The sequence below is a fragment of the Anolis sagrei genome, chromosome 1, assembly GCF_037176765.1.
Source record: "Anolis sagrei isolate rAnoSag1 chromosome 1, rAnoSag1.mat, whole genome shotgun sequence".
In the NCBI taxonomy this organism is placed as follows: Eukaryota; Metazoa; Chordata; class Lepidosauria; order Squamata; family Dactyloidae; genus Anolis; species Anolis sagrei.
In genome coordinates, this window is record NC_090021.1 from 283,530,779 (window position 1) to 283,674,957 (window position 144,179).

The 144,179-nt window shown below is 40.2% G+C and overlaps 2 protein-coding genes across 7 annotated transcripts; both read left to right on the top strand.

Moving 5' to 3' along the window:
* The first annotated feature begins 10,462 nt into the window (after positions 1-10,462).
* Positions 10,463-90,410, top strand: SUSD6 (sushi domain containing 6). 4 transcript variants are annotated; one of them, XM_060761942.2, is made up of 6 exons: positions 10,463-11,274; positions 55,073-55,269; positions 74,591-74,791; positions 76,174-76,312; positions 80,373-80,800; positions 84,369-90,410. In XM_060761942.2, exons 2-6 carry the CDS (start codon positions 55,149-55,151, stop codon positions 84,392-84,394), a joined length of 915 nt encoding a protein of 304 aa, XP_060617925.2. In that variant the 5' UTR covers positions 10,463-11,274; positions 55,073-55,148; the 3' UTR covers positions 84,395-90,410. The 4 variants fall into 4 exon arrangements, with proteins under 4 accessions (XP_060617925.2, XP_060617968.2, XP_060617933.2 ...); XM_060761985.2 differs by having other exon boundaries at positions 74,594-74,791; XM_060761950.2 differs by having other exon boundaries at positions 55,077-55,269.
* A 27,925-nt stretch (positions 90,411-118,335) lies between these two features.
* On the top strand, positions 118,336-123,905 carry SRSF5 (serine and arginine rich splicing factor 5). Of its 3 annotated transcripts, none has more exons than XM_060761914.2 (8): positions 118,336-118,484; positions 119,012-119,162; positions 120,917-120,987; positions 121,365-121,466; positions 121,560-121,629; positions 122,764-122,837; positions 122,973-123,083; positions 123,185-123,905. In XM_060761914.2, the coding sequence occupies exons 2-8, from the start codon at positions 119,037-119,039 to the stop codon at positions 123,432-123,434; spliced, it is 804 nt and encodes a 267-aa protein (XP_060617897.1). In that variant the 5' UTR covers positions 118,336-118,484; positions 119,012-119,036; the 3' UTR covers positions 123,435-123,905. The 3 variants fall into 3 exon arrangements, with proteins under 3 accessions (XP_060617897.1, XP_060617913.1, XP_060617904.1); XM_060761921.2 differs by having other exon boundaries at positions 118,342-118,484; positions 118,957-119,162; XM_060761930.2 differs by lacking the exons at positions 122,973-123,083; positions 123,185-123,905 and having other exon boundaries at positions 121,870-122,831.
* The last annotated feature ends 20,274 nt before the right edge of the window (positions 123,906-144,179 follow it).

Below are 144,179 nucleotides of genomic sequence, written 5' to 3' on the forward strand. Positions count from 1 at the left end.
GCCACTGTACCTCATTCCTTTTCTCTGTGAGGAAACTTTAAGGGCTGAAATAGAGCTCTTCCTTTTAGATATCCAACTGGGAAAAGGCCATGTTGGCTGGGACAAGAAGGAAATTGCAGTTGGAGGCATCTGGGGAGCACTGGATTGGGCAAGGTATTACTTTGCCGATACTTATATGAGACTCCCTCTTCCAAGATAAAAATAGATGGTATATTGACAAAGTGGGAGTGCTCGAGCTGAGCATGCCTCTTGCACAGTGAGTGTGCAAAAATTGCTTACCGGACCAGTCTTAGCTGCTTCAGAAGAAACATCCCTTATATTTTAACTCAGTTTTAATGTGAAACATTGACTTGATTTCATGTAGTAAAGCTTCTAGTCCGTTTTTCACCTTTGATCTGTATTTATCTGATAGTATGTGCAAACTATTCAAACTATAGTATGAATATAAGATTGCTCTTTAATAAACCTCTTCCTAGACTTGTGGGAAATTTGTAAGAAACGTTTCACAAGTGTGTAGCAGAAAACTCATCCAGGAAGGAAGAAAACATTGTCTTCGATGCAATGTTTTCAAGGTGCAGGGGTGGGGTGGTCAACAATAGGAAGTTGTCTACTTGGCAAGTACTTGCAGGAGGAAGACAAAATATTTTCCTAATACACTTATCATCCAAATATTCTTAAATTTTAGAAGCACAAAGTATGCATAGAAATCTTGCCATATGTACAGTGTGGTTCACTCCCAAGTAAATGTATAAAGGAGACTTATTCCTAGGAGGTTTCAATTGCTGTTGAAACCTCCTAGGAATAATAACACTATTTCTAATTATTTCTAAAAGTTTGATAATTTAGTAAACTTCTGATTGATAATACAACCCAACAATTTTTGTTGTATTGGTTTTTAGGTTTGTTCTTGGGTTTATTGATTGGGTTCTTGGGTTCTTGATTAGAAGGCTTCTTTCGCCTTCTAATCAAGGCGAAAGAAGAAAGCGCAAAAGCCGGGTTGCAGCTAAACGTCAAAAAAACCAAGATTATGGCAACAAGAATGATTGACAACTGGAAAATAGAGGGAGAAACCGTGGAGGCCGTGACAGACTTTGTATTTCTAGGTGCAAAGATTACTGCAGATGCAGACTGTAGCCAGGAAATCAGAAGACGCTTACTTCTTGGGAGGAGAGCAATGTCCAATCTCGATAAAATAGTAAAGAGTAGAGACATCAGACTGGCAACAAAGATCCGCCTAGTCAAAGCCATGGTATTCCCTGTAGTAACCTACGGATGTGAGAGCTGGACCTTAGGGAAGGCTGAGCGAAGGAAGATCGATGCTTTTGAGCTGTGGTGTTGGAGGAAAGTTCTGAGAGTGCCTTGGATTGCGAGAAGATCCAACAAGTCCATCCTCCAGGAAATAAAGCCCGACTGCTCATTGGAGGGAAAGATACTAGAGACAAAGTTGAAGTACTTTGGCCACATCATGAGGAGACAGGAAAGCCTAGAGAAGACAATTATGCTGGGGAAAGTGGAAGGCAAAAGGAAGAGGGGCCGACCAAGGGCAAGATGGATGGATGGCATCCTTGAAGTGACTGGACTGACCTTGAGGGAGCTGGGGGTGGTAACGGCCGACAGGGAGCTCTGGCGTGGGCTGGTCCATGAGGTCACGAAGAGTCGGAGACGACTGAACGAATGAACAACAACAACAATGAACAACAACTTGGGTTTATTTGGGGTTCTGGTTCAGAAAATTGCATTGGATAGACCACATCAGCTCTAGTTTCTTAGGGCCCTTCCAGACTTTTACCTGAGGCATCCAAACGATGCTTCTGGTAAATGAGGAATAATTTGTGACAAAGCAGGGAAACACTGAATGATTTAGATATCCCATTAGACCTGGGCCTTCCTGAATGGGATATGAGCCCTGTGGAGTCAGACTTCTGGGACTGCTTCCACAATCTCAGGAGTCTGTCCCCCCAGCCCAATTCGCTCCTTCAGGCTTGATGAAGCTGAAGAAGCGAAGAGGGCAGCCACTCCTCCCCAAATCCTTGATATCCCCCCCCCCCCACACAACCTGCTTCTGAGCTGGTTTCTTTAACCCGCTTCTGATTGGGTTTAAGTGTAGTCTGGAAGCGCCCTAAGATATGGTTATCATGCTTTTCTGTGGGTAAGCAGATAGCAACTGGAAAATGCTATATGTTCTGTATTCTGAAAACTAGAGCTGATAGGGGGAACTGGTGCCATTTTTGAAATCAGCAGGTCAAATATACCCAGAAATAGAAGCTAACATTTGAGGTACTGAAATGTGTGTTGGCCAGTGTTGAGAAAGCTCAGCTACAAATGAGTTCAATTCTGTCAGATCTTTTAGGAAAGTGGCTCACATAAACCCTTTGCCTAGTGATGTTGATACTAGGCAGGGCTTGGAAAAGCTACTTTTGCATGTTACAATTGGCCAGTAATCATGCTGGCTAGATATGTTGAGAGTTTTGTCCCCAAAAAGCAATTTTTCCTATCTGCCATTTCCCACAATTTTGCATATACTCTTATTTATCTAATCCTGATGTTACTAACTAATTGTACTGGTAATAGTGGTATTTTATATGAAAGCATTTTAAATAAATTTTAAAATAATATTGCTCTAAAACTAGCTTGGGTTATCTTGTGTGGCTTTCACAGTATTCAGTTCTACCTTCCTGTCCTGGAACACATTGTCTCTAGAATGATAATACAGCTGTTTCCTGTTCACTGTTTACATGGCAAAATTTTGGATCGGTAACATTTTTTCATAGACTGAAGTTATGTGCTTGGATGAAATGTATGCATGCTATCTCTGTATGTTCTAGTGCAAGGGTCCTCAAACTTTTTAAACAGAGGGCCAGGTCACAGTCCCTCAAACTGTTGGAGGGCCGAATTACAATTTGAAAAAAACATAAATGAATTCCTATGCATGCACATATCTTATTTGTAGTGCAAAAAAACCCCCCAAAACTTAAAACAATACAGTAATTAAAATGAAGAACAATTTTAACAAATATAAACATTAGTATTTCAATGGAAAGTGTGGACCTGCTTTTGGCTGATGAGATAGGGTTGTTGTTGTGTGCTTTCAGATCATTAGGTTGACTCTGAGCAAGGGCCGGGTAAATGACCTTGGAGGGCCGTATCCGGCCCCCGGGCCTTAGTTTGAGGACCCCTGTTCTAGTATCTTGCTTACCATGTCTTCATAGTTTCTAATGCAGTCAAATAAATACAAGAAAAAGGTTTTGTGTTTGTTTGTCTACAAGTCTATATGGAATTCTTCCAGATAGGAAAGGCACAGTTATTTCCTTGATAAAGGCTCCATGTCAGAAGATGCACTTTAACAGAAAGGCAGCAATTTTATACCATTACAGACAATGAAGACAAGGTAAGCAAGACAATACTTGCAGTTGTCAGGAGAATATTATATTTTCATTTCCTATATCCATTTGTAAAATAGATAAAACTGTCAGTTTATAAATGTCATTTGAATTGCATATGACATATAAATTATTATAACCAGGCATTTAGAATAATACCATGCCAAAGGATAACAAGCTGAGATAACAGTCATGCATTTTGATGGTTTTTATCAGCCAGTCATCCACTATGTGTGTACCTCCTGTTGTGTATATTTGGCCAAACTGACTGACTAGGGATGATGGGAGTGGTAGTTCAAACATACGTAGAACATCTGGTTGCTAATAATAATAATGATAATAATGATAATAAACAACTTTATTTATATTCTGCTCTATCTCTCCAAAGGGACTCAGGGCAGATTCCAAACATAAAAGGCAAACATTCAATGCCCAAATACAACAGTGATACATCCATATTAACAAAATTTAACAACCCAACATCTAAACACAAATTATGACTTAACTATTTTTTTTTAAAAAAACACTATCTGTTATAACAGACATAATACAAAACATTGAACAGAAGCAACAATTTCCTAGTTCCTTGGGGCAAATAGATTGATTGTCAACAATATGAAGCTAGATGATGGTCCACTTGTTTAACTTGGTATTTGTCTAATGCACAAAACATGGAAATTAACAAGATCAAGCTGGAACTCTTGACAGAGCAAAGCAAGTATGATAGAATAGGCATCACTGAAGCTTAATCATATGACTCTTGTGAGTGGAATATAGTAATAAAGGGGTATAACATATTTCAGAGAAATAGATCAAATATGAAAAGAGGAAGAGTAGCATTACATTGATCCTTAGGTGGAAGTAACCATGTTCTCTGTTGTTTGTTACACAGTGGAAAGGGAAAGCAAAGCATAATTGGATACACAATCCAGACTTTTAAAAAGATGATTTTAGCAAACTTAGGGGAACAGTGGGTGTGATCTGTGGTGTGAAATATTAAAATGGGATGAAGTTCAGGATAGACGGGAGTTTCTGAAAAGTGAGATATTGAAGGCACAATAGCATGACTGCATGGAGCACTGTTACTTTCCAGCTGGAGAGGTACCTATTGATCTACTCACATTTGCATGTTTTTGAACTGCTAGGTTGGTAGAAGCTGGGGCTAACAGCCGGAGCTCACCCCACCTCGCGGATTCAAACCTGTGACCTTTTGGTTAGTAAGTTCAGCAGCTCAGCGATTTAACCCACTGCACCACCGGGGGCATGATAGTCATGTTTAAATATTCGAAAGGGTAGAGCAGGCTTGCTTTCTGCTGCTCTAGACAATAGGACATGGAGTAATGGATTGAAATTACAGTAAATAGATTTCACCTAAACAGTATGAAGAACTTGATGGTAAGAGGTGCTCAAAATAGAAATATGCTGCCTCAGAAACTGGGCAGTGTCCTCATTTCTTAAGGTATTTAGCAGAGGCTGGGTGGCCATTTGTCATTAGTGATTTGAGTGTGTATTCCTGCAATGACCACTGTGGACTCTTCTAACTTTATGATTTTAAAGAAGTTTCAGATAATTGTACGGTTTACCAGAAATTAAGAGAACTGGCTGACTTTTTAGGATATATTTAGCAAGTGATGTCATATGGCTCCTTTGTACTGTCTAAGATTTGTTTTTCCATACTATAATTTTCCATTTCCTCATGTTTTGTGCTGGGCTTTTGGCTCATACAGACTATGTTTCAGGAAAGAGAGGGGGGAAATCAAGGTCAGGCTGCTTTTTACCAAAAACTATGTAGACAAAGAGAACTGAAGCAGTGTTATAATCATATATGGCTTTCCTAATGAGATCTTATTCTCTCTGCGTGGCTTGTCCATGAGCGCAATGGCATTCAAGTGAAAACAGAGATAGTATCATAAACAAGTCTGCGTAGGTAGCACATACTTGGGTGTTGTCGGTGTCAAGTCTGTTAAAAAATAGACTTGTTTGGTTGCTGTGGTTGGAGAAAGAAGCTGATTACTGCCTGATTATAACCTTCAGACTGCAAGGTCTTCATGAGGCATGTTAACCAGTATTTTTATTCTAAGACATTAACTTAGAGTCATGGTTAGTTTTTTTCCAAAGTGGTTAGTAATGATCAGGTTTTTTTTAATTGCCAAGAGCTTACAAAAAATACCGAGTGGAAACCTGGGAAACTAGGTTAGTTTCCCACATGCTGTCCTTATTGGGAAATAAAAATCTTTCTAGGTTGCTATGAGTTTTCTGGGCTGTATGGCCATGTTCCAGAAGCATTCTCTCCTGATGTTTTGCCCACATCTATGGCAGGCATCCTCCGAGGTTGTGAGGTCTATTGGAAACTAGGCAAGCAACGTTTATATACTTGTGGAGTGTCCAGGGTGGGAGAAAGAACTTTTGCCTGCTTGAGGCAAGTGTGAATGTTGCAATTGGCCACCTTGATTAGCATTTAATGGCTTTGCAGCTTCAAAGCTTTGCTGGTTGCTGCCTGGGGGAATCCTTTTTTGGGATGTGTTAGCTGGCCATGATGGTTTGTCTTCTGGAATTCCCCTGCTTTTTGAGTGTTGCTCTTTATTTACTGTCCTGATTTTAGAGTTTTTAAATACTGGTAGCCAGTTTTTGTTGATTTTCATGGTTTCTTCCTCTCTGTTGAAATTGTCCACATGCTTTACATTCCAACAGGCTTTTAGGAAGAGACTTCAAATGCTATTAACATTGTGCTGTTTTTTTGACTTAATTAATTTGTCTTTTCAATGGACATTTAAATCTACATTTTAACAATGTTTTACTTTGTGTGTATTTTTAAAATCTTTTTGTTGTAAACTATCATTAATTCCAATTTTAGGGGGAAAGTAGGATAGGAATAATAGAATCATAGATTCATATCAATGCAACATTTGCAGCAGGTAGATGTCCAGCTCCTGCTTGAAAACAACCAGAGCAGAGCCCATACCTCTTTGGGCAATTGGTTCCACTGCTGAATCGTTGTTCTTGTCAAGAGGTTCCTTCAAAACGTTCAATCAAAATCTACTTAAAGCTATTAGTCCTCATCCTATCCTCTGGGGCAGTAGAGAACAAGCATCTCCCTGACAGCCCCCAAGGCATCTAAAGAGTACAATCGTGTCACTCCTGAGTCTTTTCTTCAGCAAACTGAATACATTCAGCTACTTCAACCTGCTTTGTTCACCATACCTCGAATCATCCTTGCTGCCCTTCTCTGAACCCGCTTCAACTTGTCTGTATGAATAGATGAAAACAAATAGGGGAAAAGGAAAGGGAGGCTGTACCTACTGTCTGCCTGGTATTTATCGATAGTGACAGAGCTATCTCCATACCTGAAGCAGAAAAGCAAGCAGAATAGCATGAAAGTAGGCTGAACCACTGCAAGAGATGGTTCTTCAGTGTGGTTAGGTGTTGAATGATAAGAGGCTGTACCAGTGTCATTGTAAAGGAGAAGAAGGACAAAACAGAAGGAGGAAAGAGTTAGCCACATCTAGTGTTTGTTTTGGCTTCCCTTCCATTGGCCACCCTGGCCCACTTCTCCTCATGGGGACAAGTCCCTCATCTTCTCTGAACTATCTTACAATGGTATTGCCCCCTTCCACACAGGAGTAAGGAGCAGCAATCCCTTCACCACTACCTCCCACACTCATCCCTACAAGCTTTCTGTTGACAAGGCTCTGCACCTTGGAACATGTCATATCATCCCAGGTGACTCCAACGATCCCTAAATTCTTGCATGGACCAAAACTCCAGTTGGTAACACCTGGTAGATTGTGAAGTCAATTGTGATAATGTTTTCAAAACATAAATAGTGGATGAGCAGAAAGAGAAAACAAACCTGCCCTGCTGTCCCAATTGTTGTCATTTATATTTGTGTTTTACCCTATATATCAGGGATGGACAAACATCGGCCCTCCAAATGTTTTGGACTTCAACTCCTAGAAATCCCAGCCAGCTTACCGGCTGCTAGGAATTGTGGAAGATGAAGTCCAAAATTCCTGGAGGGCCGAAATTTGCCCATTATTTATCGTGTCAGAAGCAAATTGAGAATACACTTTTAATGTATAAAAAAGCCACAAACAAAGTTAAAAAGTTGGCATTATACTAAAATTTCCTTTGATCAGAAGCTGGCCACTTCAGTTTGCTCTTCTCCACATTTGCATGTTGTGGACTCCACTTTGTAGACCCATTCCTTAAAGTTGGTTCTGCATCCCGTGGTGTCAGAGCTGTCTGTTTAGTGCCATCCTGTCACCCAGTCTTCTGTGTGCCCAGGAGGGAGTTTCTCATTCAGTATCAGCCACTGATTGAGGTTCGGGGTTTTTAACTGCCACTTTTGGACTCTCCCTTACCAAAGTGTTTCTACAAGTGTCTCTATGAATCTTAGGAAGCTGTTTCTTGATTTAAGGCATTGGCATCCTCCGAACAGAGGATGGGCCAGAGATGTTAGTGCCTTGATCCTTTCATTGCTGGCTGCTTCTTTCCGGCAGATATCAGATGGTTCAATACCAGCTAAACAGTATAATTTCTCCAGCAGTGTTGGGCGTAGGCGTCCTGTGATTATGCGTCATGTCTCATTAAGAGCCACATCCACTGTTTTAACTTAATGAGATGTATTCCATACTCAGGAGCAGAGTAGCAAAGCAAAAGGGCAGATGTCGTCACTGTGTCTGGTTGTGATCCCCAGGGTGTGCCAGTCAGCTTTCATACAGTATTATTTCTAGCACCCACTTTTTGCTTAATATTTAAACAGTGCTTCTTGTAAGTCAGAGCGTGGTCCAGTGTGACTCCCAGGTATCTTGGTGAGTTGCAACACTCCAGTAACAAGCATTATCTCCTTAAGTTTTGCCCACATCTGTGGTAGGCATCCTTGGAGGTTGTCAGGTCTGTTGGAAACTAGGCAAGTGGGGTTTCTATATCTGTGGAATATCCACAGTGGGAGAAAGAACTCTTGTCTGTTTGAGGCAAGTGTGAATGTTGCTATTGGCCACCTTGATTAGCATTGAATTGCCTTGCAGCTTCAAAGCCTGGCTGCTTCCTATCTGGGGGAATCCTTTTAGTTATTTATTTATATTTATATTCTGCCTTTCTCATGCCGAAGAGGACTGGCTTACAAGTTATATGTACATACAATATATACTATTAGAATAGCATATTAGTATATTACTATAACACTATGCTGCAATATTATTATGAATATTACATGTAAAATATAATATACAGTTATTATATAGTACTATTATTATTAGTATTATCCTTTGTTGGGAGGTATTAGCTGGCCCTGATTGTTTTCTGTCTAGAATTCTGGTTTTCTTTATCTAATGTCCTGATTTTAGAGATTTTTAAAAATACTGGTAGCCAGATTTTGTTCATTTTCATGGTTTCCTCCTTATGATTCTATGTATATAAAGTGTGTTACCAACATATGTGGTAATTGTATTGATTTTTTTTAAAAAAATTATTATTACTAGCTCTACTTGCCATACATTGCTGTGGCCAACCTTCCCTCCCTCTTTCTCTTCTTTCTTTGTCTCCTTCCTTCCCTTTTTCTTTCTTTCCTTCCTTCTCTTTTTCTTCCCTTCCTCCCCCCCAAACTTTTCATTCCCTTCTTCTTTCTCCCCTTTCTTCCTTCTCTACCTATTCTTGGACTTCAATTTCCAGCAGTCCTCCTGATCTATCTACCATAGACCTACCAGCTACCTATCTCTATCTAATCTATCTATCTATCTGGAGGATTGCTGGGATTTGCAGTCCAGGAATAGAAAATGGGAGATATGCAAGGATTGGGGTGCTCTCAAAGAAATCCAAGGAGAAGAAAGCTTGCAGCTTAGAAGCAGTGCATTTGTATCATCCTCGTCTCCCTAAAGCAGTGGTTCTCAACTTGTGGGTCCCCAGGTGTTTTGGCTTACAACTCCCAGAAATCCCAACCAGTTTACCAGCTGTTAGGATTTCTGGGAGTTGAAGGCCAAAACATCTGGGGACCCACAGATTGAGAACCACTGCCCTAAAGGGTCTGATCTAGGAGTTGCTGGGAACTTTAGTCCAGAAGAGAGTGTGGATATCACTACCTCTGAGGATGCTTGCCATAGATGCAGGCGAAAGTCAGGGGAAATGCCTCTAGAACATGGCCCTATAGCCCAAAAAAACCCCACAAGAACCTAGTGATTCCATCCATGAAAGCCTTCGACAGTACAGAGTGTGGATATGCTATTGTGTTTTGTTTGCCAGGAGTCGTTTTTGCACACGAGCTGTAGCACCTTTTTGCTTTTTGGGGGGCTTTTTAAGTCCCTTCCGCTGTGTTTTTCAGTGTTTTTGTGAGTGATGGTCACTTGCTGGTGTGATAGGTGTATCATGTCCAAATTTGGTGTCAATTCGTCTAGTGGTTTTTGAGTTATGTTAATCCCACATTACATTTTTATTTATATAGATTATTATTAAACTTTATTTATACCCCGCGGCTAACATGAGGCCAAGCCCAACGAATAGAGTAAACAAATAAGATACATACAGCAAATAATAATTAAAATTAGAATCACAATAAAAATTGAACTAACGTACTGCAATAAAACAATAACATACAAACAATAAAAGGAAATTAACATAAGGCAAGGAAACATAAGGAAATTAACACAAGGGATAGGCAAGATCTCCCTGCCATTTGTTGCAGGCCATACTTTTGTGCTGTTGGTTGCACCTTGTTGTGGTATGCATGGATGTGTTTGGGAGTGGCCTACTCCCAAACAAGTCCATGCACACAAACATCAAAGCCCTCCATCCCTGAGAATCTAGCCATAATCCTGAACCCAGTTCCAACTTCTCCCCGCCCCCACCGAGCAAAAGGGGATGCCCAACTGGGCAGGGCGTGATCCGGAGCTGAAAGCCGACCCACGCCTCATCCGGTGCGTTTCCTACTCCTCAGGCCCCGCCCATCGAGGGGAGGAGGGAGGGAGGGGAGGGAGGGAGTGGGCGTGGCGGTCCACGTGCGCTCTGCCCCGGGAGCCGCGCGGATTGGCTAGCTGTCCAGCGAGGCCCCGCCCCTCCTGACTGGTGTTTTCCCCTTTCCTGCTCCCCTCCTCCCTTCATTCCCCTCTCGACTCCAGCCTTCGCTTTCCCTTTAAACCCGGGCAGGAGGACCGCCTCTTTCCTTCCTTCCTCCTCCTCTTCCTCCTCCTCGCCAGGCCCGGCGCGTGAGACCAGCTCGCGCTAGAGCCAGAGCAGGCGGGGCCATCTCTCTCTCTCTCTAAGGAGAGTGGAAGGCAGGCAGGAAGAAAGAAAGGCGAGAAGGAAGCAAAGGATAGTAGGAGCAAGGAGAAGGAGGAAGGAAGGGAAGGGGACCCACCTCTCTCTCTCCAAAGAGAGTTGAAGGAAGGCAGGAAGGAAGGGAAGACGAGCCACCTCTCTCTCTGGAAGGAAGGGAAGAGGAAAGCCAGCCAGAGAGAGACGAGCTTCGACGAGCCACCTCTTTTGCCTCAAAGAAAAGGAAGAACCAGAGACAGAGAGGAGCTCCGACGAGCCACCTCTCTTCTCTCTGAAAGGAAGAGCCAGCCACAGAGAGAGGAGCTTCGACGAGCCACCTCTCTTCTCTCTCAAAAGAAGAGCCATAGACAGAGAAGAGCTCCGACGAAGCACCTCGCTTTCAAAGGAAGGAAGGGGAGAGCCAGCCACAGAGAGAGGCACTTCCCACCGGTGGGGCCCACGCAGGACTTTGTTTCTGTCTCCCTCCTCCTTCCCTCCCGCGTCGCATGTCGTTGCCTTGGCCGAGCTGTGCTGCAGCGCCGAGGAGCCAGGCAGCAGCAGGCAAGGGAAGGCGGGCCTTGCAGGAGCAGCAGCGGCAGCAACAACAACAGGGGAAAAGCCGGGTCGGGGAGCCCTTGGCAGCTTCTGGGTGAGTCGGAGGAGGAGAGGAGTGGTTGGGGAAGGCGGCCCAGGTTTGGCCTCTTTGTTTGCCTAGTTGGGAAGGAGGAGGAGGGGGGAAACGCCGGGGGCTTTTGGGGCGCATCTGTGGTGGGGTTCAAGGCGCACACCTGTTCAGAAGGGAAGGCCTGCATCTACACCAGGCCTGAGCCAAGTTGGGCCCTTCAGGTGTTTTGGACTCCAACTCCCACCAATCATCACAGCCTCAGACCTCTTCCTTTCCCCACTTAGCCGCTTTAGAATGTTGAGGCTGGCCAATCAGAAACCATATGCAAATTAGTAGGTCGAGATAGCTCATGCATGGGCCAAGTTGGGCCCTCCGGGTGTTTTGGACTCCAACTCCCACCATTTCTAACAGCCTCGGGCCCCTTCCTTAAGCGGCTGAGGGGGAAAAGGAAAGGGCCCGAGGCTGTTAGAAATGGTGGGAGTTGGAGTCCAAAACACCTGGAGGGCCCAACTTGGCCCAAGCCTGGTTTAGTCTGTAGTGGTGTGTCTACAGTTCCTTTGTGTCTACGCCTTCAGCTTACTTGACATTTGAGGAATGCTGGGCTTCCTGAGAAAAGTTAAGGCTGTAACCAACCAATCAAGAGGCATTTATCAGATCAGGAGAGAGTGAAGGTTACTTCCTGAGGAGGGAAAAAAGTTTATGTAAGGAAAGCCAATCTAGTCGTATACACTCCTGTCTTCATCTTATGTGAACCTCATGTCAGTCTGCCTCTTAAGTTGCTTTTTCTAATCAACTTAATTTATGACTGCAGAGAATGAATCCACTTTAAATCCAGTTTCTGCCTCTTGCAGAATTCTGGGGTTTGTAGTTTATTTATTTACTATATTTGTATACTGCTTTTCTCAGCCCTCGGGTGACTCAAAGCGGTTAACAGTAGCAAAATTTAATGCTCAGAACAACATAAAACAATTAAAAACAATTAAAACAGTAGCATATTAAAGGCTCCTACCTAAACTACAAACCCCAGAGTTCTGCAGGAGGCAGAAACCAGATTTAAACTGAATTCATTATCTAGTGGGATGAGGTATCTATAGAGGCAGCAATCACATTCTTGCTTACCTGAAAGCCATGCGATTTCCTTCTACTAGAACCTCATCATGTCATTTTGATTTGAGTCCATGTGTATCCGGTATGTATGTTTACATGGCATCAAATCATTGCCTATATTCATAAGCCACCTTGAGTCCCCTACAGAGTTGAGAAAGGTGAGGTATAAATATGGTAAATAAATAAAGTGAAGTTATGTGTTCAAAATGCTGCAATTTTGAGCGATTCAGTGATTAATTGCAATCGTTTTGTTCTAAATATCAGGATTTCCTAATTATTACACTTCTGTGGTTATTTGTCAAAAAAACCAAGATTATGGCAACAAGAATGATTGACAACTGGAAAATAGAGGGAGAAACCGTGGAGGCCGTGACAGACTTTGTATTTCTAGGTGCAAAGATTAGTGCAGATGCAGACTGTGGCCAGGAAATCAGAAGACGCTTACTTCTTGGGAGGAGAGCAATGTCCAGTCTTGATAAAATAGTGAAGAGTAGAGACATCAGACTGGCAACAAAGATCCGCATAGTCAAAGCCATGGTATTCCCTGTAGTAACCTACGGATGTGAGAGCTGGACCTTAGGGAAGGCTGAGCGAAGGAAGATCGATGCTTTTGAGCTGTGGTGTTGGAGGAAAGTTCTGAGAGTGCCTTGGACTGCGAGAAGATCCAACCAGTCCATCCTCCAGGAAATAAAGCCCGACTGCTCACTGGAGGGAAAGATACTAGAAACAAAGTTGAAGTACTTTGGCCACATCATGAGGAGACAGGAAAGCCTAGAGAAGACAATTATGCTGGGGAAAGTGGAAGGCAAAAGGAAGAGGGGCCGACCAAGGGCAAGATGGATGGATGGCATCCTTGAAGTGACTGGACTGACCTTGAGGGAGCTGGGGGTGGTAACGGCCGACAGGGAGCTCTGGCGTGGGCTGGTCCATGAGGTCACGAAGAGTCGGAGGCGACTGAACGAATGAACAACAACAAGGACTGTTTTTTTATGATTCTAGATTTGTTTGATGTAATATCTCAAGATGTAGTGAATGTAGGTACTTACATTACTATTTGAGGACTAAATTTCAGTGTCCTTCCCACCCTGCCCTGTATTGTTGTTACACAGTGATGATTTCCTTCACAAAGTTTACACTCTTACCTCTTTGGTAACATGCATATTTCACCATGGTTTATTTGTGTTTCTCACCGCTTGTGTGGTATGTTTCAAAACCTCTTACTAAAGAGTTGAATCAGTTCATTCCCCATACATAGCTCTTTGTTTATTAAATAAAACTTCGATGTCAACTATTTTAAAATAGCTGCTATTTTATTGCTTATTAGGTCTTTTATTATTTTAGTATTCTTAATTGATAGGGTTTTATTGTTTTATGTATAAATGGGGTTGATATTATTGTTACTAATTTAACCTTTTATATTTTGTTGTATGTGTATTGTGTGGCACTATTGAGTGAATCCTGTGAGCTACCCCAAGTCCCTCCAGAAAGATGGTAGCAGGATACAAATAAATATTATTATTATTATTATTATTATTATTATTATTATTATATTGGTGGGTTGCTGTGAGTGTTCCAGGCTGTATGGCCATGTTTCAGAAGCATTATCTCCTGATGTTTTACCCACATCTATAGCAGGCATCCTCAGAGGTTGTGAAGTTTGTTGGAAACTAGGCAAGTGAGGTTTATATCTGTGCAATGTCCAGGGTGGGAGAAAGTACTCTTGTCTGCTTGAGGCCAGTGTGAATGTTACAGCTGGCCACATTGATTAGCATTTAATGGCCTTGCAGCTTCAAAGCCTGGCTGATTGCTGCCTGGGGAATCCTTTGTTAGAAGGTGTTAGCTGGCCCGATTGTTTCTTTTCTGGAATTTGAGTGTTGCTTTTTATTTGCTGTCTAGCGTTTAGAGTTTTTTGAAAAATACTGGTGGCCAGATTTTGTTCATTTTCATGCTTCCCTCCTTTCTGTTGAAATTGTCCACATGGTTGTGAATTTCAATGGCTTCTTTAGGTAGTCTGACATGGTGGTTGTTAGAGTGGTCCAGCATTTCTGTGTTCTCAAATAATATGCTGTGTCCAGGTTGGTTCATCAGGTGCCCTGCTATGGCTGACTTCTGTGGTTGAATTAGTCTGCAGTGCCTTTCATGTTCCTTAATATCTCTGCAGACCTCTTTAAAAATATGTATCAGTGTTGTAGTGGTCTATTTGACTGACAGGCCTATAAGCAAGAGTCGAATTGTGTTCTTCCCATTCCATCAAAATAAATCTTCAGGAGAGTGATGGTGGGGGGCAGACACTAAAAAGGCTTAGGTTACTCAGTGTTGATACCCCCATAAAAATGGTTCTCAAATAGAAGTAAAATAAGTGCACGGTTTCATGAGCGATGGCCCCCTAGCTTACCTTTCTTAACCAACCCTAACACTTATAGTTGTTTCCTGGCACAATTCAGAAAGCTGAGCCATAAAGGCATGTACAGCTGAGATTTTGGTTATTTGAAGGGCTCATGTTTACAACAAACAAACATGAATGGTAGAAACTCTGTCTAATTTCTCTACTAAGGGTGCTCCAGCCATCAAGAAAGCCTTCTTCCGCTTTCCCATCAAATGTCCCCATGGAAATAATGGGACCAAGAGAAGGGCCTCCTCTCAAGCTCCCAAAATCCAGCAAAAGTAATACGAGAGAGTACAGCCCTTCAAATAACCAAAATCTCAGCTGTACATGCCTTTATGGCTCAGCATTCTGAATTGTGCCAGGAAACAACTGTAAGTGTTAGGGTTGGTTAAAGCCACCTTGAGTCTGAAAGAGTAGGATATAAATAAGTAAAAGTAAGATATAATATAAAAAATTAAGTAAATAAAAATGTGCCTCAAAGAGTTGTGTCATGTGCTGTATCTAAGTTTCATATTTCTTGCTAACATACATTCGGTCCTCCATATTCACGGGTTCTGTATCCACCGATTCAGTCAACCATAGCTTGAAAATATTTGGGGGAGGCGGGGATCTAAAAATACATCCTATTTTTGCCCTGCACTAAGCATTTTGCTCATGTGTAGGTATAACCTTCAATAGCCTCCTACCATTTCACTGATCCATCAGGCTCTGTCCTGCACTCATTTGAGTTCTTCACCATTTTATATAAAGTAAAAGTCATTTTACTATGCTTGAGCATCCTTGGATTTTGGTATCTACATCCATGTGTATGTGTCCTAGAACTAAACCTCCATGGATAGCAAGACCCAGCTATATTTAAGTTTGGAGGAAGGTGGGGATTATATCTTCCTTTTAGTTCACCCTTGATTGCCCATCAGCCTAAGTCCACTATCTTTGCAATCAAGCTGAAAGAGGTTGAATAATATCTGACATCTAGTCGTCCTTCTTGAGGCCTCTGTATGCTACTGAAGTACTGCTATGGGAAAGAAGGAAAGCTACTGTAAGTTATGGAGTACAATTTCTAGAATTACCAGATGATATAATAAATTAGGGATACTGGGCATTGTAGTCCAAAAAGTAATTTTTCCCCACTCTCTCCAGTTGAGAGGAAAGCAGTGACTATTGGGAGAACAATTGAGCATGGAAGTATGATGAACTTCACAGGAGGAATTCTAGACCTTTGCTGAGGAATTGATTAACATGTACTACTTTGACATGATTCTGTTTTAGGAAGTATTTTCTTTGGCTTCTTTGAATTATTTCTCATTGGCTTGAAAAGTTGTCTGCCCTCCTGAAGGAGGAGGAAGAGGAAGCAAAAATATGGAAGTACCTTGATGATACATAGTCCTTTGTTGTTCAGTGTTGCTGCCAGCTAATTTCCCTGTGCTAGCTTTATGTTCCTGTAAATGTTATGTAATAATGCTTCACTTGGCAGGATCTGTTTGTCATTCTAGCAGTGCAGCCTTTTCTCCCAATGCTGGTTTGTGCAAGACAGTTTTCATTTTGTAAATAAAGAGTAGGCTGGATCCCAACGATTAATGGCCTAAATCCTATTATTTGTGCTGATTACAATAAACCCATTAATTCAGTTGGATTTGCCTATAACGTATGACCCTCATATCTGCAGGAGTGCTACCTGCCGTTTCACTTGCCCACATCTGGAAAAAAAAGTTCTCTAGGCATTTTCTAGGTCTTCCAGTACTATTCTATGTCATGCTTCCACCAGAAGTTGTTCTTTTTTATACACTTCACCATTATCCTTTGTTTCATTTTTCCATGGTGAACCTAGGAATGTATTCCGGGCAGATATAGGAGTAAAATTTAATAATTGATTTGGTGAGGGACTAATCAATGACAAACACAAGACCTCTGTGCTGAATCCTACCTACCATGTCATTTTATGTGGCCCTTGAAGCTTTCAGTGCCTGGGCAACATAGTTTCATTTATACATTCGTACATTTACAACTGGTCCTTGGAAGACAACCATAAGGCTGATGTGGCCCTTGGTGAAAATGGATTCCACATCCTTGGTGTAGATGAACCTCTCCTGATCCAGTGGAGAAGGAGATTGCAACTTGCATTTCCCCATGCCATTCAAAAGAGTTGTCTTTCCTCTCTGGAGCAGATAGATTCCCAGGAATGCAATATGCTGAAAGAGGAGGGGAAATGCAAAAAGATTGCTGCCCTCCTCGCAAGTAGAAGAATTCAGTAAACTGTGCTTCACTGAAGAGATGTTTTTCATGTCTTAGGATACAGTTCTTTCAGCTAAAGAAGTGGCCATTTTTCTGGTGCAAAATTACATTTTTCTTAATTTTCTACATAGCGCTTTTGTGTCTTCTTTACTAATAAAATACACAAGATAGGAATGAAGTGAAAATGCATGCTCAATGATGAGGAATTATATTACCAGTCTACAGAAAGATGGCAAGATCCACGTGTACTCATGTTTAAGCATAGTGTAAGATGGAGTGAATTGCCTTTTTCCAGATATTTGAATTTTGAAACCCATTCACACAAATGTAGCCAGATTATGTGGAGGATCTATGCCTGATAGTCAATACTAAGACAAACATGCCTGGGCAAATCCCCTTCTGTGCCACTTTCCAACCTGTGAAAAGCCATTATCTCTAAAATTACATCATTTTGTGAAGCTCAAGAAGATTTAGCAATTCAAACTTATTCCGTCTGTCTTGAACAAAACTGAAGGCAGCATCATTCCAGTTTTTAGGATTAATTTATGCCACAAAATGACTACATGAGCAGCAAAAAGGGAGGCCACTGATTGTTTGTATATAACATTGCCAGGATACTTGGCTCTTACCCCAACAGAACATTTTGTGGTCATACCTGGAACACCTTTATGATATTTGCTTTACCTTATGAGAATGACTGGAAATCCTGTAGCACCTTCTATGCTGTTCAAGTCATGTCAGAATTCTTGATCTCAAGGACTTTGCGCTTTCAGCCACCAGTTTCACCATAGTTTCTGGGAGGAGTGGAGTCCTCCCACATGGCAAGTCTCTTTATCTTACTTGCCCTTTTGGTTTCTATGCCATGAAGATAACATCCATAATACCTAATGCACACAGTTGTAACCATGTATTAGAATTCATCACTGTAGTTCCAAGCAGGCTGTATCTTGGTTTCCCCCCTTGCAAACAGTGGTAAATTGAGACAATGGAGTGGAGCAACTAAAACTTGCTGAGTCCACTTGCTTCCCTAGAAGAATAAGATACTTTTCTTGTTAAAATTGTTTTACTGCAATATTATTTGGGGGACTTGACATTTCTTTATAAATTGCATTGGGGCTTCTTCGGTGGAAAGATTAAAGAGAGTTACGATGTTGTTTCTATTCCAGAGGATCAATAACAGACCAACAACTTGGCCAAGATTTCTTTTGCAATATACTGTATTGAGATTCTTCAGTTGCTGGCAGAAAGTTTAGAAAATTACTCTTTTGATATATAAATGACTACTTTAAGTTGTTGTGACGAAGTTTTATTTTCACTTTCTATTTGTAAAAATGCAAGGAGTACGTTCATTATCAAAGAAGTCAAACATTTATGTAAGTAATATTAATGCCATAATAATAATATCATCATCATCCCCCCCCTCTGTGTGTGTGTGTACACACACACACACACACACGTACACATAAGTCAAAGTTCATTTGTTTGCATGTATATACATTTGCATGTATTTTCCAAGATAGCCCCCAATTCCGGAGAACACTGTAATGCCCTACAACATCAGATCTGGACCAAAGTTGGCACACAGACACCTATGACCAACTGAACATACTGGAGGGGTTTTTTTTGGGGGGGGGGGAGGTTGACCCTGGATTTGGGGAGTTATATTTCACCAACATCCAGAGAGCACTCTGAACCCAGCCTATGATGTATCTGGACCAAACTTTGCACACACCCCCCCCCCCCCCAAACATGGCCATGTTTTAATACTAATGGGGTTTGGGGTGGTTTGACCTTGAATTCTGGAAGTTGCGCTCTGAACCCTGCCAACAGTAAATCGGGACCAAACTTGACACACATAACCAACATGGCCAATATTGAAAACTGATGGAGTTTAGGGAGGGGGATGATCCATGATTTTGGGAATTATTGTTCACTTGCAATATCAAGAACTCAACCAACGATATATCTGGATTTTGGGAACTGTAGCTCACTCACAATCAAAGAAATCCGTGAACTCAACTGATGATGTATCTGGATCAAACTTGGCACACATACTGAACATGGCCAACTTTGAATACTGGTGGTATTGGGGGGGAGGGGGTATTATTTTTTATTTCATTCTTAATACTAATGTGTTACTTTCAGCCATGACCGAGGAACTTTGATCTTGATGAAATTAGTAAATATGAACATATCTATTTGTCAGTCAAGTCAAATATCAAATAGGAAATTCTGTTACACCAGTTTGATATCACAGATAGTTCATGTTGGTTATCAAATAGGCAACACCTAAATCTTACACTGTTTGCTGAACTAGTTTGATATTGATGTGTTTCCACTGGGTTCTAAGTTTTGTAGGTATCTGTGTGTTGATCACTGTTTTACCCAAAACAATTCTCTTTCCTTGTCTTCAGGAATTTATTAAGGTAGGCACAGTGTAATTAAAACTTCTTTACTGTGGCAAAAACCTGGTGTTTATGATGTGTGTGGTGCATCAAAGGCATGCTGAGCAGTATTTTGTGGTGAGTATGTGTTGTTGAAGGCTTTCATGGCCGTAATCACTGGGGTGCTGTAAGTTTTTCGGACTGTTTTTCGGACATGTTCAAGAAGCATTCTCTCTTGATGTTTCGCCTGCATCTGTGGCAGGCATCCTTAGAGGTTGTGAGGACTTCTCTGTACAGTTTTGGTTCTGTCCACCCAGACTTTGACTTCCAGGCTTTGACTTCGAAGAAATGCCAAGTGAAATGAAAATAATTTAGAACATTCCAATTTTTCTTCATTTGCTTTCATTGCCTGTTCCAAGTATTTATCTAAAATGTTAGATAAATAAGTTTAAGCATAGACCATCACCACAAAAGATTAAGTACAGCCTACATGCAAAGCCAACCATAATAAAACATAGCTGAGAATACTTAAAGAGCAGTGGTGTATCAGACACAGTCAGAAGCTTGTGGCAAATGTCAAAACTAAATTAATTTTTTGTCAGTTCAAGGATGAACTAAAGTAGATAATTAAACATTATAGTAAAGGGTATTGTGTTTGTGTGCTTCTGGTGGCAGGCACCCCAGTAATGTTGAATATTGCATGTATTCTAGTTGTTCAGTGACATCCCATTCATGAATGTCACTACAGTACTGTTTAATTTCTTCATTACTACATCTAGGGCTGGAAATATTCCAGACACCCAACAGTTAAGTGGAACCATTAACTTCTTTTCTCCTCCTGTTAGAGCAGTTACTATTGTCACATTGTGAGAATAGGGGCTGTGGGAAGTACTGTACAAACCAAGACTGACATTTAAAAAGAACATTGTGGGGGAGGGTCACAGTGGATGCTCCTGCTGTAACAAGTTTTGTGTTTAACATGAATTAGCATTCATTAGAATTGAATTCACTGTGTTGGGGGAAAAAAGAGTTGTTGAAGAAGGACCGGTTATTTGACAATGACCCTTTACACTTGTGGATTCTGCTTTTCTTTGCACAGAAAGAAGACATCCTTTTGATGTCCAGATCATCCAATTTTATATATAAGTGGTGTCCAAAGACATGTCTTCAGAATATGAACGACCCTTCCCAATTTCTGTTATCAAAAGAAGGTCCTAATTCTGAATCATACTATTGGTCAGTCTCTAGACTCTAGAATTGTCAGCTCCAGTATGTCCTGGTGGTTTGTCATCTAAGTATTAATGAGGTCCAATCATGCTTAGTTTCCAAGAATCTGGAATATTGACTAAGTTCAGGGTGTTGTGATGGACTATGCCATCATATAGCCTAGCTCTCTTATTCTGTTTTTCCCCCTCCTCTTGTGTTCTCTCTTTAGTAGGGAGGAAGCAGGAAGCCAAAGCTGTGTTGTTGTGCAGGATTTTTTTATTCCCTTGGAATTTTTTTGCATAAAATATTGGGAACATTAATTCTTAATAGAGCCAATTATTACAAATTTAATATTTTCTGAAACTAATTTATGTCAACAAATAAAAATGTAGTGTTAAATTTCAGATATTGTTTGCAGCGCAAAGAAGGGGTGAAAGCAGGAAGTGGTTAGGAGCATTTGTTCTGTTTCCTTGAAGTTTCAGACAGGATGCTTTTACGGAACAAAAATAACTGAAAATTAATCCAAGGGTGGCAACTCTCAAACGTTTCCCGTAATAAAGTCATTTTTTTTTCACATTGGTGATTTTTCTTTTTATGTAATGGTTCCTCTTCTGTTTTAAAAGAGTATTACTGAAGAGGGCAGGTGACAAACAAAAGCTTGTTTTTCTTTGTTTGCAATTGTTAGTATTAGCAATGGGTTAAACCCTTGTGTTGTCAGGACTGAAGACCAACAGTTCTGAACACCTGTCAGCTCCAGATCCCCATGCAGGGGCATGAGAGAAACCTCCCACAAGGATGGTAAAACATCAAAACATCCAGGCGTCCCCTGGGCAACGTCCTTGTAGACAGCCAATTCTCTCACACCAGAAGCAACTTGCTGTTTCTCAAGTTGCTCCTGACATGGAAGGAAAAAAGTCAGTTCACCAGTCAGAAATGAATTGCTAGGAGTTAGTGGTAATTCTGAATGAGCCATACCCAGAATGGTTGGGTAAAGTGTAGGTTCAGGGCTGCTTTCTATCCGCTAGCAGTATTTTTTTAAATAAATTACTTCTGAGGTGTTGAAGGCATATGTTTGGCGGGGTCAAAACTTACGCAAAAAAAACAACAAACAAAAAAGTGGTTTTTGTTGTAGTTTTTGTTTTGTTTTGTGAGAATGTTCCCAGAGGCATGAGGACATTTTCTTAATATTTTTCAACTCCCTTGTCCAATTTATGCCCAAAAGACCTTTTCTCTCTCACTTCAAATATGCCATTTTTTGTTGTTAATAATACCGTATCTCCTCTGGGTAAAAAACAACCCAGGAAGGTCCAAAACCATGGTTCGAATGTACCATGTACCCTAGAGGGTGTTGGGCCCAAACCTGATATTTTTTGAAGTTGGTGCAGTGGAAGATACAGCCCTCCAAGGTATCCTAGGGACTAATGCAGACCCTTGCTTTCTACAGTTGCCCATCCCAACCTGAAATATATGCTAAAACATTTGTAGTAAAACTGCCTTGGAGCCTTAATACCCCTTGGAACCTTCTTGCAGCTGAAATACTGGATCACAAGGAAGACACTCCCTAAGAGCAGCTGTGCATGATTAGATCCATCCTCATGCAAGGAAAGTTAATTTTGTCTTGTGTCGCTTAAAATTACTCTTGAGGAATTAACAGTTTTCTTGGAAAGCTGCCAGTGTGCCCTTAAAATCCACATCATGTGTCCCAAGTGGAATGTAGCAGTGTTCTTGGCAATGTCATGCTACTTTGTGGGTTTTCTGGTGTATTTTTAAAGTCCTGCTCCTGTAGCTCATGGAGTATTAGGAGGAGAATTAGTTTTCACCAACAGGTATGCACATATGCTCCAATGCTGACTGTACTTGCTTATCTCACTTAAATGCCTGAAGGATAGCATACTGACTGTGAAGCAATTTAATATCTGAAAAATTCTTTTAAAAACTGGAATCTGTTCAGAGGGAGGCAATGTAATGAGAGTACATAAATATACAGGTATTAGGTTCTTAAAGTCTATACATCTGTGTTTGGGCTTGGACTTGTAATATCATTTTATAAGTCATATTTTCCAGTCACATAATACAATTCACAACTGGCTTGTGAAGCAAAACCTAGACCTGGCATGGGCAAGCTTCAGCCCTCCAGCTGTTAGGGGTTATGGGAGTTGAAGTCCAAAACATCTGAAGGGCTGAAGTTGCACATGCCTGGTCTAGAATGTCTCTTTGCACTGAGATGCTATGATCTCAGATAGAGTACCGTCTTCAGAAGAGATCTGACCATATTGCCTCCCCTTCTAGCTCGTGAGGAAACCAGAATTAGCATTCTGTGAATAAGCCATGGTAGGATTGTGAAAAGGTGTGGACCCACAGAGCCAAAGCCTTGTCATCCCTGTAGCAGCTGGTATAAATTATTTTTTCTTATTTTGGAAACAATGTAGGAGTGAATTTCGAAAAAATAAAAAACCTTGAACTGGGGAGAGTCAGATTCCACCTCCATGAATTGATCTGCTTGTTTCTCTGACACTGGAAGCCTTCTGGTTAGTAATTCAGAAATTCCAGTTCTTCTCTAGGTCTACGTTTCTGCTGTCACCGTGGTTTGATGAGTGTCAATGGCATTACTATTTTATTCTCATCTACAATGTGACTAGAGAAAAATAAAATAATTCCTTTTTGTTTTCTTTAAAGCATTTGTCTATTGACACTCAGTCTACCAAAGCTCCTCAATGTATAGTTCTAGGTGCCTGACTCTGCCTGTTACCATCACACTAGCCTGGAGTATTTTCTGATTTTATAAAACTATTTTGGTATAATACCAGGGCACTCATCATTACTAGCAGTGGGGAAAGACCTGAATATTTTCCCTTACAGTTTGAAGAATACTTTGTTGAAATTATTTTGAAAAATCTTTCTAGGTGTGTAGTGTCAGTGCTGGCGTGGCCCTTCAGCTATATTTAAGGACTTAAGCTCGAAGCAGTAATATAAATGCTTCTCCCACCTCTACTTCTGCAATATTCACTGTGGAGCGCAGTCTGAGATAAGATAAATGTCAAGGAGCGGTTTGAAAGGTATTGTTACCAGACATTCAGAAAACTACAGTTGAAACAGTGAACTCACAACTAAAGTATTAGCACATCATAGGCAGTGCCAGATTTAGGACAAGTGTGGTACTGTACCTCTTACTTACTTGGGCCCTAAAGGAGGGAGGCCCGGTAGGTCTACACTGCCTGCTTTGTGGCACACTCCCATAAACTATCAACTCCATCGTTATGTCTGGAATCATTCCGAAACAACACATTCAAATGTATAATTGCACCACATAAGCAAAATCCCTCATAAAACTTTTGGAAGATGGGCCACCCTGGCCAATGGGGCCTTATTCTTAAGCACACCTGAGCACAATGGCAAATCTGGCACGATCATAGGGCATTAGCATTGCGCAAGGTGGCAAATCTGTATTTTTTTAAAAAATGAGTGAAATATTGAGACTTTGAAGCTAGTTAACCTCAGAACAGTACTATGTTACCTAATTATAGTCAAAGTACTCTGTCCCTGATTTTCAGTCTGGATTTTTTTTTGTAGCCAGCCTTATTTGTCAGAGTGCTGTACTTGATATTCATATTAGTAAAATACTGCTGGAGACATAAAAAAGAAGTTATGCAAATGAGGTGAAAAGACAAACTCTTAAATTGTGATGCCTGCTGCAAAAAGAAGTAACTTCTGCCTTTCCCTTTGGCCTGAGGAACAAAACTGTGGCAAACTCAAATTGTTATTTTTGACCTTGTTAGAACCATTATTCCCCTGATATGTTTTAGGTAGGATTGAGACCATGGAATTGTTTCAAGTTCTTGTTGTGGTTGAATGACATAAATCCTGAGAAGAGAGAGAGATGCAGGCCAACTGTAATGAGGAACATTTTAATTACTAAGTTTTCATTTTCAGGTTAGGTCCCTAAAGTGAATCTCTTGAGAGCTAATGGCACAAGATGCATGTAACTGAGCTCTGAAAAGCAGCTTCTAGAAAAGCTGTCTTTGAGCAAAAAAGTGGCAGGGATGGGAGTCCTTAATTCTCTTTTCATTTGCTCTTTCACTGCTATGGATAGTCATTCCAACCACTTTTTTCCCTCCCAAGTGTGATTCTAGCAGAATTTTGGAAAGTATCTTGTAGGGACTATACTTCTTGTGTTTCTTGTAGAAAATATAGGGGAGCTTCTTTTCCATTATATGTACACAGTGAAGGGAGCAAATATCTGTATGTTTGGAAATGGGAGTATGACTGTAATTATTTCATACAGAGTCAGTTTTCTGATCAGCACTGGCAATTCTTGCAAACTGGGAAGTGTGACCATGAGAATGTGTGGTATGGACATGAGCATGGAAGATTTAGGTATGTTCTTGAAGTGCTAATGAATGCTGTGACTAGAGGGTATTTTTTTTTTACTACCAATGAAATTGCCTGGATACAGCTAAGAGTGAGGTTACAGAGAGATGGTGGTAAACTGAGAACTATTTTAGGCAGTAATATAAATAGTGAATCTATGAATAACTTGTTCCTCAGTTACTCTGCTGCTATTGCAATATTTGAACCACTGGAACTTGTGTCCATATATATGTCCAAAAAAAGTTCATCTTGGAAAAAGGCATGTGATCACGGATGATTTGTGGATTGGGGATCCAGAAGCAGTGGAACTGCTACCCCAACTGATTGCACTAATAATTTTAATATTGGTCAAGTAGCCTTCCAACAAGTTATTTGGGATCAGAACTGTTTTGAATTTTGTATCCTTCTGGAATACCTGTCTTTGCATATAGGTACATAATGAGGTATGCTGAAGATGAGACTCAAATTGAAACATGAAATTAATTTCTGTTTCAAATACATGTTAGACACATAGCCTGAAGGTAACTTAATACATGATATAATGCTTTGAGTTCACTTAACTATCAGAAAGCAAAGGTGTCACTGTCAGCCACCCATGTGAACAATTTGGTATTTTGGGATTCCTGATAAGGGATGTTCATCCTATACCTGAATTGTCCCTGACATCAATCAGTTAATGGTTATATTTGTTTTAAACTCAAACAGTTTCTCTTTTTAACAATTTGTTTTCCTAAAACAATCTTGTAGAAGCACTGTTTCTTTTGGTTTTTTTGAAATAGAAAAAAATAAATATATTAGGCAAAAGCTGGTGTGGAATGTTAACATAGTTGGATTATTTTTGTTTGATCAGGATATGATAGATTTGAGAGATATTATAATTATGAGGGCAAAGAGTTGGACAGAGTAAAACCTAAGGAGTTGAATACCTAATTATTTCATTCACAAAAGTATCTCAATGAGGTTCAATACACTATTCACATTTGTTTCCTTATTCTTGAATAATCCGTGTAGCTTTCCTTCGTGTTTTATCTTTATAATGAGCTTACATACCTCTAGAAAGGTTTCCTAATAAGGTTCTGCTGGGAAAGCTAGCTTATGGTGAGGAGGTGGGAAGGCTAAAACAAGCATACTACACTCACTTTTATTTTCAACTTGGCCTCAGCTGACGCCTGGCTACTTCCTGCTTGTAAGCCTGTGGCTAATAATGGAAGAGTGTTGCATTTAATATCAATTAAATGATAGACTTTGTATGTTGCAGTCTTCATCTCAAATTGGCCTTGGGCAGGAAGTGAGTTTCCTTGGCATAGCAATTATTCTTGATCACAGGAAATAAAGAACATTCTAGGTATAGGTTTGAATTACCTTTTCATTTGTCAACCAAACTATGCAGTGTTGGTACCAGTGAATTAAAAGTCCTAGAATCTAGGTGTTCAAATGTTAGCATCTTAATATTACCTTCTGCATTTATATTTGGAAACTATTCTTATCATGCTTGGCTTTTCTGTATCTTAATTATGAGGTATAGAAACAGATTAGCTGGATATATGTGGGAAGGAATACTGCATGCTGAAAATTTCCACTTGTAGTCTATATAGTGTTGTGAGCACAAGCAATTATACCTCTCTTTGAAAGGGAGCTATGCAATTCTGAAAAGTATGGTATCAAGTAGGAATTACAGTCTGCATACAGTTGGATGGAGATCTTAATGAAAGATTAAAATTGCATGTGTGCATCCATCTCATATATATTTTAAAGTCACATTATTTTATGTCTGTAAATCGTCATCTGTAAGTGTAGCAAAAAATTATAACGAGAAAATGACAAACTTTAATTATAGAACAAATTCTGTTACCCTTTATAAATGTGTAGACTTTTCTTTTGTTTTTCTTGGCACTATAGATGTTTTAGTTAAGTGCTGATGCAATTTGGAAATGGCAAGGCAGTATTCATCGTGAACTTCAGTGTTTGGAATTGCTTAGAGTGACTTTGGTAGATTGCACAGCCTTCTTCTAACTCACTGCTTCTTAATCTGGGGATCAGGGTCCCAAATGGCATCCTCTTAGCTCAATATTGGGGTCACAAAAATTGACAACAGTAAAAAGTGAGTGAATGTTTTAGACATTTACACAAATCTGTTCACAACAGTTTTTAGTGTTTACTGTGGACTCTGCAGAAAATGCTTCAGCTATCTATATATATAAATCTGTTCTGGGTGTTAAACGGAGCCGCAAAACAAAAAAAAACCCCAACAGAAATTAACCAAAATTCCCATGCACCTACCACAACCACAAGGTACGAACAAATCGAATCAAAATGAAAAACAACACAACAACACACTCACAAAATGACAAAACAACTGAGCATGCGCAATGGCACCCAGCCGCAAGTTCCATGGCGCGCGCACATGGCCTGCCGGCCAATGCTCCCTCCGCGCAAGCCACGCCCCCATCCTCCCTCACCACGCAAAGGCGGAGAACCTACGTTTGCTTACGTCGAAGGCTCCGCTGGACGGGAAGCCCTTTGCCCATGCTCCCCGTCGGGAAGCAGCAGCGCCGCCGCCGAGTGCCGCAGTCTTCCCTCGCCAGGAAAAGAAGCCCCAGCCGACGGAGGAGCGCTCCGGAAAGCTACTGAGGCGAAACTCAAGGAACGCTGCTTTTGCCGCCGCTCTTCCCTCTCGGCTCTTCCGTCTTCCCTCCCTCCCTCTGCCTCCCGCTTCCTTCTTGCCTTTTTGGATGGCTCCGGCTGGAGGGAGGGACGATGGAAGAGCAGCAAAAGAGGCGAGTGCTGGGAAGGGAAGGGAAAGGCGGGGGGGGGGAGAGGAGGGGGAGGCTCTATCCCTTCTCCCCTCCTTCTTCTTCCCCTCCAAACCCCGCCCCTTCCCACCCTCTCCAAATCATCCCACCTCCCCTCCTTCTTCCCCTCCAAACCCCGCCCCCTCCAAGCCCTGCCCCTTCCCGCCCTCTCCAAATCCATCCCTCCTCCCCTCCTTCTTCTTCCCCTCCAAGCCCCGCCCCCTCTAAGAGAAGGAAAGAAGGAAAGAGAGAAGGAAAGAAAAAAGAGACAGCAGAAGAGAAAGAAAAAGGGGGGAGGAAGGAAAGACATAGAGAAGGAAAGGTGGGAAGGAAGGAAAGAAGGAAGAAAGAGAAAGGGAGGTAAAGAAAAAGGAGGAAGGACGGAAAGTAAGAGAAAGAAGGAAGAAGAAAAGGAAAGAAAAGGAAAGATGGAAGGAAAGATAAGAGAGACAGCAGAAGAGAAAGAAAAAGGGGAAGGAAGGAAAGAGGTAGAGAAGGAAGAAATGAGAGAAAGAGGGTGGGAAAGAAAAGGGGGGGAGGAAGGAAGGAGAGAAGGAAAGAAAAAAGTGAATGAAGGAAGGAAAGAGGGAGTGAAGGAAGGGGGAAGATGTAGAGAAAGAGGGAGGGAAGGAAAGAGAAGGAAGAAAAGAGAGACAGCCGAAGAAAAAGGGGGAAGGAAGGAAAGAGATAGAGAAGGAAGAGGAGAAGGAAAGATGGGAAGGAAGAAAGGAGGGAAAGAAGGAGAGAAAGAGGGAAGGTTGGCCACAGCAAATAAAAAGTGAAAGAAGGAAGGAAACATGGAGGGAAGAAAGGAGGCAAAGGAAGAAAGGGGGAGGGAATGAAGGAAAGAGAAGGATGAAACCAAGGAGCGAAAGAAGGAAAGAAAGAAAGAAAGAAAGAAAGAAAGAGGAAGAGAAGGAAGAAAGGAGAGAAAGGGGGAGAAAAAGGGGTAAGGAAAGAGAGAAGGTACCTCTCTTTCATAATAGACCAGATATCTACCTCTACTATGAAAAGATTTACTATAGGCCACAGCAACGCGTGGCAGGGTACAGCTAGTACTTCATAAAAAAGAAAAGCATTCTATTTAGCATGCCTTTCCCATGCCAATTTATTATGAGTAAATGTTGGATTTGTATTCCTGTTTTAAATACCTATATACTCAGAGTCACATAAACAATTATCAGTGGAAAGGGGTCATGTGTGGAAAAGGCTTAAGAAGCCCTGACCCAAGCTGAAGTCCTCCACATGTGTTTGACTATTTATTTATTTATTTATTTATTTACTATATTTCTATACCGCCCTTTTCAGCCCGAGAGTGACTCAGGGCAGTTTTAAAAACTGCACAATTCGATGCCACAATAATATAATAATATAATATAATATAATACATAATATAAATAGTTAAAAGCATGTTGTTGTTCATTCGTTCAGTCGTCTCCGTCTCTTCGTGACCTCATGGACCAGTCCACGCCAGAGCTCCCTGTCGGCCATCACCACCCCCAGCTCCTTCAAGGTCAGTCCAGTCACTTCAAGGATGCCATCCATCAAAGCATATAACATCCATAAAATTCCATGAACAAAAAAATCAATAAAACATAAATCCTCCACATCTCATTTCCAGAATCATTATCCAGTTGCAATTGTCCAGCTGTTCCGAGGGTGGGGGCCGATCTAATGTCCCTGGGGAGGGCATTCCATAGCCGGGGGGTCACCACTGAGAAGGTCCTATCTCTCACCCCCGCCAATTGAACCTGTGAAGAAGGCGGGACCGAGAGCAGGGCCTCTCCAGAAGATCTTAAATTTCTGAATGGTTCATAAATAGAGATATGTTCGGACAGATAAGCAGGGCCAGAACCGTTTAGGGCTTTATAGGCTAAAGCCAGCACTTTGAATTTTGCCCGATAGCAGACTGACAGCCAATGGAGCTGGCGCAACAGAGGAGTTGTATGCTCCCTGAGCGCCGCTCCTGTTACAGCTCCCCCTCGTGCCAGCCAGCATGAACAGTAACTCTGTTGACTTGGATGATGGGAGCTGTAGTCTGATACATGTGGTATGCCCCAGATTGAGAAAATTAAACGTAACACTCCAAACTCGTAAAGTAGTCCCAGGGGCTGTTGGAAGTATTTAACATTTTCCCTGCTGGTGGGACTTTTTCATGCTCAAAATGTCTTGAATCTGAGTTTCAAATACATGCTTAAGGCAAAATGCCTTCATGGAGATCTGTTTGAAGGAATGGATGCCTTCTTCTTTCCATGCAGTCCAGTCATATTTGTTGTGTAGGATTGAATGAGTCTTCAGAGCACATTTATGGTATGTGGAGGGAGTGGGGGAGAGAAAGGTGACATTTGGTAGTCTAAAGGAAATTGTTTAGACATGAAATGGAACATACTATTTTCTAGAATAGCAGTAGAGTCAGTTTTGAGCTAGATTACTTGAGAACAGAAAGTGGCTGGATTCAGTTTAATTTCTTCCTGGATGTCAGAGCAGTAAACTTGCTTTTTGGAGAAGCTGTAGTAAGTTGGTTGTGTTTGCACTGGTCTTCTAGCAAACTGTCCTGTAACCTGAACCCTTGACACAGTAACATTTCTTTATCACAGGATTTTAAAAAATGTGGAAGAACATAGAGAGAAACAGGCTGAACAATGAAAGTCTTTCCTCCTTTTAAAGAAATGATTCCCTCCAGGTACATACAGAACATGCATTTAAATGTCACAGAGAGCAAAAGTTGCTTTTTCCATTTTTCCGTAACATGCAGGACACAACCTAATACCATAGATGTAGTATATCTTGTTTGGATGTGGCACGTCGTTTTGGGGGTATAAACATTCTGGGTTAGGTAAAAAAAGGCAATTTTTTCAACTTGCTGATCACACAGAGTGAGTAGCAGTTGCTTTCCTTTCACCAGCATCTGGAAAGAAGTATTTGTCACTGTTCAGGAGCTTCTGCTGGCTTCTAGACAAAAGTTTCAGGGAGCAAAGGTCCAATGGGATTAAAGTTAGAGATGCTTCAGAGACTAAAGGAACCTGGAGACATTGGGGCCAAGCCTTTTACAGTAGCATCAGTCAAAGATAGCTGCAACAAGAGTGAGCTTTCCCCCAGTTGGGGTGTGCAGCAGGTCTGTCTGGCATCCAGCTTGCTCTTTTCCTTTGACAGTATGTTCTGAATCTAACTGCTTGAGCCAACTCAAGCAACTCAAGCAGTTAGATTCAGGAGACATGTGGAGACTCACATCTCCTCTCTTGACATTGTTCTGAAAGACCACGGGGAGAGGCTAACTTGCTGGCCCTGCTTGTTTCTCCTTGGTTCTCAGAAGATGAACAGATGGACACTGTAGGTGTCTTCAATTATATAATCAGAAGGTAGGTAATAATACAAAACAGATACTATATAGTACCTGGGTCTTGGTCTAGCTGCTAGAGAGAATATTCACTTCTGAGAAAAACAGTATTCAGATATGTTTGCAGACCTAATAATTTTATCATATCAGATACAGGTTGGATGGCGATGTAAGCTTATTAAAATATCCAGGTTGCCGCATCCTCTCAATCTTTTCTATTAACTGCTCTTAAGCCTTCTTGCATCATGGTGCTCAATATATCTAGTGGTGGTTTCATGTCAAAAAGCATGAGTTATTTTATTGAGCTTAAATATGTAGAGATTATTGACCCCTTTGATTTGGAAACTGTTGCTGAAGAGCTTCATCTGTCATTTCTGATGGTTCATTCCCCATAAAAAAGAATCTTGTCTTTGAGCCTGATTAGGAAAAAGGCATTTGTAGCACAAACTTTTGTAGGCTCAGTTTACTTCATCAGATTCAACCTTTGCTTCCAACACCAGCTAATACGTTGTGCAGTTAACTTGCAGATTCTAAGTGCCACTGCGTCATAATGCTGTCAATGGACAATACTGTCAAAGTCCTGCCCTTAACTTGTCAGCTTTGCAGTAAACAGAAATCCATTCTAGAGACTGAAGAAGGATGCCATGTGCTTGTCATCCCTGATGTTTGATTTACAATACAGAGGGCACTTGAGACTTTCATTTCAAAGGTGGATAATCTAGAGGCACTGTGCTTTTTGCTAGCTTTGTGATCCAGCTCAAGTAACAAGGCAAGCTTTGCTTGTGTCCTTGTCCTGCTGTTACTACATTGTGGACCACCATTAATGAGTATTGGTAGTTGGCCTTCTCGAAAGCACCAGTAATTGTTACCCCTGAGGATACTTGGTTTATGTCTACTCTTCTTTTAAAAGTCTGGTTATTGAGCAGACATGGCTGTAAGAAATGAATGCCTCTTTTGTCATCCAGGACATAAAGACTTCTGTCAGTGACAATTTAAAGATCCATAGAGATCTATTTGTTAGGGTTAACAACATTACTCTGTTGCTCTCTGGCTCCTACTATTCATTATTCCTGTGACTAATAGCATATTCAGAATGACACTATTGTTTTGAATGATGTTATTGTCTTGTTGAGTTTCCCTCAGTGCTATTCTTGAAATATAATGTTCAAGACACTTAACTGTATAATTGTGGATTCGTGCTATCAAAGACAGTCTATATCTATGCAGAAATATTTTTGAATAGTGCAAGAAAAAAGTTGCATTTCTAGTCATATAGAAGTACAAATAAACTCGTGATGCGTGTTCTGATTATACATCTTATTATTAAAGTGTTCGTATTTCAGTGTCGTGACAAGCGCACATTGTCTTTAGGTAGCTTATATCAAGTATTTGGATGAGTCAAGCATTTTGGGGACTCTCAGGAAAAATATCAAAGAATAAGATATCGGCAATGATGTTAATGTTGTATTTTATCAGGCTTGCAACTGCTTTAATTTTTTTTTAATTGGAACCCTGGGTTCTACCAGTCAGAACCACAGATAACAGGCAGTCAGGCAAGCAGACATATGCTTAAATATTAACCATTTACTTGTTTTCTTTGTGGCATATGTAATTGTGGTTACTACCAGAACCACATTTACATGTCCTTTTATAGAAAAATCTACTCTTGGTTTTCCATGCGAGAATTTTCAGCAGTCAAATTTAGTGTGATAAGGCTTTTAAGTTCTTGCTGTTGTTATATTGGGAATCAGAAATCCTGTTTGATCTGCACAGATCACCAGTCATTACGTGGGAAGTGAAGGGACTCAGTCATCACATAAATGGGCTAGAGACCCACCATATTGTTCTTGAGCTACGACATTTAAACATGCATTACTGTACTGTGTCCTTGAATAGGGACATGTGTCTATTATTTCTATCATTTCTTAAAACTACAAATGCACATTGGGATTTTCTGTCCCTCTTACCCTAAAGTTGCAGCTGAAATATTTGTGTTTCTTTCATTTTCAGTGATTTTGTCATTTAATGGCTTTGGAAAAGATTGGGTATATCCAAGTGTCTACCCAACAATTCTGTTTGGTTTATTTATCTTAGCCATGGATGATAAAGTATTCCAATGTGACTTGTAATTTGGAATAGTCTTTAAAATTAGTTACTGGTATATACAGCATGTGCTTGTTAAAAGGGGTATCTTTTATTTCAGAACTGCAGAGGGCACCACCAGAGGGATGATGGTCACAATAGTAGTGCTTTATGTAATCACTTCAAAGGTATTTAGTTTTATACTCCACCATTCTCCCACCAAGAGAGATAAGGCAGTTAAAATGGGGGTGGCAGTATTAAGGGTGTATATCAAAACAGCACTGCAGGAGTTGATAGGTTACCAATCTAAGCACTTGGTTATAAGGCTATAACACTTGTATAATTGTGTGCATTGTGAGATAAACTTCAACATGTATGACGTAGTTTATTTGTAATAGTTTGTTGGATTAATTCCTTTATTAAAAATATAAGGGTAAGAAGCATTTATATATAGGTTCTGAAGCATTTAGAAGATGGAGAATTTCATGGGATGAATAGAGTTTATATCTGTTAGACATTATTTTGATAGTAAAAACAATTAGTTCCCTTGGTTAGGTATTTTGCAATGGCTAGAGTTGTAGACTATAAGGATGATGGAACTAGTGAAAACTTTGTGAAATTCATAGGATTGCCATAAATCTACAGATTGCATGAAGATGCCCACACACTTATAGTTGTATCATATGGACAAATATATCCATGCTGTTCAGGGTGTGGCAAGCCAGTGGCCTTCCTCGAGCATGTCTTCTAAAACAAGGGGATTCTTGTTCTATGGGAATGAGGCTTGTGATTGGAAGAAGTTGGTTTCAGCATGCCAAGATGAGAGGAAGGTACTTCAAAAGGGCTTTCTTCTTGACAGCTATATTTAGGAACCATATATACTTAAAAGTCAACAAACCAGATACTGTGTCTGGTAGACTGTGGGTTTTTTGGCGGAGGGGGCGGGGGTATAACTGCACACTAAAGATGTGTGTATGCCTCAAAATGAGCTGGTTATAATTTGTGCTCTTTTGCATTGCATACAGCATATTTTGTTAGCATCATGTACTTCTTGCTATATAGCTATTTATAGTGTATTCGTTGTTTTGCTATATCTGCATTCATGAGGTCATGCTCCCGTAATTGTGCTGTCCCAGAGAATATAGCAGTAGATTTTCATTTGGTTACTTCAAAAATATCATGAAAGAATTGCTCGTTTACTAGACTAAAGCAGTTGCGCAGTAAACATTTAAGTATAGACTTGGTCTATGGATATTCTATGAACTGTATGGAAAACAACTTACCAGGATTCTTCTCAGGAGAAAGTTTGGATATGATTGAAGAGACTGATGTGAGACCAATTCACCTAATATGAGTTGTTTGCCCAATGCCACAAAGCAATCAATCAGTAAGATATAAATAAACTTATTGTGAGTTATATAAAGTCCGCATTAGTTTTAAATATGATACTTTAGGGTCTACACTACAAAGATTGTCTTTCAAGATATGCAAAACATTAAAATATTAAAATCAGAGGTTCAAAACATTAAAATCAAAGTCCAGGATATGCAACCATCCTAATCAGCTTCATGTATGACACTTAATTAAAATCTGTGGCTATAGATATTAAAATTGGTAGTTTAAAACATTATTCATTAAAATCTGCCCTCTTAATTTGATATCTGCAGCACAAAACTTGGGCATTCTAAAAGTGATCCATGATTCTCTATCCTGTAAATAGAAAATATAAATCTAATAATCAGCGTTTCTGCCAGCAATCTTCTGTACAATAGGAGTAATAAAAGCATTACATTAGATTTATTATCTTTTAATTTTTATTGTTTGCTGACTTTGAAGTGGGCGTTCAGCTTTGGCTTTCTCCCTGTAGATGGCATGGCAGTAGTAACCAATTTTTTGTTCTGTGTAAGACATCCAGGCAATATTTCCAAGAGGAGCATGCCTTTCCTCTAAGAACTCAGATAATTGTACATGGAGTTATTCTGTTTCTATATATAAGAGCTCTGAAGCTGACAAGTATGCTTGCCTATAGCTACCCATAGTTTATTGTCTGAAAATAAATTTAAACCTGATTCTACCTAGTTCCGTTGCAGCATTCTCTCTGTTGCAATATTCTACACAGTCTTGATATGATTTTTTTCTTGTCCATTTGGCTGGTCAGGGCTCATATAGCATCTGTGCAGGTGTGCTATATTCACAGTGTTTATCTCTTATAAGATCAAGAAGTATACTTCTCACTTTTTCTCTTATCAGTAATACTTATGTTGTGGTGAAGATAACAAGATGTCTCCTTTAAAGAGGAAACTAGCAGTAGATTACAAGACCATACTGCATTAGGAAATGCCTAAGGGATTGTAGAAAGCAGACTTGCAGCATGCGGAAGGTAGCAGCTATTGCATAGTTCTCTCTTTAGACATACTGAACTAGTTCACTTGGGTCCCATCAAAACACATTGGTTATCTGACAAGTACAGCTTGAAATTGCCAGAGGAGAGTAAAACAAAACAAGAGGAAGACTGTGAAGGAAAACAAAACTGATGACATGATCAAGAAAACACCTATGTGGCATGAAGTGTTTTTTTTTTAAATGATAAAAGGAAGTTGCTGAAATGTTGACCTTCTATTGCTTGCTCCCAATAAGATGTTTCAGAAATCCAAACCCTTCTCCATAGTGCTGTTCTATCTTCCATGGAAATAACCAGATTAGAAATTACTTTGTAATGTCACTTTTATTGAAACACAAGGTTATTGCAACTTCTTTAAAAAATGTATATGGTATGCATTATTCAACTGAAAGTTGGATTATGCCCAGCTAGAGTGAGTCCACTTATTGTGTAAACTCCTTGAACACAGATTCATTTATAAGCAAAGAGCTCTGCTTTTGGTAGAATAGCTCTGGAGGACTTGAAATAGACTAGATACGTGTTCTCTTTAGGCCTTTATCGTGATTCCAGAATCCATAGTGTCAGATAATCCACTGGAGGTTTTGGTGGAAGGTGACCATAGATTCACACTGCATATCTAGAGAGAACACTTCAATGCAACGCTAGATCTCCAGAGCAATTGTATGGTATTATTTGGCCACTAGAAGCTCAAAGCATTATTCATTTGAGGTAAGAAAAGTAAGGTTCCAGATGAAAGAAAAATCATACTAGATGGAACAGGTCTCATTATATTTCAGCCCACTGAATTTAAAATTGAAATGTCGAGGATGGCTTGAACCTGGAGGCAAAACATTTCATGTCCTTTTTTTCCTGAGCTCAGATCATTAAACTTGATTGCACACCTCCCAGGTTCCTGAATTTCCGAAGGAGCTAGTCTTGTCTGAAAGGAAAAAGAGCTTTTATATATCTTGAATCATCTCTCCTGCTTGTTCTGAATAGTAACATGACATCTGTTGTGCTGCTGAAGCAGCTGATTGACTCCTGGCACAGGCACAGTGGAAGAACACATGTGCTGGAAAAGGCTGTGTTGGTTTTCAAAAACAGCAGCCCTGAAGCTGAACCTGGAAATTTGTGGGCTCCTAACATATTTTAAGGGTCCCAAAGGGAATGGCTGCAGCGAAATGCAGACAACTGAAGAGATTAGACTTTTAAAAAGAGAAACACATTCTGTACAACTGCAGTAAAGCTCAGGATTCCTACTAAATTGGTTGACAGACAAGAGGTGGGAAGAGAGGGGGAAGGGAAGTTCATTGTTTTATCTCTGGACAAAGGTTGCCTGCCAAAAGCTCTCAGGAGGTGTGGTGGCCAGGTTTGTGTTTGAAGAAGGCCTCTCTATCACTTTGAGAAACAAATGGAGATTCAGGGACTGTAGTTTTAAAAGATAATCTTTCCAAGGTTTGCTATTTGTTGTCCTGTTTTCTGACAATACTGGTGTGGTGGTGGGACTTTTGAATTCTCCAAAAGTAGCCAAATTTAGGCAGTATTGTTGGTGCTGGAGCATGCTTTTGATATCTGAAATAATCTATAAATGTGAAATTAATTGCTTCTTGGTTGGTCTATTCCGCCAGTACCGTGTTTGTCTATGAAACACAGAACCAACAGAACAAGTCCATTTATTGAGAGATGAACGCTGAAGATACTATAATCTAGAATCTGGGCAGAATTGTTAATCTTTCAATGGCTTTCTTATTTTCAGATCTATTTTCAGGCATTATTATATCATAGCTCCAGTGGGTAAAGGAAAGAACTGAAACTTTTTTTTTTACTTCCTGAAGAAATGGTAAGGGTTATGTTTTCTTTAAACATGAGTCAATCTCCCTGTGTATTTGATACTGGCCATATGGTATTTCTAGCGAAAGCGGCAGATGTTTCTCCTGCTCTGTGTCCTTTTCTCTGTTGTTGCCTGATCGTCTTTTGTTCCCACATGTCCTGTCTGCAGAGGGCTGGGAGCAGTAACGAAAGCAGCAATTGTTGCTGTGCATCAAATTATTGGCGTGGATTTCATAATACAAAAATTCATGGACAAAGGAGCTGTTAACAATGTAGCCATGAAGCCTGCCTTTTCAAAGAGTTCAATAACTGGATCCTGCCTTCTCAGGCATCACTCTTAACTGAATAATATTCTCCTTTTGTGTGCAGTCTACTGCTGTGTTAGAGTCAACAGAATTTAACAGAAAGCACGATTTCCCCAATTGCAGTTTTCATTTGTGGTGAGTGAGCCAAGCTTTTCTATAGATATGTGTTAGTTTTATTGTGTGATGGAGAACATTGAATGTATAGGAATTATATGAGTTTTTAAAACTCCACTAGTGTCAATGTCTGTTGTATTCACTGGTGAGCTGATGCTGTTAATGACGAAAATGTTAAGTGAACAACGCGTTGTTTTGGATAGGCACTTAAAAATATCCAACTAAGTAGTGTGATGTCTCTCATTCTTCTGATATAGAGGAACTAAATAAAAGAGGGGAAAGAGGAAAATTGTTGCCAGAAATACTTGCTTTTCTTGAATTGCTGTTGTGTTCACAAGTCCATGTGCTACCAAAAAATCACAGTCATTTAAAATACTGTGAACAAAGGGAACTTTAGGTATATCTAGATACTGTAAATTCACGTTGTGTTTTTAGCACAACGTGGTTTTACTTTGTTTTAGTTTATGGGCCTATATAATGCTATGGCAATTTCCAAGGACAAAGAAGTATTTCTTCCCCATTGTTGCTGGTGTTTATACGCATATATATATAAAAACAACGTAGTAAATTAACTTCATATATTTTACTGCAGAAGTGAACTCACAGTATTTGGGAGGCAAATATGTCAGCCAAGGGTAAAATAGAGATGTTCTCCTGGGTCAGAAAGACTGAAGATATGTTGGAAAACATTTGGAGATTTACGAGACAATGAAGATTATTTTGCTTCCTTCCCAAATTTACCATGTTAATGAGGTGTGTTCTATTACTTAGGAAAATGTCACAATGTTTTAACAAAGCACTATTCTTAAATGCCTGTTTGCTGGAAACAAGTGTTATCCAACCTTCCTTTGTGTTGTAGCTTTATGTTTATGGTGAATTGATGGATATGTTTTGCGGGGAGGGTGCAACGGTAATAACTGAATCATCTTTTAAATAGTATGCATGCACACAGTTTATAATTTGTCCTGACCAATAAACATTTTGAAGGCAGAAAGCAAAGGTAGCCACAGTGGTGCATAAAACAAAACATGCAAAAGTCATAGAATAGTGTGCAGGGCTTAGGTTTTTGTGGATGAAGAATTTTGGAGGTCTCAGAATTTGGATTTTGCCATTTATATAAGGATACTGGAGGAAAATTCTGAGAGTGCCTTGGACCGCAAGAAGATCAAACCAATACATACTCCAGGAAATACTTCCCTGGAGGGAAGGATGTTAGAGGCAAAGATGAAGTACTTTGGCCACATAATGAGAAGATAGGAAAGCTTGGAGACGATGATGATGCTGGGGAAAATGGAAGGGAAAAGGAAGAGGGACCGACCAAGGGCAAGATGGATGGATGGTATCCTTGACGTGGCTGGCTTGACCTTGAAGGAGTTGGGGTGGCCACGGCCGACAGGGAGCTCTGGCGTGGGCTGGTCCATGAGGTCACAAAGAGTTGGAAGCGAGTGAACGAATAAACAACAACATAAGGGATGCCATTTTACTGTGCCACCATATGAGGCTTAAATACCCATGGATTTTTCTGTCCAAAGGGGTCCTGGAACCAAATCTCAGTGGATACCAATGACCCACTGCATTTACAGAATACTAAATAATAGATAGTATACAGTGCACAGTACCAACTATCTGTATTTCCAATTGTATTTCTATGACAATTCTGTATATAAGAAAAACATTTTGGATTATTGCTGAAACCTATGAGTTTGTCTTGCTGAGCCAGACTCTTGGGAGTTATAGAAATGTTCTTGTTCCATGTCATATTGTTCAGTGCAGGCTCTCCACAGAAATACTTGCTAGTGACTAGCTTTGTTTTTTAAAAAGTGAGTAGCTTTGGTTTTAAAAATGCTTTGGAACACTGAAAGGGGTTTTCCTCACAGCTCTGCAAGATTCTAATAGGTAGTTGTGGTTTTTACTTTCTAAAGATTTAGGGACCTCCGCGATGGTGGTGTTCAGATTTCATTTCTTTAAAAAAAATTCTGAAAAAATACATGTACAATACATGGCTTAAAAAATCCAACTCAGTAATTACAGATAATTTGACCATTATTTAATTCCACCCCTCATTTTAAACAACTCTTATTAAGAGGGTTTTTTAAAAAAAAAATGCAAGTAGTTTAAAAATTAACTTTTGGAAAGCATTATTTTCACATAATTACTACTGCAAAGTATGCTGCATTTCAATTAAAAAAAAAAAACAGCTCTCCATCACAGCTCTTAAACAAAAGCCTACTATTTGATCAATAGGACAACTGTTTGGGAATACAACATTTTGGATACTTTTTGCTAACTATATTTTGAAAAGATTTAATGATGGAAGGAGGAAGAAAACAAATTGAGAACTCTTATATAAACTTTGTATTTTGTGACCTTATAGTCATGTGTTTTTTAATATGTTATGTCGTCTTCTTAGTCCCAAATCAGGAAAAAGGCAGAATATAAACAAATAATACTTGTTTGGGGACTTCTGGTTTCATGCACAATATTACGGTTGATCCATACTTGTAATGAATTGAATAGCTCTGTATTTTCAAGCAGCTCAGCTTTTAGTGCTTCTCTTGCCCAGAATAGGAAAACTTCCTAGCCTGGAGAAGCTATACTAGTTTCATTCTAAATCTGTACTTCAAGCAGAACAGTCATTTGAGCATTCAACATATTCTCATCTCTTATACCGTTCCACTAGATCAGTGATCCACAACCTGTGGTTTGTGGACCACCAGTGGTCCACGAGAACTAAAATATGGTCTGCAACCTCACCATTGCTACACTATTGCAACAAGAGTGACTGGTCTCACAAAACCCTTTTATAATGCTGAGGCTTATTAAATATGGTTTTCTGTGGGTCAACAGATGGCGAATACTGGATGACATATATTCTGTATCCCAAACTGATGTGGTCTATCCAATGCAGTTTTCTGAATCAGTATCTTAAATAACCAAACCAAATCTAAAGTTGACCAATAATTTATTTGTAATCCTTTGAGTACTAATATTGGAGAGTGGTCCCTGGTCAAAAAAGGTTGGGAACCATTGCACTAAATTATCTTCATGAGAATCCAGATACAGATTGACCAGGCCCATTGATTTTGATGAAAGTACAGCATGACTAACCTAAACAAGAAAACCTCTTCAAATATCAAGAAAGCTGTTGATTTAAAAAATATTGGGATATCCTTGTGGATTAAAAAAATTGATATCAGAATATATCATTGAAAAGTTAGTTACACGTGCCACTGTATTTCCATGTATGGTTGTGCAATTTGCACAGCGAAAAAAGCTTATAGGAAGAAAAATCAATTCCTTTGAAATGCTGGGGAAGACTTCTATAGATGTCATAGATTGTTAAAAAGACATATAAATGGGTCATAGAGAAATTCTAGTCTGAAGACTCTCTAGCAGATGACTAAATGTAGACTATTTCACTTTGAACATGAAAAGTCATAATTCACAAAAAAAGATAATTCTAGGCAAAGTAGAAGGCATTAAGAAAAGAGTTAGTTAATATTATAGATAGATTAACATCAAGAAAGCAATGGCTCTGAGTTTTAAGAGTTATAGATTGTGACAAATAATTTTTTTTCATGCATGAAATTGCAGATGTTGACAAAACCACTTGTTGCTGGGGAGAAGGGGGGAAGCCAGTATGTCCTCAAACTGAAAATATCTTAGATTGCAGTTTTACCAGTAGTGTATGAAAAAAAATTTGTAGTTGGAAGTAGATGATTAGGACCTAAGCATTTTGGTGGTTGGCCATAATTTAATTCCCATCCTCACCATGCAATTTATGAACCATACCTTCAGTGCCAAAGGGTATTCCCATGTAAGTTGAAAGTAAAATACTGTATAATGTTGAAGAACCAATATTTAAAACAGTAATTACTTTGTTCTTGACTTTAATTTCCTTGCTTTCTTCCTGCAGGCCTTTTGAGATATGGGGAAGGAATAGGAGGATGGGAACTTTGTTGCTCCCTTTGTAGTATCTCAATCTGGATTCTGGTAGTAATACTATCAGCGTTATTCTGTTCTCCCCTCACCCCTGGACGAATGCAGCCATAGTATAGCCTCTCAGTCTGTCAGTCTAGCAGGGTAAGCCTTTATTTGAGTTGTCCAGAAAAGGAGATTCCACTACAGCCTTGTAACTTATGATTGGATTTTTGGTTGCAGACAAAGGAACACGAATTCTGTTTGTATGGCTTTTATTGTCCATCGTATAAAGAACATGCTATTTTTGTGAGAAGGTAGCAATCTGGATCTCAGTTTGGCAGAATGTTACCATAACTTGTCTGTTGTTTCAAGATGGAGAGTTTTTTCAGCTGGACCCACTCCCTAGTTATATTCTTGATCAAGCTTTCTAAGCATTCTTCAGTATTCTTTGCTGGCTGTTTTGTTTAATGGGTTTGTGTCAGTTTCTTTGCACAGATTCTGCATTTATATTTCACTGGATTTAAGTTCCAGATTTCTGAAGAAGAGATATTACTTGCTTCTGTAGCTGTGCACATAACTCTGAATGGAGACTTATGGAATGCTGCCAATATTCAGAAGCTTTATATGATTTGTAGATATGTCTCTATTGAGATGTTTCCACAGCATAGCACACGTAAATCGCTTCTTGTCCTTAATTAATTTTCTCCTTATTTCTGAGACTGTAAACATATCTTTACAATGTCAGTTCCTCGTAAACCAGCCACTGACCCAATAGAACATATTTTAAATGCTATGATTCATCAAACTATCAAAGGAAACTATTGTCCGCTTTTTTGTGTGTCATATTTTCTCATTAGTGTTCTCCTTAAGTTTTATTAAGGGCAGATTTTTTATGTGCACTGTGCATAGTAATTCATTCATTTTTTTTTTTCAAATTGTAATCCGGCCCTCCGACAGTTTGAGGGACTATGATCTGGTCCTCTGTTCAAAAAGTTTGTGGACCCCTGGTTTACGGGGTCTGTCGCTGTGTTTTTTTTTCTTATTTCAAAATGAGTATCTAGGTTTTTTTTAATGGGGGGGGGCGTTACATAGTTAGATTTTATTTATAGAATTAGTTTGAACATATTTTCATAGCAAACCTAAGAACCTTTTTGAAAAGCACAATTAAAGTGCAATAGACAAGTAAAGAGTGATAGTGACCCTCCCCCATAGCATTGTAAAGAGTAACTGCAACAAATGACGGTTTAAATCCTATAAAAACTAATGAGTGTGCATTTTAAAATAAAGCTTCCCGAGCTCTCAACTAACCACTTAAGAATGAGCCTCCAAAGCCATTTTTCGACTGTCTTATTCTTTCTCTTTACAAGGTAGACTAGAAAAACCTGTTTAGGTGGTTCAAATGACCCATTCATGCTACTATGTGGTGCTGACCATTGCGTCATTTAATGTTTTTCATGTTCAGCAATTTTTGTGGGGAGCAGCTCCTTTATGAATAGGCAAATATAAATGAAGTTGAAGCCTGTGTATGAAAGCATCAAAGGCTGGCTTGATCAGATCAGACCAAAGTTTTGAAAGTTATCTTTTTGCATTGCAGACTGCTAGAGCCCTCTAGCCAGCATGGCCATGTTGTAGTAAAAGATCTTCTAAGGCTCTGGATTAAAGGGTAATCTGGTCCAATTTCCTATTTCCCACAGTGTGCCTGGAGTTGAGGGTGGGAAGTATGAACTCAGCAATCTTCTTTGGCTCTCTAGGAATAAATTCTGCCTTTCAACATATCTTCATTAACTGAGATATTTCTGTAACAGAAAATTGGAGACAGCTGCTTAAGATATGTTTGCCTGCTTGCCACTGCACTACTTAGTCAGAAAAGTTCCTAATATATGCACCAAGTTTTTAAAAGCGGAAAGTAATGTACATATATTTAAGAAGATGGGAAATTTTGGGTTAACTGTCTTTCTGCAATGTTTGGACAGCAGTATCTGGACAGCCTGTTATCAATCATATATATCCATGCTATTGCTGTTATTGTTTATTTATGTATATCTTGTCTTTTCCTGTAAATGGGAATCAAGGCAGCTTATCAAAATTAAATAGATACAATTCACGCCATTTGCAAAAACTTGTGTAAAAACAGGTTAAAAGATATTGATAAAATTCACTTATACTAACTACATTTAAAAAACTAATTCATATAAACCTTTCTCGAATGTTTCAGAAAATAAGTGGTGAACTGTGGGAGATCAGTCTCTTGCTGTGCTAGAATGCAGGAAGTATCTGTGTCTGCCAAGGAAAAATAAATTTTGCATGTTTTTTATGGATACCTCTCTGAAACGCTTGTCTTTTGTACATTAGATTGTGAAGATAAGTGTGTACTGTTGTTGATACTCAATACAAGAAGAATGTATTTCAGGGGAACATTTTAGTATCTGTATGAGCCAAGAGACACCTACCATTTAATTATTAATGCCATGAACTACTTTTTCCATCTAACCATAGTTCTGCCTGATGTAATTGTGAGCCTCGCCAAATAACTTTAATTAAATCTAAGATGCTAAAGAGCAAATGTGTATATTGCTCCTCTGAAGTAAAAGTTACTCTTTGGAGGAAAATATTTTTAACAAAACAGGAACTATTGCTATTTTACAAAAAACATACCTAAGTCAAAGTTACAGTGAGGATTCATTGCCTTATATTGAAAATAGCAGACATTATCCTTCTCCAGGCTGATGTCCTGGTTTCCTGGTTGTTGTTTTTCCAGTCAGGGTGTTGTGTTCCAATACCTCCAGGACAGCGTTTTTCAACCTGGGGACCCCGGGGGGGGGGGGGGGGTCACGAGGGGGTTTCAGAAGGGTCACCAAAGACCATCAGAAAACACATATATCCGATGGTCTTAGGAACCCCTTTGACAGAGAAGGCTAAAGATCTCTCCGCCTGTTCTTCTCTTCCTGTTTGGAAACAGATGGTGAACCTCCCACCAAATACCTGCTGTGATTGGCCTGCCTCTCAACCAAAGGGGAGGGCTGTTTCTGAGATTCCAAGTGAGGAAGGAAGAGCAGGTATGCTTGGCGCATAGCAGCATGGTGCACATGCGTGGGCGAGGGAGAGTGTGCGAGGCTGGAGGGAGGCTCGTGAAAGCGAGTCCTTTCAAGGCAGGGGAAAAAGCACCCACGCGATATGGGATTGATTGTTGATCAAGAGGGTTTTGTGTGGGAAGTTTAGCCCAATCCTACCGTAGGTGGGGTTCAAGTGACTCTTTAAATTTAGGTGAACTATAATTCCCAGCAACTACAACTCCTAAATGGCAAAATCAATCCCTCCCAACCATAGCAGTATTCAAATTTGGGCATATCAGGTATTTGTGCCAAATTTGGTTCAGTGAATGAAAATACATTGTGCATATCAGATGTTTACATTGTGATTCATAACAGTAGCAAAATTACAGTTATGAAGTAGCAATGAAAATAATTTTATGGTTGGGGGTCACCACAACATGAGGAACTGCATTAAGAGGTCGCGGCATGAGGAAGGTTGAGAACCCCTGCTTTGGGAAGTTCTAGTTTAGGAGAGTATTTGCTTAATTTTCCCACTGGTAATAAGATACTTAAGCATATACTTTTTAGTATAAATGTTAGGCTGGTGATGGTAGAGTTTAAGAGAGTCTTCAATTAAAATAGGGCTGAATTTCAAAACATATAAAGGACATATAATACAGGGTTATATCTCTTCCTCCAGAATAAGAATCCACTGAATGGGCGGCCATATTTTACTTGGTAATTTTTTTGTATCTTGTATGCATGCAAGATTGAATAATCTATTTCCTCTATATGTGTGTGGAAATTTTATCTTTAAGAAAGAGCATTACCTCCAAACCAGGCCTTCATTTGGAAAGGACTGCAGTGTCTTTTACAAACAATTTATACTGAAATACAGTTTTGGTGTTGTGGGGTTGTGGCTGATTTATTCCATGCAGAATTGCTGACATGTAAAGACTTTCCCAGACTAAGAATTTGGTATTCCTCTGTATGGATCTATACCTCCCCTTTTCTCCTTAACAGCTAAATTGGGTTTTGTTTTGCGGTTGTACTTGAATAAGTATCCTAGTGTTCATTCAGAAATCTTCCACCCACTGGCAAGGCAATTACATTTCACACAGAACAATGCCTGTGTGGGGATTTTCTTTTATAAAATCTGCATAATGTGATCATTTTAAGCAGGTGAAGGGTGGGGAACCCAGCATAAAATTGCCGAGTGCCCTATTCAAATGCAGACGAGAGGTCTTGTTAAAGATGGGCTTTCACCTTTTGAACTTGGGCTCCTGCTGCTCTTCTCTTCCTTCCCTTTTGTGGCTTTTGCCCCTTATTGATCCCAAATGACCAGGAGGAGAGGAAAAAAAACCCAACACATGTTAGGCTAGAGCTTCATGCCTAATGAAACTGATTTGAAGCTTTATTACAGAAAGGTGCATTCTGGTAGGGACTTTCATTTTGGATGATTTCTATTTCTTGTAGCCCCTTCAATGATTTTGTGTACAGAGATGTACAAAGTGTTCTTTTTTAATTTAATTTTATTATTTTTTTCAAAGTATTTAATTATCAAACAAAATGTATAAGCATACATTCTTCCCTCTTTTTACAACATCTTAGATAGAAGAATATGTCATATTATATACAATCTAACAGTAAAAATAATCAAATACATCTTTGGACATATTTCTTATCATTCCATTACAACTTATACTATGTATATCTCTATGGCCCAATACTGATTGCATTCTGCTGAAGACAAAGAAGACATGTGAGATGGAAAGAAAAGTTATAGGGAATGCATTTGGAAGTCTCATAGATCTTGAGCTGAGGAATGAAAGAGGGAAAGCACAGGAAAGGCAGACCTGTAGGTCTCAGACAATTACATAAAAGCCTTACGATTTAGGATAAAAAAGGTAGGGTTCCACCCTTGCCTTTGAAGTCAGCCCAGGTTGAATGTGCCTTTAAGCTGTTCCTTAGATTTATGCAGCTGGTTGCTGAACAATTGACATTTGAGATCACTCCTTGCAGGTATTTCAAACCCAGACCTGCATTGACTCCATTGCACAATATTTTATTGCCTGTAGGTAAGAAGCCTTTGGGCCTTCTGTTAGTTGGAACAGCCCCTCCTTCGTTTTCTATCTAAATACAACTTTGACAGATGCTACCTAGTAAAGCAAGATTCAGTAGGTGCTTCAGTAAACAATTTATCTTTATTTATTTACAATGATTGTGCATTATTGAGGATTACTTGTTGCCAAGAAACAGAAGTCTCTTACCGAATAATGTGGTGAAAACTTTTGAGTAGCAATAGTTGTTTAAGCAGGCACATACTCATGTGCAGTTGTGAGTAAAAAAGTAGCAGTATTTTCACACGGGAAGATGTTGACCCTTTACTACTTTGAAAGGTCTTCATATAATAACTAAAGTGCTCTCTAGATTAATTCAAGAATACAGCAATTTCATATAATCTCTTTCTAGCTGCATAATAGGAATGAAAGAAACACCTCCAAATACTGCCTATATCTGGTGCAGCAGAAGGCAAACATTAAAATTAGCAAAGCCTTGTGGCACCTTAATAAGGTTTAACCGGTTTTAAAAAATGACATAAGCTTCGTGGGCACGTCCACTTCCATCAGGTGCATCACCATCTTTGTTGTCATTACTATTATTGTGGCATGACAGTGTTATGCCTTAATAGAATTAGGTTGTCTTAAAAAGGTGACACATGACTTTTGTTGTTCTTAATGCAACAAAACCTCATAAAACACAAAAACCTCAGAAAAATATTAAATCTTGGTCTCAAGTATTTGATGCACTTATTAACCGCCATTCTCAGCCCGTGTCCAATGTTGTGTCCTGCCTCGAGCCATAAAGAGAAAGCCATAAACAAATAAATCATTATTATTACTCCTATTTGCTCCTTCATTTGATGGTCTGAGAATCTTAGTAAGTTTGGTAAATTGCCCTCTAAAAGTCCCAAAAATAATTTATTGGTGAAGTCATGTTGATTAGAAAAAGAAAGAACCCCTGTCCCTGCTAGAAATGGAACAAAGTTCAATTATATGTCAGTACTTTTTTCGTTTTTGTTTTATCTTCATTGGACAATAGTGTATCCAGCAAAATGGTGGAGAAATAAGATTATTTCAACACTCCAGTATTTATTTATCATGTCAGAAGCAAATTGAGGGCACAGTTATAATATATTTAAAAACACAAACAAAGTTTAAAACTTTATACTAGATTTCCTTTGACCAGAAGCTGGCCATTTCAAGTGCCTCTGGTGTCGCTGTGAGAAGGTCCTCCATTGTGCATGTGGCAAGGCTCAGACTGCATTGTAGTAAGTGGTCTGCGGTTTGCTCTTTTCCACATGGACTTGCCTATCATGGACTCCATTTTGTAGCCTGATTTCTTAAGGTTAGCTCTGCATCTTATGGTCCCAGAGCACAGTCTTTTCAGAGCCTTCCACCCAGTCTTCTGTGTGGCCATGAGGGAGCTTCTCATCTGGTATCTGCCATGGATTGAGGTTCTGGGTTTTAACCTGCCACTTTTGGAGTCTCGCTTGCTGGGGTGTTCCTGCGAATATCTCTGTATATCTTTTAAAGCTGTTTCTTGATTTAAGACATTTAAATGCTGGCTGATATCCGAACAGAAGATGGGCCGGAGATGTCATTGCCTTGGTCCTTTCATTATTGGCTGCTACTTCCCGACGGATGTCAGATGGTGTAATACCAGCTAAACAGTGCAATTTCTCCAGTGATGTGGGGCATAGACATCCTGTGATAATGTGCCATGTCTCATTAAGAGCCACATCCACTATTTTAACGTGGTGAGATGTGTTCCACACTGGGTAGCAAAGTGCAAGGGCAGATGTCATCACTGTGTCTGGTTGTGATCCCCAGGTTGTGCCAGTCAGCTTTCTTACAGTATTATTTCTAGCACCCACTTTTTGCTTAATATTCAAACAGTCAAGAGTGTGATCCAGAGTGACTCCCAGGTATTTTGGTGTGCTGTAATACTCCAGTAATAGTATCATGTTACAAATTGCTGTCTATACCATGAAGGTTCTTACCACGTCTATAGTTTTCTGTCCCTAGGTGCAGATCTTTCTAAGTGCCTGGTCTAATTTAAGCGCCTCAGAACTTGGTGTTGATGAAGTGAAATTTTACTATCTTTACTACATGTAAGGACAGGCTGCTTGGTACACCGGGTTTGACCCCCCCAAACACTCGAGGTGGATGGCTATCTCACTTTGTATCAAGTCTTCTTAACCTTTTTCCAGTTGCAACTCCCTTCCACCCAATAAATTTAAACACTGCATGTTGTTGCTAACAAATTTACGTAAATGCTTGGTGCTATTCAGAAACCTTTTACTATTTCCAGATTTTCCACAACCCCAACATTGAGCCATTTGCTGCTGGGACCCTCAGTTCAAGAAGCAGTGCTCTATATCAGAGGTTCTTTTTGTTCCACGGAGCCCTTCTTAGAATGTAGCGGCAGATAGTTTTGTGACACTCAACATTGGCAAGTCTTTAAACTAAAATTAAAAATTTAGTTTGTACACATCAGGACTCTGATCACATGTGATCTAGCATCGTGACTAACAACTACCGTAATTTCAAAATATAGATGAGTGTAAGTGATTTTTCACGGTATGCAACAACTGCAATGTAATATGAAATAAAAAAGTTTTAATGTTTGACATACATTTATAAGTTAAGAAAATGCTATATTTCAATTAGAAGTCAGAGAAAACAAAGATAATAAGTTGATTAAAAAAATAACGTTAACACTTCTGGTTAAGAACCCCTGCTCTGTATGATGTTAGAGCTGGCTGTTGGTATGAAGAAAAGCCCAGTGGCTGCACTGACTTTTTAAACCTAGGCTTCTAGACTGAAGTCCAGGCCCTTTTACACTGGCTGTCTTTCATCTCCCCCTCCTTTCCAATGATTTGATAGGCAGTGTCCTATTTACAAGCTGTTACCCAAGGAATGTTTAAAATAGGAGTAAGCTCATTTTTCATGGAGCTTATGAAAGTTCCACATCTTTTAAATATATTTCTTAGCTCATCTACATAGAAATTCAATTTTGAAAGTCGATGATTCAGTATGGAAGCTGTAAAAAATGTGCATGTTTCTTTAAAAAGCTTTGAACTCAATTCTGTTGATCAGAACTCCTGAATTAACCACAAAAGAGCAAATTAGATTTCTTCAGAATGTGTATCAAACTCTTTTTTCTCTCATTGGCTGTCAAATGTTTTGACCTCTTGGGAATGCTGACTGTCTTTTTAGGTGTGCATGTGATGGGTGGGTTCATAAGTTGATGTAGTATTTTTTTATTGAAGTATTTTGCCATATTTGGAAAATTGCAAACTTCTGTGGATACTTAAATGTGTAGATAAGTGTTTTGCACAAGGAGTAATCATCCTAATAACTTTAGTTATTTAAAGATAGGTAAAGGTAAAGGTTCCCCCTTGACATTAAGTCTAGTTGTGTCTGACTCTGGGTGGTGATGTTCATCTCCATTTCTAATCCGAAGAGCCAGCATTGTCCGTAGACACATCCTAGGTCATGCGGCCAGCATGACTGCATGGAATGTCCCACCGAAACGGTACCTATTGATCTACTCATATTTGCATGTTTTTGAACTGCTAGGTTGGCTGGAGCTCACCCCACTTGCTGGATTCAACCTGCCGACCTTTTGGTCAGCAAATTCAGCAGCTCAGTGGTTTAAGATAGCCTTCCCCAATCTGACATCCACAACTGGTCATACTGGCTCAGGTCAGTGGGAGTTGAAGTCCTGTACATGGAGGTGGGGGCTGTTAAAAGCTGTGAGGCCTTGAACATAATGATGTTTTCCATGACATGGAAATAAATGTTGCAGCCCTTCGGCTTCAAGTATTTTACCTTCAATGAATTTTTTGTTTCCTCAAATACTTTTCTGTGGAATTTCTGCCTGAGGACACAGTCTTCATGAATTTGCTCGGTCAAGTTTGGATGTTCATTCCTGACTTTAACTTGCGAGTGAAAATGGTTTTAGCTGTGAATTGTTCCAGGATTGTTTTGTTCAGGATGTTTCCCGCTTAGAAATACTGTTTCTGCTATGTTGGCTATACAGTGCTTATGAAATACTTATAAATATTTATCTAAAGGATTCTTCTCATTTGAAAACTAAGCACATGACATCTACTGACTCTCCTGTGCAGTATTTAAAAGTGGACAAATATTTTCCCTTTCGTCCTCCAGCTGCATAACTTTGCTTGTGTGTGTCCTTAAAGCACCGGAACATGTCTACTTCATGCTGTGTCTTTCTCATGCCCTTGGATTGCATGGGGAGGGTTTCTTTGGCTTGGAGTCTGGGACTTGTGCCCATGTGAGTTGCTGAGATCAGCAAATGATTAGTTAGTGTGAAAGAAACACTTTTTTAGCCTGCCAATGAAGATGTTTACAGTGTGGGCTAAAGATTGTCAGGCAGGCCTCATACACTTGTTAGAACATAAGAAAAGTCCTGCTGAGAGACTTCTGGCAGAACTGGATATGAGACGCGGTGGTGGAAACTGTTTTCTGTTTAAGAGTAGAAAGTAAGTAAAGATAATACCAACACAGAGGGTTTTGCAAAGTACTAATCCACACTTGCTTCTACTTAGCTGCTAATGTGCAGTTTAATAAAAGCCTTGCTGCTTTGGACCAAAGACCTATCAAAGCCACAGTCAGAAAATAAATGCCCTTTCCCTGTCTCACTCTTATGCACAAATATGCACAGTTTGAAGGATGGTAGCATTTTTGTGCATTAGTAAAAAAGAAAAAAATTACTCTGAGCCATTTTATCTCTATGCATGGGAGGATCTTCATTTTGAGTGCTTTATCTCTAGCGGATAACCTTCATTCCATCAGCAAATAACATTAATCTGCAGAATAGTGATACTGAATTTCTAACGAACTGCCCTTCCCTTCAGCATAGTGTGATGATATTGTACCATCTCTATTACGTAAGAATTTGATACACCTTTCTTCAGAAAAGCTAGGAGTGTGGTTCTCTGATTTGTCCTTGGTCCATATTTCTTTATTTAACAAAATGTTTTTTTTCCTAGTTGCCCTTTGTTATTAGAGTGTCAGTATTTTTCCAAATCAGGCAAATATTTCACTATTTTAACAAAGGACAGACTGAATAAATAGCACCAAACATAATAAAAACTGGACTATTTGTGTCATTCGATCTTTTCACTGAATACCTGATATTAGGTTCTCAAGATATGTAGAAAAATAAAATACTACTGTAATGTGAATGGACCAGGGTTTTCAAGACCATCTTCTGCTACAAATCAAGCTTCCACCTTACAGTAACTTGAAGACAAACCTACCCAGGGTAATATGTTTTTCTAGGGCTGAGAGTATGTGACTTTCCCGAGATTACTTGGCAGGTTTCTATGGCTTAGTGGGGAATTGAATCCTGGTCTCCAGAGGTGTAGTATAATGCTCAAACAACTATACCATGCTGGCTCACTGCTAAACTCAGGCCTAAAACTACTGCTAGATGAAGTCTGTTATGGAAGCATTCCCTGCAACTGGTCTTCCGTTGCAATCTTTAGTTAGTACATTTTTCTTTTCTTTTCAACACATAAAATATCCTCTCTATAATTTCCCAATAAGAGCATGCTCAGGACAAAATAAGCAGTGGAGTCTGTCAGAACCTATAATTACAGCTGCCATGAAAAATATTCTCATCTGTTCACACAAATACAGGGTGAGGCAGCATAACTAAAGTTTTGTTTTACGTAGTTTTGAAGATCAAATTAGGTAGGTGACGTCCCCCATTCTCCATTCTCTATACACCGAATAAACCGATTTCTGGCGTTTGTCATGACTCTTGCCAGCATAGCAGGTGTTATGTTGGCTATTTCTTCCTGGATGTTGGTATTCAAATCTTGTAGGGTCCTTGGACGGTTTACATAAACACGGGATTTCAAAAAAACCCCATAGAAAAAAATCACAAAGGGCCAAATCTGGAGAGCAGGCCGGCCACTCCAAATCTGCTTGAAAAGTAGGCCTCAACGGCAAAAGCACGCTCCTCACTGTTCCAACGCATGATGGCGACTGAACTGTGTCAGGACAAAATTTATACTCCCGTCTCTTGAACAAGACCACTAGCGCTCCGCTACGTCTTCAACCGATTGAATGGCACGCATTTTAAAAAAGGAAGTTATGCTGCCTCACCCTGTATAAATTATTCTATTTTAAAATGTTACCATGCTGATAATAACTTTTACTCAATCTGGGAATTAGCTTAGAAAAGTTTAAATGAATATAATTTAAAATATAAAAACAGTTAAAATAGAACAAAAAAGTGTGTGTGTGTGTGTGTGTGTACATACACATATCTCATAGAATCTGAAGATCTTTTCTCACAAGTATTTACCCCCAAAAGGCCTGCTGAAACAGAGTCTTAACCCGCCCATAAAAGGAGTAACCAGAAAAATGACAGTCTAATTTGTCTAGAAAGGGAGACGTAGAGCCTGGGAGCAACCAGCAGCTAGGCCTTCTCCCATTGTCCGAACATGTACCTGTGAAAATGGTGGGACAGGGAAAAGACCTTGCAAGAAAATCAGTTGGGCTGATTTTTCCCTTGATTTCTATTCAAGATTTCCATGCTGCAGGGTTTCTACATTGTGTTTGTTTGGTCACTAGTATTAAAACAAAGCTGGCATGGTTTCCTTTGTTGTTTACTCTAATATATAGTAGGAGTCGGAGGTTAAGTGTTCAGGTTTTGTCAGAGCTTATGAAAGTCATTTTTCCAAGCTCTGGTTGACCATATTTCCCATAAGGGTTTATGATGATCTATACTAGTCAGTGAAGATGCAGAGCAATAAAGCTTTTGTGGTTCTCTTTTGAGCACTTTGGCTTCCCAGCTGCTTTTCCATCGGCTTACATATCCGTTTCAAAACATTTCTTATGTATTAAGAGATAAGCCATGTACTTTGTAAACAGATGATCGGGAAGTAGTGACACTGCATTGCAGCACTGAGGGATTGGTGGAAGCCCTGTCTTCTCTCCATAGCAACAGAAGTCACAGAGATATCCAGGGATGGAGCCACAGAAAGGTTGCCTGCATTGCTGTTTTCACTGAAGAACCATAAGAATTGGAGCTAAAACAATCCCATTAATTCATTTGTTCTTAATCATACCGAACTCTTAATTGGTTCTGACTTAGACCCATTGTGCTTTTATAATATTAGATATCTTGTAGCTTTTTGTAATTATTCTTGATCCCCTCCAATGCATTGCCATTTTACGCTGATTAATAGTCACAGTGCTATAATTTCAGTTAAATTTCATTTAAGTTAATTTTCTTCCTACTTAAGATGCCCATTACTCTAAAATTTCCAATAGCTAGACCCACCTAGATTAGAGCTGTTGAAAGGAATTTGGGAAAACAACATTTATTTACGTTCCACTGATTCGATGGGCTTGCTCTAGTTGAGACTAGCAATTGGATTTAGGCCAGTATTTCAAAATCTATATTAATGCGTCACTCGTTTTTTGTTTGCATGTTTTGAAATCTCATTCTGAGTACCTGGGATCAGGGGAATCATTAAATTGATTGGGACTGGAGTAGTTATATGATACTAACAGCTCTGGATTGCATTTAAGAGTGCCTTGTATACATTATTGACTTCCTGAAACAACTTGCCGTAGGACAGGTTTTTGCTTAGGTATTTGGCTTAGGTTCTGAATATAGAAGGTGACATAGACCATTGGATTGAATCTAATAGTGTATTGAGAGGAAGGCATGATGTCACTTCCCTGAATTTAAATATCTGTGCTGTTTTGTAATTCAAAGTTGTGACATTCTGACACTGCAGCTTGCTTTTCTATCTGACTTCCTCCCATGACGGTTTTGTTTAGACGAACGTATGTTTCTAAACTCTGGAGATTTCTTTTCCTGGGGGATTTCTGGTTGAACGCCCCCCTTCCTACAGGTGTGTAATGAAAGATTTCTATTTATTTATCCTATCTGTCTAGTCTAGTCTAGTCCAACTGCCATTTCTTTGTGAGCCTTGAAAACACAGAAGCATCTGTCTGGCAAAACTGGTTTACCTGATGTTTGTAGAATTAATTCTCTACGTAGTCTGGTGGGTTCTCGCTTTTACCTCCACTCCCATATATATGGCTTTTTTAATCCTTTCTGTACTATGTAACTGTACACGAGTCCATTCAGGCAAGTTTATTTTTTTGTTTTGTGGACTCCCTGCCTTTGTTTTTGGATCTCTTCAAATGTCTTCTTGTATTTTGTTTCATTTCTCCCTTGTCCCACTTAAGATGTTTTATCTAACCCTTTTCTCTCTTCTTTTGTTGTAGATAGAGTTCACCTCAACCAGCAAATCTTGAAACTTTGGAGGGGAGAAAAAATTGAATTTTTTTTTATATCTAAAAGATGTACCATGGAATGGTGTCAACAAAGAGCACCGCAACATCGCTACTTACCTTGATCAGTCATGGGATTTTTTTCCCACTGGTTTTCTTCAGCACACATTCGGTGGAAGGACTGGACTCATGTAAGTAAAGCTCTTTCTGTCTTATGTTTCTAGCCCTCTTTGTGGCAGCTCAAGGCACAGATACAAAGGTATTAGTTATATAGCAGGTGAAGAGTTGTATTACCCAAATACTATTGCTGAGACAAGTAAATAGTTTGCTTCTCTCGCCGCACTCCTTTTTGCCCCCCCTCCCCCCCAATGTCCCAATCTCTAAAAGGTTTGCCATCACTGACCTATAGCATCTCATACAGGTACAATGTTTCAGCAATTTTTGAGAAATGGAACCACTTGCCCAACAATTTTCTTGCTAATGTGTGGCCACAACAGGATTCTGGTTCAAAGATACAGTGAGACTATCTATGAGATTCATCCAAATTTATTTATTGTACTTAAACCCAGTCCTTTAACACTGCCACTGTTCCTTCACGATGACACAAAAACACATTCAGAATGACTATTATTTTAGTTTAATAAACAGTTAACATGACCTATGCTATTGTCATGGAAGTGGTGATAAAATGAGAAGGGATAAATAAGATCACGCTTCTGATATCAGTAGGAGCACACAACCCACCCCTTAACTCTTTAGTAAGGGCCTGGTTCTAAATTGTCACTTCCCAGGACACATCCCATCATCTCCAACCAGTTTTGTCATTAGCTGGAGTTGGAAGAGACACAGGAAGAAGAGCAGCATTTTGAGGGATCCTTCTCTAGAGGATTACTTGCTCTTTAGAAACTGGTACAAAAGAAGTCATGGATATTGTTACCAGAGTTCCCTTGGCACCAGAAAAACATCAGCTGCCCGGACACCACTTTCCTGTCATCTGATTGTGATGTAAAACGCTATAGAAAGGCTAATACTCAAAAAATTAACTAGCAGCTGTCCGCAAATTGTGGTTGACATACAGTATTGTAAATATGCGTGCCACAGCCCTTCCCTGTTCTTGTCTTCAGCACATAGTATTCAGTTCAGCTATGCTTGTGCTTACATGGATTTTCTATCTCAATACTGTGGCTAAGCACTGTGCGGTGTAATTTTACTGTCAGTGTTGACTGTACTGCTTTGAAGAGCTGTGGCAGTTTCCTCAAAAAATGGATACTTTATATAATGTTTTCGGGAGCTTTAATGCTTTTGAGATTTCCCCCAGCACATTTCCTAATAATAAAAGGATTGTTTAGTTTTGCTATTTTAAATAAAATAAACTAAAATAAAATAAAATAAAATAACCCTGATGTATACAGCACAAGGAACTTGGTGGTAGGGGAAAGCTGTGGTATGTATAAATAGAGTATGGCGTCTGTAAGCAACTTCTTTCCAGAAAGGCATACTAATATTTGTTGTTCTTCACTTGATTTCAGAAGGGCATTTTGCTATAAAAATCTATAGCCTCAATTTTTAATTTGAGGGAGCTAACAATTACAGTGCAAAGGGGAGGAGATATAGCCTCTTGAAAGGGGAACTACACCATATACTGGAAAAAGAAATACATATGTGAGAGTTAAGTGGTATATGGCACCAATTACACTGTGTGATATCAGAATGAAAGGTCATGGAAATGATATTCATGTAAGAAATCAAGTCAATATAATGAAACATAAAGCAGTTGGGATATAGTTTTTGAATGGTAAAAATAATTTAAATTATATTAGATAAGGAACAGAAGATTCAAAGCTTAGAGTTCCAGTATTTACTAAGAATCGCTATGTTTCACATTTTAGCAGCTGTATTCACCATGAAATAAAAGTGCATCAGCATGGAGTTCAAGCTGGAGGCTGTATGAAATCAGACAGTGGAGCGCAGGTTTCTATCCCCAGGCTCTGTGGACAAATAATTTAGCATGTGCATCCATATCGAGCTGCCTTGCAAGTGACAGGAGCAGCCCTGTGTGACCATCTTCATAATATGTAGGGAGCTGCCCTGATGCACTGAATGGAAAAACAGCTTTGTGGTGAAGGGGTTCTGCATTGGGCTGGCAGCCGTTCCACTAAGAACAGTGGCTTAAACTGCTGATGCCATCCAACCGTATTTCTGCTGAACTGTATATTAATGTCATGGCAGACAGATGACTGACTTTGTGCTCAGAATGGTATATTCACAACACTGACCTGTTTTCAAAAGGGCAGGCGCTGCCTTGTTCCTCCTTCCATTGTGGACTTAATGCTGGCTTATGCAGAGTAGGAGCAGAAGGAGAATAGCTTTAGAGAAAAAAAAATGAGCCCCCACCTTTATTTCTGCACTTTTAAATTGGAGGCATATTCCTTTGTCTCTGGCCTCTTTTTGTTCTCTTGTCGTAGTTGGGCTCTTCCTTCTCAGTGCTATTTCACATCACCACATCTAGTATTTATTTATTTATGTCTTCAAAGAATTTGTTGAACGCATTACTGCTTATCAGGGCTCCCAAAAGTAGTGTGCAATAAAAAGATTATTAGAAACCTTTAAAAACAGATCAAAACAATTCTAAACTTATAAAAGTAGATATATTGTGTCTCCATATATTGCAAAGTGAAAACACTATAGTTGGATCCAGAATTCTCTCTAGTGGAAGTCTTGTCTACGGATGTTGCTGCTGGAGGAAGAGAAAGAAAATATAACTTATTATTTAAGTTCCTATGTGCTGATTTATCCAGTTCAGTAGCACCAAGATGCTTCATCGGTTTGACATTGTAACAGACTGAATTTTCCTTATTTCACAATCCATCTCCCTCCCCCCCCCTTTTTTTTTAAAGTTAGGAGTTAGGCTTTGAGGGGGGGGGGCTTTCTGGGAAAATTTCTCATTAGTCCTAGTGGAGAGCAAGGGACTTTTTCATGTCAGGAGTGACTTGAGAAACTGCAAGCCGTTTTTGGTGTGAGAGAATTGACCATGTGCAAGGACGTTGCCCAGGGGACACCCAGATGTTTGATAGTTTTACCATCCTTGTGGGAGATATCCCTCATGTCCTCGCATGTAGAGCTGGAGCTGATAGAGGGAGCTCATCGACAACCTCCTCGGATTCGAACCTCTGACCTGTCAGTCTTCAGTCCTGCCAGCACAAGGTTTTAACCCATTGCGTGCGTCACTGGGGACTCTGAGTGAAAGACTTGAATACCTGGAAAACACAATGCCTAGTGCGTTTGAATCAGTGTTTCCTCAAACTTACTTATAATATGGATTTTAGGAAATACATTTCATTTTTATGTGAAGATAGTTATTGGAGGAGCCACAAAAGAGAGTAAGAGAGAATATACATACAGGGGTGTGGTTGTGGGAGTGAATGGATTGAATGGAGTTGGCCCTCCACATTCACAAGTTTCGCTTTCATTGATTGGATTATTTGCGAGTTTATAGCTGCTGCTTAACTAGCTTGACCTTTGTTGCCTGTTTTTCTACTGATCCATCGCTATCCTGCCAGCAGTGCCAGCCTCTCACTCCATTCCTTTCCTTCCCATTAAATATTTTAAACTCCTTCCTTAGCTTCTTAGTCCTTGTTTAGACTCCATTGGTGATCACAAGCCTCAGACTGAAGTGCTTTAGGCTTTTCCGACTGATCTACTGGTTACTCCATCAGCTCCCCTTCTCCCCTCCTTACATTCAGGCTGAGACTGTTGCACAAACCATGTCTTTCTCTTTGCCTTGTCTTTGCACATTGTGATTGCACCCTTTGTTTTGCAGTTGTGCTTTGTGCTTTACATTTGTGCATCATATATTGTACATTATGGTTATGCATTGTGCATTGGACAATGGCATCCACTCATCGACATGCATTTCACAGCTGGCAAACCATGCCTCTAAATGTGGATATTTACACTATGCTAAGGGGATGTTGGATTGCAGCTATGGACTGAACAAATCTTTCAGCTCTACAAAGTGCAAATCAGCCCATCCGAGCACCCTGCCAGAAGCAAAACAAAATGATAGTTGTAAAGATGCTAAAGAAACAAAACTAATAGTTTTGTAAACCCCCCCCCCCAATTAGTATTTGCTTATTTGTTTGTATGTTGTTTATTTTCTGTGTCTCTGACAGTGTAAAGAAACCAAATACTGCTGTTGTGTCAACTTGTGATAAAATGGCTTCTTTATATCCATCTTCAGTTTGTGGCTTTTCCTTTTGGCGAGATGATAGCTTCTCAGACATCTCCAAGTCCAGGCAGGAGTACAGTGGTGAAACAGAAACAACTTTTGAAACACTGGAATATTCATCCGCTGGATACAGTAGCTTAATCAGCAGTGCACTCTCTGCCAGTTAATGTGTTTTTTCACCTGTTTAAATGTTAGCCTAGTTTCCACTTGACTGAAGACTCAGTTTGAGACACTTTGTGTGGTCTGCTTGGAGACTTGTTGAAAACCCTTTACATGATAGGGGAAATCGGGATTATTTTTCAGAGAAAAGACAAATTTGATGTGTGTTAGGGTGTTTCTGGAACCCCTTTTTAATAAAGTTGCAGGCAGATGTTGTGGGATCCTAGGAGTTGTAGATTAGTGAGGCACCAGCACTCTTTTGCAGAAAAGGATAAAGACTGTTTTGATAATCATGTCAGAAGCAACTTGAGAAACTGCAAATCGCTTCTGGTGTGAGATGATTGGCTGTCTGTAGAGACATTGTAAAACTACATCTTCCATTATTCCATAGCATTGAGCCTTGGCAGTTAAAGTGATGTCGAACTGCATTAATTCTACAGTGTAGATACACCCTTGATTTGAGACGTAGGAGCAGGAGCCAAATCAAAAGGCAATAATGCTTGGTAAGGTAGAAGGCATTAGGAAAAGAGAAAGACCACATTCTAGGTGTATGTATTCAATCAAGGAAGCTACATTCCTGAGTCTGCGAAGCCTGAGCAGACTGTCAATGATAGGGTGACTTGTAGGTCTGTCACTCATGCGCTTGCCATATTATTTGAAGTCAACTTGGCAGTAGTTAATAACAAGAACAAAGAACAAAGCTAAAACACTGTTTTGTATCCACGTGCATTTGAACAATAAATAATTGTGAATAGTTTCATTGTCTACTATTAAATCATTTAGTTTAAACACAAGACATGCATTTGGGGTCAAGTATGCTGATACAAGGGGTCTAAATATCCCTAAGGCACTGCATCCTATCTGATCTTGGAAACCAAGCAGGGTCAGTCCTGGTTACTTGGTTGGGATACCATCAGCAAATGCTAGGTGCTTAAGGCTATATTTCAGAGGAAGGAACTGACAAAAGTACCTCTGAGGATTTCTTGCCTAAGAAAATCCTATGAAAAATTAATGGAGCCACTTGAAGGCACACACACACTGAGCATTGAGATAAAGTTATAGAAAAGATCTGTGATAGCAGGTTGGATAATCAGAATTATCACAAGTGGTGATAGTGGTAGAACAAGTGAAAGTTTCCAAAGACATTTTAATAATTCTTGGTTGATATGAGTAGGAATGTTCTCTCTTGAAGTGACCTTTGGTAGTACCTGCCAGCGACAGCTTTGGAGGATGTCCTCAAAAGCTATGTAACATCTGGATGTACAGAAGGAGCCCCTGGTGGCCCAGTGGGTTAAACCCTTGTGGCGGCAGGACTGAAGACCAACAGGTCGCAGGTTCAAATCCAGGGAGAGCGCGGATGAGCTCCCTCTGTCAGCTGAAGTTCCCCACGTGGGGACATGAGAGAAGCCTCCCACAAGGATGGCAAAACACCAAAAACATTTGGTCATCCCCTGGGCAACGTCCGTGCCCAGAAGCGACCGGCAGTTTCTCAAGTCGCTCCTGACTCGAAAAAATAAATCTGGATTTATGTAATTTTTACCTATTTGGAAACGGGTTTAGTGTTTGTGTATGATCGGGAAAAAGCTCACAACTTGAAACGTGTTTCAGGAGTATCTATAATTTTGTGCTTTGGGTTCAGGAAAGGGGGGGGGGGTGCAAAACATATTTTCTGTTCCACATTTTGTGAACAAAATGATTGAGCTTGTGAAGATTTTTATAGGGTAGCTCGCTCAAGTACATTCTAAGGCCCTCATTTTGTTCTGGGGGCTAAGAGCATTAACCGAGTTCCTGGTTCAGCTGTTGGCTTAGCCATAAAGATAATAAATCGCCGTCAGAAACTTGTAAGCATGGCTAAGAATGTAGCTGCATGCTGCCTCCATACTGCAGCCTATTGGCACACTTACATTCTTCATCTGAAAAGACTCTCCCTTACATGTTCCCAACCCTTTCTTTATTTATCTGGACTACAGCTGCAGATCCCATCAAGCATGGCCCATAGGGGATGCAAGCGGGTGGGTGGAAGGATAGATGGTTTACAAAAGGTCCTGATTAGACCATCTGCATAAGGACACAGCCAGAACTTCTGTCCGCCAGGCTCTGCCACTTGTCTTCTGGTGCTATGCTTGTAATGGCATTAGCATTTCAAAAGGGGAATTACCATAACTCCCAGGTTCTTAGAGGTAGATGGATTTGTCCCTTAATTGAAAGCCTGCTTTGTGACTGATTGACATGCACAGTAGAAACAAAAGTGAGCAATGGAAAAGTTTGTATTTTTTTGTAACATTAAGGTTACCGCAGACTTACCCATTTGAAGTGTCTGTGAATGGAGCTCTCCTCATTCATTTTTAAGTACTGAAAGAATTAGAACTAGTGACATGTTGTTTTGTGGCTTCAGGTTGTTTCAGACTTCACGGCAACCCTGTCAACCCTGGTGACAGATAAGAGTAGTAGGGTATTTTGTATGCATTTGATCAAAAGGTTTACTCAAATTGATTTTTCAGTTTAAGGGGTGGTGATGATAAATGTATAAATCTAATACAGTAATAAAACCGGAGACTGAACACACCCAAAAAGCTTAGTCACCAGAGAGGCAAAATACCACCTTCATGCTAATAAAGAATCCTTAATTTCTTAAAACATCCCTAAACCTGAGCAGAGGGATTTAGATCAGCCATCCTAGCTATTGCATTCCATTCAGTTAAGCCACGCATTGTGGGTGTGTGTTTAAGTCACCTGTCAACAGAAAGCAATCCCATGAATTTTGTAGATCTTTTTACGCAAGGAATACAGGCAGTTCCCAAATTATGAACAAGATGGGATATATCTATCTATCTATATATATGTGTGTGTGTGTGTCCATATGCAAGTTTTGGAAAATCACAACAACAACTTTATATCCCGCTACCATCTCCCAAAGGGGACTAGGGATGGCTTAAAAGCACGTGGTAGTGTAGTGGTATATACAAATACAGTAAACACGGTAAACATATAAGACAATTACAGTAAAACACATAAACAATTGTAAACAATAATAATGCCAATAACATAAAACAGATGTATTTAAAAACAGTATAAAACCCCCTATTAATTAAGATGGTTGATAAAATTCAACGATAGCTGCTGATAAAATAGTCGTATCAATTTCAGTCACGTTAAGTGCCCGAGTCAACAAAGCGTTTGGTCCTCACATTATAAACTAATGTTAACCCTGTTTGAAGGCCTGCTTGAAATAGCATAGGGAAGAATTAACACCCCAGTGGTGTTTGTTTTGCTGTCTGTGCCCCTGTTCAGAAGATTTCACCTCTTCCCCATGATAACTCTTCCAGGAATGAGTTTCCCTTTCTGGGAAGTGAGATTTCCCTCCCCCCATTCTTAACTATGAGTTGTTAGTAAGTAGAATGTTTGTAACATGAGGACTACCTGTACTCTGAAATGGTTTTGCCGTTTACTTCTTCTGAAATGTACCTTATAGCACCTTATATTTGTTAGTAATCCTCCATCCAAGTACTAACTGGGGATGACTCTTGTTCCCAAGATAAGTACCAGATTTATTTATTTATTTACTTGCTATATTTATATTCCGCCCCTTTCAGCCCAGAGGCGACTTGGAGCGGTTCACAAATTGGCAATAATTCCATGTCTCAACAATTATAACAAATAAAAAAGAAATGTTTAAACAATGGCATATGATATAAAAAATATAAAAAACGTACAAAGCCTTAAAACATCATTGTGAGCTTCTCTATGTCAAATTGTTATTCCATTGCGTTATCAAGTAGTTCCATAATTCCGTTTAGCTATGCCGTATTTGGGAAGGCCTGCTCAAAAAGACACCACAGAGAAGGCCCTGTCTCTTGTCCCCACCAGGAGAAGCAAATTGTGAAGAAAAGAGATAGAAAATAAACAAACCACTATGAAAGAGATCAGAAATTAATAAACTTTTCCCCCTTCCTACCTTTTTTTACTATATTTATCCTTCCCCCCTACTTTCCCTTGCTCCCTTTTTACTTTCCCTTTCCCATAGATCCCCAGAACCTAAGGACACCTTTCCCTTTTTATCCCACAATACTTTTTCTCTTCTGTAATATAGTATTTAAAGTACTATTCAATAAAAAATATTTGGGAAAAAAATCTGAGGCACATTTCTTTCATTAAAAAAAGTTGAATGAAAGCTGAAAATCACAACACTTCCATAAATGTATATAGATTTTGAGAAGGAAAAAGAATCAAACTGGCTTCAGACCTTGGTTTCTCAGATTACTGTTTTAAGCAAACCATGTTATATAGAGTTCGAAGTGTCATAAGCAGAAGACAACTGGGGATTTTATAATAAACATTGTGCAAGTAATGTTCTAGCAGCATTTTTTCCTGATGTTTCGCCTACATCTGTGGCTGACATCATCAGAGGATGCATTGTAACATGTAAGGAAGAGGAATTGTTTCAAGATGCTTTCTATTGTGATAGCAGTCTCGGATGTTCAATCGTGTTGCGCACAGCATTCCTCCCTTGAAATACTAAGAAACTGAGCTTTCATTTAATGAGGGAAGCATCCAGTTCTCATGTCTGTCCCACGCAGAACAACACAAAATCCTTTAGGAAACTTTTAGAAAACACCAGTGCTCTCAGTGATCTTTCTAGCAGTTATGACTTCATTCGAAGGAGCTGAGAACTCATCAATGCATTTCTTTGTCAGGAGCCCACTCAAAGCTCTGTCATGACTTCAGCTGTTCCAAAACCGTGACTTCTAGCACTCCACTACATAAATGTCAGATACTCAGACGTATATTAAATCATCCAGTTTCTTTGTCATACAGAGTGGGCCAAAAAGACACAAAGAGGTTTAAATATTCAATAACTCCTGTATTTTTCTTTTTTAATTTGCAATACCATAGCATCATGTATAGGAAATAAAATTTCATGACATTACGTGTAAAACCTTTTTTCAAAAAATATCAAAGTTATTAAAACAGCAGCTGCCTTTGTGACTTACAGCTCATTGTGTTGTTTCTCATGGCATCTTGGAAAATGGGGTACATTGTCCCATCCCCTGAATTTTCATTTTGGAGGTTTAGGTCTCAAGTCAGAGGAAATAACAGATTGTGGAGCAGGAATGTTCAGATCTTTGAGAATTGAACTGGAATGCAGCTTGTTTATTATGCCTTCTGTGTGGTGACAAGTTGAGGCTGTACCTGCATCAACCATAAGGCATTCTAAAATGCTTGAAAATCAGAAGCATTGCTCCTTGTCATCCACTCATATGTAGTTGTCTCCCTTTGTATGCAGTAAAGAGAAAGAGGGCCATCCTACTAAACTATTTTGTCTTTACAAATATGAACTTGTTTGTAATCTGATTGTTTTTAAGAACTTCTTTCCTTCCATCTTTGCTTAATTTGACTTTGCGGGTCCCAACAATAACCTTTGCAAACATTGCCTGAGGCTTATCAAGAAATAGAATGTGGGGTGTATCTATTCTATGCATGGATATTTCAGAGTGTGTGGATCTTGTGAGGTGTATCTATTCTATGCATGGATATTTCAGAGTGTGTGGATCTTGTGGGGTGTATCTATATGCATGGATATTTCAGAGTGTGTGGCCTTTACCTCTGATTCATCTTTTCATTTGGTTCTTCCAGCTGTTTCAATGGAGAATTTTTCTAGGTTCCCATGTGTCCCAACTCTCCAGTATTGTCTTTTGTTTTTATCTAGACTTTCAGACTTCTTCTCCACAGCCAGCGTGGCCATTGTAAGAAGTTTGTACTAGTTCTTTGAGCACTACTTCATTAATGCTTTCAGCATTTAAATTTGTCAGGATTGGGTTTTTAGCTGAAAATGGTTTGATGCTACTACAGTTTCCTTTTGTATCCCCTTCAGTGTCTCTAGCAGGCTTTTGCAATGATCCATTTTAGCCGTTGTAGTCCAGTGGTTCTCAGTCTGTGAGTCCCAGATGTTTTGGCCCTCAATTCCTAGAAATCGTAATAGCTGGTAAACTGGCTGAGATTTCTTGGAGTTGTAGGCCAAAACACCTGGGGACCCACTGTTCTATTCCATATTAATGAAGTGGCATCGGACAGCAGTGAAAGCCAAGGCAAGGCAGAAGTAGGTAGCTTGCGGTCTCCCTAGAGGTAGGCGAGTATGAAGAATAGGTGCCTGACCACATGCCTGGCAGCCAGGGATTTCACCAGCTCTGCTCCACACCATATCCTACATAATGCGATTATTAGGGTCATTTTTTTCTAATACTGTACTGTAGTCTGAATCTCCTTGCTCTTCTTTCCCCGATAAGATAGGGCTGCTATATTTGTGTTTGCCTGTAAGCCTTGTGTTTGCATCTCTCTACAGCTTCACAAATGTGTTGTGTAAAGTACAGCAAAGTTATTGTGTAATTTGTTCAGTACTGCAGTTTGAATCTGCAGTGGGTTGAATCTGTGGATTGTGAACCTGCAGATACAGCGGGCCCACTATAATAATAAATGATGATATAGTTGTTATATATGAATCAGAGCTAAACTGAATCAATATTTGTCACAAGTAGGTAGGAGAGCCCCTTGTAATTCAATTTCTGTGCTAACAAACATAAGTATGTTAATCTCACCTCATGAATTAAACTCTGTAACAGTCTGCTGCCCACTAAAAGACCTTGTTTCAGTCTGTCAGTCACAAATGTTACGTTTTTGTTTGCTGTTTTCTTTTTTCTTTTTGTGTGAAGATAAGGCTTATGCACTGGAAATAAGAAAAGGAGTGATTTGAGTTGTTCCAAAGTGGCCTGTTTGTGGTCCTGTATGTTTAAATAAATAACATGAGGTTGTTTGAAGCAACAATACAACCACTTCTCCCATCGCACTTCTGCTCACATCATCTTCCTTCAGCTCACTTTAAAATTGTCAAAGAGTGAGCTGTATGGGTTGAAGCCGCAGTTTCCTGTAATCCCAGTCTGCCTCCCTTCTGCATTGCTTTTGGGAAGACTGACTCAAATTGGGGTCAGTTCTTCTTTTTTTAAAATCCCACAGAAAAATTGTTTGAATGTTGATGATATTGTGTTATCAGAGCAGCTAAGTGCTGACTGGGATGACGGGAGAGAATTGACATGTCCTGGAAACCAGCATGTTAGGCAAGAATTTGGTGGAATAAATATTTCCTTCTTAAGAACACTAAGAGTAACTCAGTCCTTGGAAGCTCCTCAAAGCCATCGTCTTTATGATGAGTCTTAGGAAAAATGAAGCTGTACTCAAATTGCTTTTAGAAACAAGATCTTGCTTCATTTGGCATTGCTGTGCTTACTTGGCTTAAGCAATAGGAGGTTTAGCAATGCTTTCCCATATGCACTGAGAGTATTCTTTTAGTTTATGCAAACCTTTGGCAACATTACTGAACTTAATTTCCATATGGATTTTCCCCATATTTTAGGATGGGGCATTTAACACATGTTGCTTTTAACACATACAACAGTGTAACACGATTTTTGTTCCTGGGTTATATATGTCATTTCCTAATTGATTCTATCATAAAAACATGGGGAAAGTTTATTAAACTGCAAAAACTTTAATAAAGCACATTTTGCTATAGTTTTTCAATAAATACCTCATCGAGTCTCAGGCAATTCAAAATAATTTGTGACAGTCACAAAAACGAAGTTTATGGAGTATAACAGCTATGTTCAAATTAAGTGCCACACAATTAAACAGGAATGACACTTTCAAACCAGGAACAGAGTTTTTTTTTCACATTTTGTTACAAAGTTATTGGTTTACTAATGTGCATAAAAGGCTAATTAAAGTACTGTAAAGTCTTTTCCTGATACATGTGCATCGAAATGATCACTGTAACTTTAATGTGAGAATGTTTCTAAATCAGAATCACTTCTGCCTCAGATTACATCAGCTAAAAATATACACCAAAATTTGAATTATCTGAAAATGCAAACATGCTCTTTAAGCAGATTGAAGGCTGTGCATTAAATGCAGTGTGTCCTGTTTTGCAAATAATTATTGAGGAGACAATTATCCTCCACCACCTGCTACTTTTGCTTATGATGCATATATTTGCCTTGCGCAGGCATTGTGCAGTAGCTGCTCTTTTGATTGCTTCATCTTAATGGCCTATTGTCATTTTACTGGAATTATGTTTTTTTAATCTTTTATTCTGATCTGGTGAAAGTAGTGGGTCTGAGAGAGCAGCAGTACTAGTTGATTTGGAAACTTCACTGTCCAAAGATACTAAAGATAAATGCACTCAGGCCTTGTTCAATCACATTAGCCCATTTAACAACTTTGACCATATGACCTATTCACACATTTGTGAACCTTTGTGTTGTTTCAATATATTAATTCACATGTTTTATGTTTAAGTTCTATGTTCGATGTAATTTTCAATTGATTATGTTTTATTTAAATGATAGTTGTTGTGCTTAAGTTGCTCTTTATGTGGGGATATCTTGAATTTTTATATTTGTCTTTACTGTTGGCATAGAATGTTTGCCTTTTTGTTTGTTTGGATCCGCCCTGAGTCCCCCAGGGGAAATAGGGTGGAATATAAATAAAGCTGTTTTTCCTCCTCCTCCTCCTCCTCCTCCTCCTCCTCCTCCTCCTCCTCCTCTTCTTCTTCTTCTTCTTCTTCTTTTTGTTATTATTATTATTATTATTATTATTATTATTATTTGAAATACAACAAGATTAGCACACAGCATGCTGGCTGTTGTATTGGATCACACGTCAGACACTTCCCAAGTGTCTAGGACTGTGTGATTTATTATTATTATTATTATTATTATTATTATTGATAAAGTATCAATAGTTCTACCATTGCAGCAGACATGAAAGATCGTGCGGGCTGCTTTTGGAATTTCCTATATATTGCCTACTGGGTGATATATACCCCCTTTAGCTACTTGCTTGGAAGGAGTAGGGCACTTAATCAAACTTTTTCCCTTCTTCTCTGCCACAATTTTTGGAAAAGCAGTTATTTATTAATAGCAGTATTTACATAGTTTAATTAAGTTACAAAGAGAGAGAAGTCCCACAGGGAGAAAGGTGGGGTATGATAGTATTTGAAGTCCACATACTACAGAGAGCTTTCTTAAGATTTTCAAAGGGACTGTCTTGTGGCGCAGCTGCTTGGGAGTCATCTGCATTAAAATCACTGCTGACTGAGAGGTCATGAGTTTGAAGCCAGCCCGGGTTGGAGTGAGCTTCCGGCAGGACATTTGTCTATCTTGCTGTCGACCTTTGCAGCCCGGAAGACAGTTGCATTTGTCACGTAAGAAATTTAGGTACCGCTTATGCGGGGAGGCTAATTTAATTAATTTACGGCGCCATAAAACTCTCCAGCAGCTTGCAAAGAATGAGGAAGTACTCCATCAGTGTCACAGTGGATGGGGAAGCGACAGTTCCCCCGTGGCTGGAATTCAAAAAGCATACTCTCATGAAACTGGAATTCAAAAAGCATACCCTCTGTGTCTCTGTCTTATCTATATATGTTGTGTGTCTATAGCATCGAATGTTTGCCATGTATGTATGCATTGTGATCTGCCCTGAGTCCCCTGTAGGGTGAGAAGGGTGGAATATAAATACTGTAAATAAATAAATCAAGGAGTAGATCTGGCTTCCAAAGAGGCAAACTCAGTGGTGGTTCGCCTCTGAACTGGGATTTGGCACAATGAACATATCTCTTGAGTCTCCATTGTCTTTTTTCTGCTTGTCAGCATTAAGGTCTTTGCATTGCAGCTGTAACTCTTGTAGATGGCTTTGGTTTGGCTTTGTGGGTGTTTAAATGCTACTAAAGCTAGAAGAACTGGGCAGAAATGTGTTACTGCAAGAGAATTTGTAGAGTCAAGAGATCCTAATATTGATGACTTGCCGATAGCAAATATGCTGAATTTTATTGTGCTCAATCAAAAGAAAATGGATCCAGGAGATTTTTTTTAATGAGAAACAGGCATGGCTTCCTTCCTTCTGGCATCCTGTCACAAATTGTGAATGATTTTTCATAACTTAATTTCCTTAATTCACTTAGGTTTTATGTTGTGTTGGAAAACAAAATAAAATAGTAATGTGTCCAGTATTCTAAAAGACAAATTGAAGCATTTCCTGTTTAAAATTTCTGGGAAGTTCTAGTATATGTGTGTTTTAAAGGCTTGACGATACAAGTGAATGGGCTTTTGATTTCCCTTCTTCATATGTAGCTTATTGTTGTTGTTTTTACAATTAAAGCAAAGTATTTTCTTCATACAGAGAACTGTTTGTGTGGATCGTTCTTCTGTTTCTCCACTCCCTTCATTGAGATTTAGAGGACCCAAATTATTCTACAGTTATGAGCCGATAGTCAGCAGTATCATTTTGAAGACAAAAAAGAGATTTGATCCAACATTCCTTGGCTTCTGGGAAGCGCAGACTAGTTTTGTTTCCCGTAAAGTGTTGAAGGAGTGGCTTTATCTCTAAAACATGCTATAAAACAACATCTTTGATGGAAAACCCTTGAAAGTGTCCTGCTCCCGGTGGGCCTGGCAGACTTTCTCTATGGTTTGTTAACCATGGCAGAGGATTAATAAGCATGTGATATTGGGAGTGTTGCCACATGGTAATTAAGATAAATCAGCTCTGTGCTGCTTCTGATTCACCAGCTGGTGACTGCATTGGTGCAAGGCTGCAATTAGTCTTTATTCTGTTTTTGGTGCCTTTTATTTAAAATTCTGAAATTACGGAGCATATATTATCCTTGGTAAATGCTTACATCTAATTACATAAATGTGGAACTATGATTACATAGACAAATCCTTTTTCTTGAGTACAGTCTCATTCCATTTATGAAAAGTAAACTCTTTTTAAAAAATCATCCCTGACAGGGAAACAGTAATTTCCCAATAATCACTTAATGACAAAACTCGAATGGAGCAAAATATGCTTGTTCTATATTGTGAATTCCGTGGCATTCAACAGTTAGTTCAAGTGAAGATCCTTTTTAACAGTGAACACAAATGATAACTGTTCTGATGTTTGAAGCTCATGGTGCTTGTCCACTGAAGTGTGTAAAAGGTTCATACAGATGTGATATTCGTCTTTGAACCTGGGAAGTTTTGCTCTGCTTCACTCTCAGCTCTTGTGGCAAGTTTAGGCAGAGACTCTTTGTGGGACGTGTTTCCCTGGGCTGAGATAAACATCTGCTAGCTCACCTAAGGATTACTACCACAAAGGGGACAGGTGGAAGTTCTGGTATTTGGAGTGGTGTAGTAGTTTGCATTTTCAAAACTCCGCTTAGCCATAGAAACCAATTGGATGACCATGGGCAAATCTGTCAGTATGTAATGTTATCTAGTGGGAAAATTGCATATTGTTTAAACGGTATGATTTCAGTAATACATGGGTTGAAACTACAGAGATGTGCAGAATTGGTAGGGTGTCACTTTTGGAGTTTCCTGTGCAGACTGGAAATGAAGTTGTGTGATGTGCTTTGTTTAGTGTGCCAAGATGTGATCAGACATGACCAGAGAATGGAGTGTACATATTTTAGAAATAATAAAGATAAAGTGCCGCTTCTGGTGAAAGCTGAATTGGAAGAGTTCAGTGTCATTACCACTTCGTGCCTTTAAGTAGAACTTGGAAGATTGAAGCAGCTGAGATAAGGAAGGTGATTTATCTCAATTTTAATGTCAAAATCATACTCTCCACCTCAGAGGAAGGTGAGGGCAACCCCCCACTGAAGAAATCATGTTAAGAAAACCCTGTGTTTGAGATGCCTTAGGGTCATAAGTTGGAAATGACTCAAAGGCACAAAGAGAATAAGAAGTCCATATCTTATTCAGGATTTGGGCTGAGTAGCATTATTTAATATTTTCTCTAGTGTGGGAAATGGAACAAGGACTCACTAATTTATAACAAAAATAGCTACTTGCTAGGGAGCAATGAGCAATCTCGAGAAAATAGTGAAGAGTAGAGACATCACACTGGCAACGAAGGTCCGCATAGTTAAAGCAATGGTATTCCTCGTAGTAACCTATGGATGTGAGAGCTGGACCATAAGAAAGGCTGAGAAAAGGGATATGGACACTTTTGAACTGTGGTGCTGGTGGAACATTCTGAGAGTGCCTTGGACCGCAAAAAGATCAAACCTGTCCATACTCCAGAAAACAAAGCCCGATCGATCACTGGAGGGAAATATATTAGAGGCAAAGTTGAAGTAAAACAATACCTCTGTAGGAGTCTTTAAGTCCTCCAGTGTGATTTTGTGGACATATCCACTGGATGTTGATCATAAAGTCGCCTTGGAGGATTTAGAGATTCCTAGATAATGATGAATAGTCAAATAAACAAAAGTTTAAGCCGCAACAGAAGACGTGCAATTCCAGAGATTATTGTGACCATTATCCCAAAATATTGGCTGCAGATGAATAATCACTTCATCACACTAGAGATTGAATCCACTTTAAATCCAGTTTCTGCCTTCTGCAGAATTCTGGGGTTTGTAGTTGAGTGAGGCTGTTAAAGGCTCCTCCCTAAACTACAAACCCCACAATTCTGCAGGATGCAGAAACCGGATTTAAAGTGGATTCTTTCTCTAGTGGATGAGGTCCTAAATCATCTTTAGACACGGCAACCTAAAAGCTAGAGATGTGGAGAAAGGGACCCCTGTGGAGCTTGAGATGCTGGTGCCCTCGCTTCCTCCCTGTGTCCCTTTCCTCAGCAATGATTTCACTAGTCCTCTTTTCACAGGTAATTGAACTACAGTAAGGTGTAAGGCTTCTGTTGCTGCATGTCTTAACAGCACTTATTTCTTATATGTTGCCTTGTAGAAAGATGCATCACCCTGTGACACCTCCACAGCTTGTTCTGTTTCAACATGGAACTGAATTGGATTTAATTGGCATTGTTATCACTTTATACACACAAGATACTCAACACACTGGAGGTGCCAAATATTTTTATGGCATTAAACAAGAATCTGGAACAAATTGGTGCCACCTTCACACGCCAAGTTAATACTTGGTAGAAGAAACTTTGGCAGCCTTTACAGCTGTACATCCTCTTTGTTATTTGGCTCCCATAACTTTCCCCTCCATTCTTTTACAGAAATGTTTTATCTTTATCAAGTTGGCTAGGGGCCATTGCTCAAGAGCACAATTTCTCAAATCAGATAGAGTCTGCACTTTGGGTGGGACAATCCAGGCTATTTAGTCTCTAATATTTGAAACATTCCAGTGGTGTCTGTGTGCTTAGGATCATTTTCTTTCTGGAAAGTGAACACCCCAATCCCATGTCCCTAGTGGACTGAAATTTCTCTGTATTTGCTCAAGCTACTTTGCCTTCAACCCCTGCAGGATTCCCTGTCAGGGAAAAACATCATACTTCCCTTTCCATGCTTCACTTTGGAGATGCTGTTCTGAAGAGTGATGAGCGCAGTTGGCTTTGTGCCACACATAGCTTTTTTTGGTGGCAGGACTCAAAAGTTCTATTTTGGTCTCATCAGACAAGAAAATATCTTTCCACGTATTTGCTGTGTCTGTCACATGCCTTTTTGCAAACACCAAATGGGGCTTTATATGGGTTTGTTTCTGTAGTCACTTTTGCCACAATTTTGTGTTCTGTGGATGTTTTTTCTGTCAGTTGCAGATCTCTTTGGATCCATTGGCATCATTGGCCTCTTGGTTGCTTTTCTGAATAATGCTCTCAATAGTCAGTCACTGAGTTCCAATGGAAAGATGTGTTTAGGCAGAGTCATAATTGAGCTATATTTTTCCATTTTGTAATAAAGAATGTAACTGTACTCTGGGAGTATTCATAGTTTGGGATAAGTATATATAATCCAATCAGAGTGGGGCAGTTATATCAAGATGGAGTCTCTAATCAGCTACACACAAGACTTCTAATGTGGGCTGTGCCAGAGCTTATTTAGATATTAAAAGGGGTTATTGCTTATTAAAAGGGGTTATTGCTTAACAAGGGCCCATCTGCTCCCGAGGTGGGTGAAACCACTGAGCTGCAGAACTTCCTTACCGAAAGGTTGGTGGTTTGAATCTGGGGAGCGGGGTGAGCTCCCACTGTTAGCCCCAGCTTCTGCCAAACTAGCAGTTTGAAAACATGCAAATATGAGTAGATCAATAGGTATCACTTCGGCCAGCCACATGATCTTGGAGGTGTCTCCGTACAATGCTTAGAAATGGAGATGAACACCATCTCCCAGAGTCGGACACAACTAGACTTAATGTCACAAGGAAACCTTTATGTACCTTATTATTTGCCTGCTTTGCACAGGCACAGTGTTGAATATTTTTTGTACATCAAGTAGTAACAATGTCACTATCCATTTGAGTTCCAGGTTATAATTAGAAAGTCAAGGGATACATACTTTTTCAGGACAGTCTTTTAAGTTGGTTGAAGTATCCCGGTGTTACCGTCAACAAGTGTGTTTACTTTGCTCTTTATCCCAGACTGTGGCCCTCCTTTCCATGTGAGATCAATTTGCCCCCTTTCTGCACTCTCTCTGCTGGCAGGTGAAGATGTTTATTTTTAGGCAGGCTTTTGTATTTTAATTGTGGAACTTTAGTGTGTTTGCAAATGGTGTGCTTTTTAATGAAACTTTAATATATTATAACAGTCTTTAATCGTCTTTTTTATTGACTGTGTCATTTAATTCCTTTTTCTAACTTTTGTAAAATAATGTTTAGCTGCATCTTTAAAAAAAATAAGACTCCTTGAATTTAATTTTGGGAGAAAAATGGAATATAAATAAGTACTAATCATTATTATAATGATAAAATACATATTTCTTACCCATTTTATATTAGTTGAATCTAGGGTAATTTAAAATCAGTTTAAAACAGTTGGATAAATAAATAAAATCCACAAGAAGTTCATGACATCATTTTTATTTTACTAGGTCCAAAAAGGTGAGAGAACATCACAGTTTTAATTTGGCTCCCCAAATAAGGGACAGATATTTCACGATTAGAGCTCTGTAGCTGAGACATCTTTCTTTGCCTTGTTACTGCTCCCGATGAGAAGACGGTCCTTGGCAGATTTTAATAGTAGAGGAAGTTGCTTCCTTGCAGCTTGCAGCCCCTGTCCTTGAATGGCATCATGTTCTTTCCCCCATGCAGTGTTTTTATCATAGGCTCTTGTTTTTTTTTCTCCTCCAGCAGTCTGTCCTCAGCCACCAGAGCCAGAGAATGGAGGCTACAGATGCCACCCAGCACCCTGTAAAGACCCACTGACATCTGACAGTGTCATAGAATATTTATGTGAGGAAGGCTATCTACTGAAGGGGGACTACAAATATTTGACCTGCAAGAATGGAAAGTGGAATCCAGACATGGAGGTTACCTGCAGGCTCAGCCCAGGTCAGTTATGCTTCAGAATTAATATGCCACTTCTTGTTTTCAGTGCTGGTCTCCTTGCTCAGTGCTTCTCAGTACTGGTACATCAGCCAGAGTGCTCTGACAGTTCATCAAATATGTTGTGTTAATCTTCTACAAAGACATCAATCTTCACTGTAAACTTGTCTCTTTCATACAAGTGTAACTATCATGTTGTGACCTATGGTTCTCAGGGCTTCTTTGGAAGAGGAAATGACACTTTAGCCAGTTTAAATTAGTATGAAAGGTATTGTGACACATGGGTGTTTCCCTTCTTCTTTATCAGGTTGCACCATGTGGTTCTCCAGATTTTGAACTTTTAACTCCAGTTAGTCCTTCTCAGTACAGCCATTAGTGAGCGTTGATGGGAATTGCCCTCTGATAGCATCAGGGCAACTATGTGTTCCTCATCCAAGCATGTACTTTCCAGACCCAAAGCACAGAGAAATTATATTGTGTGAATTTGAGGCAGGGGAATTTTCGTGTTGTGCCCTGTCATAACATATTACATCCTCTGCTTAGTTCTGCTTGTCAAGAAAATAACTTTTTCAAAAGGAGCTTGACAGTTGAGTCTTGCAAGGTTTCTCACTAGCTGGATAAGAATTCCTTTCCCATGATAGGAAGCCAGAAGTCTATAGGAAAATGTTTCTCTTGTAGCTTTAATTGACCATGAGGTATTGGAGCAAGGAAAGGAAAGGAGTGTGTAATTGAACAGAAATTTGGGGGGGGGGGGGGGAACTCCCTTGCAATCTGGACAAAATGCTGAAATCGATATGATAATGTAATTTTTTAAACTGATTGAAGTGGGAAAGAGGTGAGGTTCTCCTTTTCTCCCGAAAGAAAAGGTCATCAATTAAATAGAAAAGAACGGTTTCTTCATTTTCAAGTTCTGACTTGTCTTGGCCTCAACTTTTTGCTTTCCCAAAACATCTTGCCAATATGTTCCATGAAATAGTGACTCAGTCATACAAACACAAAGAGAAAATTCAATTCCTTGTTCCCTAGGGATAAAATAAGCTTCAAAAGATTTTTAATGCACTTTTGGCTTATATTCAAAAAATACAAAGTGACTCAATGCAGGAAAAGGATCCTGATGGCCAGATGATAGCAAATGTTGTCTGGGAATTGTGTTGAGAGTGTTACTTAGTTCACACATGAGTTCTGTTCTGTTTATGAGCATATCTGATACATTTGGAGCCAGAGCTGACAGCTGGGAATAAAGCTTATAAAATGCATGCAGGAGCATCCTAATATTTCTCCTTTTCCCCCATAACCTAGTGTACTGAAAGGTCTTCTTTGGTAATAGAAAACATCTGCTTTTCAAGGAGAAATGATTTCAAATGACTCTCTTTGTTTTCATTTAATAGATAAAGATTCACCTCCAAGTGTAGGAGTGCCCACGCTATCCATAGTGGCTTCCACAGCAAGTTCAGTAGCTCTTGTCCTTCTCCTAGTTGTCCTGTTTGTTTTGCTGCAGCCAAAGCTGAAGTCCTTTCATCACAGCAGGTGAGTTCATGTAAATGTGTGGGGTTGGTGCTCCCCAGATAGAAATCAGATTATTGTCAATGGACACTACTTTCAGGGAAATTATTGTGTTAATCTGTTGCATCAAGTACAAGAAAGAATTTTGTGGCATCTCAGTTTTATTTTGCTTAAATTTTCATAGACTTCAGCTCATGAAAGTATATGCCAAATAAAACTTGCTAGTTTTAAAAGTTCCACAAGACTCTTAGTTGTTCTGTTGTTCAACGTCCACTCCCTTTTTTTCTTTTCTTTTCTTCATATTTTTTCTTAGTATTTTACTTTCCCCCCATACAGTAATGGAGCAATCCTTTTTTTCTGTTATGCAAAGAATCCATTTATGTTCCTTGGCAAAAAGCTGCTATCAGACTGCTGATCCTGGTGCAGGTCTGTACAACTAAAACTAATTATAAACCTGCCAAATGCAGCCTAACATTTGTGTGTTTTGGCCTGACAGAAGCTCAATAAAGCTCCTGTTTTTATTGCCTCCAAGGGATTGACAAACCAGAATTGTTTGGGATTATTTTGGGTTTCTTGAATCTCAAGTAGACTAGTGACACCAGTCTTGCCATCCATTTGCAGATCCAACTTTGATAATTCTTAATGTTTTCTATGGGCCCTTCCATGCAGCCATATAACCCAGAATATCAATATAGATAATCCACAATATCCGCTTTGAACTGGGTTATCTGAGTCCACACTGCCATATAATCAATGGATTTTATACAGCTGTGTGGAAGGGGCTTATGACTAAAACATATGGGTTATTCTGCACCTGTATGGAGATCTTTGGAAGCTTCTAGAGCTACATTTTAGTAGCAACCAAACCCCCTCACTCACATGGATATAAGCTGTGTGTTATCACCACATCCAGCTTTTTTTATCTGCCATCACAGTAGTCTTTAGGAAGTTCTGAAGCATTTTGAAATTCTCTGCAATACAGATTCTTCTTCTCCTTTGGGGGCTTATGGTATCTTCAAGTAGGTTATTCAAGAATTGTTTAGCCAGTGGGATAAAGATGGTGAAGATGAGATTGTTGGCTTGTGCCCATTTTGCCAGAGCTTTACTCGGCAAGTGAGGCATCATAGAGCTTCCAGTCCTACAGTTCTCTAATGTAAGGAGATTTCCATACTGTGACTCTTGCAACTTTCAAGAAGCTTGCTTTCTACAGCCTCTGTATCTATCTGTTTTCACTCTACAACTGTATGAGAGGAGGAATTGGGGGCGGGTGCGTGTGTTTGTGTGTGGAGGAACCAGTTGCTGATCCTTGCCCTCCTCCCTCCCTCTGACTCGGCAACATTGGAACCCCCAGTCTCCATCCTGGAGCCATGACCCTATCCTCAACTCAAATGCTGAGTTTTGCAGTGTCTGTACTTTGCTCTACCAGCCCAATTTCTAGGAGGATGGATATTAACTCTTCTGATTAGGTCCACATTGTTGGCTCCTACTTGGAAGGAGAGATTCTGAACAAATATCTCTTACCTCAAGCTCTCACCAAAAGATACTGGAATTCACCCCAATGACAATTGGCACTGAGGTCATAGTACACAATCAAAGCAATCAGAAACATACCCTTAGTGAACTCAGGGCTGCAACCACATTATACCACAAAAATTATTCATTGAGGGCAGTGCTAGAAATGTGAGTGGTGTTCTCTTTTGGAATATATGCACGCAATCATGCTCCTAATAACAGGTGGTGGTTCCCTCCCCTTCCCAGTTAATTCCTGTGGCAGTCCTGTTCCATCTGTTATTCAATCCTTTACACTTTCCAGTTTTGCAAATCTGTACAATTACATTCAAACAATTTCTCTCCTACCCTCTTTGGGAATTAAGATAAAAGGACAAAGGAGTATACAGTATATCTTTGCATTGCTTAGATTCTAGAGTTTCCCTATAAAACCAAACATAAATGATTTTCAACTATGAATTGCATTATCATAGAATCTGGAAACCCTGCTTGAATTTGACTTTTTTTTAAAAAAAATGCTGGGCTTTTTTTAAGTAGTGGGAGGATGCCTAGACAAAACATCTGGATATGCTGAGAATTCTCCCTTCTTCCATGGCCTGCCAAAAAACATTGTCTGTTCTGAGTCATGGCATTCTCAGTCTGTCCAGCTGCTGTTAAGTAGCTACTCTGTGTCTGGAGCTTGTGTTAAAGGCACTTCTCTTGAATAGTCTCAGGTTGGCAGACCGAGCCTTAAAAAACTCATGGGTTTTCTTGACACATAAAATATCATCCATTGTTCTGTTTTCAGTGGTAGTGTTGATTTATAGGACCCCAGCAGTATTGTGATGATTTATAAGACCATAGACTTGGTTTCATGTTCTCATTTTAATGTTATGGTGATACATGGTCTTCAACTGTTTCTTGGTCTTCTTGCCCCAATTTGCAATATAAACTGGGACAAAAACAATAGTCTGCTTCACATTGTTGTGATAGATTGAGATGTAAAGATACTTCGGGGTTAGGGACAGCTTTAAGTATGCAGGAGGGTGTTAATTTCATTTTTCAAAGGAAAAGGAGAAGTAGAGTTTCCTGGTCTGACTGTTGCATACTTGAAACATGCTGGTTGCTTTATGTTCCTGTTCCATTCTGATTTTGTCTTGCACTGCCAGGAAATTTCAGTTGCTTTAGCAACACAGCTATCCAAATACACCCAATCTTCTTCCCAGATTTGGAGATGAGATTGGGGAATGTACATTACTACCACTGCAAATTCTAAGCTTGTGCTTCCTCATGTGGTGAGCAGGAAGGCATGAGTTATTACTATAGTGATCATGCTGTGAGTATGTTTCACAGCAGCAGTAATTCCCCCACCTACCTTCCCACCCACCTTTTGGTAAGTTATTTGAGGTAGTTTATAACACATTAAATGTTCAATCTGTTGGGGAGTGTGGATGGTGCCCACTCTCACCAGCTAAAGAAATGGGAATATTGGGGCATTTCACATGAGCAGATGTAAAACTGGAATTTAAACATCCAAATATGTGATATTCCACATAAAATGGGACCCCTGGGACCCCTTTGTGAGAACCAGGACAATGTTGTGGCTTAATCAATTATGTGAGTTAAAACTTAAATAGTAAGAAAATTGTAAGAAAATTATGTGAGTTAAAACTTAAATAGTAAGAACATTGTAAGAAAATTATGTTCAAAAAGTGTTCATTTTTCAGAGTAGCACTATAAAATTTAAATATCTTACCTGGGCATTCAATCAGAGACACAGAATAAGCCTCTTTTTGTAGACTTGGTAACTTAGAACATTCTGTAAGATATGAACAAGCACTATGTTAATTACTGACAGTTGTGAACCTTGAACAGGGCTGAAATCTAGCAGAAGAGCCATCCATTTGAATCCATTTTCAGTGCCAGGAAGTAATGTGACCCAGAATTATTCACGGAGCACATGCCTGTCTGTCAGTGGCAAGGAGGAGAACTGTCTTAGGAAAATCTCAGAGAAATCAGAATACCCTCTATATTTTGTTTGTTTGCTTGTTCTTCATAAAACCAAGCAGTGGTGAAAATAGTGCTGTTATCCTGTTCATTTTTCTTGGAGCCCCAAGGTTAGCTAATCAGAGCCAGATGAAAAATTGTGTATCCAAGAAGTACACATACTTTTAGAATTAAGAAAACAGTGTGAGTACTAGTATAAAAAGAGCCCAGGATTTCGTTGTTAATTCTAAAAGTTGCCTTCTTAGTAACTTCGCCAAAAATCCAGTCAGTTCTTCAGTATGGCATCTGTTTGAGTCTCTTGCCTTTTTGATGCTGATTATCTAATGCAAGCTATCTAGAGACCTATGAATACATTCTCCTGATCTACCTTTTTCCAAGTTCTGTTTAAATGTTGGTGCAAGAGAACTGAAAAAATGCAGAGCACTGTGCTGTTATTACAGCTGGATCTGTATGGTTACTGCTGATTAAGCAGGCCATGGGGAAGGTTGAATATCTGAAGGCTGTGACTATTGCAGTGTTTTCAAATATCATTTTGTGTACTTCACTGTGCTGGAATATAATATAGTATTTCTTTCAAATCCAAATACAGGCGTGATCAAGGTGTTTCTGGGGACCAGGTTTCCATCATGGTGGATGGAGTTCAGGTGGCTTTGCCGTCCTATGAAGAAGCCGTCTACGGCAGTGCTGGGAACTGCATACCTCCCTCAGATTCACGCGTACAGATAGTTCTTTCAGAAGGAGCTGGGCAGAGTGGAGCGGGAGAGATGCAACAGCCTCCACCAGACCATTCGGGTCACAACTGCTTTGATAGGGAGGATGAAATCCCTGGACACTCAGGACTGTGTGAAGCTGGCAGCTCTCACCACTCAGAGGCTGTCCTAGTGCACCAAGCTACCACCTCTTCCTGGGTAGCTGGGGCATCTAGTAGTAGTTCTGGGCACAAGGAGGCGCCAGATTCGGAGAGTAGTGATGTTCAAAGCCTTTTGTCACTCACTTCCTCAGAGGACTATACTGATGGTAAGCATTTTGACAAATATTTCTTGTATATAAGGTTCTGCTAATTAGATTTAAATATATTTAATTTTGCCTCCATTGGAATGCCAATAAGGAGCATTACCTTATAAGGCCCCCCCCCCCCAAGCTTTCTCTGATGGGCAGATAGTCCCTAGCTATTTTATTTACAGTACTTACATTCTGCCTTTCTCATCCTGAAGGGTGGATCACAGAACATATATACGTCAAATATTCAATGCTGATCATACAATTATTTATTTATTAAAACATTTATATTTCGCCCTACTCATCCCGCAGGGGACTCAGGGCAGAGCACAACATATATACAGCAAACATTCAGTGCTGGGACATAAAACCATAAATATATACAAACATTAAAATCACTTATATTCTCATTGAAAGTTCGCTTAAAACCCATCTCAGGAAACCATTTTGCCTCATTGCACTGCCCCAAAGGCTTGGCCCCATGGCCAGGTCTTCACTATCTTTCTGAAGGACAGGAGGGAGGGGGCTGATCTAATATTGCCAGGAAGGCAGTTCCATAACTGGGGAGCAATCACTGAGAAGGCCCTGTCTCTCGTCCCTGCCAAACGCACCTGTGATGGAGGCGGGACCAAGAGCAGGGCCTCCTAGAAGATCTTCGTTTCCGCAGTGGTCATCAATTAAATAATAATAATAAAAAATAAATCTTTATTTATATCCCGCTTTTCTCCCTCCCTAAACGTCATACTGCAGGGATAGAATTTAAAAGAACCTACCACAATGAAGCATTCCCCGTATTAGATCACCAAAATTTATTTGAAGGAGACAGATTCTTTCTAAAAAGAATCCGACACATTATTTTCCCCTGAATCAAAAGTAGTTTTAAACCTAAAGGGAATGTATGTATTGAAGCCAGTGCAAGTTTTCAATTGGTGGAGTTGTATAGAACAATCTACTTTTTTTTCTACTCAGTTTTAACATCAATTCGAGTAGTTTCTAACATTTATGAATTAGATTTGTTGATTTCAGTTTCTCTGAGGAAACAAATAATGCTTCCGGCACTGCTGGGGTGGCTGATCAGGTGTCCAATGTATAGACACCAAAAAGCAGAGTTTGGAACATAAGGTTTGAAAAATAGTTTGGTAATTTTAAATGTTAAAAATTGGTAAAATTAATTCACAACCACAGTCACTAATAATTTCAAATATTTAACTAGTTCTGTTACAATACAATTATTTAATTCATTGGTTAAAATGCTAGTGTGGGATCAGACCATGGCCTAGAGTTTTGTTTGTGGTTTTTGTTTTTTAAATAAGCAGTGTCGTGGAGGTTTTCACTGTTGTCCTGTGGAGAGTTTTTGAGTTTCCTGCCTCCAGCCTGGATTTTTTTCACCACATGGATTACAAAGTTCATAGTATAATTATTAGTGGCGAATGTCAGAAATCCAATATATCTGGGAACTGTCAAATTAGGAAAGATCCCAACATATGGCAGCTCATTTTACAGCCTCTTCAATTTAGTTCAACACTTATCTGCATCTCCTGTTGCTTTCTATTCTTTCCAACCATAGACACTCTTAGGGGGTAAGGAGGCGGACTCTCTTTCTTTGAAAGTTTTTAAACTTTTATTATTGTGCTGTGCTCATAATATATATTGTGTATATATATAGCATTGATAATAATATAATAATGTAATACGATATAATATTAATAATACAACATAATAATTGTATATTATATATTACATGTAATATAGCTAATAAATATTGCAGTATAGTGGTATAGTCCAATATAGTAATATATAATACTAATATTGTGCTATGCTAATCATTATATTGTATGTACATATAATATTGATCATAATATTGTAATACAATATAATACTAATAATAATATAATAATAGAATATGTTTTATATTACATGTAATAATAATAATATTTCAGTATAGTGTATAATACAATATAGTAATATATTAATATTGTGCTATAGTAATAATATACCATACTGTATGTACATATAACTTGTAAGCCGCTCTGAGTCCCCTTCGGGTTGAGAAGGGCGGGATATAAATGTAGCGAATAAATAAATAAATAATAAACAAAGATTGGATGGGTATCTTTCAAGAGTGCTTTAGTTTGTGTATTCCTGCATGACAGGCTTGGATCCACGATTAGTAAGGCAATCAGTAAATAGCCATAAAAATCAGTCACTGAATGAAGGTTAAACAGTTAATTAGAAATGTTTTGAGAGCATCTGAGCATATGCAGAGTCCCCACCCCCCACCCCAAAGCATTTCAGCCTCTCCACTCTGCAGTGATTGGTGTTAGAGCCCATGGGAAGCAGGAACACCAAATTAAACCTGTGTCATCTCTAGGTCAAAAGATCACTTATTGAACAACCTAGGAGCCCCTGGTGGTGCAATGGGTTAAACCCTTGTGCCGGCAGGACTTCTGACTGAAAAGTCAGCGGTTCAAATCTGGGGAGTAGAGTGAATTCCCTTCTGTCAGCTCCAGCTTCCCTTGCAGGGACATGAGAGAAGCCTCCCATGAATGGTAAAACATCTGGGCATCCCTGGGCAATGTCCTTGCAAATGGCCAATTCTCTCACACCAAAAGTGACTTGCAGTTTCTCAAGTTCCTCCTAACATGATTTTTTTTAATAACCCCATTATTCTTGTCACTCATCTTAATAGTTATTTCTTTAAATCTCATTACAAAATTATTGTGAGGCTAATAAAAAAATGATATTTTTACCCCTCTGTTTTGAATGTATGGTTCAGAAAATGGACTGGCTGAGGTATGTGAAGGGAGAAATATGTCTTAGAGACTTAAGAACCTAACAAATCCTAACACCCAAATTCACTAAAGTATATTTTTAACTTCAGTGTTAATTTGGGAGATCTAGAAAGTTAGGTGATAGAACCAGAAAAATAGGAGCTCCCAGTGGCTCAGTGGGTTAAACCCCTGTACCGGCAGGACTGAAGACCGACAGGTTGCAGGTTCGAATCCTCTGTAAGCTCCGGATCTCTATGTGGCAACATGAGAGAAGCCTCCCACAAGGATGGTAAAACATCAAAAACATCCAGGCATCCCCTGAGCAATGTCCTTGCAGATAGCTAATTCTCTGAAACCAGAAGCGACTTGCAGTTTCTCAAGTAGCTCCTGACACAACAAAAAAACCCCCAGAAAAATCTAACAATAATAACTTGCTGAGTTAATCAACAAATTAATTCGAAGCTCTGCCAAAAGGTGTTGTTATTGTAAATGTCACCATAGTAACACCCACGAGTAACTGAAGAATAGACTGCAATATTGAGAATGGCAAAAAAGTCTTGGCCTGGACCTCTCTATCGATCCAAAATATAAATTCCATAGTCAAGTCATTTCTTCAGAAAATCCTCAAGAGGTTTCTTGTCTTTGCTTGATGAAAAGCCTGCAAAAACATAACTGGTCAAGGGTTTGAAGACTGTTTAGGTTCCATAGAAAATAGCATGGACTTCATACTTATATTAAAGCTTTTGAAATTGAAAGTAAACATCCAAGAGTGTTTAACTTGTCTTTCCCCCTCTTTCCCTTTCTCCCCTTTTCAGATATTCCATTGTTGAAAGAAGCATGAGGCTTGCTGTGTTTGCCTAGCCTTCGATTCATTTTCTCCTTCTTGGGATGGTGAGCACTCCGTGCAGGCTTTCTCCACCCTCATGCGCTGTGCCCTGAATACCTCCAAGCAAAGCACCCCTTAGCTGAAGACCCAAAGGATGCTGCCAGGATGCCTCCTTCATGCGTCAGTGGGGTGTACAGGGTGCCAGACATTCCCCAACCCTGCATTCTTTCTGCATTGAGCGGGGGCTTCAGTGATATTAATGGACTTGAGTTCCTCCTACCTCTCCTTTCCCCAGCCAGATATCTGAGTGTGGTCTCCGGAGAGCTGCTATTTACTTGTGCCTTGCTCCTTCTCACACTGGCTTTTTGCAGCTTCTCGTGGGCCTTATTATCTTCTGGACTTCTGCTCAGAACACAGGGCCAAACCAAACTTGCTTTGTTGGGTGCAGATAGTTTCCTTCCATTTATTTACTGTCTTATGAAGGCAAGACAGAACTCCTCTGGGTGGGTGGCTAAGAGCAAGGGAATTTAGCAAGAGCCACACACATGTACCACACCCATCAGCATATACAGCATGATATACACATTTACGTATTAGGCAGTGCTGAGTATGTATCACAACTGGTCAACTTCAAAACAAACCCTGATGACAAGCTTAGAACGCTTTCTTTTTTGTTGTTGTTCCTAAAAGAGGGAAGGATCTTTGATTGGAATAATGCACCTGTATCTCTACAACTGTTTAGTTTTTTCAAAAAAAACAAAACTATGTAAACCTTATCTGTCTTCCCTTTCTTTCTCCTTTATTTGTCTGAGAACGGGATGGAAATTATGTGGCCCTCTAAATCAGTGGTTCTCAACCTGTGGGTCTCCAGGTGTTTTGGCCTACAACTCCCAGAAATCCCAGCCAGTTTACCTCCTGTTTGGATTTCTAGGAGTTGGAGCCCAAAACATCTGGGGACCCACAGGTTGAGAACCATTGCTCTATATGTTGGTCTGTAACTGCCACCTCACTCTAACCAGCATGGCCGGTGATGAGGGCTGGGAGTTGCCAGTTGAACAATGCACGAAGGAATACATAATTCCCACCCCTGAACTAGAACTTCCTTCTCTGAATTTGGTGTAGGATCAATCTAGATTCCCTGTTTCAATGCAAGGAGCTTTGGGCAATTCCATTGTATGTAGCTGGATCTGAGCATACCTGCATGGCCAAACCCATGTGGGGTGTGAATGCTGCCCTTCCTATGGGAGCCATCTGTCAGCAGTGTTGTGTGTTTATCACCCATGATCCAAAGCCTTCCACCTCCATGTTTAAAAGTTTGTTCTCTTTCAAATGGCTGTAGTTTGGAGTGCACTGGGCTTGAGTTGAGATGGTTGTACATGACCATGCCTCTGCTTGAATCCACCATGAAAAGAGAGATAGTTTGGCATTCTTAATTTTTGGTGCCCCTCCTTGTAGAGGCAGTTCCAGGGTGTGTCGTACTTGGTCTGTGTCTTCCGTGTTCTGTCAGAAACTAGTCATTAAAATTCCCACCATTAGCAAGTAGCTTTTTTTGTAAATGGCATGCCCACATTGCCTTGAAAGCATTACAGTGATAGTCTGCCTTAAATTTTTTGAATGGAAAGAGCCATGCTGCTCATTTGTCTGAAGGAAGATCCCTCCCCTCCTTTTTTCCCTTTTGCTTTGCACACTTCCAGTTGGAAACGTCTTACTATGCAGGGAACATGTTTGCGTGCTTCTTCCTACTCTGAACAAGTTTGCTTTTGTTCTTCCGTATCTCTCCATCTGTGACAAAACATATAGTTTCTTGAATGCAGTATGGGACTATAGATTCTTAGTTTTTTCTAGTGAGCCTACCCAAATTTCAAAATTTTGAGGGCTTTCCCAGACTTTTTTAATGATAAATATAGAGCAAATTAATTTTCAACTCTCATTTTTCCCCTGTTCTTAGGGATTGGTGGAACCAGGAAGACAGTGAGAAATATTTGGCATATCTAAAGAGACACTGGAAGTCCATTGTGGAAAAATGATGCTAGAGGTCAACATGGTGCTTACTGCTCCATACCGTGCATTGATGGGGATAAGCAGCTGCATCAATATGGGGCCATCTGCACTTTAGCTTTCTTCCAGCTTGAATACCAGTAGAATCTGAATGGGGAACAGCTGGTGCCTCCATAGACAGCTGCCCCATTCTTTTTCTTCTTCTTTCTCTTTTCTTTCTTTTTTTTCTTGGACGGACATTGTGTTCTGCACATGGTTTAAAACAGTTAATTTAAGATAGTTTCCCCCTGAAATCTACAGTCAGCATGCCCATACTGGCTGGGGGATTTTGGGAGATGTAGTGCAACAGAAAAATATTTTCCAGACTTTTGATTTTACACAAGCTCAAAACTTTGCAAGTACCAAACAGGCTTCAGAAGCACATATGGAATATAGAAGTAAGCATCCCAAAAATTGTATCTTCTATTTTAAAAATAAAGGCAAAGTTTAGGTCAGGAGTGGGAAAAGTATGGCCCACATATGAAGCTTTCCGCAGCCCATGTTTTTGCAGAGAGCCTTGCAAATATATGGGCCATGTAGATAGTAAAATCTGAGAATTTAACTCCCTAGTGGTTCTGATGCAGGAATTTAGAACTTTTTGTCATACTTAGCAGAAGCAAAAAAATATTACAACAACTAAGTAAACAGAGAGCAGTTTGGTTGCTTGAGATAATACAATGAGGTCAGGGAAATTTTGATTCTCTTTGTGCCTGGTATTTATTACTGTTATTACATTACATAGGGGCCCAGCCTTGGCAAATCTTGGGATGCATTTTGAGTGACCTAGGTGACATCTGATAAATATGAAGCCTCATTGCAAAGGGGAGACAGGACAGGTTATACCAGCACTTGGAGAGCATGGCACATGATGACTATTTCTGTTGCCTTGGAACACATTGACAGCGATAGAGTTAAACGTTTTTGACAGGGTGAAAGTGTGCCAAAATTCTGGGTGGCTGTTAACCCGAGGAAGATGTTGATCTCTTCTTATTTAGATAAAATAGCTGGATGGACCAAGAACATCACTTTTTATTTCCTTTCCTCATTTGCCTGTGGACAGTTCATAAACCTTTGTTGTTTACAATATACTTGAAGTAATTTGGTGGCTGCATCTGTAGTACTATCTGAATAACCCAAGGGGAATCCTTCAGTTGGAAAGCCTGCTGCCCAACACTGCCTGATGCTGAGGAGCCGAATTACTTCAGCTTACTACTTGCAGCCTTGCATATTGGGAGCCAAATGCTACAAAGGCATACTTTGTGCCCAGCAGGCATCAAATCCCACTTAAGCTATGTTTGTGTGATTTGGGAATCTGGGTCTGTTTCTGGAATTTGGCCTGTCCTTAAGCTGGTGGAAGAGAGCACTTCTGGTGAATGAGTGGTTGCCGTGCCATGCCATGCCATCCTTGCATCAACCCATGAAGCTGCCTAAGACTGCCTACTTAGTCATATTTACTCAGAGTGGAAGATTTCTTTCCAAGCTTTGAAAGAGAGGGAGAACAAGAGAGAGAAATAAAGATTTCAGGAGTTTAACCCAGGAGTCCTGCATGCATGGAAAAGTAATCTTTTCCGTTATTCTTCCTCCCTCTTCCTGTCTAATTGAAAATAGTTGTTTATGGTTTGATGCAGTGCTGTTTTTCATTAATTTGTGCAGGTGGTCATTTACCAACTGGCTAGGTTCATATGCTGGTAAAGAGTGATTTCTTTGCTCCTCCTTTTGCTGACATTCATTTTATTGCTTTATATAAGAACTACAGTAAAAAAGCAAAACATAAACCGTCAGCATGACTTCAAGAGAAAATGTGAGGCAGGGAAAATGGCAAGTAAATACCTCACAGGATTTCTGCTAACATGGAATTGTGTGTCTCTTGTTTTTATTGCTTCTCTACATCCAATATAGAACCTGTGTTTTAAAATGGATGCTTCCACTGACTGGAGTAATTTGAAAGAAAGAATTTGGGGCATGATGAAGTAACTACTGGTGACTCGAGGTGCCTTGGCATTTGCAGGAAGTCTCGGTGTCCTTCTCTTGTGGTTAAATCTGAAATTTGATGGTTCCTGCAAGTCAAAACAACCAGCATTACCATTTCCTCTTTTAGTCAGGTCTGTAGTTTTGAAGTGTCCTTTCATTTACAGTAAGTTAGGTGGGAGAATAAAAGGTCTGTTGAGATGTATTTGTTTTGCATATTCAAAGTTACACATTTCTCTTTATGGCATGGATACAATAGGGCTCAAGATACATCTTTAGAGACTAGAACTAAAATGGAGTACAGTGGACATATGGGGAATTGGACAATGTTAGATGCTCAGGAGGCAGACTGTATGTGTTAACTACCTTGTAGAATTATTCCTACAACACTTTTTTTCCAACTGCAGAGCTTTTGCACAATCTTTCCTATACTGTTTTGTCCAGCTTCTCTTTGCATTTAGTAAGGAAATAGCCTGTTTTAATCCCTGCACATCACCGCTCTCGCTTCATGAGAGAGATGTAGGTTTGTTTCCTTATTAAAAAAAATATCACATGTAAAGCAAGTCTCAAAACACTGGATACAAGGGCTGCCAAACATGGAACTTGAAAACATTTCATATACACTCCAGTTATTTTTTTTATCATGTTCTGGATGAGTGAGGTTTTTCTTTCAGACACCCCAGTGACCATTTTTATTTCATTGTTACCATTGGTATTTATTAATATTAACCCAAACAATGTAGTTGAAATTACTATTTTGCATGCAGAGTTTCCAAAACCAAAGATGCTCATGTTACCTGTGCTAGTGTGAACAGAACATACACAAGTGATGTATGTGATGTTATATCTTGGTTTTTGTAAGGAAGAGCGACTACAACCAATGAGTTTGCTGTAATTTTGATACATGTATGTTGAGCTGGAATTGGGGCTTCTTTCAACGTAGTTACTTCCTGTTGGACAGACTGCATTGCAACTCTGGAAGTTTTCAAATACAGTGTATGCCAAAAGCACTCTCATATTCAGAAGCATCAAAGATTAGCCACAAATCAGAGGCAGTTTACTTATTCCATGGCAGGTGTCAGTGGCCACTGGCATATTGTGACATGTGTCAGTGGTCTTTAATCAACAACGATTGCCAAAGGTTACATATTCCATGTCCCTGAGCAAAGACACATACATTGTCTTCACAATTCAACAGCATTCATTGCATTTGCAACAGACGCTGGACCTGTGCACACAGTGGCTGCTACTGCCATGTGAATGTTTTCCGTTTCTCTTATTAGTGCTTTTATAGTACCATAGTGGACACATATACAAGAGGCAATGTATGCTTTGTTTGGGGTAGGAATTCTTTCATTGGCTTGATTTGTATAGTGTGGTGTTTTATGACTCTTGTTTTAAATGCCTCTGTCCTTCGTATCTAGTTGCTTCCAACATATGTCTTTGCTCACTTTTGAACTTGACCACCTCTGTCACTTTATTGAGATTCTAGCACTTGTACCAGAGGAAATATGTGCTGAATACAGATTTCTGCTTTGCTTGAGTAGGTGACCCAGTGAGAATGGTTGTCTTGTTTTTGCTGGAGATTTCAGTTAGTTTTGCTTTTGCATGGACGCTTACACAGTTCAGACCAAACGTCTTTTCTAAACCAATATACACATGCCCTCTGTTACCCGCAGGCAGGCTGCAGTACATTGCAGATGCAGGAGAGCTGTTGGAGATGGGGAGAACCTGGTTGCCTTCAGTGTTTTTTATTTGTTCATAATCTAAGTTGCACCACTATAAAAATTTATTTGCAGAATGGTACTCGTATATGTGGGATTTTAAAATACCATAATTAATGCTGTGCAGGATGTCAATCAGTTTGATTTTGCTTTATTTTATATATATATATTTTTCTGGTATCCTGTACATTGCAGTGGGTGTGAAGATAGTATTTTAATATTTGTACAAAGGTTAATTTAATTTCAATTGTTCTATGTATATAACTGCATTTCTAAATTAAAAAAAAATCTTTTGAAATGAATTGCTGTTGTGTGTTTGATCTGTTGTGGGACATGGAAGTATTTTGATTGTCCTCTTGGGCTCGCTCCTGAAACATCACAGCTGGGTTAGGCTCACTGTTGATTGCATGGAGCCAAAAGGCCATTCATTCACCCATTCTGCAGAAATTGCTCATTGGTCCTATGAACCACTTCTTCTTAAACTGTGGGTGCCAACCCCAAATGGGGGTCTCCTCAGCTCAATGTTGGGGTCATGAAAAATTTGGCAATGTTAAAAGGTTTCTGAATGCTACCTAGACATTTATACAAATCTGTTAGATTTAAATCTTTGATTTTAATACATATTTTATATACCTCTATACCTGAGCTATGTTAAAATTTCTCAAGCAGAAAGGAATTATGAGTGGAAAAAGCTTAATAGACCCTACTATAAAGAACTAAATAGAAAAGACAGATATTTGCACAATGCCCTGAATGCCCCCAAAATCAGTTCTGTAAAAGTGAAAAAATTCTCTGGAATCAGTTTTCAGGTGGTATGGAGGGACACAGAGAGGAAGGAAGGGGAACAATTTCCATTCTGGCCATGAATGCTATGTTAGATTTAGCTCACAACTGTCCTGTGCTTATACATATAAGCAAATCTAAAAGCCAATTTTGCATGCACAAAGTCTGCCTCTCCACATCTTTTATTTACTCCCATTGATGTTGAAAATCACCACATTGGTTCCATCTAACCCATGATGTACTTACAGATTGGCAAATGTGTGGGATGATAGTCCACAAAAAAAAATCTTGAATAAGCTATAGGATGTGAAATGTAAGTATCGGTTTAGGTAATGTTGGTTTCTACATGTAGATTGTAGACATTACAGATCTAGGCTTGGTCCTAGCCATGCAGGAAAGACATCTGTTGTACAATTGTGGCTTACATGATACATTTATCCAGTAATTAATAAGCTGCTTTTAAATAAATCTAGCAGAAAGTGCCTTTTGTTTGTATGAGCAAATCATTTTGGAAGTCACTACAAGCATGTCTATTTTAACATAAACAAAAATGATGGCCATTATGATATGGCTTCATTTTTGTTTATATACTACACATTTCTCACTTCCTCGTGGCAAAAAGCCCAAATATTTGCTCCATTCTGGTTACAATCATAGATCACTAAGCTGCTAAGATGAAGTCTTATGCAGCTTTACCAACTGAATTGAACGAAACAGGCTTTTTACAGTGGAATAGTGCTGAGAAAGTTATGGCTTTGAATTGTGGTTATCACATGACATGGTAGTTATTCTGCTTGTCTTCTACTTGTTTCCTGCTTAAAATCCTGGAACTGTTCTGCTTTTAAAAAAAGATGCGTATCAACTGTATCAATGATTTCTACTTGAAGGAGCAGGAGTCCAGGTGATATATTTTGCATGTCCTGCTCTACCCTTTTAATGTATATATTTGTTTATATGGAGAATGAATTGTGGTGTCACAATGGGTTAAACTGTTGAGCTGCTGAACTTGCTGACTGGAAAGTTGGCAGTTTGAATCTGTGGGACGGGATGAGCTCCTGCTGTTAGCCCAGCTCCTACTAACCTAGCAGTTTGAAAATATGCAAATGTGCGTAGATCAATAGGTACTGCCTCGGCAGGAAGGTAAACGGTGCTCCGTGCAGTCATTCCGGCCACATAACCAGCAGATGTCTATGTACAAAGCAGGCTCTTTGGCTTAGTAATTGAGATGAGCACCACCCTGCAGAGCCGGAGATGAGCACCACTCCCGAGAGCTGGAATAGAATCATAGAATCAAAGAGTTGGAAGAGACCTCATGGGCCATCCAGTCCAACCCCCTGCCAAGAAGCAGGAATATTGCATTCAAATCACCCCTGACAAATGGCCATCCAGCCTCTGCTTAAAAGCTTCCAAAGAAGGAGCCTCCACCACACTCCGGGGCAGAGAGTTCCACTGCTGAACGGCTCTCACAGTCAGGAAGTTCTTCCTAATGTTCAGATGGAATCTCCTCTCTTGTAGTTTGAAGCCATTGTTCCGCGTCCTAGTCTCCAAGGAAGCAGAAAACAAGCTTGCTCCCTCCTCCCTGTGGCTTCCTCTCACATATTTATACATGGCTATCATATCTCCTCTCAGCCTTCTCTTCTTCAGGCTAAACATGCCCAGTTCCCTAAGCCGCTCCTCATAGGGCTTGTTCTCCAGACCCTTGATCATTTTAGTCGCCCTCCTCTGGACACATTCCAGCTTGTCAATATCTCTCTTGAGATGAAGCGGAAGCCTTTACCTTTATCTGTGTGTCTGGGTTTCATTGTTTCAAGGCACTGAATGTTTGCCTTGTGTCTCCATATATGCTGGAATCCGCCCTGAGTCCCCTCGAGGAGATAGGGTGGAATACAAATAAAGTGTTGTTGCTGCTGTTGTTGTCATCCTTCCAAAATGGCTGTCTCCCTCAAACCAAATAGTCGTCCACCTGAACTTCTGTGATTTCTTTTTCTTCTTTATTACTATGGCTCCCCCTTCTTCCTCAGCTCAATGATCACATATGTGTTTTTTATCATACTAGTCATAGAACCATGCTACACTATATCACCAAGGTCCATTCCAGCAGTGTTTTACGCTTACAACTGCACAACCAACATATGTATAGACACACATACACACAAAGAGAGACTCAGAAATAAAGTTCCACTTCATTTCCTAATGTGCCAAATGGCAAAAAAGCTTTTTGAGAACCCACCATAGTGCTTCTATTGTACTCCTCTAGTATTTTGAATTAAAGGGAACTGGGTGGATATGAACAGAATCATTCAGTTTCATAATGTACACAATATTTTATATTTTTCTAATTTCTGATTTCAATATATATCCCAAACATATTGAGCTATGATCAAAGATGAAAGAGGAGCAGGAAAGGAAGTGATTAAACAGAGGAAGACTTACACTATATTAGTTTGAGAAGGTTAAATGCTGCTCCATGACAGGAAGAATTGTGACTGATAAACTTAAAGTATTATCAGATATTAATATGTAATTGTTATCTTGCTTTTCAGATATGAGACCCCAAACAGCTATACTCAAAAGACAATTGAATTAAACATGTAAAACAAGGAAGCTTTTAAAACTAATTCCCTGGCACAAGTCAGGACCCCTGGTCTGTTCTTTAAAGGCTTTGTTTAAAAGGCTCCCTGAAGAAAATGGTTTCCAGAGAAGGGAGTTCCAGAGCTGAAGGGCAGCCACCGCAAAGGCCTTCTCATGTCACCACCAACCATGCTTGCGATGGTGGTGGGATGGAGGGAAGGGCCTCTACCGATTATCTCAGAGCCTGGGCTAGCTTTTCTAAGGGGAAACAATCTGCCAAATGGCCTTGATCCAGGCCTGTAGCTGGGGTGGGGTGTGGGGTTAGAGGTTCAACCCCCCCCCCCCCCAGAATTTTTTCAGGTTAAAAAAAACCTGGTTTACTCATGAATTTTAACTGGTTAACCAAATCCCCATGCTAAGTCTATGAGACGCAAAAAAAAATAATAATTTACACTGTCAATACTTGCAGCAATAGCCGATGTAGCGAAGCAACCAAGTTGGGGGGGGGGGTGTTGAATGCTCTCATTAAGGAGGCCAGACTTGGTGGAGGTGGTTGACAGGGGTGGAGCTGCAGGCTATTGAAGGCTGCTCTGCCCCCTGCTGTGCTCTTTGCTTCATCGTGAGCTAGGAGGCAGGTTTCAACCCCCCCCCCCCAACGAAATTTTCAAAACCCTCCCTGAAATTTTCAACCCCCCCTGAATTTTTTTTCTGGCTACAGCCCTGCCTGGACCTGAACCATATAGAGAATTATAGGTCATAATTAGCACTTTAAATTGTGCCCAGAAACAAACTAGCAGTCAGTGGAGCTGTTGCAACTAGAGAATTGTATGCCCCAGTTAACAATCTGGCTGCAGCTCTTTGGACCAGCTGAAGCCTCAAACACACTTCAAAGGCAGTCCAAAGTAGAGCGTGTTAGTCATCCAAATGGGATGTAACTTAGGCAGGTATCACCATGGCCAGATCCAACACCTCAAGGAATGGGGACCGCTGGTTTGCATGTGTAAGACCACTCCTGGCCACAGAAACCTGGGCTTCCACTTTCAACACTGAGCCCAGGAGTACTCCCAAACTACAAATCTTGTTGGTCTGTCCACTTTGGTGAAGATTGCAAAGTCAAAAGTGAGGAGAGTTATAGAACCAAGACTGCTTATTCCACCTGTCTGGTATTTTGCAATAGAATGGTCACCGTAAGCACAATGTACTGGCCAAATGGCAGAAGAACCTGTTTAATATTGCCTGCGACAAAGCACTTAAAAGAGTTCCCTTTTAAGTATAAGCTTCTCTGGTTTGGATCCATCAGATAATTTCCTTTTGCTGGTTTAAGTCTCTCAAAAATGTGAAGAAATTGGGAGGTTCTTGCCAGTCTTGATCTGGAGAGAATTCATTTATTTACTCTAAATCATAAGGCAAGGTTCCAAAGTCTAGAATACCATGATAAGTCATAGTGCAAAGGCTGCATCCTTTTATAATGGTTTCTTAGCAAAATGAGTATCTAGGCCAGTCCTCAGACTTCCCTATCAAGGACACATGTAGCATCCTATTAAGATGTCTCCTTTTACAAAGATAAGAAAGTTCAGATATTGTATTGGTACAACAGAGTTTGAGATCCCCCTTCCTCAATATGCATGCCACCCCCCAATGCTTTTATGGTATGAGATGAATGGCCAATTTGCAGTGAAGTATTTTGGTGAACAACAGTAAGTACCAGACATTTTGAGGAGATACAAGCAGAACAATAATGGATATGTTCAATTGCAATTTATTAACTATTAATAAAGACTTGAGCCACATTTTTGTTTCCTCAGACAGCAGAGGAAGACAGTGAAAAAATGCAATCAAGCAGGTATTACAGCATGGAAACCTGAAACACAAGGAAGAAACATAAAACGAGCATAGTGAGTTCAGTATCACATCTCCTTTGCCTTCCCCTGTGCATACGTACATTCATTATTCCTTATATTGTATCTTACAATTGAGCTTCAATAGAAGATACTTGAGAGCTAAGTATAAATAAATAAAATGGCTTATTTTTCAATTTTATTTGGCAAAGGAGCCTAGCTTAATTTTTCTGAGAAAATCCTATTTTTTAAGGCGCTCAAAATTAATATTAGATATAGCCTTCGATAAACTGTTAATAGAAATGCTTTAAGAATAAATCATACAGTTAACATTAAATCTAACAAATTGGCACAGGTAGAAATTTTACATGGCTATGGTTCTAATATTGAAATTGGTCATCTCACAGAAAAAGGCAAATAATTTGTTTCCTGTGGTTCCAGAGGACAGGCCACAATCGATTAGGTTTAAAATACAGGATGGTGCTCAGATTCTCTTGTTCTCACTTTGTTCAGTCCTGTTGGAGGTAGTATTTTAATAAAGGCAGAAAATGCTTTAGCTCCAGGTTTTCTGCACTGGACAATGATTTACAAGGCCTAAAGGTCTCCTACAACTATGATTCTAAAGAAATAAAAGAAAACCAGCTGTTAGAATGTTTACATTAAAAATGCATAATAAATACATGTAAGATCTGAAAAACCAAGGAGAACAACATATTCTGCTACAAAACTGCCTTGAGTCGCCGACAGGCTGAGAATGGTGGTATACAAATACAGTAAATAAATAAATAAAACAAAAATAAAAAATAGTGCAGATGCCAAGCAGACCTACTGGAAAGGGTAATTCCAGAGGTGGTTATGATTAATTGCTTCCAAATCTGATGCAACTTCTGGTGACCCAATGAACAAGAGATCACCAAGTCATCTTGTTATCAGCAGCCCTTGCAGACTTAAGGTCAACTTCCTTGATTGAGTCTATCTATCGGTAATGTGGTCTTCCTCTTTTCCTACTGCCTCTCACTTTATCATGAATTATCATGTTTTCTAATGAGTCGTACCATCTCATCACATGATATAACCAAATTCTAGAAGTGCAAAGCCAAAAAATGAAAAAAAAAACCTGTCCCCTCACTGATTATAGGACTGTATCACAGCAGAACTTGGAAGAATTACTTTTTTTGGACTGACACTCTCAGAACACCCCACTCTCCAACCAATTTGACCATTAGTCAAGGAAGAGTTAATAGTTCAGAAAGTACAGGTTTCCCATACTCTGCTCAGACTGTAACTTGCTGCCAAAGCAACAATTAAGATGGTAACAACGAGACTATTCACACTATATAATTATGGTGTTATATTCTACTTTTACTGCCATCATATGGAATCCTGAGAACTGAGTTTCTTGAAGCATTAGAGTTCCCTGACTGAGACTTCTAAATACCTTTTGAGATTTGACAGTGATATTGCAAGGTGTATTTGACCCTAGCTGTCGTTCAGCCCAAAGGTGACTTGTCTTTGTTATTTCTGACTACCTTAAAAGTAGTTACAATTAATGGTGACTCCAATATGAACCAATAATGGGATCTTCTTTGAAAGCTTTGTTTGGGGGGGGGGAGGAATTATTGCATTGCCTTCCATTGTTTGCCCCATCCGAACCTCCTGCTAGATACATTACCCTACTCATCCATCTCACCCAGGGTTTTAAAAACCCTATCAGTTATATTTTGCCCTGCCTACTTAGTTCAATGTTTTGTTATTAATGTTATACTTTGTGTTTACTTTGTACTATTTTTTATTTATTTTATTGTATTCTATTCGATGTATTGTTTTATGATTTTATGTTGTATTCTTTTGCTTGGTTGTACTTGTTGGGCTTGGCTTCATGTTAGCCGCTCCGAGTCCCCTTGGGGAGATGGAGGTGGGGTATAAAATTATTATTATTATTATTATTATTATTATTATTATTATTATTATGACTGAGAGAGTGTGACATGCTCAAGGTTACCTGGTGGGTTTCCATAATTGGGCAAAAATTTGAATTCTGATCTCCTAGAAATCCTGGTCCAGTAATCAAATCATTACACCACACTGGCTCTACGCACCATGCTGACTCTTATATGATAATGATCATATAAGGCTGAGAGCCAAGCCAGACACTTTTACCATTCTTTTTTTTCTGTGTAAGTAGGTTTCAAGTAAGAGCAAAAGTCATGTAGTGTTTTGAGTATTGTACTATGACTCTGAAGACCAGGGTTCGAATTCCAACTTGGCCATGGAAACCCACTGGGTGAGGTTGAGCACATCACACACTCTCAGCCTCAGAGGAAAGCAAAGGTAAACTCCCTTAGAACAAATTTTGCCATGAAAACCCATGATAGGGTTGCCCTAAAGTTGCTGTAACTTCAAGGAACATGACAACAACAAGATTTTTAAAAAGGTTAGTGGGTGGTAACAATAATTTCAGGAAAGTGGCTTCTTATTGCCCTTTGTTATACACAAGGCCAGGCTTTCCTGCATCACTTGAATCTAGGAATATTTTTCCTTGTCTCCCCCTCCTGGGTATTATCTGCCAGATCAACATGTATTGGAAATAATTTGTCACGTTGATTCTGTGCCTGTAACAAGGATGGTGCTAGTAGAAAGGAAGGAACTGTGCTTCTGATAAGGAACTGTGTTTATATTTTTGTAACCAGAGTGGGGGCATTCAAGTTACAGGGACTTTTGCAGCAGGTAAACAGACAAATTATTTGAATACAAGGAGAAAAGCCAGCAAAGGGTCAATGCTTGGCAAGTTTTCATTTTTGGTACACCAGCTCACAGAATCTTCCAGTCAATGTGACTACTGCCCATGTAAGCTGAGGGATTCTGGAAATTGTTGTGGAAATGGTCCCTGTGTTAAGGTATCCTGGCCCCTGATGCTCCCAGAATTAAAAAAACTGAAGCTGCACAAAGGATGCGGCAGTTGTCTCCCTCAACCATGCAGCACTTCGTTGGGCAATGAGGCCATCACACTACTTTCAAGCCACTGAAGCAAATGGGGACAGGATTATAGTAATGACCCAGTAAGCACTCATAATATGTCCTCCTTTGGCCTTTATGCAAATTATTTCAACAATGACTTGTGGTGCCTTTGGTTAAGACATGGACATTAAGGACTTAACAGAGGGAGGCCTAACAGGAGGGCATGAATAACCCACTCATAACCTTCTGTTAGGCCCCCCTCTGTTAAGCACTTAATGTCCATGTCTTAACTGTTATCTCAGAATGACAACATATAAACAATTCCTTCATCTAGTGTTTTTGATTAAGAACAATCAGCTTTTAAATAACTGTAAAACATACTCAAGATCCGCAAAAAATTGTAATGTCAAAGTATTCTACTGAGCAGTATTTGTGATTGCGTGTACCTGCATTAATCTTTTGTTTCTTCTGTCCCTCATATAACTGATGTTTGAGCTGAACACTCCACGCACAAGAGTGGCATCTCAGAGAAAGGCTACTGAATTTATGACAGCCTCATAGAACAAGATAAGGAGGGAAATGCTTAGGAGGGATTATAGATGAGCACTGATTGTGAGAAAGCATTTTTGTTATTTACATAAATATCTTGTTTGGCTTGCTGTTTACATATAGTGCTTTATCCAATGGCCACCCATCCACCCCGCCTGCTCCCAAGCAAGGAAGGTTCTTGCTGTTTGGACAGAATTTATAATCCCCTGTATCTAGAAACAGTTTTAACATGCCTTACAGGAAGAATACAAGACTCAGCTGAGAATGAAGTTGGAGAAGGTCAAAAGGGAAGCTTATCAGTAGAGAAGGGTGTCTGGCAGTGACACACACAGCCAGCAAATGGTCACAGCTGTAGACTGATTGCACCCAAACACTCTCCTGCTGAGTTTGGGAAAGTTACTTTTTGACTCTTGTGACTCCAAGAATCATCTCAAAATAGTAAACATGCTATAATAGTCTGGAAATTGAGGTCCCGCTCCAACAAAAAAAAAATCCAAATTCTGCTATCAGTTCTTAACACTGTATGATTTTCCCCCCTTGTGTTTACTGGCCCAACTATCTTTTTCTTGGGCCATCCAGTGTCTTTTTTCTTCTATACCTTATATTTAACTTTATATACACTTTTATATTTTACAGATCTATAAATGGGTCCAAGAGCAAATCAAGGTTGAACCTCTTCCTAGAAGCCAAAATGACCAAACTGAGGCTATTCCACATTGAATGTATCATGAGATAACAAAGCTAATTAGAAAAAGAGATACCACTTGGTTAGGTGGGAGACAGTAGGGAAAGAAGAAGGCTACATTACAGGTGAATAGACTCAAACAGGAAAACGAAGTATGGAAGACTTGAAACGTTTATAACAGGATGGCTTAAATGACTGTCATTCATACAGTTGCTACAAATCAAAGGCAGTTACAGTACCTTACTCTGCAGTTATTCTTCTGTGAAATCCTAAATTTAATGGTCATATGCAAGAGGAGAGGAGAGGAGATGGGAAGGGAAGGGAAATGGCTGGGCCCCTGAAGGATCTCAAGACATCCAACAGGCCTGATCATCCAAGTCCTAGTCTGTCACTAAGAGCAGGTGGCCAAGAGCCATTACACGGAAGAGAGACATGACCTCACTACCACATGCAAGTACAGAAAGGACTGGACTGATTCTGGTGCATTGTAACAAAAACAAAGCATTTGTATGTCACAAAGGCTTCCAGTCTTTCCCCCAAAAGACAAAAAAGTGTTGTCTGGTTGTCCAGGGAGGAGATGCAATTCGATCCCAAATACAACAAATTATTAATGCATCTCTCATGGAGGGAAACTTTCCATTCTGTTTAAAAGAAGTAGTTAGACCACTGCTGAAAAAGCCCTCCCTGGATCCCCTGGACCTTAATAATTACAGACCAGTGTCTAACCTTGAGGTGATTGAGAAGGCCAGGCAGTCTTGGATGACACACACTTCCCTGACCCATTTCAAACTGGCTTCAGAGCAGGATACGGAGTTGAGACTATGTTTGCCTTAGTGGATTATTTCAGTCTTAACACACCAACAGTGTGTCTCTGTTGGTGCTTCTAGACCTCTCGTTAGCCTTTGATACCATCGACCATGGTGGAGGGGCTGGAAATCGGAGGCACTGAGCTGCAGTGTTTCTGGTCATACCTCTCAGGCAGGTGCCAGATGGTGGCACTTGGGGATAGTTGATCCTCAAAAAAGGAGCTGTTACGTGGTATCTCACAAGGTTTCATTCTATACCCAATGTTCTTTAATATTTACATGAAGCTGCTGGGAGAGATAAACTGTAATCAGGGAGTGGGGTGTGATCAGTGTGCTGATGACACTCAAATATATTTCTATATGCCTTCCAAAACAGCTTCAGCTACAAATAGTGTGTTTCCTCTGAATGAATGCCTGGAGGCGGTAATGGGCTGAATGAGGAAAACAAATTGCCATCTGTTGGGAGTGCTTTGATTGGGTGTTCCTGTATGGCAGGGGGTTGGATTAGCTGGCCCTTGTGGCCTCTTTCAACTCTATGATTCATAGATCTGAAATGGATAGAAAATAAACCACATGAGTTCTTCTCCTTAGCCTAAAGTATCTACTACCACCCCACTAAAAAGAAATATGTCTCTTGGTTTCATCCTCCTTGTACACACACTCATTAGAGGAGGTAGACAATCTCTGGCTTTTGGGGATTACATTGAGTCCTTCTGCTAAACCTCCCATATTTATGCTACCAAATTCAGTGGTCATTGTGGTTGCTCTCTGTGACGTTCAGGAGGGTGCCATTGCATTCTACGCTACCACAGAGCCCTGGCAATGTGCCGAAGAGAGAGTCTTCTGGATGAGGTGAGGTGAATAGGTAGGATTGTGTGGCATTGCCAGCTTTTATTCATGGAGTTTGGTAACAACGAATTTAGGGTGAGATTGGCAGGGAAAGAAGAAAATAGCATGAGGCAGCTTGTACGGCCCATTGTGCACACAATTCTTCATCATAATTGTCATTCCACTAAGCACAACTAAGCATGTGATAAAATCCCCAATAATATTTTAATTGGAAAAATGATGACATATGGAATAGATGGAAACACTGTCAGATGACTCCATAATTGGCTGGAAAACTATGCTCAGAGAATCATCAATGGCTGAACCTCAAACTGGGAAAAGATCTCAAGTAGAGTGCCTCAGAATTCAGTCCTAGGGCCATTGCTCTTCAACTTTTTTCAATTACTTAGAAGACAGAGCAGATGATACAACATTGAGAGGCCTGGCTAAGACACTGGAATATATAATTCTATATTCCCGCATGAATGATTGACAACTGGAAAATAGAGGGAGAAACCGTGGAGGCCGTGACAGACTTTGTATTTCTAGGTGCAAAGATTAATGCAGATGCAGACTGTGGCCAGGAAATCAGAAGACGCTTACTTCTTGGGAGGAGAGCAATGTCCAATCTCGATAAAATAGTAAAGAGTAGAGACATCAGACTGGCAACAAAGATCCGCCTAGTCAAAGCCATGGTATTCCCTGTAGTAACCTACGGATGTGAGAGCTGGACCTTAGGGAAGGCTGAGCGAAGGAAGATCGATGCTTTTGAGCTGTGGTGTTGGAGGAAAGTGCTGAGAGTGCCTTGGACTGCGAGAAGATCCAACCAGTCCATCCTCCAGGAAATAAAGCCCGACTGCTCACTGGAGGGAAAGATACTAGAGACAAAGTTGAAGTACTTTGGTCACATCATGAGGAGACAGGAAAGTCTAGAGAAGACAATTATGCTGGGGAAAGTGGAAGGCAAAAGGAAGAGGGGCCGACCAAGGGCAAGATGGATGGATGGCATCCTTGAAGTGACTGGACTGACCTTGAGGGAGCTGGGGGTGGTGACGGCCGACAGGGAGCTCTGGCGTGGGCTGGTCCATGAGGTCACGAAGAGTCGGAGACGACTGAACGAATGAACAACAACAATTCCCGCATGACAGGGGGTTCAACTAGGTGATTCCTGTGGCTCCCTCCAGCTCTAAAATTCTACGATTGCTGTCTAGCCTTAGGGAATAGTGCCCTTAGCAGAAAAAAATATTGCCCATTTATGCTTTGATAAATTATTGAGGGTGGTAATGTACACATAACCCTGGACTGCAAAATAAACTGGTAGAGTAAAAGCAGACAACATGCAGCACCTATAACCCATACACACACCTTTTCCTTGCGTTTTTCCTCCAAATAATATGACTCATATTCCTGGAAGTCTCCAGGGAGTGCAAATTTCCCGTTAAAACAAGGTGACCTCTATATACAGTTTTAACAGCAGTAAAGATTGTTTCTTTAAAAAAAAAACCTTCAATAGAAGTGGGGTTGTATAACCACCCTGAGGTCAAGGGACCAGAAGAAAAATGCACCCATTCCAATGCAATCTAAATTAAGTAACCAAAATGTTGAATGTTTGGGACTGAGTCACAATCTTTATTTTATATGTAAACTAGAGATAATGAAAGTGCTGCCAGATAAGAGCCACCTTTTAAAAGGATCATGATCAGGTAGTTTTTCCTGTTCCTCAGGTATGCCGTTACCCAATGAGAACTGCATATACTTATATGCAGTACAGGTCACGTGCTTGGAAAAGTTGCCTTTTGACCCACCAGCATTTGATGTTTTTGCTTTGTTCTAGAATGTCATTTTAGAGGAATACCTTCCTTTGCCAATGCCATAGAGGCCTTATGTGCATAAGCATCAACCTGATCCACTGTGGAACACAGGGCTTACAAATACTCTGTTGTTGGTCTTTTGAGACCAAACTCTTTTTAGATCACTACTTTGCACAGAATGCAGACATTGTCTGATGCCATTCTGTCTTAACTGTGAGGACCTGCTTCATTTTTGATGTTACAATAAATAACAGTTAGTATAGGCTCCAGCAAAGGATCACCGCCTTGTCGTGGCGCTGGAGCTTGGGCACCTCAATGATGTCATGAGCGAAACCGTGAAGGGCCACCCAAGACAGGATGGTCATGGCAGAGAGGTCAGACCAAGCGTGATCCCTGGGGAAGGCAATGGCAAACCACCCCAGTATCCTTGCCAAGAAAACTAAATGGACCAGTACAACCAGAGATATGTCGGTATGCCATTGGAAGATGGGACTCCCAGGACAACTGGAAAATAGAGGGAGAAAATGTGGAGGCCATGACAGACTTTGTATTTCTAGGTGCAAAGATTACTGCAGATGCAGACTGTGGCCAGGAAATCAGAAGACACTTACTTCTTGAAAGGAGAGCAATGTCCAATCTCGATAAAATAGTAAAGAGCAGAGACATCACACTGGGAACAAAGATCCGCATAGTCAAAGCCATGGTATTCCCTGTAGTAACCTACGGATGTGAGAGCTGGACCTTAGGGAAGGCTGAGCGAAGGAAGATCGATGCTTTTGAGCTGTGGTGCTGGAGGAAAGTTCTGAGAGTGCCTTGGACTGCGAGAAGATCCAACCAGTCCATCCTCCAAGAAATAAAGCCCGACTGCTCACTGGAGGGAAGGATACTAGAGACAAAGTTGAAGTACTTTGGCCACATCATGAGGAGACAGGAAAGCCTAGAGAAGACAATTATGCTGGGGAAAGTAGAAGGTAAAAGGAAGAGGGGCCGACCAAGGGCAAGATGGATGGATGGCATCCTTGAAGTGACTGGACTGACCTTGAAGGAGCTGGGGGTGGTGACGGCCGACAGGGAGCTCTGGTCCATGAGGTCACGAAGAGTTGGGGACGACTGAACGAATGAACAACAACATAGGCTGCCAAACAACATGAAACCAATGGCATTCAGAAAAAAGAAAAATAGGATAATAACTATTGCAAACAGGAGTAGAAGGATTTACAAATTCACATCCTATGAAATACTGGGATCTGGAATTTAGGAGAGGACATTTAGGATTCTCTTCCAGAGAGTCCAAGTGTTGACTCAAACCACCAGCATTCAATAGGATTCAGCCACGGCAATTACAGAGGAACTGTAGCATGAAAAGGCCCCTGGATCAGAAAATTAGCCAGTTTTTTGTTTCTTTCACATCTGAGATTTTCCTGCATTTCTACTGCTTTCTAACCTGAATATAAATAAATGGGAAAAAATTAATAAATTTATGAGATATAAATTAAAATATCTATCCGTGACCTTCTCCACCCAAAACCTTAAAATAGGTAGCCTCTTTGCTGTAGCTGGCATATTGGCTTTAAATCTCTATAAAAGTTCAGATCTCTTTTCCCCCTCAATTTATAAAAAAGTAGTGACAGTCTTTCAATAAAAGGCTTGTTAGGTTGCCTACTTTAAGTTTTTTTAAATGTTTCCAGGAAAATAAATGTGTTCCACTGTGATGCTATGTGATCAGGCACTGACCTATACAGTGCCATAATCATGCAAATTGAACTGTATTATATGGTCAGTGTGGGATCATATAATGCAGTTTATCTACTTTGAACTGGATTATATGACCATATAATGAAGTTCAATCTGCATTATAATGGCAGTGTAGATGGGGTGTGAGTAGCAATTGTACTGGGAAATAATCTTCAACTGTGAACACAGAGCAGCAACATATACAGTGGATTAGAGACTTGACAAGGGGCATACAGGCAACCGTGATTGAACACTGCCATCTCGTGTTGGAAGTAGATATTACTCATATCTAGATGAATTGAATATAGCTTTAAGTTAATCGAAGAAGTGCGCTGGCAGTATAACAGCTGCACTCCAGGAACTGATTTCACTAACATTTACAGGAAAGGAAATATGCTGACCAGACCAAACCAAAAAGAAAGAAAGAAGGCAATATGATACTAAGGCAATGCAAGGCTGGATCCATGGTTTGAATTGTCAGTGGCACAGGTATTAGAATTGAGCCCTAAACGGTTCCAGCCCAACTTACCTATCCGAACATGTCTCCCCTTACGAAACTTCCAGGAATTTAAGATCATCTGGGGAGGCCCTGCTCTCGATCCCGCCTGCATCACAGGCACGCTTGGTGGGGACGAGCGATAGGGCCTTCTCAGTGGTGGCCCCTTGGCTGTGGAACTCCCTTCTGGGTATATTAGATCGGCCCCTCCCCTCCTGACCTTTAGGAAAAGAGTAAAAACCTGGCTCTTCGAGCAAGCTTTTGGGACCTCATTGTAACAAGATAAACTCAGTATTGTGAACTAATATGGAACAGCTTAACAATGCAAAATGGACATAGATTTAAACCTGGAAGTCGTTGATTTTTATAGTTTTAAATTGTTTTTATATGAATTTTATTATGTAATTTAATCTGTTTTAAATGATGTATTTATGTGTGTTCGGCATCTAATTGTTGCCAGTCTGTACACTGCCCTGAGTTGCCTTCGGGCTGAAAAGGGCGGGATAAAAGTGTGGTAAATAAATGAATAAATAAAAGCCAAAATTATGTGTGTGGGATCACTTGATAAAATTGGTTGTGCATTTAGAACTGGCAAAAGAAAATAGTTTGCATATAACACATAATTTCTCAACGGAATTGCTCCATAGGAAAGCAGAGAACACCTACTTTCTGAACACCATCTTCCACCCCATTTCCCAACCATCATAGACTACAGCTATTCTGGCAGTTGTGATCCAAAATACCCTGTACTTTTCCAAGCTCAAAAGTCTATTTGAGCGCCCTTCCACATAACCATACAACCCAGAATATCAAGGCAGAAATCCCCACAATATCTGCTTTGAATTGCAATATATGGCAGTGTGGACTCAGATAACCCAGTTCAAAACAGATATTGTGGGATTTTTTGCCTTGATATTCTCAGTTATATGGCTGTGTGGAAGGGCTCTGAAACTATTGGTTAGTAGCTAATAGCAATCTCTAGCTCCAGATGCTGTGTATCATCATGGGACACTCATTCAGCTTATCCTTATAGTCCACTATTTTGGACGGAAGATTTTCACATCTCTAATTACCTATTCCTTCTAGGTGGAGATGCTAAGGATTCAACATGAGACCTTGTATATACAAAACATATATTCATCTACTGATCTATAGCCTTTAAAAAGTTTATTGAAAAATGTTTGGAAGACATCTGAACATAGATGACTCATGCTCATTGACAACATGGATCCAACTAGCCTTCTGCCATCTGCTTCAACCTAGTCACTTTCTGGAGTGAAATCTTTTCAACTGGAGAAGCTTAGGCTTGAACTTCTACATATACTGTTCACTCTGTCACTACGTTACATCTCCTCCCTGAGGTTAAATGCATGAAATGACTTCCAGTACAAGGTAGGTATGTGTGTGTGTGTGTCCACTGAGATGTAATATTGCGTCCATACCTTGGGAAGTCAGACTTGGCCACGGTGGTCCATGCTCTCGTTACATCTAGGATAGACTACTGCAACACACTCTATGTGGGGTTGCCCTTGAAGACTGCTCGGAAGCTTCAAATAGTCCAACGAGAGGCAGCCAGGTTAATAACTGGGGTAGCATACAGGGAGCATACAACTCCCATGTTATGCCAGCTCCACTGGCTGCCAGTTTGCTACCGGGCACAATTCAAAGTGCTGCCTTTGGCCTATAAAGCCCTAAACGGCCCCAGCCCAAATTACCTATCCGACTGCATCTCCCCCTATGAACCATTGCGGACATTAAGATCCTCCAGGGAGGACCTGCTTTCCATCCCACCATTGTCATAGGCACAATTGGTGGGGACGAGAGACAGGGCCTTCTTGGTGATTGCTCCCCGGCTATGGAGCTCCCTTCCTGGTGAGATCAGGTCAGCCCTCTCTCTCCTGTCCTTAGAAGGATGGTAAAAACTTGGCTGTGGGACCAGGCTTTTGGGACAGGGCAATAAAGCAGCAATAGGAAAGATTACCAGACCAATTAGATTTGGACGGTTTAAAATGGTGTATTTTAAATGGTGTATTTTAATATTTTGATAAATGTTTTTAATGTTTATGTATGTATATAAGAATTTGTGTCTCGGCATTGAATGTTTGCTGTATATATGCTGTGCTCCACCCTGAGTCCCCTTCGGGGTGAGAAGGGTAGAATATAAATGTTTTAAATAAAAAAATAAAAAAATAACACTTGCCAAAAAGCAATTGCCAGTTTCTTTCTCTCTATCTTCTGGAGAGTCACACGTTACATCTGACTGAATTTGATTTTATAAAATTTAGTTATGTCACCAGCAGTTTGATGTTCTATAGCTGATGTTGCAAAAATTCAGCCTACCAGCAGAGTTCACAAAAGAGGAAATGCCCCGTCATAAGCTGGCCCAAACTTTCAGCAAGTATTTGCTGCACTACATACTGTTGTCTCTTTTGCCTGGTAACAGCCTCTGAGCTCTGCTTCCAGATAAAAATCCTCAGTGTGGATAGGCTGGTCTGATGCACACTTGTAGGAAGAGATCAGAGACAGGCAAAAACGTCATAGTCACCCTGCATGTATGTGTAAGTATATCACTGTGTATACATGATACATATTCAATTTATGAGAGAATAAATGAGATCTATTTTTTCAAAGTCAGACAGAATAATAGAGATAAATGCACATGAACAAGCTGTTTCATACCAAGCCAAATAAATGGTCCATATAGTTCAATATTGTCAATGGTTCTGTATTATTTTAGGTGGGGATAGTTCTTAGCCTGGAGAATCCTGGGATTCTTTGGAATTCTCTAATGAAGTAACTAAGAAAAGATTTATATGCCCAGCTAATCGTCCCTCTACTTACTTATTTACAAATAGGTATAGGCTACTCTCAGGTCTTTTTGATATAAGGCAGGATAGAAATATATTTATTCAAATATTTATTCAAATATAAATAAACTCCGCCCAACACCTGAAAGTCCCATAGTAGCACACAACTGCATCAGTCTAAAAGAAAAATTAACAGTAATTTCAAAGATTTTATATATAATACTTAAATAGTTTATTACTTTGTACCAGACCATTTAAACCCAGTTAAAACAATTTAATATAATGTTGATCACAATACAAATTGGATAAAATCAATTGAGTCGCCTGAGGGCTGACAAATATAGTAAATAAATAAATAAAATACAATATTCATATGATTTATAACACAATTAATAAGTAAAAATAGTTTGTTTAATGTGTTGTTGAAGGCTTTCATGGCCAGAATCACTGCCTAGTTGCTAACATACCTCACAACATCTGAGGATGCCTGCCATAGATGTGGACGAAACATCAGGAAGGAATGCTTCTGGAACATGGCCACACAGCCCGGAAAACTCACAGCAACCCATTTGTTTATTTAATTTCTTTCCCACATTTTCAGCCTCTCCTGGGACTTAGGGGAACTTATACAAATTAAAGCTGATGCAGATAAATGTTTAATTTGAAAGACTATTGTTCAAAATTCTAGAGCTCCTTCCAAATAAATAATTAATTAAAAACATCAGCAATAATGTACCATCGGTACTCAAGGCTGTCATGACAATTCTTATGGAAATCTGCACAAGCAGAGGGAGCTTCATTGTCTTCATTGGAACAGAATGATCCAGGAATGGAAGAAGAGCTGTCCATAAATAGGCATATTCCAATTAATTGCACAAAATAGGGCCACTGTATTAATAAAATCCACAGAAATTGACATTTTGATCACAGTTTTTGATGCTGGTACAGCAGAATTTGTAACCCACCCAAGGTCATCTAGTGGGTTTCTAGTACCAAGCAGGGATTTGAACCTTGGTCTCCAAAGTCATAGCACAGTGGTCAAATCACTACACCATGGTAGCTCTCACATCCAGAACTGCAATGAGAAAAAAAACTACATCCACAGATCTATAGGAGGCGGGGAACACATATGGCTCCAGATATGGCTGACCTGCAGCCCCCACCAGTTCTAATCACTATGGTGTATGGTAAGGGAGCATACAAAATGTTTCCCTTCCCTGATCGATGGTATAACTGGTGTAGTTAATTTTGGGACCCTTTCACACTACACTGTTGTAGCACTATGGTTCCATTTTATTTGCCATGGTTACCTCCTTGGGAATCCTGGTATTTATAGTTTCACTAGCCGTCCCCTGCCATGCGGTGCTATGGCCCAGTCTGTGAATATGTGTTTTGTGTGTCTATGCATGTGTATATATGTGGTTTTGCACATGCACTGTAGCATGTTTTTGCTTTTTTGGCTTTTTAAGTCCCTTCCCGTGTTTTTCAGTGTTTTTATGAGGGATGGTCACTCGTTGGCCTGACAGGTGCATTATGTCCAATTTTGGCGCCAATTTGTCCAGTGGTTTTTGAGTTGTGTTAATCCCACAAACAAACATTACATTTTTATTTATATAGATAACGTGCCAGAGTTCTCTGGCTGAGAATTCTAATTATTCCTATCTAAACTATTGGTCCCAGGATCCCACGGGATGCTGCCCCTGTAGTTAATGCGTAATGATAATACTACAATTGTGAAGTGTAAAAGGGACGTTTGATTTCATACTAGCTACAATTCAGAGGTGGATACTGCTTCCCTATTTCCTTTTACAAAACCAGCGGCCCCTTCTACTGAATTCATTCAGAATTTCCCACCCCCCTACATGCTCTTCAAATAAGAGAGAGGGAAGTTAGAAATCTCTTCCCTCTGCTTTAATGTCCAGGAAGAGAAAGATGGATCTTCTTCCCCTTCAGTAGCCATATTCTTTTTCAATACATGACCAAGCATCAAATTTACATGGCCATAAATACTTTTTTGCTCCATCCATAACTCCCAGGCTTTTGTGGAACCTTAGGATTACAGTCTTTCTTAAAGGCTGGTTTAGACCACCCTAATAAAAGTAGAAAGAACAACTGATCTGTGAAACTGAGGCTTATCAAATACTTTAAGTTTGCCAAAGCAAATCTGTGGGTGCATATTTAGTTTAGAAACTTGAAACAGGAGCTGGAAACTGATTGGCATTCATGCCCCAGGGAGCCTTATGCAATGGCTCCCAAGAAACTGGCAGGATGACAGAGACCTTTTATCTCTTTATATACTGCAAATAAACAATTCCCTTCATATATCTGAATAAAATGTTACAATTACAGGAAGAAATATGGGGAAAGTAACTTATTAAGAATTAATAATGATAAAACTTTACATATACCCTGCCACTATCTCCCAGAGGGACTCAGGGTGGCTCATAAAGCACTCAAAGGTGTAAACACACAAAATGCAAAAAGTGCAAAGACAGTAACACAAAAGCAGTAACAAACAACATAAACATCACAAGCCCACTGGTTAAGATCAGTAAAAAGCAACAATTGCTGCAGGCATAAAACTACTGCAATTTGCCAGTTGCTTGATCACAGTGACATTCCAATTCTTTTGTTTAAAGCAGTTTCTCCCTTTCCCTTAGAATTTTTAAACACAATAAACTCCTAGGGCCCTTCCAGACAGGCCCTATATCCCAGGATCTGATTTAAGGTTTTCTTCTTTAAACTGGATTATATGAGTCCCCACTGAGAGATAATCTGGGATAAACAGAAAACCTGGGATGAGATCCCGGGATATACTGTAGGGCCTGTCTGGAGGGGCCCCTAGTTAGTGGCAAAGTAGGTCAGGGGTTGACCACTGATCAAAACTGGCCAAATTTTTTTTTGTTTGAAAGGGGTCAAATGTGTGGTTTCCCAAATATATCAGGCACGGGCCATATGCTTATACTGGTTTATATGCCTCATTGCTGGCCTAAGAACTTTTGCAATGGTTTATGTCAATAATTCTCTGGAGGTCCGGGTCACTTTATTCTGGTAAAATTTGCTAGCTAGTACCAATTCATTTGAAATCATTTTCAAGTGAGTTTTCCCACTTGGTGCTATTCTCCTGCTAGCCTTGATATAACACTTGTTGCAAAACATTCAGACAGTCCTTAGCAGTTACCAGTAGGGTTTTCCCCTAGATAAGGCTGAGGGATCAGTGTAATGCAAGCGAGTTTTGGCAAAAACTTGGGATACTGTGAAACACATGAGCAGATATTCTGTAATAAACTCATGTAGTAGAAAGATCTTCAGGGTGCATCATCAGCACTGGTACAATCAATTCCACATCATTTTCATACCCTTCATTTGAGAGGTTTCCTGGCATCTAATGGGAAAGTATGTCCTTCATTGCAGCAAAAATAATAGAGTGTCTTATGGTATCTTAAAGACTGGTGAGATTTATTTAGCATATGTTTTCATGGACCTGAGCCATTTCATCAGATGAACTATTGATTAGTCAGTACATGCTTGGATTAGTTGATGAGTGGCTCAAGGATTGTAATTAGCAGGGTCAGAAGAAATTGTACGATAAAAAAAATACAGGGATCATTACCTCCATAGTGAACATTTTTCAATATAAAAGGATCAGTGTTATCACCCATCTATTGTTTCTTAATTACCACTATTATGGGTCATTAGCTAGAACATCCACATTGTCCAATGGGAGTAAATCAGTACACTGACAATATGGAAACTTGATAGATCATGGCATCTATCTTGCATATGAAAATCCTTGAGCTACCATGTCACCCCCAATTTAATCCTGATTCAAGAATTTTTGAACTGATAATTACAATGTGAAGGTCCTAGTATATGTGTGACTGTGAATTTTGATTTTTTTTCTAAGCTAACATTTTTATTTTAAACTAGAATGCAGGAAGTTCTATGCAGAAAACACTGGTTTAATCTGGTCTAATTTATGTTGTCTGAATTGCTCTGATTATTGTCGTTAATATCCTGTGCATACTTACTTTGGAATAAATCCCGTTAAACTCAACGGAACTTAGTTTTGAATAGACATGGTTTTGAGTAGACATGAGATTGGTTTAAAGCATTATTTACTAATGACAGGCACAAGTAGTTTTTAAAGCGAATGTTTCTGAATTTCCCTTTCATAGTAACATGTGCATGTGATACAAACAACAAAGAGAGTCTCTGGGTACATCCACACTCTAGAAATAATGCAGATTGGCACTACTTTGACTGTCATAGATCAATGCTATGGTATCCTGAGAGATGTAGTTCTATAAGGTTTTTAGCCTTCTTTGGCAAATAGTGCTGGTACCTTGACAAACTACCAGGATTCCATAGTATTGAATAGTGGAAGTTAAAGTGGTGTTAATAATAATAATAATAATAATAATAATAATAATAATAATAATAGTGGAAGTTAAAGTGGTGTTAAACTACACTGCCATAATTCCACAGTTCAGGTGTACTGTTAGAGTGGTTTGTGCAAAGGCTGCTAAAATTTACTGATTTTATCAGCATTCCCTTGGTTAAACAAACAAGAGAGAAAAGAAGTGTCAATATGATCACACAATGGTTTGTTAAAACTACATGCTTAGCAAAATAGCAATCGATTCTTCTTCCCAAAGACCTTACAAAGGTGGCATTTCATTCATTTGATGTATCTCTTGTCTTGAGTACAGGTTATATTGCATATCACGACCATTGTGGAACTTGTTTCTATAATATTCTACTCCTAGCTAACAATGTGCTGCCACATATAACTTATTATTCATTGGAGCGGGGGGGAGGAGAGATTTGGTAACTTTTGGAAACAAACTCCACAATTAAATAATCTTCTTAGATTCTCATTTCCTTAGCAAAATACTGCAATTACCTGTCTCAAAATATCTCATTCCTGTCCACTTTAGCTCCATCATCCCTTACTTACTTAGGCGATCCCTCGTTGGACGAGTAAGATGGTCTTCCATTATGGATTTCCTTGTGGGTCCGTATGTGGCTGTGGAGCCCTATTATTGCTCTGCATCTTCTTCCGCAGTGGGGGCATTGGTTTCCAGGTGGAAGGCGGTCCCGGTCGGGGTTGGCTTGACGCGCCTTCCTCCTGGCACGTTTCTCTCTTTCACCCTCCACTCATGCCTCCTCAAATTCTGCAGCACTGCTGGTCACAGCTGTCCTCCAGCTGGAGCGGTCAAGGGCCAGGGCTTCCCAGTTCTCAGTGTCTATGCCAGAGTTTTTAAGGTTGGCTTTGAGCCCATCTTTAAATCTCTTTTCCTGTCCACCAACGTTCCGTTTTCCGTTCTTAAGTTCGGAGTAGAGCAACTGCTTTGGGAGACGGTGGTCAGGAATCCGGACAACGTGGCCGGCCCAGCGGAGTTGATGTTGGAGGACCATTGCTTCGATGCTGGTGGTCTTTGCTTCTTCCAGCACACTGACGTTTGTCCGCTTGTCTTCCCAGGAGATTTGCAGGATTTTCCGGAGGCAGCGCTGATGGAAATGTTCCAGGAGCTGCATGTGACGTCTGTAGACAGTCCACGTCTCACAGGCATATAGCAGGGTTGGGAGGACAATAGCTTTATAAACAAGCACCTTGGTATCCCTACGGATGTCCCGGTCCTCAAACACTCTCTGCTTCATTCTGGAAAATGCTGCACTTGCAGAGCTCAGGCAGTGTTGTATTTCGGCGTCGATGTTGACTTTGGTGGAGAGGTGGCTGCCAAGGTAGCGGAAATGGTCCACATTTTCTAATGTGACACCATTAAGCTGTATTACTGGCATTGGAGAAGGATTGGCTGACGACTGCTGGAACAGCACCTTGGTTTTCTCAATGTTCAGTGACAGGCCGAGCTTCTCATATGCTTCTGCGAAGGTGTTTAAGAGTGGCTTGTAGATCTTCTTCTGAATGCGCACAGACAACATTGTCATCAGCATACTGGAGTTCTATAACAGCTGTTGTTGTAACCTTGGTTTTGGCTTTCAGTCTGCTGAGGTTGAATAGCTTGCCATCTGTCCAAACTACTGTAAGATTTATATACTCTATTTCTTATTTTATTATGTATAGCTTCCTCTGATTCATACGTCTCCCATTTCATGTTACAACATCTTCTGGCACTATCTTTAGTTCCACACTAGACTTGTCTCATCATGGTTTTCATAGTAAAAAAAAAAAAAACCCAAAAAAACAGAAAAGGGTTTTGCCATTTTTTCCTTCTGTGCAGTACTAATACTACCCCTGCCATTGTCTGAGAGATCTTCCGCCAGGCTCTCTTTCTCATTTTCATTCTCTCTCTCTTACACCCACACACTACTGCTGCTGACCCATAGCTGTTTGGCATATGTAGCCAGACTCCTCAAGAAAAAGCCTATTTGCCATCACCATTGCCTCTTGCCTCACATGAACACACAGTCCCACCACCAGGGAAAGATAGTGCTGTTGGTTGATAAAATGCTTCGTTAAAAACAGGGTGTTCCTTGGAGTGATATAACAATAGGAACTCAGTAGCATGCATGCCAATGTAAATTTCTCAGAATGTCCTGTGAGCTTAAATGTTTACAGCTTGTACAGAGGCCACACCTTTGCTTAATCATGTGATCTGAGTGAGAGATGAGTGGAAGACTCTCCCTGCCCTTTGTACCCACAGGAAACAACTACAGGCAGTTCACAAAACAGGGATGGCAGGACATTTTCATTCCGTTTGCAGTGAAAAATCCCAAAAGACACTGTTGACATTTAATCAATGTTATGAAGCAGTAAATACATTTACCACCGACAAAAGGAAGATTCTGTTTCATAAGATACCTTCCCAAAGAAATGAGGCAAATCACTTCATATTGTACACTGAGAAATGGGGTGGAGGGGGACCTTAATCAGAGTAAAGAAATTGTGTTTGTCCTATGAAGGAAATTATATATCAGAGAATGCATCTCAAGGAACTGCTGTTTCCTCACTAACCTGTCACATATAAATGGAGGGGAGTAGTGACAGATAATCTGTGGCCTTCCGGGAATTATAGTATTGCTTCTCCCATCCGCCCTCATTATTAACTATGCTGAGAATGGCACGCCCAGCATCTTGAAGATGACACATAGCTCCTTCCTGAAACTGACAGATGCAATGATAAATTTAGGCCAAAACTTGGAAAATGTGTTTGAACTATAACTCCCAGAGGTTACAGAAGTTTAAGTTTTTTAAAGGATTGTTACAAGTTCAACTTGAGTTCTACATATTTCTCTTCCTCATGAAAGGAACAGGTCAAAGAGAAGAATGGAAGGAGAGAGAATAACGCAAGGAATGATGGGCAATAAGGGAGACAGGTATCTGTTAAACAACAATCACCATTCAGAATCCAAATTGGATTTATGACATACCAGTTGCTAGGTGCTGGCAGAGTTCAATATATTTATATTTTTCTGCATGAGATATGTGAAAATTCCCTCACAATGAGTCAAAACAGTGATTACTCTTGCACATGATATGATTATTATTTATAAAGCACAGCACTACACAGTGATTAATGAAGTAGAATGAACAAGAAAACAAGCAAAAGGTCGGATCCCCATCCCATCAGGACCTATTATGTAAACATGGCTCCAAATAATAGAGTGCAAAGATGTGAACTTGGAGCCATATGCCTCCTTTGTTTTTATTTTTTATTTTCCTTTTTAATGGAGCCTTACTTTGGTTCTTTGAAGTCGTTTTGAACTAGTGCTAGAAATGCAAGGACAAATTTGTCACCAGATTGTGTTAATGAGTACCTAATTTGAATGGATTCAGCCCCAGTTCTGCTTTCAAATGCTTTTTACCTCTCCCACATCCCATCAGCTGGTGAGAACCACCTCCACATTTGCTCTTAGATCATAATCTACTTTGCCCGTCAAGGCAGCATTTTATGGGATCCTGGGATTTGCCCTTTAGGGAAGGACGCTTAGGATTCTCATCCAGAGAGCAATTGGCCTCACTAAACTACAAATCCCAGAACTCCACAGGATGCTGCTATTACAGTTAAACTGGAATACCGCACTAAAATGAGTTGTGTGATATGAACCTTGGTATCCCTGTCATATGATGACTATTTCTATTTCCATTTCAATGAACAAGTCGGCCTTGTCTGGCAATGATGAAAGAACCACACAAATATAAGATCCTATTTCTTGCAGCTTTTTAAATACGTGACTGCAAGTACAAAATAAAAACTGTTTGGCTGCTGAGATCAGAAGGGATCCGATGCAGCACAGCTGCCAACACCATATTGTTTTGCTGCAGGTCCCTGAGTCCCTTCCCACCCAGGCTCTTGCTCCCTGGCTGTGTTGGAACTCCATGCCTTCAGGACAATGGCTCTGGAATCTCAGTGGAGAAATACCACCAAAAGGGTGGTGTGGAGAAATGGCAGAAGTTTATATATCACTTATTTCAACAACGTTTGAGAAGTTCCTTTTTTATTTCTTCTGAATCCAAGGAAGATGGTTAACAATTAAAATGTGTATCCAGGGATTGTGAAAGATGCATGTGATAGAAACAGGTCATTAGCCTGTGAAGTCATGAACTCAAAAACATTCTTTTAATTTTTTAAGAAATGTATTCCCTCCCTTCTTTCATTTCTCTTTTGTCTTCCCCCCTTCCTTCACCCATTTTTCTTCCTTTCTTCTCCCTTCCTTCCATACTTGCATTTCCTTCCTTTCCCTTTCTCCCCCTTTCCCTCTTTTCCTTTTCTCTCCTCCCTCTCTTCTCCTCAAACATGTCCCTTAGCAGCAACCAATCCCCTGCGCTCCATTTCTATCCCAGTGTCACCACAGAGGGCCACTTCACCTAGCAACAGGAGCTCCCAATGGGATAATGGGTTAAATCCCTGTGCCGGCAGGACTGAAGACCGACAGGCTGCAGGTTTGAATTTGGGGAGAGCGTGGATGAGCTCCTTCTATCAGCACCAGCTCCCCATGCAGGGACATGAGAGAAGCCTCCCACAAGGATGGTAAAAAATCAAAACATCCAGGCGTTCCTGGGGCAACATCCTTGCAGACGGCCAATTCTCTCACACCAGAAGCGACTTGCCGTTTCTCAAGTCGCTCCTGACACGAAAAAACAAACCAACCTAGCAACAGTCAAGCCACTTTGCTCCTTTTCTTTCCTCGCAGCTCCTGACCTGAAAGGGGTGGATTTGTTTTAGTTCAAATTCCCTAATTAAGTTGGATAATGAAGGCTACGTTTAATGTCTTCATGGCCAGAATCAATGGTTTGTTATGAGTTTTCCGGGCTGTCTGGCTATGCTTCTGAAACATGGCCATACAGCCCAGCAAACTCACAACAAACCAAGGCTATGTTTGCCAAGTTCAGTTTAGATCCATGTAGGAGCCTTTGTGGTACCAACCAACCAACATTATGTATTTCAACTTATTATATCTATACTAGCCCTCCCCTGCCAAGCGCTTGGACTATACATACATACATACACACCGTCCCCTGCCATGCGTTGCTGTGGCCCAGTCTGTGTATACGCGTTTTGTGTTGTGTATATATGTGCTTTTGCACATGCGTTGTAATGCATGTTTTTTTTTTTTTTGCTTTTCTGTTTTTTTCAGTGTTTTGTGAGGGATGTTTACGCGTTGGCGTGTTAGGTGTATTGTGTCCAAATTTGATGTCAATTCCCTCAGTGGTTTTTGAGTTATGTTAATCCCACAAACGAAGATTACATTTATATATATATATATATAATTATTATTATTACTTTGGTGGGGTTCATCACGTTCGTGTTTATGTTTCGAAAAGGCAACTTTTCTCCTGATGTGCTCTCAGTTTTAACAACAATGTTTTCTAATTTCAGTTACTCATCAAAGTCTTAAATACTCTAAAACAGGCCTAAGCAAACTTGGGCCCTCCTTCCAGGTGTTTTGGACTTCAACTCCCACCATTCCTCACAGCCTCAGGCCCCTTCCTTTTCCCCCTCAGCCGCTTAAGCGGCTGAGGGGGAAAAGGAAAGGGCCTGAGGCTGTGAGGAATGGTGGGAGTTGAAGTCCAAAACACCTGGAAGGAGGGCCCAAGTTTGCCCAGGCCTGTTCTACAACCAACCTGCAAAGTGGCGAGTTGTGCAAGGTGTCTGTGGCGGAGGAGTTGACTTAGGCCCCAAAAAGGGCTCAGAGAACGTCTATCATCTTTTCTAGCCTGTGTTGTGAGAAAGCATAACTGCACGGGGTGGGGGAAGGGAATACATGGAGGCCACGACTGCGCAGGCGCAAAGAGCAGCAGTCCCTTCAGGGCGTGGTTCGGCGCCGCTGTCCGATTTCCCCCCGCCAATAGCTGCTCCGGAAGGTCGTCACGTGCCCCTCGGTCACGTGAGCGCGGCTTCCATTTTGTGGCGCTCTTGGCGAGGCTGCGTGTTAGTTGTGACTCCGCCGTCGGTGAGGAAGGGTCGAGCTTTGAGCTCTGTTTCCCCCGTCTCGTCTTGAGGTTTCGGCGAAAGTCATCAAAAACGGAAGGTCGAAAGAGCAGGTTTGTGGAAATTTATCATTAGTGCGGCTTCGAGGGGGAGGAAATTTATGTATAGAAAATACGAGTGGGAGGAATTGCATATAATGATGGGGAGAGGGTTTGCCTCCTAATGAAGTGGCGAAAGAGAGCCGTGTAATGTCGGCTCCGCGACGGTTGGGTGCGGCCCGGCCGCCATTTTGTCCGCGGATGGTGTCGGTTGAAATTCTGGTTGGGGCGGCTGCAGAGCGCATGCGCGCCTCGTCCACAGATGGCACTCGACTCAATGCGGAGGCGCAGGGCGGGGTGGATGTGGCGCGTTCCGATTGGTCCAGCGAGAGGCGGGGCCATCTTGGGGGCGGGGCCAGCTTGGCGCCATGCCTGTGGTGACGTCAGACTGCGGCGGGAGGGGCGGGGCCGGGACTGCGGCAGAGAAGGCAGCGCCAGTGACCTACTTTTCCGGCGGCCATCTTGCCTGGCGCATTCGCTTTTCCAGGGACTGAAATCCATTAGGCGAGAGGCGTCCTCTTAAGTCTCGGTGCCTTTTGCAGCTGGTGGTCCATCTGGAGCGGCATCATGAGTGGCTGTCGGGTATTTATCGGAAGGCTGAATCCTGCCGCCCGGGAGAAGGACGTGGAGAGGTTTTTCAAGGGATACGGACGGATCCGGGACATTGATCTGAAAAGAGGATTTGGCTTTGTGGTAAGTGGGCCTTAAGGCCTCGCTCTGAAATGGGGCCTTCTTTCGCCAGACACTTTTATAGCAGGTGGTTGGAAAAATTTTGGGGGGGGGGGGGTTAAACCTTGGTCTAAAACAGGCCTGGGCAAACCTTCCAACTTGGGGGCTGCATGGTGACCCGGAGCTGGGCCCCCTCCCTGCCTATTCCTCTTCTCTTTCGGAGGCAGAAAGTGAAGGAAAGACGGGGAAACCTTTGGATCCCAAAAGGGTTGGTCTTGGTCAGGATGAGATGGCGGAGGGAAGCGAAAAAGTATATCTGCTAGACCCCATATTGCCTATTCCTGACATAGAATTCTAGAGTTGGAAGAGACCTCCCAAGGGCCATTCAGTCAAAATATTCTCGTGGAAAAGCCTCCACATTAGGAGACTCCACCATGCAAGATGGGGGGGGAGCACAGTGGTGAGGAATAGAAAATATGTCTAAGCAGAATAATAATACTAGATGCCAAAGTATGTTAGGTTGTATTGAATAATATGTATCTGCTGTAAAACAAATGTACAAGACATGTATTAACTATGATAAAATAGTAAAAATTATTAATATTTATTTGTTTATTTATTAACTTACTTTATTTGTATACCGCTCTTCTCAGCCCCTAGGCGACTCAGAGCGGTTTACAACAGTTTAGGTATACACATTACAAAATTAGGCATTTAAAAGCAATAGCATCGCAAATCATTAAACATCAGCATCAATACATCAGTACATCAATATAACAAATCCATCAGGTCTCATCAATGAAATCAGAAATAAAAAAAGGAGACTCCACCATGCTCCAAGGCAGCCTATGCCGCTCCCCAACAGCTCTTACTCTCAGAAAGTTCTTCCTAATCTTTTCAGTGGAATCTGCCATTTGAAACCATTTCTCCTTTGTGCCCTGGTCTCTAGAGCAGCAGAAAGTCGGTTTTCCTCCTCCTCAGTGGGACACCCTTTTACATCTTGAAACATGGTCCTCATGTTCCCGCTCTACCTTCTCCTAGCTAAACATCCCCCAGGAGGAAGTGAAAGATGGAAGGGTGAAAGGGAGGGAGAAAGAGAGAGAGGAGGAAGGAAGGACGAAAGGGTGGAAAGGGAGGATGGTGGGAGAAATGGAGGGAAGGTGGGAGAAAGGAAAAACAAGGGACGAAGAGCAGGGTGGGTGGAAAGAAAAAAGGGAAGGGGAGGAAAGAGGGAAGGAAAGACAAAAGGAAATTAAGGAGAAAGAGAGGGAAGGAGGGAGGAAAGAAGAAAGGACAAAAGGGGGGGGGAGAAGACGGAAAGAGAAGGGAGGATAGGATGTTGTGAGAGAGGAGGGTCTGAGGAAAGAGCTCAAGGGGCTGCCTCTAGGCCTGGGTTTGCTCATACCTGGTCTAAAATCTAAGAAGCACAGACTGGGTGTACACTGTAGAATTAATGTGGGTCAATACCACATTATAAGACCACATATAATGTGCTCAGGGCTATGGGATGCTGGGGGTCAGTAATTTTACAAAGTCTTTAGTCTGCCAAAGAGCGCTGCTGCCTCACCAAACTACAGCTCCTAAGATTCCATAGAATTGAACCATGGCAGCTGAAGTGGTGCCAGACTGCATTAATTCTACAGTGTCAAGGTATATCTACACTAGCCGCTCTGAGTCCCCGTCCCCCCCGAGGGGGGGGGGTGTTGAGAAGGGCGGGGTAAAATGCTGTAAATAAAATAAATAGTATACAAAGCAAAATCTGATTCCTTCCTTTACAGGAGTTTGAAGATCCAAGGGATGCTGATGATGCAGTCTATGAACTGGATGGAAAAGAACTCTGCAGTGAAAGGTGAATATTTGATTATTTGCACACTATAGAATAGTTTACTATGCAGTGGGATTTTGTTTCTGTTGGACGGTGTAAATCCGACTATGGGTTGGGTTTACAACCAACCCATAGTTAAGAACGGGGTTGAGACAACAGGAAGTGAGAAGTCTGCCCCTTGGAAGGGAAATCCACTGCTGAAAGAGATGGGGAAATGGTATCTTATGGAGCTTTCTCAGTAGTCCTTGTTTCTACAAGACATATTTGGCTGGAGTTACACTGAAAAAATGTATCTGTTCTGGCTTATATATCTACAGAACCTATCTTGTTCGTAACTTGGGAACTTCTTGTTGTTTGCAACCTGGTGATTGAATGTAAACTGATGGATTTCTCTTTTTCAGGGTTACAATTGAACATGCAAGGGCTCGCTCCAGAGGTGGAAGAGGCAGAGGAGGCCGGTACTCTGATCGTTTCAGTAGTCGTCGCCCACGCAATGACAGAAGGTATGCATGTGCTTGCAGCCTGAACTTGCAGTAGAGGAGTTTACTCATACTCGAGTAGCATTTGTACTGAGCCAAGTCTCTTATTCCCCTCAGAAATGCTCCTCCTGTCAGGACAGAAAATCGCCTCATTGTAGAAAATTTGTCATCCAGAGTCAGTTGGCAGGTTTGTTGAACATCATTGTCTCTTGCATTTCATTTAATGGGTGTAATATTTAAAATGTTTTTTTAGCTAAAACTAATGTATATCTTAAATTTAAAATATTTTTCAAAGTTTTCAAGAATTATTAATATTTAATGTTTAAATGCAGTTTTTTCATAGAATTAATAGTAGTATTTTAAATGTAATTTTACCTTGTTTTCAAAATCCATTTTAACCACTTTAAAAATCCATTTTATTTGCCAGCATATCTGTGTCGTTGGCCTTATGACGAGGAGTGCCTGAGGGTTATCCTAATCGTTCTGTCTTGGTCACTCTTGGTTGGGCCTGGTTGACTTATCCAGTCAGCTCCTCCAGTGTTTCAGTTGGCCACCTCTAGATCTGTGTTTGCCGGTCTAGACGTAATCGAAGCACTCCCTTAAAGTGCCGGGTTGCAGCGATCCCCGAGCGTTAACGAGATCTGAGTCCTAAGTTGAGAAGTACCTCCTGTAAAGCTTCGAAATAAGAAATCGTGATCGAGAGAGTTGAAAGATACGCATTAGGTGGTCGTTGGAATCCTATCGCAGTGAAGTGGTCCTTGGTGGAACTTCACAAGAGTAGCGAATGTCTGGAACCGCCAGTAGTCTGCTAATAGGGAGGGCTGTGCGGTTAAATACTTCCATCGGCTGGGTAGTATTCTTCAAACGGTTGGCGAAGAGCCAGTCGGGCATGTACCATGACGGTATCTTCGGTCGCTTAATGCAGTTTGATGCTTGGCTAGCCTAGGGAAATGTTAATGAAGGTAAAGTAAACTATATTTTTAATGACATATGGGGCACAAAATAACTGGTGTTTTATAAATGTACTCTTCTTTTATCATAACACTTCTCAGAATGCTTTCCTACAAATAAACTTTGAATGCAAGACAGTTATGTAAAGTGTATAATAAACAACATAATGTTAAAATCTAGCATTCTGCTCTAAAGCTCAATGCTGTTTTCATTTATTTCGTGCCCTGATGTAAACTATCAAATACAGATTTATCTGCAAGTGTGGCATCTGCCACTTTATAATTCTTAACATCTTTTCTTGCAGTAGTAATTTTTTAATACTCCAGAATGCTGTCTGCTGCCTTTTCTAACATGGTTATTCTTGTGCTAGGATCTCAAAGACTTCATGAGACAGGCTGGGGAAGTAACCTTTGCGGATGCACACAGGCCTAAATTAAATGAAGGGTGAGTTTGTTTGGGAATAACAAATAAGTTGTATTGTGAAGGTTGTGTGGGGACGAGAGGAATTGCTGGAAAAGCATCTTGTTAAAGTGCTCAGAGCCTGCTGTTGATACGTTTTTTTATATTTTCTATTGTTAGGGTGGTTGAGTTTGCCTCTTACAGTGATCTCAAGAATGCTATTGAAAAGCTTTCTGGCAAAGAGATAAATGGAAGAAAAATCAAACTGATTGAAGGCAGCAAAAGACATAGGTAAGAATTCCATTTCAGCAATACTTGGCTTGAGCACGAGTGATCAGAGATAAATGCCTATGTATTGAATTCAATCTAAAATGGGCAATTGCCTTTTTTAGTAGGTCCAGGAGCAGGTCTCGGTCTCGCAGCAGGAGCTCATCAAGGTCTCGCAGCCGATCTCGCTCCAGAAGCCGCAAGTCTTACACACGGTCCCGCAGCAGGAGCCGTAGCAAGTCCCGTTCAGTTAGTAGATCTCCTGCTCCTGAAAAGAGCCAGAAACGTGCGTCTTCGAGTCGATCAAAGTCTCCGGCTTCTGTCGATCGCCAGAGGTCACGCTCAAGATCGCGATCAGTTGATAGCGGCAACTGAATTCAAAACAGTTAGCTGTTGGGGACTTTTTAAATCATACTTGCTAATAGTTTTGGTAAGTATGTGACTCCTGGGAAAGAGACCGAGTGGGTGTGGGGAGGGGGAGGATTAACAGCTTTGTATATGTGGACCACCGAGAGGTTACTGAACTTATTGTATTGTCTTTTTGATAATCTTTTTCCTGCTCACTTCATTGACTCAGAAGTGCATAGCTTTATGTATATTGCTAGAGCTCTTTGGAGAAACTTAATATTTTTTTTTGTAATTAAGGGGAGTATGCCTTTTGAAAACACGCTCAGTGTATTCTCGTAAATGCTATTTTGGGGTATAAAGTGTTAAAAATTGGCATAGAGCTCTTACACCCGCTGTAAATAAAGCTTTTATTTCAGATTTTTAGTGCTTCAAGCGATATGTCTGCTTTCCTGTCCTGATCTTATTGGTCAAGATGGATAATAAAAAATACTCCAAAAAGTGGTGTGCCTTTCTTTGAAGTTGTTTCTTCCTGTCTAATTGCAAGTGTAGAGTGGGAATGTGAACCAGAATCCCCCTTTTAAAGTGCTTTTTGCACTGCAGTAGGTAAGATATGTTGGTCACATTAGATAACACATAATATCACAGATACACAAAGTGAGGTGTAATCTTCTGAACAGGAAGCACAGACAGCAAAACACACACCACGGGTGTACATTCTTTCCTATGCTATCCAAAGCTAAAAACACAGTTTTGGCTGAAGTTACACTTAAAAATTTTCCTTTTCTAACTTGCATACAAATTCAATTTAGGAACAAACTTACAGAACCTATCTAGTTCATAATTGGGGGACTGCCTGTAAATTATCTTCAAAACTAGCAGTTGGTTTTAAATTTTGTCTAAGCACACTGCACATGATATGCACAGGATTGAGGGCTGCATTTATTTAAGGCAGGATCCTCAAACTTTTTAAACAGAGGGCCAGGTCACAGTTCCTCAAACTGTTGGAGGGCTGGATTATAATTTGAAAAAAAAATGAATGTATTCCTATGCACACTGCACATGCCTTATTTGTAGTGCAAAAAAAAAACCACTTAAAAACTACAGTAATTAAAATGTACAATTTTAACAAATATAAACCTATTAGTGTTTCAATGGGAAGTGGGCCTGCTTTTAACTGATGAGATAGGATTGTTGTGTGCTTTCACATCTTTTCAGACTTAGGTTGACCCTGAGCATGGGCCGGGTAAATGACCTCGGAGGGCCGCATCTGGCCTTCGGGCCTTAGTTTGAGGACCCCTTATTTAAGGTTTAGGCTACTGCAATAAAGTCCAACGCCACCTTTTTGATTCCCTATTATAAATACCTACATTTTTGAGTGCAAAATGTCAAGCAGCATAGCCTGGTCATAACAGGAACTTCAGTCCAGGATCCGTTTGGTTCTTGAGTAAGAAGCAAATTTACTCCCCTGTTGGAAGGGGGCTTTGAAGAACTGGGTCTGAATGGCTGATCTCCACAAACATAGCAAGGAGGGTGTTGCTCCTGGATCAATAGATGGTAAACTGGTTTTGACAATTATCTGAAGCCAGTATTTAGTAAAAGCCTTGGTTATTAATATCCTCTTTCAAAATTGAGCACCTTAAAATACTTTGCACAATAGAAACAGCTTGCAATGATACATCCCCACAGTGACAGGCCCCACATTTCATATTTAGAAGATTACAGCAGGGTGGATAATAGGAAACCTAGAAAAGGTGGGCAAAAGATAATTCCCTTAATCAAAAATTGCATGCAAGTGGCTTGACTGCAAATAATTTAATTTCATTTGTCTGCTTTCCAAGTCATTTCTGGCTTATTGTGACCCAATAGTGACCTTATTAGGCACTCAGGTTTGTTCAGAGGAGGGTTTTTTACGAGGCTGAAAGTGATTGCTCCATGAATACTCTGGAGTTTCAATTGCTGTGAAAGGATTTGCTGTGGTCTCAAGTGTCTCTAAATCCAACACACTACATCATAATGGCTCTTGCGCACACACACATTTTATATGTATATGCATATATATGAGATATCTGTAATTAAAGCAGATTATCACTTTTATGAGAACTGCAATTGGCAGAACATACTATGTTAACATTACCGGCCAGTCCTGCAGACCTACAGTATATTTCTGCAATAAATGGGCAAAATTATGCCAGACAAGCACACATGTTTTAGGAACCACAAAGGTGCAATCTTGACCAGGAAACTGGCACAACCAGTGGCCTTCCATATGAACTCAGAATGTCACAGCCTTCAATTTGTCCCAGGAAGTGAGCTGTCCCTTTTTTAGTCTTTTCACATGCATATACATATGAGAATGCAAATAATTTTGCAATCATTCAATTTTGTTGAGTCTGAAATGAAAATGAAATAAATACAAATATAACCACGATCTTATTTGAGATGGAGAATATATTGTGGGCTTCGACCAGAACTTTAAAGTAATTGTTGAGCTTTAGCTCCAGAACTGGTTTCTTGGATATTCAAAAAACCAAATTTGGATATATTGCCACTGTCTCAAAGACAATGAAAATAAAAAAGACTGCAATTTCCAGTACTCTTTCATTGGCTAGGATTATTGTGGTTTGCGGTTTAACATCTGGAGCATCATAAGGTCCCTCCCCAATGTCGATGAAACAATCACAGCTATTAACTTGGAAAATTGCCTTTTCAAAGATTATTTGACAATAATACATCCCCAAGTGTAAATATGCCCCACAAAATCCTGGATTAGTTGCGTTTTAATTTAGTATTTACACTCCACCATTCAAAGAACTTTTTCCAGAATTCATTGTAGAATAAGTTATCTATGGGCAATGAAAACAATAAAATAGAAAAGTTGATAAAAGGGTAGTATAAAAGCTAAGAGTTTGAAATAAAATAAAATCTCACATTTAAAGCCCCCCCCCCCCCAAAAAAAAAACCCAACACGGTCAAGCCAGATTAAAATGTATAGTTTGGAAAGGTGGTAGTTCTGTAATTTTATTTTGAAAACACTGCTGAATATGTAAATCCAGTTGTTTGTTGTAATTAGACCAATTACATTTGTGATATTTACATAAATGTTAGTTTCACAAGTCTCATTTGTTCAATGGGTGTACAATTGAATTTATCTCAAAACATCTTGATTGGCAAAGGTAACACAAACTAGAGTCCTGAAATCAATTGTTTTGCTACGTCATGCATGGGCAAACTTGCGTCCTCCAGGTGTTTTGGACTTCAACTCCCACCATTCCTAACAGCCTCAGGCCCCTTCCTTTTCCTTTCCCCTCGCCCCCCACTTAAGCAGCTAAGGGGGAAAAGGAAAGACCCTGAGGCTGTTAGGAATGGTGGGAGTTGAAATCCAAAACTCCTGGAAGGCCAAAGTTTGCCCATGCCTCTGCTAGACCTTAATATTGCACTGTTACATAAAAAGAATCATAGAATCAAAGAGTTGGAAGAGACCTCATGGGTCATCCAGTCCAACCGCCTGCCAAGAAGCAGGAATATTACATTCAATTGTAAAGTATTGTCATAGTTGTTACACTAGGAAAACACAAGTTCACATTTTTCCCTAAACTGTTTATCCAAAACGAACACTGTGAACATCATTAACAAAGCAACTGGATCGTATTCAGGTGGTCAAACTTCTAGATCTTACCCACTTTGTCCTGCTCTCTTTGCTGTTCATGCATGCTGAGTAAGAACCATGGAAACCCATTGACTGACTTTGGATGAGTCACATACTCTCAGCCCCAGAAGGAAGCCCCCGGTGGTGCAATGGGTTAAACCCTTGTGCCGGTAGGATTGCCTACAGGTTTGCGATTTGAATTTGTGGAGAGGGGTTGAGCTCCCTCTGTCATCTCCAGCTCCCCATGCAGGGACATGAGAGAAGCTTCCCACAAGGATGGTAAAAACATCAAACATCCGGGTGTCCCCTAGGCAACATCCTTGCAGACGGCCAATTCTCTCACACCAAAAGCGGCTTACAGTATGTATATATAGTCGCCACAGAAGACTGTAGTGGGAAATTCTACTCCATTGATTTCCTTGTTGCTAGAGAGCTCTGCAGTGAGGAGGCCTATGAGGGTTCAATGAAAAGTAATGCCTCCACCTTCATTATTTGGGTTTGGATAGGAATATTTTAATACATCAAACGCAGAAATAATCCTTAGAATGTGCTCTTTAACAACCACTATTCACTTTTCCACATAATCACCAGACAATTAGATATATTTCTTCCAACAATGAACAAGTTTTCTGAAGCTGTCACAGAAGTTTTTCTGCAACCCATCGTGCACAGATCTTCCAATAGCCAAGCAAAGCAATAATGTGACCCGCACGTTCTTGTTGAAGAAGCAATAATAGGGATTTGGGAGCTGGAGAATAAAGTTGAGGAAGTTATGGGAGGCTGGATTAAACAGATTTAGAGTAAAATGTTTTAAGGGGATTTAGATCAATGGAGCCTAGATGTTGCCTAACCCTAGGTGCATTTCCACCGAGGTCTTTAGCTTTCTCTGCCAAAGAATACTGGTACATTACCAAATGACAACTCCCAGGATTTCATAACTTTGAGTCATGGCAGTTAAAATGGTATCAAATTGCCTTCATTCTAGAGTGGAGATGCACCATCTGAGGAGGGCAAAACACTAAAAAAATAGGAGGAAGCACAATTAAAGATTCCTCAATAACCTTAACATGGCCAATATTTACTTTAAGCCAGTGATTCCCAACCTTTTTTTTTTTTTACCAGAGACCATTTGACCAACATAAGTATCAAAATGGTTACAAATCAGTTTTTGGTTAACTTTAGATTTGGTTTCATTATTTGGAGTGCTGATTCAGAAAATTACATTGGATAGACCATATCAGCTCTAGTTTTTGATACAGAGCATATGCCATCCAGTAGTCGCCATCTGCTCACCCACAGAAAACCATATTTAATAAGCCTCAGCACTTTAAGAGGGTTTTGCGAGACCAGTTGCTCTCGTTGCAATGAAGTAGTAAACAGTGAGGCCGCGAACTATATTTTAATTCTTGCAGACCACCGGTGCTCCACGGACCACAGGTTGGAACCACTGCTAAGCTAGCAACTTTGAATAATGAAAGAACAACATTAGAGACAGAAGGAAATCAAAGGGAAAACCGAACAAATCATGATCATATCAATAGAGGGACATTTCAGCAGGAAAGAGAGAAATTAGTTTAAAGATGTACCTATTCTTGCCTGTTCTCCTGGTATATGACGGGTGAAATTTCAGCAAGTACTGAATTGAGGGAAAAACAGGTAAGATTTCTCTCAGAACAAGTCCTTAGAGTAAGGAATCATGGAAATGTCTTCATTGTTCTCTGGAGTTTAATAAAATAAAAAGTTGTCTTCAGACTTAACTGACTACTCAGGGAGTCTGAGATTGAAAAAGGATGAGCGGTTCAAAGAAGGCAGGCAGAAGCAAGTGTCACTATGACTCTTTCCCTCCTAACCCCATCACATAGGACAGAAACAAATAGGTTAGCAGGTAGGCTACTGGAAATTAGGTAGACAAATGACTGGGATATTGCAACCACTGACACATACACAGCAACCTATTTAACTATCAATATTTTGAAATAGGTCCTTTTGCTTTTACAGGTTAGTCAAAATTGCAGGGGTGGGGTGGGTGGGGGGCAAAATTAAAATAGTATTCACCTATAAGGATTCCGCCTCCATCCTGGAAACAACAACAACAATTTGTGTCCTGCTTTCTCCCCAGATCTGTTACCCAAAGTGGCTATAATTTAAAAAACCATGCACTATAAAAACCTAAAAATATAAATATTACAATAGAACCAAATATTACAGTTATTAGAACAAGTTAAAATAAACCCTGCTAAAAACAATTCCTAATATCACACAGTATTCCAGTAACTTTCCACATTACATAACTGCCCTGGCTGTATGCTAGTTCTGGTAATTCTAGTTTGGGTGGCTACATCCTTCCTACTAGAATGAAACTGTTTCTAGTTTGAGGAGATACAGCCTTCAGTACCAGAATAGAAACAGATGAGAGTCCTTGTGTACATTTAATGGTTTTCTAGAAGACAGACTCAGCATGTGTTTCTTATCTGGTTGTATAAAGAGCAATACCTTTTGAAATGTCTCCTAAATAACCATTTAGGATACAGAAGCCCACTCTAATTCTAATTCTAGCAACTCTACATGGCATCCCTGGTGAACTGGGGTGCATCTTCACTGTAGAATTAATGCAGTTTGAGATCACTTGGTGAGAATTGTAATTTTACAAGATCCACAGCCTTCACTGCCAAAGAGTGCTAGTGCCTCAACCAACCACAGATTCCAAGATTCCATAGCATGTGGCCGACTGGATCCCATTGTACGAACCTACCCAGGCCTGAGATCTTCAGGAGAGACCCTTCTCTTGGTCCCACCCCCATCTCAAGCCCAGTTGGTGGGAATGAGAGAGTGGGCCACCTCAGTAGCTGGCCCTCCACTCTGGAACTCCCTGCCCAGGGAAGGCAGAATTGCCTCCTCCCTGCTGTCCTTCTGGCGACAGGCTAAAACCTTTTTTTATTTAGGCAGGCTTTTTAAAGATGAAGGTGCTTAAGATCAATTAAGGGGGTGCTGTGGTTTTTAACTTTGTTGTTGTTGTTTATTTGGTCAGTTGCTTCTGACTCTTTGTGACCTCATGGACCAGACCATGCCAGAGCTCCCTGTTGCCCATCACCATCCTCAGATCCTTCAAAGTCAAGCCAATCACTTCAAAGATACCATCCATCTTTAACTTTGAATGAGTTTTAATGGTTTTTGAACTGGGAGTTTTAAAAATACTGGTTATATTTAATCCTGTTTTAATGTTTGTATATTTGTATATTTTATTTTGTATATTTTAAATTGTTATGCTGATGCTTTTATGTTGAGTCACTTCGAGTCCCCTTTAGGGGAGATAAACTGGGGTATAAATAAATGGAATAATCATAATCATGAATGGTTCCGGCCCAGTTTACCTGTCCGAATGTAACTCCCCCTATGAACCAACTCGGACACTAAGAGCTCTTGGTCCCACCCTGTGTTGTCCTGACTAGGACCACAGTGGAAATAAAGAAAGACATTGCACCACTCATAATCTTGATCTGTTTCCACACATGCCCTGCATGTTTTTTATATCTTCAATCCAGCCAACGAAAGCAGAAATCAAAAGTCATATTCAGTCCAGAAATTCTCCATTTGTGACAACTGAGTTGAATGACCTTGATAACAATGAAATAAATGTTGTCAAGGAGCACAAACTATTTGTACCCATGGGTTTTCTGTGCTGAGTGGTGCCTTGAAGATCCAGAAGGGTGTATGGATAGGCATGGTGATGTTGAATGGGGTCTTCATCTCCCCACAAAAAAGTCTCCTCCCAAATTTCCCTTCAGAAAACACATTTCTACCACTGCAGTAACTTGAAACTGTGGTTGAGAAATATAGATTATTCAATCAAAGAAAAGGGACAGGCCAAGTTTCCAAGATGATGCAAATGCAGCAAAAATAAGACTTGCGCTTTGGATGACTTTCAATGCCCCATGGTGTGCAAAACTTAAAATTTGGAAAGTGAAGGAAAAATTTCATTTGGAGGGCCAGAATGTTATTTGTGGAGGTCAATCCCTTCCTTCCTTCCTGCTAGCCTCCTGGTTGAGAACATCTAAACTTCCAAAAGGCAAAGCTTAACTACACTTCTCTTTTTTAAAAAATGCCCCATAAAATCCTTCTGTCCCCATCCCCCCAGGAGGGAGTTTGCAAATCTTGGATCAAAAGTACTTTCTTGAGTTTGAGTTTGTTTTATTTTATCAGGTTTGTTATAGCTGTGGCAAGGCAATACCCTACTGAACTCCAGATTCCAAATGAATGGCATTTTCAGTGCCACAAGATGGCAATATCGGATCTCTTTTCCATATTATTTCCTTTTTGAAGCAAACCAGCTCTCAACAAATCTTCATCCGTGAATATAGGTCTTAGATTTAGACTTAACATGAAATCTTGCTTTGTGATAAGGATTGAAAATTTCACTTTGCAATACTAGAAATTTGCAATTTGAAGGAAAATTTCATGGGGGAACAGAATTCTTATTGGGAGGCAGTACTCTCCTTCTCCCCAGTCCCCCATTATAGAATGATCTCAAAAGGCACTCAATCCAACTCCAAATCTTTGGATCAAATCTTCTGTGTTCTTTATACTTTTGTATAGCAGTGTAAGAACAATTTTAATAAATAGAGCTGACAGACTATGCTGATGGATGACAATGATAAGAGGAAAACAACCTCACACTTTTTGAGTGTACAAAATATGATTTTCTTAGAAATCTGTACAATAGCTTGTAAAATAAGTAAAGGTTTCCCTTGACATTAAATCTAGTTGGTTCCGACTCTGAGGGTGGTGCTCATCTTCATTTATTAGCTGAAGAGCCGGCGTTGTCTATAGCGTCGTTACCTTCCTGTCGAAGCAGTACCTATTGATCTACTCACATTTGCATGTTTTCAAACAGCTAAGTTGGCAGGAGCTGGTCTAGTAGCTGGAGCTCACCCCGCTCTCCAGATTTGAACCTTTTAGTCAGCAAGTTCAGCAAATTCAGCCACCAGGGGCCCCCACTTTGTAAAATAGGTGTACATTATCCCCAGATTTTAAATGTGGAAGAAAGCTGAGAAAATACCAGTTTTCATCAATTAATTCACAGCTTTAATCAGACCTGAACCAGGAATTTTCTAATACGAGGGGTATTTTTTAAGTAAGGTCCGTTTGCACATAAGTACACAACGAAAGTTTATTTCAAAAAAGTAAATTTATTTTCAGAAAGTACATACTTCACTCTATTTTTCAACATATTTGCCAAGTTTGTTCAAACACTTATCATACCTCTGAACCAATTTAAAATACCCTCTTCATAAAAACTTGCCGCCTGCTCTGATAACCAAGAGTTCACTGTTATCAAAAAAGGGCGACTGGAGTGGTCCTCATCATGGATGTTGTCACGGCCATCTTTGAATTGTCGTACCCACTTACACACTTTGCTTTCACTCATAACAATATCACTGTACACTTAACAAATCTGTCGATGAATTTCTGCAGCAGGCAGGTTCCTTGCTGACAAAAACCGTATCACTGAGCGAACCTCACATGCGGCGGGTGAGTTGATAGTCTTAAACATTTTTAAAGCACAGAACAGAACCGTACAGGTTAGCTACAGAGCGGAAACTGAGCACAGTTGTTTCCGAGGCATGCCGGTACACGCTCGTTGCAGAATGCGTGCGAACTACTAGTGTCTACAACAAAACGGACCTTACTTTAAAAAATACCCCTTGTACATTGCTCATGCCCAATACTAACTTTATGTCAATATGATCCTGTCTCATAATGATAATCCTTTAAGGTAAGGAAAGTATGGTTTTCAGGATATGTTATACTCCAACTCTCATCAAACCTCATCTCCTGTTGGTGATCTAAATGTAGAATAAATACATATAGCGTTTTGTGACTGTTGAGTGCTAACCAGTTAGATATGTCAGAATTTTCTTTTAGGTAGAGTAGGAAAAGCAGAATGCACAAAGTATTCAGGAAAATGGGGAATATTGCGGAGGGTTGTTGTGAAGAAGGATATGCATTTAAAAAACTCCCACTGACAAAGTATAACCGCACCTCAATATATATATATATATATATATATATATATATATATATATATAACACCTTGGGGGGGCATAATTGTTAGGAACATAGGTACTGTCATTCTCATGTGCTTCTTTTGACAGCAGACAAGGGGCAGCGCAGAACAAAGAAAGTCATTATCTGTTCTTTGGAATTTTTGCTGTAAACAGAATTAACGAGATTAGAGCAAATAGGGGTGGCACAGTTTGTCTTCGGCAGAGATCAATAATAAGGCTGTAAACCAATTACAGCAAGATTATATTTATAAAAGGCTTTTATCCTGTGGTAGTCAGGGAAAAAATACTTGCAAACACATTTACAAGCAGAATGTGTGGGGAGTATTTTTGTCTCCAGGAATGATAGAAGGCAGTTCTGCTCAACATTTCCGAAGTATTGCAGCCTGGAATACTGTTGGGTTTTTTTTTAATTTCAAAAAGATAGAGGGCCAAATGAACAGCAAAGCTCAAAGATGTTCCCTTGAGTGTTTCCATGTTCTTTTCTCCATTTCCCACACTAGAGTTTTTATAAGGTACATATCCAAAAAATAAATAGTTACTGGTAACATTCTAAGGTCCCTTCCTCCATTAAAAGAATCAAAGAGTTGGAAGCGATCACAAGGGGCATCCAGTCCAGTCCCCTGAGATATCAGCTACAGGTTAAACATTCTCTATGTTGCATTCCAAAATCTAAAATGTGCCGACACTGTCTACATGGGGAGCTGGAATAGTGAGTCCTTTTCTTTCTGATAGCACAATGTGCACAAATTATTTTAAAATATTGGATAAAATTACTTTCAGGCTATATGAATAAGATGTACTGTATATACTCAAGTATAAGCTGAGTTTTTCAGCCCTTTTTTAGGCTGAAAAAGTCCCCTTCAGCTCATACTCAAGTCAAAGTTATTTATTATTTTACTGTTATTGTTACTGTTATTGTTATTATTACATTTATTATTTTACTCTATTATTTTTATTACATTTATTATTTTGCTCTATTTATTATTATTACATTTATTAGTTTACTCTATTTATTATTATTATTACATTTATTATTTTACTCCATTTATTATTATTATTACATTTATTAGTTTACTCTATTTATTATTTTATTATTTTTATTATTTTACTCGATTATTATTACATTTATTAGTTTACTCTATTTATTATTTTATTATTTTTATTATTTTACTCTATTATTATTATTATTATTATTACATTTATTAGTTTACTCTCTTTATTATTATTGGAAGGATACAAAAGCACATTTACATTGAAGAAGGTTAGAATAATGGTTTAAACAGAATTGGACAGTCTTATCTTAAATTACAGTTTTATGTAAATATTCAAAAACATTTCGTCTACTGATGCCTCAATTAATATAATTTTATTGGTACTATTTTAATTTTTATTTACCGGTAGCTGCTGCATTTCCCACCCTCGGCTTATACTCGAGTCAATACATTTTCCCATTTTTTTGTGGTAAAATTAGGTGCCTTGGTTTATATTCAGGTCAGCTTATGCTCGAGTATATATTGTGTGTGAAACACAAATGAATTTCATTTTTAGACTTGGGTCCCACCTCCAAGATATCTCATTATGAACATATATAAAATGCAGGTATTCCAAAATCTGGAGAGAGAAAAACCAAAACACTACAAATCTCCAGCATTTTTCACAAAGGGATACTCAACCTGTATTCACTTTTTAATTCTCAAAACTAAGTAAATTGTGAAAAATTAAATCCAGTAAGTCATTTGGTTCTCTTTTTTTAAAAAAATCAGCTTCAAAGGTTTTCATTGAGAAGTATGAGACACAACATAAACCAGTGCTTGGACCATGTAGAATTCCTTCTCTGCTGTTTAGTGAGAACACTCCTTGTAATTACTGAAGTGTCTCCGAAAGCATTTCCCATTTTCCCACCTATCACTTTCCCCAATAGCAATTCATTAGCTGGAGCTTCTTGTGCTGTGCCAGAGGGGAAAGTGGTGGGTGGAAGAGGGGGAATTGCTCAACCAATGGCCTAACCTTACATGCCTTTCCTGCTATATGCGCAGTGTGCATTTATTGAGAAAATGTGTGCTGTGAAATGTGTAAGACAATAATTTATTTCACAAGCAGAGAAATTAAGACAGGTTGAGAAATAAGGACTCAAAACTGAGACCAAACGTGTTTTGGTGTTTTTCAGATTTTGGAATACTGGAATTGGAACACAGTTGCATAATGAGATATCTTGAAGATGAGGCTCAGGATTAAACATGAAATTTGTTTACAATTTCAAATTCAAAACTGGTGGTGACTCAGAGAGCAATGGAAAGAAGGATGTGTGGCATGATAATAAGAGATAAAATCAGTAATAAAGAGCTGCATTGAAGAACTGGGGTACACAACGTGGTCAATGAAATCTATGAGGCAAAAAGAAAATGGGCAGGACATATAGCATGACCAAAAGACAACTGATGAACATATGGCCTAACAAACTGGATACCAAGAGACCACAAGCGGCTCTTGAGAAGTTATCATATTTGATGGGATGAAGCAATGGTTAAGCTATTTAGTCAAAAATGGAAAAGAAAAGCACAGGATTGTATATTTTGGCAAATGGTAGATTTGAGTGAAGCCCAAAGGAGTAGATCAACAACAAATCGGATAGGATAGGATTGGATAACCTGGAGGTAATTTTATCTTCTCTCTATATAAAAGTCAGAGTATCTTTGTCCATTTGCACAACTGCTGTTGCTAAGTGAAGTGGCCCTCTGTGATGTCACCGAGAAAGAAAGGTGACATGGTGTTTGAGGGCAGCCACAAAGAGACCCTGCCTACCATTGCCAGAGCATTGTCATGGAGACATTGTGAGGTAGGCCTTCTAACAGCTGGAGAAGAGAGAAAGCAGGCGGGCACTAGTGAACAATATTTTAAAATAATTTTTGTACATGAAACAAAGTTTGTGTATTTAAATCATCAAAAAGTGGAGGGGCTACTGTCTCATGCAATTTAGGAGGATTTCGGAATTATGGATAAAGGATGATCAATTTGCATTTGCAACCACTAGTCCCATGCTAACATCTCACCTACAGGATCTAGCAGACAATCAAAGTAGTAGGTTTATTTACAAATGCTAAAGAGATTCTGTAACATGTGGTCTTCAAACATGGAGACATTCACTGTTTGTTGGTAGTCATCATACAGATACAGCTCTGTGTATAATCTCACCAGTACCACTCCAACACCAATTGTGATGTTTCTTTTAAAATTCCTTAGCAACACTGCATTTTCTTTCTTTCTGAAACACACCGTACCTCAAATCCAATTGCTAGACAGGACCCATTAAATCAATTTTGTACAGCAAACCATCATTTATATATGGTAAATCCTACTGATTTATTTGGTATACTCTTCTCTGGCTTTAGTAATTGGATTTAGGTCAAAATCGGCTCTCCCGTGTTTCCCACTCCGGCTGTGACTCATCACTAAGCGATACCACCACCTTAGGGCTGCGAGTCCATCTCTTGGTTGGCTGGAATCACTTTTTTGACATAGCTGCTGTTACAGAACTACCATCGGCCGCCACCATTGAGCTGCCATCCTTATATTGCCATCCTTTATATTATCGCCTCCATTCCGGAAGAAACGTTGCTAATTCAACATCACGTTACCAACTCAGAATCAGATCCTGAAGCCATTGTGGCCCCTTATCTAATCATTCCCTGCAAAGTTCTACAGCAGCCGTAACCTGTGGATTCCCATAAGATCTATACCCTTCTGACTCCACCCTATGACTGATGTATTGGGGGGAGGGGGGCTAAATGGGAATCAGATATAACAACAAAATTGAGGACTGACTATACAAACTACATTTTTGTTGCACTGTTACCGCATTATTATTACGACCAACGCTGCTAATTTTCCATCCGCCAGCACTTTAACCATTGAGTATAATCTGCACTTTAATTTCTGTGCACTTTAATACTATTAAGCCTCCACTACAGCACTTTAACTCTCTAACAACGTGATAGGCTAGAGCACTTTAATTACATCTTGCACTTTAATACCTGCTGATACTTGAAATCTAGCGACTTGTACCAACGCTGTACCAACGCTGCTCATCCATGTCGGCTCTCATCCCTTGGTACCTGCTAACATTATTGTTGGTGGATTGGGAAGGGGATAGAGGGTAGAGCGGGTGGGTAGATCCTAGAAATAGCATAGCAGGGTTAGGAAAGGATTGGAAGGAGGTAGTATGGCACAAGGGGGAATCAATAGAGCAAATAATCTGGAAAGAATTATGGGATGAAGCTACGATTTTGAAGTGCAACATGGACGAAGAGGGGTATTCCACTAGCCGAGGGGTCCCCATAGAAACCATAACGGGGAGGGGGAGATGCGGGAAAGGGAGACCGCCAATTCGGCCTAGAAATAGTGGAAAATTAACAACTCAAATTCGGCCTAGGGATAGAAGAAGAAATTTAAGAACTTGTAATCGGTCTCCTGACGTGGTAAGTTGGTGTACCCAGGATGGCGGTCCCTCTGGGTTGAAGATGGTGCTGCTGAACGCCAGATCTGTCAACGGCAAAACATCTTTCATCCAAGACATAATTCTGGAGGAACGGGCAGATCTGGCGTGCATTATGGAGACCTGGTTGGACGAAGCTGGAGGAGTAAATTTGACCCAGCTTTGTCCACCAGGCTTCTCCGTACAGCACCAATCGAGACCTGGAGGGCGGGGAGGCGGAGTTGCGGTAGTCTATAAAAATTCAATCCCGCTGACCAGAGGCCCCATCCCGCAGTCAACTAACTTTGAATGTGTCCACCTGAGGGTGGGTGACCGGGACAGAATAGTAGGCCTGGGCGGTTTCGTTTCGTTAATTCGTAATTCGTTAATAATTCGTTAATTTTTCCAATTACAAAACGATAACGAACCATTCTGGAGCAATTATTAAAAAAATGAATTTTTAAATGTGTTTTGTAAATGCTTCGTATTTCGTTATTGTGTTCATTTCGTTATTGTTTTGAGGTCGTTTCGTTATTATTTCCGCATGTCTGGGCCAGTTTTATGGTTTAATTAGTGAAAAAAAATTATAATATCACACCAACAGTCAACAACAGAGGGAGAGGGAAGCTTCAGAAGTTTTTGGAGGTTTTTTAGCGTATTTCGCGGTCGCGTCCGCCATTAACGAATCAATTCGTTATTGTTTCGGAAATCGATTCATTAATTTTTTGCCATTTACGAAATTTCGTAAATATCGAACTTTTTTAAGGGAAAATTTTGTAATTATTTTAAATATCGAAACAAAAAAAAACCCCAAATACAAATCGATTTTAGAAACAAATTTTTCCGTTGTTACCCAGGCCTACAGAATAGGGATTCTGTTAGTGTACCGCCCACCTCGCTGCACTACGGTCTCCCTACCTGAGCTAGCAGGGGTGGTCTCGGGCCTGGCATTGGAGTCCCAACGGCTTCTTGTGCTGGGGGACTTCAATGTACACGCCGAGACTACCCTAGTAGGAGCGGCTCAGGACTTCATGTCTTCCATGGCAACCATGGGGCTGTCCCAACGGGTATCTGGCCCCACTCACAGTGCTGGACACACATTGGACTTGGTTTTCTGCCAGGGATGGGAGCAAGGTGGTGGTGTTGAGGAGTTGTCCATCTCTCCGTTGCCATGGACTGACCACTATCTGGTCAGTTTTAGACTTACTGCACCTCCTAACCTCTGCAGCGGTGGGGGACCCATTAAGTTGGTCCGCCCCAGGAGGCTTATGGATCCGAATGGATTCCTGACAGCTCTTGGGGATTTTCCTGCCGCCTCGGTTGGTGATCCTGTTGATGCCCTGGTGTCCCTCTGGAACGGGGAGATGACCAGGGCAATAGACACGATTGCTCCGGAATGTCCCCTCTCGAGTAGCCGAGCTAAACCAGCTCCTTGGTTTAACGAGTATCTGGCAGCGATGAAGCGAAGAAAGAGGAGACTAGAGCGCGTGTGGCATTCGGACCCGAGCGAGTTAAATCGAACACGGTTTGTTGCCCATCTAAGGGCATACGGCGTGGCAATAAAGGCAGCGAAGAAATCTTCCTTTGCCGCCAATATTGAGTCCGCAAAGAACCGTCCGGCTGAGCTGTTTCGAGTTGTCAGAGGTCTATTAAATCCCACCACTCCGGATGGGAACCCTGACAACTCGACGGCCCGCTGTGAAGCATTTGCTCGGTTCTTTGCGGACAAAGTCGCTTTAATCCGTTCTGGCCTGGATACCATGTTAACGGCAGTCTCTGAGGATGTAGCTGGAGCATCTGCTTGTCCGATTTTGTTGGATTCGTTTCAATTGGTGAAACCCGAGGATGTGGACAAGATACTTGGAGGAATGAGGGCAACCACATGCATCCTAGACTCCTGCCCATCCTGGCTTCTAAAGGAGGCCAGAGGGGGATTGGCCGAGTGGGTGAAGGTGGTGGTTAATGCCTCCCTTCGAGAAGGCAAAATTCCAGCCAGCTTAAAACAAGCTGTAATAAAACCGCTGTTGAAAAAACCATCACTGGACCCCACTCAATTTGTCAACTATTGGCCTGTTTCCAATCTCCCCTTTTTGGGCAAAGTCCTGGAACGTGTGGTGGCCTCACAACTCCAGGTATTCTTGGTAGACACGGATTATCTGGATCCGGCGCAGTCTGGCTTTAGGCCAGGACATGGTACCGAGACAGCCTTGGTCGCCTTAGTGGATGATCTCCGGCGTGAGCTAGACAGGGGGAGTGTGTACCTGTTGGTTCTGCTGGACCTCTCAGCGGCCTTTGATACCGTCGACCACGGTATCCTTCTGGGACGCCTCGCGGGAATGGGCCTTGGTGGCACTGTTCTACAGTGGCTCAGGTCCTTCCTAGAGGATCGTACTCAGAAGGTGTTGCTGGGGGACAACTGCTCGACCTCACAACCATTGTCTTGTGGGGTCCCGCAGGGTTCAGTACTATCCCCCATGTTGTTTAACATCTACATGAAGCCGTTGGGAGAGATCATCCGGAGTTTTGGGGTGCGGTGTTATCTGTACGCAGATGATGTCCAACTCTGTCACTCCTTTCCACCCACTACTAAGGAGGCTGTTCAGGTCCTGAACCGGTGCTTGGCTGCTGTATCGGACTGGATGAGGGCTAACAAATTGAAACTGAATCCAGACAAGACAGAGGTACTCCTGGTCAGTCGAAAGGCCGAGCAGGGTATAGGGTTACAGCCTGTGTTAGACGGGGTCACACTCCGCCTGAAGACGCAGGTTCGCAGCTTGGGTGTGACCCTGGATTCTTCGCTAAGCTTGGAACCCCAGGTCTTGGTGGTTTCCAGGGGAGCATTTGCACAATTAAAACTTGTGCACCAGCTGCGCCCGTACCTTGGGAAGTCTGACTTGGCCACGGTAGTCCATGCTCTGGTTACATCCCGCATAGATTACTGCAATGCGCTCTACGTGAGGTTGCCCTTGAAGACTGCCTGGAAGCTTCAGATGGTCCAGCGCGCGGCAGCCAGGTTGCTAACGGGAGCGGCACTCAGGGAGCACACCACTCCACTGCTGAGCCAGCTCCACTGGCTGCCAATTTGCTACCGGGCACAATTCAAGGTGCTGGCTTTAGCCTATAAAGCCCTAAACGGTTCCAGCCCCACCTACCTCTCCGAACGCATCTCCACCTATGAACCGACTAGGACATTAAGATCGTCCGGAGAGGCCCTGCTCTCGGTCCCGCCTGCGTCACAAGCGCGTCTGGCGGGGACGAGGGACAGGGCCTTCTCGGTAGTGGCCCCTCGGCTATGGAATGCCCTACCCGTAGACATCAGACAGGCCCCTTCGTTGCTGGCGTTCAGGAAGAAGGTCAAGACGTGGCTCTATGAACAAGCGTTTGGTTAAACAGTGCAACTAAACTCAGGAAGACGGTATAATCGAACATAGGAATGGTATAAGGATTTTGAGAACAGATTCTGATTTTATTGAGGCGTTGATAGGATAATTGATTGTTGTTTGTCTGTTGTATATGATGTGTTTTAATCACTTGCTATTGTTATGATAATTTGTACTGTGTAAACCGCATTGAGTCGCCGATTTAGGCTGAAAAATGCGGTATAGAAATAAAGCAAATAAAAATAAATAAAATAAAATAAAATGGGAATCATGCAGCTTTCCAGATGTCATTGGACTGCAACTCTCAGCATTCCTCATATGTTGGCTCAACCTTTATAGAGTTGCAGTCTAATAACATCTGGAGAGTTGTATATTCCCACCCTTGACCCAAATCTAATTACTAGTCTGTACTAGAATAAACTGATTAAACCAATAGGATTTAGAAAAGTGTTGCTTTGTCATTCCACAATTGATTTTAATGTTTTTGTGAGTCTTGTGTATTTCAAAAAGGAAGAAAATACAGGTGTCACTATGGAAGATTTCAAGAACAGTAACAATTGGTGAACATATGTAGGGATGCTTCTGCATGTCCAGAGAGCAATTGATATTCACATTTGGAGCCAATGAACAGAGAGCCCCCCACCCCAATTACCTTCTGACGCTGGCTGTCAGGCTCTGTGCAGGCAGTCAGGAGATATGACCTGCAATTTCCTGTCCATAGTTGACCTCCAATGGACCAAGGTTCTTTACATCTGATTGAGCTTCTTTCTGCACCTTTCATGATCTAGAGCCAGGCAAAATTTCTTGTGTTATCCATTTGAACTTTTAATTTAATTTAATTGTGATAATTGTTTGCCATTTTCCAGAGAAAGACCATTCTCTCTCTCTCTCTTCCTAAAATTAATCAATAATAAAGCCAATAAACTATTTTAAATTAGGTGAAAACTAAACCAATTGATAAACATAAAGATCCAATAACTCTTTAAATAGGGGACACGGAAAGAGCCTCCGCGAAAGCTGACATTAATACAAATTAATGAATGGTATAAAGAAATCTGGAAAATGGCATTGAATGATAAGCTTACATCAAACTTAAAAGTAAAGAAGGGATTATGGAAAAAAATGACCTTGAAAGTATTTGGAGGAAAACATAGAAAAAAATATTGGCAAAAGAAGACAGGAATTTATCCACAAATGAAGAAATGAACTTTGGTGGGACTTTAGAAGAAGAGATGGCTCTGAAGAAAGAGAGCACAGGGGTGAAAAAAAAGAAAAGAGGGAGAAATGTATAGTATGTCTCTATAACTGTAATTTTTTTCTCAAATAAAAAAATGGGAAAAAAGGAAAGAGCCTCCTCAAAAACTGAGTAAATACAGTTGGCCATCCCCTGGGCAATGTTTTCTTGTAAACAGCTCATCTTTTCAACACAAAAGCAGTGTTTTTTTATGCAATGCTTTTGACACGAAATTTAAAAAACCCTCTTTAAATAGCAATATTTAAAATTAAATTCAAGGAATATAAAATCATATCTTAGAAAAAGGCCAGAACTAATATATAGTCCTGCCGTCACAAGGGTTTAACCCATTGTGCCACCAAGGGCTCAGAAAAAAAAAATCAGAAATATTTCATATCTTTCCATTTTGCAGGTATCCAAGTTCTTGCCTTTTTGACAAAAGTAAATGGGTTTTAACATTTATCTAGGTAATTTGATTCAGCATTTCAGGATAACACATTAACCCTTTCCCCAGGAGCTAGGCAATTACATGGCTAAATTGCAAAGGCACTAAAGATCTGAACCTTCCACAGCAACTGTCAGATGATGGAACCTCTAAAGCAGGCATGGGCAAACGTTGGCCCTCCAGGTGTTTTGGACTTCAACTTCCATAATTCCTAACAGCCTACTCACTGTTAGGAATTATGGGAGCGAAAGTCCAAAACACCTGGAGGGCCAACGTTTGCCCATGCCTGCTCTAAAGGCTGCTCACATTATCCTATTTGTACTGGTAAACAACCCTATTGTTTTTCTTTGTCCCACTTTTAGAGAAACAGAGCAGCTCTGTGCGATTTATTGCTTTGTGGCATGTAATTAACAGTCTAATTTCTGATGGGACTCTCAAGCCAACTGATAGGATAAGAGATCTCAGCTATTTCTGAGTTCAAAAAACCAAGGGTTCCTCATTTATTGCATATGCTTCATGCTGGCCAGCAGGCTCCTTTCTGGATGATTTGTTCTGCAGCACCCTCCTGATGAGGCAATTTCTCATTACTAAAAATCTCCCCAAAGGATAGACAAAGTGGATAGAAAGAGAGATGGCAGCATTGGCTTGATCTTCAGTTCTCTGTGTGGCAGAATATTGGAGAAAGTTACTACTATTGACTTTAGGTTCGGAGAGTATTGGGGTCATTGGAGGTTGTTGAGGATGCTAAGAATACTGGACACTCCCCTCCCCAGCTTCATTCAGCTTGTGGGCTGAGTAATTTCCACCAAGGACTTAGCACTTGGCCATGGTAGTTGGCAATCCCGGGAGTCTGGAAGCAGTGCTTTCCCATATTTGCCTTATATTCCATGGCAGCTATGTTTTCTATGGCTGGCAGATCGTATTTAGATTACTACCCAAGTCCAGCCTTGGAAAGTTCCCAGAAATTCATTGGAGTCAAAACATAATGAAAATTCACCACAACATGCTTCTTCTAAGCAGAAGCAATTTGCTCTGACGAAAACGTATAATTCTCCCAATGCCTGTTTTGATCGTGGGTGGATAGCATTAGCCATTATTGCATTGCTTGAGAGCAGCTGAAATAAACTCTCTAAAATGAATACTGTTCCATTTCTCTTTTTAAAACATAAAAGTGTTTTAGTGCCTCTTTTCTTGCTTTCTGAGAACTCTTACATTAATATCATGGTGACCTCCTGTCTTTTTCTATCTTCCTTCCACGGCAAAAAACCCCCCTCCACAATTCTTAATTTTTCTCCCTTCCCTTTCTTACATGCTGCCTTTTCTCTTCACTTTCTTCCACTTGTCCTTGTCTCTTTTCTCTTCCCTCTTCCTTGCCTTCAATCAACACAAGATATCAGCCCAGATATTAGCCCTAAAGACTTTGCTCCCATCTGTCTTTGACTGTTTTGAGTATTATTTCAAAGTCATTCATAATATTTTAGGAAGGACAAGACTGACTCAAAAGGACAAGATGTCATCACCTCCCATTTCT

Coding starts and splice junctions, on each gene's coding strand:
- SRSF5 (XM_060761914.2), top strand. CDS start 119,037: ATGAGTGGCTGTCGGGTATTTATCGGAAGGCTGAATCCTGCCGCCCGG. Junction 120,988..121,364: donor AAAGAACTCTGCAGTGAAAG/GTGAATATTTGA, acceptor TCTCTTTTTCAG/GGTTACAATTGAACATGCAA. Junction 121,630..122,763: donor CATCCAGAGTCAGTTGGCAG/GTTTGTTGAACA, acceptor TTCTTGTGCTAG/GATCTCAAAGACTTCATGAG.
- SUSD6 (XM_060761942.2), top strand. CDS start 55,149: ATGTACCATGGAATGGTGTCAACAAAGAGCACCGCAACATCGCTACTT. Junction 74,792..76,173: donor TACCTGCAGGCTCAGCCCAG/GTCAGTTATGCT, acceptor TTCATTTAATAG/ATAAAGATTCACCTCCAAGT. Junction 80,801..84,368: donor CTCAGAGGACTATACTGATG/GTAAGCATTTTG, acceptor TCCCCTTTTCAG/ATATTCCATTGTTGAAAGAA.